Source organism: Saccopteryx bilineata, chromosome 5 (genome assembly GCF_036850765.1).
Source record: "Saccopteryx bilineata isolate mSacBil1 chromosome 5, mSacBil1_pri_phased_curated, whole genome shotgun sequence".
Lineage (NCBI taxonomy): Eukaryota > Metazoa > Chordata > Mammalia > Chiroptera > Emballonuridae > Saccopteryx > Saccopteryx bilineata.
In genome coordinates this window covers 84,480,817-84,624,995 of record NC_089494.1, presented here as the reverse complement: position 1 = coordinate 84,624,995, position 144,179 = coordinate 84,480,817, and the positions used below count along the sequence as shown (strand labels likewise).

General features: G+C 37.9%; 1 pseudogene; it reads left to right on the top strand.

Annotated features, from left to right (window-relative positions):
• The first annotated feature begins 42,671 nt into the window (after window positions 1-42,671).
• LOC136306505 (small ribosomal subunit protein uS5 pseudogene) lies at window positions 42,672-122,379 on the top strand (annotated as a pseudogene).
• The last annotated feature ends 21,800 nt before the right edge of the window (window positions 122,380-144,179 follow it).

Genomic DNA, 144,179 nt, shown 5'->3' with positions numbered 1-144,179 from the left:
ACAAAGATCTAGTCCCTGAGCAACTTTAAAGTTTATAATACAGGATTGTCTATAATTACTATGCTATGCACTAGGTCTCTAAGGCTTATTATGCACTAGTTGCAAGTTTATACCCTTAAACAACATCTCCTCAGTTCCCCCAGCCAGGTCCCTAATATGAGTGATATACTTTGTCAGCTTTATTTACACCAGTGGTTCCAAGCTTGTTGAAGTCAAGGCACATTTAAAATTTTACAAATAATTGTAGCCACACTATATACAAATTTCTGAGAAATATGGTATAATAATTAAGTCAAATATTAAAGAGAAAATATAAAGTCCTAGCATGTTTTTATGGTAATTCAATGAAATAAATATGACAAAATTAAATTTATTCTGACATTAAAAAACATTTTTATGTTGCATTTTTTGTGTTATGCTTTTTAGAATTTGTAAAAAAGAGGGGTTAAAAAATAAAAAATGACAAAAAGTTATTTTTTTATTTATATAGATACATTCTTAGTAAGGTTTAGTAAACTCAGCAGGTCACAGCATGAATCTGTTAAGATTTCATTCTTGTGTTTATGAGAAACATGAGCCTAATGTGTCCTAGTGATTTCTTCAATGTTTCAGCATATATTTGAAAGGCAAACTCTCATTTTCTTGTCAACACTTTGAAGAACTTGTCTCTTTTTACTCTTAATTGTGTTGAGGGTAGAAAATCCTAATTCACATAAACGGGATGTTGAAAATTGTAGTAAAATGTTCAAAGCTTTTTAAGATATTGCCACATATTCTTCTTTTATAGAAATCCAAAAGGTTTCAAGAGACAATTCCATATGTTTAATCATCAATCCACGATCAGTGGATATAGCTGCCAGTTCTTCTTCTTCTGTTAATGTTAAACCAAAATCATTTGAAACTTCCATAATGGGTTTTTAATCCAATCATATTGTTCAGTGTTAAGTGATGGAAAATGCTATAAATTAAATTCTGCCCATCAGCCTTCAAGTCCTATTTTATTTACACTTAATTTTTGCTCACTTCCAGAATCGGATTCTTCAATGTCATGCTTCTTTTTGAGAAATCTATCCATTTTTTGGCGTGTATTTATTTTAAAAAATATAATTATGTGTTAGTAATAAATATAATAATGATGTGTTAACAAAAAGAGTGGTATTTCCATAATGAAACGGTATAATAGAGTAACTATATTTATTTTTATATCTGGGCACATGCCGCGAACCAGTGCAGCTAGTAATTCCAGATCCCAAGTGGGAACAGTGTGGAATTAAGAAGATACATGGAATTAAGAAAACACGGGGTTGGGAGGTCCCTGTAATTGCTGCTGGAAAGAATAAAGTGCACCCAAAAACCTCATCTTGCTTTATTTATAGGGCAAAGTGGACTATTAGCAAATCAATGAGATCTTTGATCATGTTTCCAAGGCAACCCAAGTGCAGAAAACCCCCACCATACATATCATCTTAACTTTACACCAAACAAAGGATAGAAGAAACTTGCCTCCAGTCTTTCCAGGGAACATGGGGGGTAGTGTAAACAATCCAGCACCACAGCTTAACAGCCTTTTTCAACCTAATCAGACAAGTGAGATGGGGGGGGTTGGGCAGACTGTCAGCTTACAACCAATTCCCCACACCTCTGAGCCCCCAAAAATCTAAACTCCAAAAACCTTGTTGGTTTTTTGGTCCCCAACAGGCACATATTTCTCTGAAATACCATAGGGTGCACCTGGAAATCTTCTAGGGAGTACCAGGGCGCCCTGGCACACACTTTGAGAACCACTGATTTATACACACACACACAAAAAATAGAATGTTATTCAGTCACAAAAAAGAAGGAAATCCTGCCATTTGTGGCAACATGAATGGACTTTGAGGGCATTGTGCTAAGTGAAATAAGTGGGACAGAGAAAGACAAATATTGTCTGATAGTACTTATATATGAAATCTAAATAGCTGAACTAATAAAAACAGAGAGTGACAATTCTCTGTTTTTCATTCTTCCACACAGAATGTCTCTTGATGTTCTAGAATGTTGACAAGAAAGGGCTATGAATTAGATTTGTCTTGGTTTGACATTTCTATGTATCACGGTCGTTCAGGGGATAGAATTCTGACCAAACTACAAACAAATAAACACCATTCAAACATCATGGATATTATCAGTTAAATTATTGTACAATTTGTTAATTTCTTTTCTTTGACTCACAAATTTCACTTACCAATGTGATTTAGTCATGTTGTCATATTATTTGAAGACCTTCTGAAAGATACCTACTGCTTTGTTTGTTACTCTATATGATTATTTGCTTCTTTTTTTTTTAACTCTTTTTTTTAATGTTTTTATTTATTCATCTTAGAAAGGAGAGGGAGAGACAGTGAGAGAGGAGAGACAGAGAGAGAGAAGGGGGGGAGGAGCTGGAAGCATCAACTCCCATATGTGCCTTGACCAGGCAAGCCCAGGTTTTCGAACTGGCGACCTCAGCATTTCCAGGTCAACGCTTTATCCACTGCGCCACCACAGGTCAGGCGATTATTTGCTTCTTAAAAAATGTTTTTAATCATAAAGTTAATTCTTTTCTTTTATTTTTACATTTTATGTCCTTTTTCACCATCTCAATTCCACTTTCTAAATTTAATTGGATAGTCTGCTTTATATTATTTTAACCTTATCTATCAGCCTCTTTTTATGTACACACACATTCTTACACACATATTCTGTTTTAGAAATGTAATCACATCCTTTTGTTACTGTATCTCCTCTTAATATATCATTAATTAATGATATATTGTAAAAGGATTTTAATTTTCCTGCATTTAAATTTATGTCATTTGTTAAGGGTTATGCAGAATTATATTAAAGACATATACCATAATTTATTAATCAGTTTCTTGTTGCTTGTTTTCAGATTTTCCAATGTTATAATTTCTTGTGTGTGTGTATGTGTATGTGTGTTTGCACACTTGGATAACAGGTCGGTCAAAGGGAATGTACATGTTAGGTTTGGTTAGTTATTGCCTAAAAGCTTTTATCAATATGAACTCTCCTCTGACATCATGGGGAGTTCTCCTTTTTTTATGTTTTTGCTAGTAGTTGCATATTGTCCTGCACCTCCCTGCCTGTCTGCCATTCTTCAAGCTGTCTCCATAGCCTGAAATGCCCTTTCCTTCTTCTGTGTGTAAAGTCTACCTATCCTTCCAAATCTGACTCAAAAGGCAATTCTTCAGAACATTTTTCCTTAACCTACTTTTTCCCCACTTACCAAATGGCAATAATTTGCCCTTTTCATATGTCCTCTTTTCTCTCTGGAAGCATAGGACTATAGTTCTACATCTTTCCTCTGTCAGAGATTTTAAATTATTGAAAGAATCAGCTTTTCTGGTTTTTGTTTATATTCTTTTTCCTAATGCTCTTAGTATGGTGTCTTGAACATCATAGTACTCAAAATTATTTCAAAGTAGATGGACATGGAATCACTATTACAAGCTACTAACTAGTTACTTTGACTACCTGACACACATAAGAGGACACCAGAAATATTTTTGACTGTGTATACCACATGGCAAAGCAAAACATTCTGTGGTCATGAAGATAGAAGAAGTCACATATAAATTTGACACTGATGTGTGTAAGTACTAAAGATTGCTACTGTGTGAAATTTCTGAGATGGTTAAGACTATATTTACTATAGAATTTTATTTCTGTATAAGTTTTGAGAGAAGATAGAGGTAGTTTTAAGCAATTGCCTCCTTTTTAATGGAGTAGGGTATGTGTTTATACACCTTATGAAAGACAGATTGTGTTCTGTGGTTCTATAAAGATAAATTTCACAGATTAGTGCTAAACTAATGATATTTTGTGTTAATGGACATTTTTAGTGACAGGCATTCAGTTCTTTATGTTTTGAAGTTCATATAAAAATTCATTTTATTCAGGCTTGCTTTCTTAGGGAATCTCTTAGTTTTTGCTAGCAAAATTTTATTTCTTATGCAATGTCTCCCTTGATTATATTTGCATTAAGAAATATCTGTTTGGATTTTGTTACTCTCACTATTTAGAAAGATATACTCTACATATTCTTGAGGGAAATTAAGATGACTTCCATTAAAAGTAGAAATACTGCATCCAGAAAAGTAGTTACATTCTGAAAATAGAGGTTTAAAGTTTTTATATAAATTCTCAAATTCCTTTAGAACTAAGAGTGACATTTTCAGTAGGCATGTATGTGTAGGGTAATATCTGCCACATTTCTGGACAGATTGCCATATAGTTAGACCATGTGTCCATGCCATGTCTTATGAATGGATGTTTTTCTAAAAATTTGTTAAATACTTTAATTATCTTATAGTGGAAAGAGAATGGGTCTTGAACTTGGGAGAGTGGTCCCACCCTTCAACACTAGACTGTCTAGGTCAGAGGTAGTCAAACTTTTTATAAAAACCACTTACTTTTGCAGTGCTGGTCAACCTAGTCACTACTGCCCACTAGTGGGCATTCCAGCTTTCATGGTGGGCCAATCGTGGCACCATCTGGTTGCGCTGCTACCACCCACCCCCAGCCTATTTCCCTATCACTTGCTTCTGTTTAGTGTCTTGGTCTATGATACAGATAAAGATGAGAAACTACTCCCTATGATGGGCAGCCAGCCTGGAACAGTTCTCAGGATGTTCCGGTGCATCTTCTGTGTGTGTAGACAGATGCTTCAGGGGAATTATTTGGAACTGTGGGAGTTAAAAAAAAGTGCCATTTTGGAGGATTGTAAGCGATTTATCTCATCTATGACAGAAATTATGTTTTGTTTATATGGAGAACTCCTTTTTTATGAATTGAGTCTATTTTATACATGTAGATACTTGGTAAATTTTTATATATTATATAAAGTTAGAAAAGTGGTCCAAATGCTGGTGACTGAATCTGAGAAGTTTAATAATCTATTTCATAATATAAATTCAGAGTATCATTAGGAAAATTTGGGTGTTTGGGAATTAGAAAATTTGTTTCTCCTACCTCTTTACTTAGGCTGCCCTATAGGTGAAAATGTTGTTTGTTCTCAAGAGATTTTTTTTTGGAGAAAATTCTGAGGCTTTACCAACCATACAGGGAAGGCTCTGCAAGGGGTTGAATCTAGACTACTAAGCTTTGAGAAACACTATAAAATATGTAAAATATTGTGATGGCTTCTCTGGACCTTGGAATTAGGTTGCACTTTGTGAAGAGAGGTAAAAGTTTCTCCAAATAATTGAACCTCTCTACCAAGCAGGTCTGATCTTGTGGAGGAAGAGACTTCTTCTTTTCTTGGTGATAAAAAGAGAGATAGGGTCCTGAGCTGAAGATGTGGTAATGGATGGGGATCCTGAATTGTGGGAGCCATTCTGAACCCCTGCCTTCACCAAAAGGAAGCCTGAAATAGACTATGGTTAGTTATTAAAAAATAGGTAAGCCTGACCAGGTGGTGGTGCAGTGGGTAGAGCATTGACCTCAGACACCGAAGACACAGGTTTGAAACCCTGAGGTCACCAGCTTGAATGCAGGCTTATCTGACTTGAGTGCCAGCTCACCAGCTTGAGCATGGGGTCACTGGTTTACACGTGGGATCATAGACATGACCCCATGGTTGCTGGCTTGAGCCCAAATGTCACTAGCTTGAGACCAGAGGTCGTTGGCTTGAGCAAGGGCTCACTGTCTCAGCTGGACCCCCTCCTCCCACCCACCCCCGCATCAAAGCACATATGAGAAATCAATCAATGAACAACTAAGATGCCACAACAAGTTGATGCTTCTCATTTCTCTCTCTTCCTGTCTATCCGTGTCTGTCTGTCTCTCATTAAAAAAAAAAAAAAAAAGTAATAGTTCTTGGATTAAGAATAAATGACGGCCTGACCTGTGGTGGCGCAGTGGGATAAAGCGTCGACCTGGAACACTGAGGTCGCCGGTTCGAAACCTTGGGCTTGCCTGGTCAAGGCACATATGGGAGTTGATGCTTCCTGCTCCTCCCCCTTCTCTCTCTCTCTCTCTCTGTCTCTCTCTCTCACTCCTCTCTCTCTAAAAAAAAAAAAATCAATAAATAAAATATTTTAATAAAAAAAAAAAAAAAAAAGAATAAATGACATGTTGCCCTGGCCGGTTGGCTCAGCGGTAGAGCGTCGGCCTGGCGTGCGGGGGACCCGGGTTCAATTCCCGGCCAGGGCACACAGGAGAAGCGCCCATCTGCTTCTCCACCCCTCCCCCTCTCCTTCTTCTCTGTCTCTCTCTTCCCCTCCCGCAGCCAAGGCTCCATTGGAGCAAAGATGGCCCGGGCGCTGGGGGTGGCTCCTTGGCCTCTGCCCCAGGCGCTAGAGTGGCTCTGGTCGCGGCAGAGCGACACCCTAGAGGGGCAGAGCATCACCCCCTGGTAGGCAGAGCGTCGCCCCTGGTGGGCGTGCCGGGTGGATCCCGGTCGGGCGCATGTGGGAGTCTGTCTGACTGTCTCTCCCCGTTTCCAGCTTCAGAAAAATACTAAAAAAAAAAAAAAAAAAAAAAAAAAGAATAAATGACATGTTAAAGAAGAAAAAGGAGAAGAAAAAAATAGACACAGCTCATCTTTATTCACCAAGTCACATGATGAAAACGTAAATTTGCAACTATAATCAAGGACTGTAACAAAATTCCATGTTGCTATGTGAATATATAATATAAATAATACACTAAGTCCGAGAGGACCTTTCTCTCAGAAAATAACCAACTGAGAAAGAATTGACTAAAGAAAGAGTGAGGCAAGATCAGTGTAAGAAGAGAATTAAATAGTAAGGGCAGAGGCGCTGTGGCAGGGGAAGTATGAAAAATATGAAGGACTGAGCAAGAACTCATTCAGCTGAAATGGAGAGGGAAGCTGGTATGTGTTGAGGCTGAGGAGGCATGTAGGAGCAATATACCAAACAAGACTATAGGAGTTCGTAGCCTTCTTAAGGCATTTTATCTTTACCATTAGAGTACTGGCAAGTCATATTTGTAAGAAGGAGAAGAGATGATAAGGTTTGGGTTTTGAAAGGATTACAATGTTGAGATTTCTATAGATTTTTCACTTTGAACTAATTGTATTAGGAAAAGGACAGAGCCTGCAAGTCAGTTATATTGGGGCATAGACCCACTTTTACCACTGTGGACCAGCAGTAGATTTGTGGAGGAAGTAAGTTTCTTTGAGAATCCTAGATATTCTTGAATGGGGATCCTGAGAGAAGCATAGATTTCTGTAGAATAGAGGCTTATATAGATTGTCAATCGTCTGTTAAAGAGGCTGTGGCTTTAGTTAGCAGTCACAGGCCAATCAGATCTTGGTAAATATGATTACATTTATAACTAAATTGAGATAATACTAGATGACAGTGAAATATTAAATATATCACTTCTTTTATATATTAATATAAAGAGCATCTTAATTTTATTAAATGTTTATCTACAGTATCATTTTAAGTTGTTTTATGCTATGTCATTGCATGAACATACTATAGTTTCTTTAATGAATGGATTTTTAGTGAGTAGTTATATTATTTCTAAGTTTTTAGTGTTATAAGCAATGTTATAATGTATCATTGCATATATGCTGGACATGTCCTTGAAATTAATTATTCTGGAAGTGAGGAAGGGGGCATTGCTGAGGCTATATGCATTTTAATAACTTTTTATATAATAACAATATTCACTTTTTTTCTTACTAATTTGATCTCTTATCTGTAGTGTTAAAAGGACTTGCCCAGAGTGAAGAGTTACATTCTTTTCATTTTTGCCAATTTGATTAGTAAAGTTTGGATCTCATTTTAACTAGTGTATCTTGAAATTAAAAAAAATAACTCTGGAAGAAACCATAGAGAGTATCTAATTTCACCTATCATTTAACAAAGCTCACAAAGGTTATATCTTGGGTGGTGCCTAGGATCACACAGCTAGTGAGCTGCAGAACAGGCATCAGGCCCTGTACGGGGTCCTGGGTCTCAGCCCAGGGCTCTTCCCACTAAGAGAAGCTCAGCAATGTTCTTGCTACAGTTCTCTTTCAGGAGGCAATGGACCATAAGACTGAGGAGGGAGTGGGGTTTTGTTCAATAAAAGAAGATCAGTTGCTGACTGTAGCCGATAGCAGCAATTAGGGGAGCCAGTTTCCTGGAGCTGCTTCTGCCCAGGGAGGAGGCTGTGAGGGATATCAGGCTGTCCTAGTCCCAGAAGCACATCAGGAGAGAGCACTGAATTGATGAAAACTCTTTTGGATGCCATTTCTATCAAGTGTCAACCCTGGTATAAGTCTGACTGGGGCCAGCCCTTCTTGTCAATGACCCTTAAGATGGGGATAGAAGATGTTTACCCATCTTCTGTATAGAAAGAATAACAATGTCTTATCAGGACATTGGACAGGCATAAGACCTACACAGTATGGGAAGAAACTTGAGTAACAGCTCACACTCTTAGTCTAAATTGTAGTCTATCCTCCAGTTTTAGTCTCTGAGGGATGCTGCCAGGAGAGAAGTTATGGCTTCAGGTTGCCTTTGCCCCTTTCAGTTTCTTTTGCACATGTCAGCAAGGCCATTGTCTTAAAGTCTTTTTTACCTTTCATACATCATTTGCCTTACACCAAGTCCCAAGCCAATGGCTTTTTCTATATGATACAATATTTCATTGCAACCAAGAGATGATGGTGATACAAGGATCAAGGATGAGAAATCATTTCACAGAATAGAACGAGAAAATAAAGATGGAAACCAGACAAAAAGAATCAGGATAAATAGCACTGAAATAAATAAATCACGAGGACTTCTTGTCTGCCTGCAGAATAAAACCAGAAAAAGGTTTGGTGTTAGAGGCTGTGGTATGGTTCCAGACTTCTCTGCCAGACTCATTCACCCACTTCTTCCTTCGTAGTCTCTTTGCTCTACTTAGATTGATCTGCTATTGTCTTGGCATGCTGGGTTCTTCCTGTTTCTGGGACATTGCCATTTTCTCGCACTGGAACACTACTTGTCATCTTCCTCTTACAATGTATCCATTGTGCCTATCCTATTAACCACTGCCTGCACTTCGCTCCACTTCTTCTGAACCACCCATGTAACATTTATTACATATTGAAATTCTGATACATAGCTTTTAATGAACACATATTTTGCTTGTAACTATAATGTAAGCTATTTTGGTAAAGGAACTGGATACTCTGCAGTGATGGGTGTATAATGTGGCCACTTGGTTAGAGATACTTTTTTTGAGAGGAGGGGAAATAGAGAGACTCCCATGTGTACCCAGACAGGTATCCACCCAGTAACCCCTGTGTGGGGCTGATGTTCAAATCAACCAAGCTATTTTTAGCACCTGAGGTCAATGCTTGAACCAATTGAGCCACTGGCTGCTGAAAAGGAAGAAGGAGAGAGGGGGAGGAGGGGAGAAGTAGAGAGTAGCTCTTCTTGTGTGCCCTGACCAGGAATAGAACCTAGGCTGATGCTCTATCCACTGAGCCAACTGGCCAAGGCCAAGAGAGATACTTGTATGGGATTTGGAGGCCAGAAGAGAAGCATCAGCTATTTTCTAGCTCACACAGGCTGTGGATCATCTGCTGCCTCGCTCTGTAGCTGCAAGGTGCCGACTGACCTGCAACTACCCCACCCTGATCTTCCTTCAGGACTCTGTATCACTAAGGTCAGAAGCAAGAGAACTGACAGATTTAAGTCCATTTTGTGCTGTAAGTTCTAGCTTTATCTTGCTTTCCCACCATATATACATCCACTTTCCCGTCCTGCTGCCTGTCTATGAACTTCAAACTCAAGCATTAGATGTGAAGATGACAGACAGCTTCACAGCAACTGCTCTACCTCCCTCCACAATTGTGTGAGGGTCACATCACTGTAACATCTCCCTTTTAGAAAGAGGCTTAAGCACACAATTGGCTTTACACACACATGTGCATGCATGCACACACACACTCCAACATATAAATCAGATACTGATGTGTATGCACATAGTTTCACAAAATCAATTTCTTTTCTTTACAATTTTTTTACAAATTTACAATTTAAATGCAATAAATAAATAATAATAAGGGGATTTAGAAATCATTATAGAGGAGAAGAGAAAAATTAAGATAGAAATCAGGAAAAAAGAATCAGAACTAATGACAGTGAACAGATATATCATGATTACCAAAAAGAACCAATGAAAAGAAATCATAACTGGAGTGGGGATATAAGCAAAGATGAAACAGGGAGGTGGGGAAGTCCGCATAAAGGAAAACCAACAGTTGTAGGACCAGAGGTTTCTACACTTCCTTCGTTCCTTGACTGTCTCAGTGATTTTTTTCATACGGCCTCTAGGCTCCTGGAGATACCTAACAGTTTCACTTATTCTAATTAGGCCCAACAGACTTAATGAGTATTTATGTTCTGACAACTTACTACCCATCAGGCACCACACATCTTCTCAAACTTGGAGTCAAATCGACACCTACCATAATTTCTGTACTATATTGATTTCTACGCGATGCTTCTTTTTTATAACAGTCACTATTGAAAACCCAGCTTCACGAAGATATGACATTTTTGAGAGAAATGTAGTTATCTAAAGTTGAGACTCTGAACTCCCTTGAGCTGGTAATTTGCATGGTATCTGACAGATGTTGTCATGCTTTCCTCGACAATTAAAAGTATCTCACGGTGCCTGGGAGTTTGCTAAGGCATTTTGTGACACCTGAGCACACAGATCGGAATACCTGTGAAACAGGGATAGGACTTTAAAAGAGTAATGGAAGAGGTTATAGGGAAAAAACAAGTATATTTAACAGGAAGGATACTTTAAAAAGAAGTGGAAATAAAGACCAAAAACACAACATAAAATTTGAAATTTATTCATCATTTATTCATTCAACAGATATTCGTTGTGCACTTACCTTATGTCAGATGTAGGCATTACACTATGTTCAGAGGCTATTGTGTGAATGAGGTGTATATAGTCTCTGCTCTCAAATAACTTTTAGTCGAGCATAGACAGCAGGCATCAAAAAAAGGTGAAAATTCTGATAGGAGATGAACGTGGAGCTAAGAAAGCATACAGGTTGAAGGCCAGACCAAAACACCTCAATAAAGTGTATTCTGACTTGAGATCTGAAAGACAAGTAATGTTAGCCAGAAGAAACAATAGTCAGGAAGAATATTCAAAATGAGGAATCGACATTGTTGAAGGCCCAAAGACCAGGAAGGACATGGCAAGAAAGGAACAGAAGGAATTTCAGGATGCTTAGAGTATTAAAATTCAAGCAGATGGATTGGACAGGGTGAAGCTCGGGAGACAGACATCAGAACTTGGAAGACTTGTGAAGTAGCTTAAAAGATTTCATAATATGTTAATGTGCAGAAGTGACTTCGACAGGTTTTAAGAATTACAATGATACTGACAAATATATACCCCAAAAGAATCACGTTGGCTGGAGAAATGATTGCAGGGGAACAAGACTGAGGTTAAAGAGTTTTGTTACCTGTCCATTGAAGTAGATAGGTATTAGATGAGGTGATGATAGGGCAGGGGCAAAGGTTTCTGTTATTTCTCCAGGAACTGAGAATATGGTGTTGGGTGAACTGCAGAGCACAGACAGAAGATTAGCATAAGATGGTTGTTCTCACACTTGAGCATGCACAGAAATCACCTGGAGGGTTTGTTAAAACACAGGTCACTGGGTCCCACCTCCAGAGTTTCTGATTCACTAGGCCTGCTAGAGTGGGGTCAGAGAATTTGCATTTCTATCAAGTTCCCTGACTGTGTATTTGGGAACTAACCTTTGAGAACCACCGGCCTAAAACATATAGCAATGAATAGAGGAGGAGGGAAGAAGACAAGATAAACAGGGAGGCAGAGACTGGGCAATGAAGATACTCCACACTGTTTGTCTTTTCTTGTTGCTGTGAAGTTGGAGGAGAAGTCATCTGTTGAGAGCGGGTGGAGAGACAACAAAGCACCACAATAAGTAGGCTGGCTGTTTAAGACAATGATAACACTACACAGGGCAGAGACTTGAGTACGGGTGCACAGTGGTATTTTGGAATAATGCTGAGCTTCCAGGTGAGGTTGGTGATCTTAAATTTATAGTTACACAAGTCCGCCAATTTCGGTGATTATATTCACTAAAGCTTAACTGTCCAAGTTCACCAGCAGAGAAGGCAGACATTGGGGTTCACCCAGGGTTGGTATTCTCCTGGACTAGAATTCCAGTGGGCTAGTGAGGCAGAGGAGACGAGGGAGTAATTGAAATGTTGGACCCTGAATATGAGCTAGAGTGGGAGTAAAAAGAAGAGAAAAAGATCCTGACAAAGAAAAAGCTGAGAACTAGATATCCTAATAAATTGGGAAAAACTGGTGTATTGAGGGTTAAATAAATAAGCAAGGTAGGAGCGTGAGATAATTAGTTAGAGAATAAAAGGTCTAAGTTGATGATTTCATGACTAGAACAGTTCCACATGATAATGAATCCCAGAGTGGCCATGAGAGTAGATGGTGAACTGAAGGAGAAGGCCATTGCAGATGAAGAGTCAGAATACTAAGATTTCAGATAATTGTTCTCCCCAAGGATGTTAACGACAGGCTAGGATGGTGGAAGAAGTTAAGGTGATGGCAGTGAGCCATCTGCCAAAGTCTTCAATGAATAAGATAGACTAACCAGGAGCTTGTTAATTATTATGGATAAAGAAGAGTGTAAGATAATATAACCTATGACATAAGTGAATCTCAAAGGGGAAGGAAAAGCTTTCAAAAGAGAAAAAGAGAACTTGTATGTTAGCCAGAGTGAGGAGCACAAAGTGCCCTGATTCAGACCGGAAAGTGGATGGGCTTTTGGAGAATGAACAGCCTTCCCTGGACTGACCTTCAAGGTTAGGGGAATCCTCACAGGAGAGCTAGTGTTCTCCAAAGGAGACAAGGCAACACTTAGAAAGAGGTTGGTATTATGGAGAAGTTTGTTAATAATTAAATATGAGTTTTAGAGGACACAGTGAAAACATTTTAATTTATGGAATAGAAGCAGCATATTAGAGAAAATTGTTGCCAAGGAATCAATAGGTTTGTCATAGCCTCACTGCTTAATTTATAGTTTGCTGAAGATTAATGAAATTGATTTGTACATTTGCTCAGATTGTCAATTAGCTAAAGGAAATCACTCAAATGCTCTTTGAATTCTAACTGGTTTGATAGCATAGAGGAAAAAAGTCAGAATATGTATATAATTAGAATATTGATCATTTAAGAGCAGGAGCTGAGTTTGCATTATCTTATGTACTTTATAAATTACATTTATAAACCATATAATAATCATCTCAGGAATATGGATGCCAAATTACCTATATATGACTGACCAAAAAGGTTAATGTGATTAAGATTTATTATGGAGTGACGTCACGGAAATGGCGCCGTGAGAAGCGCGTCCGACAGCTCTCCCCTAAATCACAACAAATTTATCAACTAGAAACAGAAAAATTTATCCTCGGAGCATTCCGGAGTTCCACACAAACTGAAAGCAAAAGGACTGTTATCACTTGAATCTGAGAGACGAGGGTGTGGAGGAAGCTACCACAGCGACGCTCATTCAAGCCGCCAGGGAATGCGCCTGCGTGCTATCAATAAGACTACCCTCAGATGCCGATAAGAAAAAGGAAATCAAATATTATGGATACAAAAAAAAGAGAGGTAACACAAATAGATGTGGAAAAATCTATGGAGAAAAGACTTAACATATTGGAAGCCTTGGAGCTAAATGACAGAGAATTTAAAATAGAAATCTTAAAAATACTCAGAGATATACAAGAAAACACAGAAAGGCAATTTAGGGAGATCAGAAAACAACTCAATGAACACAAAGAATATATTACCAAGGAAATTGAAACTATAAAAACAAATCAAACAGAAATGAAAAATTCAATTCACGAGCTGAAAAATGAGGTAACAAGCTTAGCTAACAGAACAGCCCAGATTGAAGATAGGATTAGTGAAATAGAAGACAAACAACTTGAGGCACAACAGAGAGAAGAAGAAAGAGACTCAAAAATAATAAAAAATGAGAAAGCCCTACAGGAATTGTCTGACTCCATCAGAAAGAATAACATAAGAATAATAGGTATATCAGAGGGAGAAGAGAAAGAAAATGGAATGGAGAATATACTCAAACAAATAATAGACGAGAACTTCCCAAGCCTGTGGAAGGAACTAAAGCCTCAAATTCAAGAAGCAAACAGAACACCAAGTTTTCTTAACCCCAACAAACCCACTCCAAGGCACATCATAATAAAGATGACACAAACCAATGACAAAGAAAAAATTCTCAAGGCAGCCAGGGAAAAGAAGAGTACAACATATAAAGGAAGGCCTATTAGATTATCATCAGATTTCTCAGCAGAAACTCTACAAGCTAGAAGAGAGTGGACCCCAATATTTAAAGCCCTGAAAGAGAGGAACTTTCAGCCAAGAATACTATACCCATCAAAGCTATCCTTCAAGTATGAAGGAGATATAAAAACATTCACAAATACAGAAAAGATGAGAGAATTTATCAACAGAAAGCCCCCACTCCAGGAAATACTAAGGGGGGTTTTCCAACCAGATTCAAAGAACAAAAGAAAACAACACCACAAGTAACAGCTCCACCAAGAACACAATAAAACCAAACTTAAACTGTGACAACAAAGGAAAAAAAGGGGGGAGAGGATGGAGATTAACAGTAGCAAAGGACGATGAAGTGCAGAAATACTTATAAGATAGGGTACTACAATGAATATGGTAGGTACCCTTTTCATTACTTAATGGTAACCACCCTTAAAAAAACCACCACAAAAACACTTGACTTAAAAAAGGTAGCAACAGAGGAAACAAGTATGGAACACAAACAAACAAAAACAAATGATAGAAAAACAAAAGAGAAGAATCAAACTAGATACAAAACTAACAGAAAGCAATTTATAAAATGGCAGTAGGGAACCCACAAGTATCAATAATTACACTAAATGTAAATGGATTAAACTTACCAATAAAAAGACACAGAGTAGCAGAATGGATTAAAAAAGAAAATCCAACTATATGCTGCCTACAAGAAACACATGTAAGCAACAAGGATAAAAACAAATTCAAAGTGAAAGGCTGGAAAACAATACTCCAAGCAAACAACACCCAAAAAAAAGCAGGCGTAGCAATACTCATATCTAATAATGCTGACTACAAGACAGGAAAAGTACTCAGAGACAAAAATGGTCATTTCATAATGATTAAGGGGAAGTTGAATCAAGAAGACATAACAATTCTTAATATATATGCACCAAACCAAGGAGCACCAAAATATATAAGACAGCTACTTATTGACCTTAAAACAAAAACTAACAAAAATACAATCATACTTGGAGACCTCAATACACCGCTGACGGCTCTAGATCGGTCATCCAAACAGAGAATCAATAAAGATAGAGTGGCCTTAAACAAAATACTAGAACACCTGGATATGATAGACATCTACAGGACACTTCATCCCAAAGCGACAGAGTATACATTTTTCTCTAGTGTACATGGAACATTCTCAAGAATTGACCATATGTTGGGCCACAAAGACAATATCAGCAAATTTAGAAAAATTGAAATTGTACCAAGCATATTTTCTGATCATAAAGCCTTGAAACTAGAATTCAACTGCAAAAAAGAGGGGGAAAAACCCACAAAAATGTGGAAACTAAACAACATACTTCTAAAAAATGAATGGGTCAAAGAAGAAATAAGTGCAGAAATCAAAAGATATATACAGACAAATGAAAATGAAAATACGACATATCAGAATCTCTGGGACGCAGCAAAAGCAGTAATAAGAGGAAAGTTCATATCACTTCAGGCCTATATGAACAAACAAGAGAGAGCCGAAGTAAACCACTTAACTTCACACCTTAAGGAACTAGAAAAAGAAGAACAAAGACAACCCAAAACCAGCCGAAGAAAGGAGATAATAAAAATCAGAGCAGAAATAAATGAAATAGAGAACAGAAAAACTATAGAAAAAATCAATAAAACAAGGAGCTGGTTCTTTGAAAAGATCAACAAAATTGACAAACCCTTAGCAAGACTCACCAAGGAAAAAAGACACAGGACTCAAATAAATAAAATCCAAAATGAAAGAGGAGAGATCACCACAGACATCATAGAAATACAAAAAATTATTGTAGAATACTATGAAAAATTATATGCCACCAAATACAACAATCTAGAAGAAATGGATAAATTCCTAGAACAATACAACCTTCCTAGACTGAGTCATGAAGAAGCAGAAAGCCTAAACAGACCAATCAGCAGGGAGGAAATAGAAAAAACTATTAAAAACCTCCCCAAAAATAAAAGTCCAGGCCCAGACGGTTATACTAGTGAATTCTATCAAACATTCAAAGAAGACTTGGTTCCTATTCTACTCAAAGTCTTCCAAAAAATTGAAGAAGAAGCAATACTTCCAAACACATTTTATGAAGCCAACATAACCCTCATACCAAAACCTGGCAAGGATGGCACAAAGAAAGAAAACTACAGACCAATATCTCTAATGAATACAGATGCTAAAATACTAAACAAAATACTGGCAAACCGATTACAACAACATATTAAAAAAATAATACATCATGATCAAGTGGGATTCATCCCAGAATCTCAAGGATGGTTCAACATACGCAAAACGGTTAATGTAATACACCATATCAACAAAACAAAGAACAAAAACCACATGATCTTATCAATAGATGCAGAAAAGGCTTTTGATAAAATACAACACAATTTTATGTTTAAGACTCTCAACAAAATGGGTATAGAAGGAAAATATCTCAACATGATAAAGGCCATATATGATAAACCATCAGCCAACATCCTATTAAACGGCATAAAACTGAGGACTTTCTATCTTAAATCAGGAACAAGACAGGGTTGTCCACTCTCTCCACTCTTATTCAACGTGGTGCTAGAAGTTCTGGCCAGAGCAATCAGACAAGACAAAGAAATAAAAGGCATCCATATCGGAAAAGAAGAAGTAAAGCTATCACTTTTTGCTGATGATATGATCCTATACATCGAAAACCCGAAGGACTCCACAAAAAGATTATTAGAAACAATAAACCAATACAGTAAGGTCACAGGATACAAAATTAACATACAAAAGTCCATAGCCTTTCTATATGCCAACAATGAAATATTAGAAAACGAACTCAAAAAAATAATCCCCTTCACGATTGCAACAAAAAAAATAAAATACCTAGGAATAAACATAACAAAGAACGTAAAGGACCTATATAATGAAAATTACAAAGCATTGTTAAGGGAAATCGAAAAAGGTACAATGAGATGGAAAAATATTCCTTGTTCCTGGATAGGAAGAATAAATATAATCAAGATGGCCATATTACCCAAAGCAATATACAAATTTAATGCAATTCCCATCAAAATCCCTATGAGATTTTTTAAAGAAATGGAACAAAAAATCATCAGATTTATATGGAACTATAAAAAACCCCGAATAGCCAAAACAATCCTAAGGAAAAAGAATGAAGCTGGGGGCATTACAATACCTGACTTTAAACTATATTGTAGGGCCACGATAATCAAAACAGCATGGTATTGGCAAAAAAATAGACACTCAGACCAATGGAACAGAATAGAAAGCCCAGAAATAAAACCACATATATATGGTCAAATAATCTTTGATAAAGGGGCCAACAACACACAATGGAGAAAAGAAAGCCTCTTCAACAAATGGTGTTGGGAAAACTGGAAAGCCACATGCAAAAGAATGAAACTCGACTACAGCCTGTCCCCGTGTACTAAAATTAATTCAAAATGGATCAAAGACCTAAATATAAGACCTGAAACAATAAAGTACATAGAAGAAGACATAGGTACTAAAATCATGGACCTGGGTTTTAAAGAACATTTTATGAACTTGACTCCAATGGCAAGAGAAGTGAAGGCAAAGATAAATGAATGGGACTACATCAGAATTAAAAGTTTTTGCTCAGCAAGAGAAACTGATATCAAAATAAACAGACAGCCAACTATATGGGAACTGATATTTTCAAACGACAGCTCAGATAAGGGCCTAATATCCAAAATTTACAAAGAACTCATAAAACTCAACAACAAACAAACAAACAATCCAATAAAAAAATGGGAAGAGGACATGAACAGACACTTCTCCCAGGAAGAGATACAAATGGCCAACAGATATATGAAAAGATGCTCAACTTCATTAGTTATTAGAGAAATGCAAATCAAAACTACAATGAGATACCACCTCACTCCTGTTAGATTAGCTATTATCAACAAGACGGGTAATAGCAAATGTTGGAGAGGCTGTGGAGAAAAAGGAACCCTCATTCACTGTTGGTGGGACTGTAAAGTAGTACAACCATTATGGAGGAAAGTATGGTGGTTCCTCAAAAAACTGCAAATAGAACTACCTTATGACCCAGCAATCCCTCTACTGGGTATATACCCCAAAACCTCAGAAACATTGATACGTGAAGACACATGTAGCCCCATGTTCATTGCAGCACTGTTCACAGTGGCCAAGACATGGAAACAACCAAAAAGCCCTTCAATAGAAGACTGGATAAAGAAGATGTGGCACATATACACTATGGAATACTACTCAGCCATAAGAAATGATGACATCAGATCATTTACAGCAAAATGGTGGGATCTTGATAACATTATAAGGAGTGAAATAAGCAAATCAGAAAAAAACAAGAACTACATGATTGCATACATTGGTGGAACATAAAAATGAGACTAAGAGACATGGACAAGAGTGTGGTGGTTACCAAGGTTGGGGGGGAGGGAGGACATGGGAGGGAGGGAGGGAGAGAGTTAGGGGGAGGGGGAGGGGCACAGAGAACTAGATAGAGGGTGACGGAGGACAATCTGACTTTGGGCGAGGGGTGTGCAACATAATTTGATGACAAAATTACCTAGACATGTTTTCTTTGAATATATGTACCCTGATTTATTAATGTCATCCCATTACCATTAATAAAAATTTATTTAAAAAAAAAAAAAAAAGATTTATTATGCTCATTGCCATTTAATACCAAGTGGTAGGTATTTGTATTCAAAAAGAAGAAATTCTACTGAATTTATTATATTGCTAGACTAGGTATCTTTTTTCCCCCATTTATTTATTTATTTATTTATTTACATACAGGACAGAGAGTGAGTCAGAGAGAGGGATAGACAGGGACAGACAGACAGGAATGGAGAGAGATGAGAAGCATCAATCATTAGTTTTTCATTGCATGTTGCAACACCTTAGTTGTTCGTTGATTGCTTTCTCATATATGCCTTGACCGCGGGCCTTCAGCAGACCGAGTAACCCCTTGCTGGAGCCAGTGACCTTGGGTTCAAGCTGGTGGGCTTTTGCTCAAACCAGATGAGCCTGCACTCAAGCTGGCGACCTCGGGGTCTCGAACCTGAGTCCTCGGCATCCCAGTCTGACGCTCTATCCACTGTGCCACTGCCTGGTCAGGCTAGACTTAGGTATCTTAAAGTATATTTTAGAACATTTTAGATCTGAGTCTTTTAGGATAAAATAACTATATATCTGGAAAAAGATTATATTCTGGTGTAGGTGTGGGTGAGATTGGTACCCTGAAGCTCATCCAGAAAACTGTCTCTTGAGATTATATGAAGAGACTGAATGCATGTTTAATTTCACATGCATACAGCTCAACTATTGACTAGAAGTGGCGTGGTTTCCCCATTTGAAGAGAAGAGGGAAGGTTATGCTGTGCTGGCGTTGAAGATTCCTTCTTGGTCTTTTATTCTCCAGCTTGGCTCTCTCTATTTGGTGGGAAAGCTGGCCCCTATAAGATGCTTTTCCTGGGCTTCTGAGCTGAGGTAGGGAAGCATTGGCAGGAGATTAGAGTGCTGGAGGAAGAACGATGGGGATTTCTCAGTAATTCTGTGTGTTTTTTCATTTCGTTCTGCACCTTGGTAGCACTTCTAGCACTACTTGTTTCTTTGACTTCACCACTCTTGAGCAGCCCTTCTATGAGTCTGTAATTCATCCCTCTCTCTGTTACCTCTAGCTCTCATGGTGACAGTTTTTGCTGTTTCTAACCACAGGTTGCCTCTCTGATCCCTCTCTCCATCCTCATCCTCATCCTCATCCTCATCCTCATCCTTGTATTAAAATTATCTTTGTTTTGAATACTTAGAAAGGTTTCTCTTTATTCCACTGGATTTTGACAGACAGAAATGCCTAATTTATCAGGTTGTGATAAGACTCAACAAGTATATATATATGGCAGTGACTGATAGGTGCTTGAATTATTGAGTGGGAAAAGAAACTTTACAAAGCTGCTATGCATCATCCTTCTAAATGGTACAAATACACAGACCAAAAAAAGGCATCTCAAAACAATGTATAGACATATTAAATAGTTGTGATCACTTTCAAAACTCCTGATAAATCATTATAATAGAAAAGCATTTTGTAAAAAAGGAGACAAAATTGAGGTGATTTGAATCATTTTGATAGTAGTTTGATGAAACAATAGCCATCAGAATAATTCCCAAATCTGAAAGCCCTATTGCCTCAGTTATAAGTAATTCAAGTACTAGATATTTGCATTTTATGCAAAAGGTGCTTTTCTGAAGACCACCCACAATTCAAAACTCTATAATTAAAAACTAAATTTTCCATAAGCTTGAATAAGTCTACAACTTGTTTAGCTAGTATAGGGTATCATAGCAATCGATTGGCTTCCTTCATGGTCTTTTATCACACCTTCTTTCCATAATTAATTGATTTTGGTATATTCCTGCACTAACACTAGCCCCACCACATGATCAATAATCTATAGAATATTTTACATATATGCAAAAAATTGAAGCATGATAAGAGTGAATGAAAATAACAGAAAAGAATCTTGCACAGTTCTGGTGCAGATAAATAAAACATGACTTATGTGTTATGGAAGAAAGTCTGTGAGTGGATATTTCTATTTTATAAGAAATTCTTATCTATTTGGCAATAGCATACACATAATTCACAATAAAATTGGTTTGCCAGCTTCAAAATCTAAAAATTTTAGTTAGCTTTTACACATTAGAGAGGTTTAAATGTTTTCTTTCAAATTTTATACCCAAAATGAGAATTTAATATCATGTTATTTTGCATATCAAATTTGCATAGTTTAACATAAAATGAGAACTTAAGTCACTGCAAAAAGTTTTAATGTTTACTAATCTGAAGTTGAAAGGTGTATAAGTATAAAGGGTTTTTTAAAAAAATTATTTTGTAATATTTCAAGGACAGTTTTAAAGAATTCTTCCCTTCAAGCTTTGAATGAAAATAAGATTTGATTTAACAGCATTTGGCAACAGTGTGAGAATATCTCACATAGACATGCACACACATCTTTGAATATTGCATTAACCTATTATCCTTTTAAATTTAGTAATTAGAAATAGCGTTGAAATGTTAATTAAAATGTTATTTATGTCTGCTGCCTGTTTCCTATTAAAGCTAAAACGTAAGACTGAGGTATTCACTGTCTTAGGGAAAGGTTATTACAGCATAAGAACAAAAGATCAGTCAACTCTTGGATTTTAGTTTTAAAAAATAAGCTTATAAATGCAGGGGAGAAATTATAGGTTTGAGAATAAGAATGGTTTTGAGTTCTAAGAACCTGGACATCTGAGAATTTGTATTGGCTTAAAAAGTCAGGGCACTAAAGTGCTCGGGGAATGAAGTTATGCCATGCACAGCAGAAATAAAAAACATTGCCAAAGACAGTTCTTTTTCTCCTAGACTAGATAAAAATCTCAAGAACTGAGAGGACAGAAGAGTCTGAGAGAAAGAAGAGAGTGAGTTCAAAGTATGTCTCCCTGATCAGTGGGCCTGTGCCCTGCTCCCTGAGGTTGAAAGAGAGAGGATGGAAAAGAAAACCCCCAGGTAGGTGTGGGTGTGCCAGAGCAGTGGCAACGGAAGCCTTATTTCAGGGGCGGAGCCAGGAGAGACAGCAAGCTACGAAGTGAAGCACTCCTGAATTCCTGAGAACGCAGGGGAGGTGGAGCAGAAACATCTCTGTGGCAAATGTAGGCAGAGGAGATTTCTGAAAGCCTCAGAAAGCTCTCTGCTGTTCTGTTCCCAAGAGGCACGGGAAAGTGGCCACAACTTTCTGTGCATCCCAGTCAGAGGCCAGAAAGTAAATGGGGAAACTAGCACTTCAGAGACATTTTGGATATTTTAAGGAAGAGATAGGCAATGTTTGGATCTTGTATCTGGAGCCCCCATATACCTCAATGTCTTATGTTGTGTTTTTCAGTAATTTGGCACATGGTTTACAACAAGAAAAACATTTTACATTGTGGCCCAGGACACACAAAATGTTGATAAAATAAAATTTGTAATGCTGGCTTATTACTGATTTTTTTAATTGATTGATTTTAGCGAGAGGGTGAGGGACAGAGAGAGAAAGTCAGGAACTTTGAGCTATTCCTGTTTGTGCCCTGACCAAGGATTGTACCAGCAACCTCTGCACTTTGGGACAATGCTGCAACCAACTGAGCTATCCAGCCAGGGCTTTATTTTTTATTTATTGATTTATATTTAGAGAGACAGAGAGAGGAAGGGAGAGAGCGGAGAGGGGGAAGGGAAGCATTTATTTGTTGTCCCACTCAGTCTTGCATTCATTGATTGCTCCCATATGTGCCCTGACTGGGGATCGAGCCTGAGACCTTGTTGTTTGTGGAAGATGCTCTAACTGAGCTAACTAGCCAGGGTTCTTTTCTTTCTTTCTTTCTTTCTTTCTTTCTTTCTTTCTTTCTTTCTTTCTTTCTTTCTTTCTTTCTTCTTTCTTTTCTTTTTTCATTTTTTAATATTTTTGCTTATTGATTTTAGAGAGAGAGGAAGGGAAAAAAGAAACAGAAACATCAACCTGTTTCTACATGTGCCCTGACTGGGGATCAAACCGGCAACCTTTATGTATCAGAATGATGCTCCAACCAACTGAGGTATCCAGCCAGGGCCTAGATTATGTTTTCTTTTTTTTATTATTTTATTTAAAAGGCTGTCATGGGATCTACCAAATTGATGTCATAGATTGAAACCTACAGTTTGAAAACATTCTCTAGTGGATGCCAGTGAATGCCATATCTTGACACAATCTAACCCTTCCCCACCTATAGGACATATATTCAGGGGTGGAGACTTCCAATTAACAGAGATTAGTGCCAAATGAATTATGTGAAGTTATAAAAAGCATAGTTATATTTTATGAACACTTGGATGTATGGGAGAGATATTTGCATCTATCACAATATTCAGTACTTATATTTAATAAAGAAGTATACCTGTATTGAAGTGGAATGGAAATGCTAATATCTTGCTTTTCATAAACTGTTCATGAGCTTTTCTATTTTTTTGACATAATTGGCATAGTGCCATCCAGCTAATGCTAGCTTCTTAAATCCTAAGGGAAATACATGGTTGTAAATAATATCTTGAACATCAAGTTTGCCAACTCAAAGCTATCACAGAGTGATAAGCATTTCTTCAGGAGTGTGGATAATGTTTTAAAATTCTTTCAAATAGAGAGATATATTTTTTCTTATGCACATTGAACGTAAGATTGAAGAGAACATTTTGCCAATATTCAAGTAAGGGCTTGAAATAAATTCACCTGTACTGTAGACCTTAAAGTTCTATATCATTTTAACCATTTTTTTTCCTTTAGGATATTTGCATTCTTTTCTTATATTTATGGCATTCTTGTCTATCACTCTCAATGATAATAGTCTCTTGGCAGAAACTGACTCAAATTCTGCCAATACAATTAGATTGTTGGCATTCTATAACATTAAATCACTTAATTTTGTTGGCCTATACCTTAAAAAAATCATGGTAGATCCAAAAGTGAGTTTCTTAAGGACCCAGAAATATTGACCTAGGACAATAGCAAGGGGGAAGAGAATCCTTGATTTTTTGTTTTAGTCCATTCAAACTATAATAACTGTCTGTAGCTTAATTCAGATTTGGTCTACCAGTTTGCCTTTATTTATTTATTTTTTACAGAGACAGAGAGTGAGTCAGAGAGAGGGATAGACAGGGACAGATAGACAGGAACGGAGAGAGATGAGAAGCATCAATCATTAGTTTTTCATTCCGCATTGCAACACTTTAGTTGTCCATTGATTGCTTTCTCATATGTGCCTTGACTGCGGGCCTTCAGCAGACTAAGTAACCCCTTGCTGGAGCCAGCTACCTTAAGTTCAAGCTGGTGGGATTTTGCTCAAACCAGATGAGCCCACGCTCAAGCTAGTGACCTCGGGGTCTTGGGCCTGGGTCTTCCACATCCCAGTCTGACGTTCTATCTATGGCACCACCGCCTGGTCAGGCCCAGTTTGCCTTTAAACAAGAAATAGAGAATTCAGTTCATCTCAGAGCGGTACAATGAGAATATAAATACACACTGACCAGTCCAACCAAACTCAGCTCAGTCCTGCTGACAGCCCCAGGTCTCAAATCACTTTCCTGTGAAAGGAGAGAGGGATCAGAGATCAACCAGTGGTATATAAACAATAAATACTTATTTCTCATAGTTCTGAAACATGGGAAGTCTGGTGTCTGGGGAGAACCAGTTTTCTGGTTCACAGACGGTCATCTCTTTTGCTGTGTCTTCACATGGCAGAAGGAACAAGGGAGCCCTCTGAAATTTCTTTTATCAAAGGACACTAATCTCATTTGTGAGAGTTCCACTGACATGACCGAATCATTGCACCACGGTCCAGTCTCTTTTGGGTGTTAAGATTTAAAGTATAAATCTGGGGGAAACACAAACATTCAATCTATAGCGATTTGCTAGTCAAAGAGGACTGTCATGCTGACACACCACCGGGAACAGTGTGACCTAATCTGTAATGGCAAGAAAGTGACAGAGACATAGACTGATGACAAGGTTTCAAATCCAAACCGCAGGCAGCCCATGAGTTCCAGGATAAAGTTCTTTTGTTTTCTTTACATCGATTATCCACATGACCCAGACTCACTTTCCAGCTCTTGAGCCTCACTATTGATCTGGAAGAAGCAAGGTCTTTGATGAAAAGACAATGATACAGAACAATTACACTTGTCTTGAGAAAACTTCCATTCCGTCTCTAATTATTTGTCACTTATTTGGGGTTGGGAAATCTTTGTTATTGTTCTTTTTAACAGAGACAGAGAGATAGTCAGAGAGAGGGATAGACAGGGATAGACAGATAAGAATGGAGAGATGAGAAGCATCCATCATTAGTTTTTCGTTGTGCATTGCCACACCTTAGTTATTCATTGATTGCTTTCTCATATGTGCCTTGACCAGGAAGCTATAGCAGACTGAGTAACCCCTTGCTCGAGCCAGCGACCTTGGATCCAAGCTGGTGAGCTTTGCTCAAACCAGATGAACCCGCGCTCAAGCTGGCGACCTCGAGGTCTCAAACCTGGGTCCTCCACATCCCAGTCCGACTCTCTATCCACTGCGCCACTGCCTAGTCAGGCAAATCTTTGCTTTTTAAGGATGTTACATCTTTATAAAATATCTTGTCAACCAGGAAGTCACAAATTAAATCTCTCTAGGGGCCATTTATTTGGAAACAAATAAATGAATAAAATCTGTTGTAAGAGTAGAGGTGATTATAGAAAACAAAAAAAGTTTATGCTCTATCTAAAGACAAGCAAACACACATTTAAATAAAAACCACTGTGTGGGCCTAAAAGAACTATTTGTAGCTGAATTCAGATTTGGTCTACCAGTTTGCCTTTAACCAAGAAATAGAGAATTCAGTTTATAGAGCAGTACAATAAATGAGAATATAAATACACACTGACCAGTCCAGCCAAGCTCAGCTCAGTCCTGCTGACAGCCCCAGGTCTCAAATCACTTCCCAGTGAAAGGGGCTTAAAGCAGACATTAATGCGGGTCAAGGGAAGGGGAAACTATTTATGGTAGGGATGGAAATGTGTGGGATTGGGATGGTGATGTAGCATTACATTGGTTACACCTGGAAACGTTTTCAAATTGTGTACATTCATTCACTTTCCCTTCTACCCCTAGCCTGTGATGTGAACCACTGCAGCCAAAGCTAGACGCCCCTCCCCAAATACAAATGATTGCAATAATGAGCTGTCGTTACCACTGCTGATGGTATTTGTTATTACTTTGATGTGAGGGGAGTATAAACAAGATGGAAAACCATTGCCTTTGAAGGTCACTTACCTCAACAAGAGTTTTACTGTGATATGATATGCAAATTCTTTCTCTAACTTCAATATCTAGTCCCAATAATGAATCAGAAGAAAATCTGATTTTTTTCTTGTAAAAACACTATTTCCTTTCTCTTGAATCAGTGTTTCCTCATTATTTCAGATATAGTCCTTAAAAAAAATTCTTCAAAACATAAATCTGAAACATTTCTTTATAATGGGATTGCCCTTGCATGCCTCCTGCCCCAATCAGGTGAAGAGAAACACTTTTTCAGATGCTACAGATGTACATCATATATATGCAAGTGTGGTATGCACTTTTTTTTTTTCAAATGGATACTATTTTAAGGCAATCGAATTTGCCAAAAACCAAAGAAAATGTTTACAATAGTTTTTTACTAATTATACCCAGGTATGGGCACACCCCATTTGATTGTTCTTCACTTTATTGTGCTTCAGAGATGCTACATTTTTTATAACTTGAAGGCAGGATCCTCCACCTGCAAAAAGATTATGACTGGCTTTATAGGGATACTCACTTTATCGGGGTGGTCGGGAACCTAACCCATTATCTCTCAGGTATCCTGCAATGTGTAATAAGATAGAGAAGACGTTATTCTCCAGAATTCCAGGGACTGAAAGAAGCAGACTGGCTTGACTAGGCTGCTTGACTTGAACTAAATACCTGACATGGGGAGAGGGAGCATTGGCATCTGGCAGAGGTGTGTGTGGGTCAGGGAGAAGTTTCTAGAGGCGCATAAGGTGGGGAGCCAGTGAGATAGACACCTGTAACTCTTTTAGCCTTCATAAAGCACAAAGCTCCTATATTATCACAAATGTGCTGGAACTTTTAAATGGAAAGCAGTACCATGTTGTGATTCTTGAAGTCTACTTCACAGTGCAAGTTTTTTCTGTCTTTCACTATAATTACTGAAGTTATGTCTTATGAAGTCGGTATCCTTTTATTCAGGTAACTCTTCTATCGAAAACATTTTTGCTCAGCTGCCAAACCGATGCTTCTAAAGCATTTTAAAAATTGTACCCTATTTAAAAAAACATATGGTGACTCTTCAGTGCATTACAAGATAATGCCAAATTTTTTATCATAACATATACATGACCCTAGATTTATCCCCCACCATTCTTTCTTCCAGTCTTTGTTCCAGTAATGAAAGGCTTGCTGGCAGTTTCTGAAGGAGCCATGCTTGCTCACACTTTTGTTTCTCTTTGTTCACACTGACAAATGTAGTGTTTAATGACTATAGGGGCAGGAGTTGTCTGTATTGAAAACTAATTTACACTAAGGAGGAGAAAGCAATATTATATTAGGAAAAAAGACAGTCAAATGTGAGTGACAGTGATATCTCTAATTTTTTAACAATTTACTTACCAATGTTCACATGTTCTTGATTTAAAAAGTATTATATAAAGGTGTGTTTGCCCTCAGTTCTTTGGATAAGAGTTGGATATTGCATTGGCTTCACTAAATTCATCTAATAAGAAATCTAGGATCATAAATCCAGCTTGAAAATCAGACTTTTCAACATTGCTATTAGCAATGGTGTCTGACTTTTTCTGTATAGCCATGGCAACCAGTTTTCTGCAAGTTATTTAGGTATAGTTCACATAGGGTCTCTTTTGTAGAAAAGCTGTAAGCAATTCATTTTCCTGAAAAAAAAATCAACGGGGTAAAATAAGATTATACAATATGAAAGTATCAAATTGTATTATGTAAATGAAAAATAAAATAAAATATATTCAGTATATTCTCTCTAAAGTGCCATGGGGTATTAAGAAGAGCCTAATTAGATTTACATGAATTCTCATAAATAAACCTCCTCAAGTTACCGAATCCTCAGATAGGAGGCAAAGGACAGTCAACTGGCAATCTTTGACATTTTATGAAATCACGTTTTTTTTTCTACTTTTTTAATACAGAAATAACTTAATATCACTCTTGATGAAATGATAGAAAAAATTTAAAAGATGTTGCTTCAGCCATTGTTTCAGCATACAAATTTCATTGGACCCAGTTGGATTTCACTGGTTTGTAGATAAGAGGGTCATTTTGAGGGCAACATTCTGTAGTCAAATTCATGCCAGGTTGCTGTCATTGAAAAATGATAGTAATATTGTTCCTCATTTAATGGAAAACTATGGATAAATTGTAATACCACTCAAATTAGAAGTTCCATATGGTAAAAAATTGAATTGCAATTGCAAAAGGCTTTCTGCTTTTTTATAAGGCAGTCAAAATAAGAAGGTCATTCAGGCATTTGAATACTGAAAACTTAACACTTAAAGCTGAAGTAACCTTTTTTCCCACTGAATAATTCAGACAATATAAATTATATTAAAATGATATTAAAGCCTTTTAATTTTTTTGAGGTCATGTTTAGATTTTTCTTTTTAGCTTGCCTGACTTATTCTTTCTATAATCTACAGCTTTTATCTGTATATACATATAAATTGATGTGCAATATGTAACTAGTGTATCAATTTAAGGGCTAGACTTTTTATAGTTATTTTTATTATTATAAGCAGTGGTGTGCTGGTAAATCTTTAATAATAGTCTTTGGTGGGGGGGCTAATTTGTAATATTTGCTGATTACCATGGTATAAACACTTCTACTGTGGCTGATTTCAAGCAGTCAATAATGTGACTGAGTGCAGATTGAAAAGATGTTTAGGGGTAGAAAGAGAATTTGCATGGGGTATGGAGGGGCACAATGCGGTGTGTAGATGTTATTTTGAGTGAGACACTTGAAACACAATAAATTAAACATATGTCAACACAATAAATTAAAAATTACAATTAGAAGAAAAAAAAAGAAAGGAGATGTGCGATGGCTCACCACTATATTATATTTCTGCTGTTTAGATACATTAGACATAAATAACCTTGAGAGCATAGAAAATAGTAAAATAGTATTTTTTGAGTATTAATATCTTTATTTTTAATAGAATCTGTTTCAATTCAATGTAATTTAATTTTTAATAGCTGGCTATAATAACAAACTCATGAAATCTTGGTAATATGTTCTGTTCTGAGGCAGCTCCTGAACATCACTGATTATAGGTGATGTACAACTGGTATAGAGTTTGAATCTCACTTTAAGAGATTAGTAGTTAAGTCATTGAGTGGTTAAGCTTTGAATATGTTTATAAACTTGTCAGTTCTTTCCGGAAGTCAGAATGCAGAAAGTTAATCAAATGAATGAGAACTGCCTCCAATCTGTGGCTTAAACTTGAACTCTGAACAGTTTCTCAGATGCACTACCCTCTCCCATTTTGAACACATCTGAAATCGGTATGTATCTCATAATTGAAATATGTACTTTCTCGATATTTACTTTGCAATGTTTTTCTAGAGTACTTAAAATAATGGTGCATCTTAAGTTATGGTGTTTTTGAGTTGATGAAATATAGCACTTTAAAGTAAGACAAAGTGCTGATTTGGCTAAGACATTGTTAGGTTATTTTTTTCTTACTAGAAAATGCAGAAAATCCACTTGTCCACTGATGGACACTGGGGCTGTTACCAGATCTTGGTTATTGTAAACAAGGCTGCAACAAACACGGGAGTGCATATTTTCTTTTGAATCAGTGATTTTGTATTCTTAAGATATATTCCTAAATGGACCTGGAGATTATTATACTAAGGGAAATAAACCAGGCAGAGAAAGACAAATATCATATGATCTCACTTTTATGTGGAATCTAATGAACAAAGTGAACTGAGTAAAGGAATTGAGGCAGAGGCGGGGTCACAGGGAGCAGAGGGACAGCTGTCAGAGGGAAGAGGGTGAGGGGATGGGATCAGAGAAGGTGAAGGGATTAGTGAAATTATATCTAGATAACACATAGATACAGATAACAAAACAGCAAATCCCAGAGGGAAGGGAGGGGGGAGGGAGGAGCAGGGAAAGGGAGTTTAAAGGGGACAAAGGAGTGGGGGATGAGGGTGTTATATTGAGTGGGACACTTAAATCCATGTTAACACAATAAATTAAAATTAATAAAAAATTTTTAAAAATGTAAAAAAAAAATGCAGGGAAGTTCCAGGAGTTGAGTATCTTAACATTAATTCAAAATATCTAAGTCCTGTGTTAGTAGAAACAAAAAAGGTCTAATCTATGAAATGAAGGTAGTTGACATTAAAATGTTCTAGCTCTTAAAGTAAAAAACTATCACGTTCTGAGAAGAAAAGACTGTTATTTTTCTACTCATCATAGCCTTAATGTTAACATCCAGTGTGTAAAGAATGAAGCATAGACTTATCTATTTCTTGTAGAAATTGGCTATGTTCAGTATGTATTTTAACAAAGATATGGGGTTGTTGATGCAGAAAAAGCCTAGATGATATCTGAAACATAACTGAGTATTAAGAACCAAAGAGACAGAAAATTGCCTAGAGTTCACTTCTGTTGTCAAGTCATTCCATCTTTTGGTTTAGAGAAAAACTATGTTGATTCCAGGTCAAGGCAGAGAAACAAATACGGAGTTATATATATTTCTCTCTGCACATGGTCTGCTGTGGCAAATTAGTTCACCCATATCATCCTCGTACACACTGATGAAATAAAAGTAGGGAAAGTAAAAGGATGGTGGTGCTTCTTTCGTGGAGTTTAATTGTTGGTTTATGTTTTATCTTTTAAAATAGAAAATAATTTTACTTTGATTTTCTATTTATAATGGCTCTACATATATATTGAGTGAAAAAATTTGAAAACTACATAAAATTATAAAAATGAAAATAACACCACGCCCAATAACCCCATTACTCAGAAACAACACTTTTCTGCAGAACTTTTCCTGAATATCTCTGATTTTTCCAGAAGAAAATTCTTTAAAGTGATATTAGTATATTAAGAGAATGAACATTTGTTAAGCTTTGTAAACTGCCACCAGAAATGTGCACCTGTTTACATTTTTAACAATAAGATATGTGTACCTAGTTACTGCATCCATGCTAACATCAGGTATTATGACCTAATTTGCAAATATAATAGCAAACCATGGCACCTCATTGCTTTAATTAACTTGTGAATATTTGGATAATAATGCATTGATTAATGTTGAACTGCCCTGCATGTGTTCTTTAGCTCTCTATATTTCTTTTGGGAATAGCTTGTTCATGTCTTTTGTCTACTTTTATTTTAGAATTTTACATTTTACATGGTAATATATAAAAACATATGTATGTAAAGGATAAAAACTCTTGCCGTGTATATTTTAAATATTTTTTCCCATTCAATATGGGAAAAAATAAGATTTTAAATAAGATTTTAAATTATAAAAGTAATAATGCTTAAGGTGGAAAGTTTAGAAACTATGAAATGTAGGGAGAAAAAGTAAAGATAATAAAAGTCCCTCTTCTTAGATATAATTATTATTTACATTTTTGGGATTTTTTTTCCTTTCTTTGCTTTCACACATTTGTTAGGTTTGGGTCCAGGGCCCCTTTAAACTCCAACTCCCCTCACGGAACCTCCAACTGGGACAACTTCCTCATTAAGCATCCCCCTCATTCACTTGACCTCACCTTTGCCCTTCAACCCTGGAGGATCTGGGAAGTGTTCTTGGGCGAGGCATCTGGGAGGAGCCCAAGGATTGGAAGAGGAGATAGTCTGTGACCAAAGCCACAAACCAGGATAGCAGCAGACACCTGCAGTGGTCCTTATATCAGACACCCCTTTCCTGTAGCTCTCTGCTGATGCCACTAGGTTCTCAGGCCATCTGTTTTGAAGATGTATAAAAAAGTTCTTATAAAACTCATCAGACCTTGTGCATCCTTCCTTTGGCAACCTAACAACATTAACATAGACTCTACAAATTTATATTCATACATAGTATGTTGTGTTTATGTCCATATTTTCCCTTCCTTCCTTCTCTTCCTTCTCTTCCTTTCTTTCTTTCTTTCTTTCTTTCTTTCTTTCTTTCTTTCTTTCTTTCTTTCTTTCTTTCTTTCTTTCTTTCTTTCTTTCTTTCTTTCTTTCAGTGAAAGAGAGAGAGAGAGAGAGAGAGAGAGAGAGAGGAAGGGAGAGATGAGAAGCATCAATTTGTAGTTGTGGCATTTAGGTTGTTCATTGATCGTTTCTCATATGTGTTTTGATGGGATGGAGGCAGGGCTCCACCTGAGCCAGTGACCCCTTGCTCAATCAAGCCTAGGCAGAATAAACCCCCCCACTCCAACCCCCACCACAAGAGATTCATTTCCTAATTCCTGGCACCTATGACTATGTTACCTTACAGGACAAAGGGCAATTGCTAATTAGCTGACCATAAAGAAGGGAGATGACTCTGGGGGATTCAGGTAGGGGTAATATCATCACAAACATTCTTAAAAGTGGAAGTTGGAGGCAGAAGAGTCGTCAGAGTGATGTGCTGAGCTAGGAGGATTCAGTCTGTCATTGCTGGCTGTGAGGATAGAGGAAAGGTGGGAGGGGACACAAACCAAGGACTGTGGGTGGCATCTGGAAGCTGAAAAAGGTAAGGAAACCGATTCTCCACCAGAGCCTCCAAAAAGGAATACAGCTGTGTAGACCTTGGTTGTAGCCCTGTGAGAACCCACGTGATTTTGCTTGGAAAGTGGTGAGTCCTTGTACTTCGCGAACTTGACCTTTTTTCTTAACTAAAAAAGTTTTCTTTGCTTGTTTCTCTGCTCCCATCACGAGTGACTCTTCTCATATTTGCGATATTGGATCTATGTGTCTGTTTTCTTTCCGTTACTTTTATTATCTTTTCTGGCACATTCTAAGAGAGGTTCTCAATTTTGACCTCCACATCTCTAATGTTTTGTGGAGTCAATTACATTTAACTGTTAGATTTTTATATTACTCACTTCTGCCTTCTAATTCTTTCTCTAGGTTTCTGTTTTATCTCTTACTGGGCCTTAACTTGATCATGTTTAATAATATTTTTATCTCACTGACCATATTTTTCTTTTCAAAAACATCTTTGTGTGTTTTATCATTTCCTTCTGAACTTGCTTTGTTTCCCCTTATTTTATCAAAAATTATTTTCTAAATGGAAATTTGTTGGGTAAACAAATGTTTTTTAAGTTTGCTCCTTGTATTGGGGCAGCGCCCTGTGTGTAGTCTATGGAAGGCTGTGGGTGCTTGTCCCCAGGGCAGCAGATTGCAAATTGCGGATTGCCTTCCTGCTTGGGGAGGGTGATTGTGAGAGGGGTTTTTCTCCCAGCCTGTTTTGCTGGAGAGTGCAGAGAGAGTCCAAAGAAGGAGTCCGGGTTGTGGAACCGGAGACTGAGTCGGGGCTTGGGAGCCCTGATTTCCTGATTTCTGCCAGGCCAGTTTGGCTGGGGGTGCTCAGACTGGTGGGGTCCTGAGATGGGAGAAAGGGAAGCAGTCTTCCCCGCCTGTTTGCTTGTCCACCCTTATGCGACTTTAATAAATGGAATGGCCCACCATATTCTGGCTCAACAGTTCTTTAACTGTCTTCCCGAATCCAATGAGAACCTGCACGGCCTTGGTGGTGGCCAATGGCTTTACAAAGTTATTTCTGATTCATTCATTCATTCATTCATTCATTCATTCATTCATTCATTCATTCATTTTTTGAGTATCCTGAGAATGAGTTTAAAGCCCTTGTCAGACTATTTCATCAAATCGTGTAGAGAGTTCATGTTCCTGTGTTTTAATATTGTCCATGGTTTTACTTTGCATGAGAAGTCTGGCTCTATCCCTTCTCACTTTTTCTTTTTCCTTAGCCGTAACTGTCATTTTAGGGCTCTTGTCCCATGTGATAAGATAGTTCAGATTTAGTCATAGAGGCAGCGGGAGGCTTGATTCATTTCCTGATCTTTAAAGTCTGTTTCTGACCTCTTACCTTCCCGGTCTCCCAGCCTGCTGGAAACTCTAATCACAGGTGGTAGCTGCTGGCAGTTTTCATTTTGCTCCCCTTCTGATAATTCTGTTTATATGGCACTTCCAACTCATGTCTTCAAATAATGAGTCGGGCTGTAGGTGCCCTCTGCACCGGGAGTACTTTGCAACCCTCTGCAATGATAATGGCTGAGCTTCTAGCAGTCGCTGCCTGTCAGAATTCACTAGGTCCAAGGCTTCACTTCTTTTTTCTGCTGTGTGTTTTTGTTCTATTTTCACTAGAAAAAGATGCTTATTTAGATTTTGTGTCTGACTATAGCTTTTTGCCTTTTATTGTAATGCTCTATCATTTCTCTGTGTTTAGCACATAGTTTATTCAAGTGTGAACTTACACCATTTTGACTAGAACTCTTACTTTGTTTAAGAAGCCATTTTTAGACTGTCAGTGTTTACCCCCAGTATTTGGATTGCTTATGCATATATGCATTTGAGAGTAAAGTTTTATCTTTTTGGTGTAGACATACTAAATAGAACACCACCCTGGTATGCTTGTGCTTGTTGGGCTCTCCCCTGGGTTTGTTAAGGCTTTGATTTGTTTGTCCATTCCTAAGTATCATAGATCTAGATGCCAAATATAAATCTTCCTTCTGGTCTAACAGTGATCTAGGGGGTTACAGGGGGATGGTTGCTGAATACTTTGCTATTCCTTTGTTGTTATTTATTTGGTAATGCTCCCTACTCCTCCCCTACCAAATAAGTCAAAAGAAAGAAATTAATTTGGTTTAGTTAGTGTGACCATTTTGGATGATCTGAGTCAGTTTCACTCAGGGAGTGTTGTGCTTTCAACAGTTGTCGCTCTGTTCAGCCAGGTACAGCGGGGCACTTCTGTAGCTAGAATACGGGGAGGAACCAGGTATAACCTCCCTTCACTCTTCAGCTAGGATGCCCTCTTTTTCTTGCTGCTCTGGAAGAGTGTCCTGTAGAGCAGTGGTCCCCAACCCCCGGGCCACAGACTGGTACCGATCCGTGGACCATTTGGTACCGGTCTGCAGAGAAAGAATACATAACTTACATTATTTCCGTTTTATTTATATTTAAGTCTGAACGATGTTTTATTTTTTTAAAATGACCAGATTCCCTCTGTTACATCTGTCTAAGACTCACTCTTGACGCTTGTCTTGGTCACGGGATACATTTATCCATCCCACCCTAAAGGCCGGTCCGTGAAAATATTTTCTGACATGAAACCGGTCCGTGGCCCAAAAAAGATTGGGGACCACTGCTGTAGAAGACAGTGAGGCTATACTACCTCCTTGCATTTCAGCCCCCAGGAGATGTGTTCTGCCTCAGACTGGGCTATGATCTTTGAAGCCTAGTGGTTCACTGGGTTTACATATTGCAATGACAATACTTTCTTTTAGAAAGGTTTTGACAATTTCTTCTTTGAGGTATAATTTGTTGTCCTTTCCTATGATGCTTATTTGCTTTCTGGTTTACAGGGGCTCTTGTTTCCTTACTTAAGCAGATTCCTTTATGATGTCCCCCCTGACTCCATCTTATCTGGGATGAGTGCCAAGGGCCCTAAAGCGGTTGGGGTGGGCAGTTGATCAAGTAACAACATCATTAAATATTATTACAAGAGCAACAGAGTAAGCCTTTCACAGATTTGGCAGTGTTCCACGTGCATCACTTTTATCTCTGGTCTTCATCTCTGTCTCCTTTGATCCATACAATAGCTGAATAGCTCCGAGTCAGGAGGGGCAGTGCTGTTTCCCCACTGCTGCAGAGGGAGGTTCTGACTCACCGAGGCAAAGTGACTCGTTGAAATCACAGAGCGGGGACTAGCCCTTCGCTCAATCCAGCAGGATCAGCTGAGATGTAAGCTTCACAAAGTGGAGCTCCTTTATGAGAAAATGAGTCCTACAATAGCACAGACACAATTGAAAATGGGTCAGATTCCCATTTCCTGAGCCTCTTTGTACCTATTTGCAAATGGACACATCTCTGAAAATAGGCAGATAGCTTTATCTCCTTTATGTCTCTCTGCTCTGGTGGTGGGTGCAGGGCTTTGGTCATACCCTGGAGTGAGAAACTATGTGCATTTACTGTATTTCTGCCACTTTTTTTAATTTTGGGGGGTGATCTTATATTTGGAAATTCTATCTAGCAAAATTGTATAGCAAATTCTTGTATGAAGAACCTGTGAAGACAACTTTTGGCAGGTGAAAATATACTCTTCTGTAAACTCATCTGTTCTTCCAGAATTATTTAACAGACCTCAGCCAATGCCTTTTGGTGAGAGCTTAACTTCTTTGAGAATTACTTTTTCTGCTCTTCAAAAGAGCTGATGATAAAAACAAATAGGCTATCAAGCCAGTAAAAGACATGGAGGAACCTTAAATGCATATTAGTAAGTGAAAGAAACCAATGTGAAAAGGCTCCATACTCTATGATTCCAACTATACAGCATTCTGGAAAAGGCAAAGCTATAGTGACAGTGACAAGATCAGTGGTTGCCAAGGATTCATGGGGAGAAGTAGGAGGGATAAAGAGGTGGAGTACAGGGCATTTTTAAGGCTATGAAACTATTCTATATGATATGGCAATGGATATATGATGTTATGCATATCTGAAAACTTGTAGAACTTTACAGCTTAAAGAGTGAGCCCTAATGTAAATTATGGATTTCATGTAATAATATAACAATATTGCTTATCAGTTGTAACAAATGCCCCGCACTAATGTAAGATGTTAATAACAGGGGGAGCTGTGTGTTTTTCTGGGCAAAGAGGAGGTATATAAGAATTCTTTGTACTGTCTCCTCAATTTTTCTATAAACATAAAACTACTCTAAAAATAGCCTATTAATTTTTAAAAATGTGGTGTTCCTTGTGCCCCACAGACATATGGAGACACTAGAAGTTCTCCAAAGGGCTCTTCTTTTCAAAGGCCTTCACATCCCTTAAGGAGAGAAACTATACATGTGTATCTGTATATACATATCTATGAAAGTTCCAATGGCTTTGTGTTAGAAATATCCTTTGTTCATTTTTCTCAACCTTCTGAATAGTTTCTTTTCCTTCAACCTGAAATATCTCTAATCTTGGTCTTAGCTCAAGGGTGAATTTTAAAAGGAATGTGAAATTTAGTTTCTTTTTTTTTCCTTTTTTTTTTTTTTTTTGTATTTTTCTGAAGCTGGAAACAGGGAGAGACAGACAGACTCCCGCATACCCCCGACCGGGATCTACCCAGCACGCCCACCAGGGGCAATGCTCTGCCCACCAGGGGGCGATGCTCTGCCCCTCTGGGGCATCGCTCTGCCACGACCAGAGCCACTCCAGCGCCTGGGGCAGAGGCCAAGGAGCCATCCCCAGCGCCCGGGCCATCTTTGCTCCAATGAAGCCTCGGCTGCGGGAGGGGAAGAGAGAGACAGAGAGGAAGGGGGTGGGGTGGAGAAGCAAATGGGCGCTTCTCCTGTGTGCCCTGGCCGGGAATCGAACCCGGGTCCCCCGCACGCCAGGCCGACGCTCTACCACTGAGCCAACCAGCCAGGGCCAAATTTAGTTTCTTAATATATGAATTATTAGACTGAGAGAAAAATTAAAAATCTGAAATTATTTTCTTAGATTTAGCCCATAAACATTTTAACACTCATAAATCATAAATAACCAGTAAAACATCCAATTTTGCAGAGTTCAAATTTCATACACTACAGTTTAAAAATAAAATTTCTACCTCTTGGACATTTTTGATTGGGTTTTTTGGTATCTAAACTTTTTACAGATGCAGTAACTATAATTGTGAAAAAATAGGTTAATTTAAAGATTTATATGAATTAAAATATAAGAAATTGAATGTTTTTTATCCAGCTTGATCTAAAAGTTTTATCTGTACTAAAGACATTGTTAGCAGTAGAAAATAATATTCTAAATATTATGCCTCGTTTCTGATGTGGTATTTAGCATTTTTTATGTTTAGTTTTAATGAGCAGGTAAAAGTCTTCAGCAACATAATGTCACATAAGGTAATGTTTGGCATAAATCAACAATGAGAAGAGTAACACTTTCCTAGTAGACCATTCTATACACAAAGCCTCTAAAACTATTGGTTACATTGATCAATAACCAATTTGGTTTTACGAATGTAGGTGTATGTATATTATGTATAGGGACCTAAAAGCAACATCTGAGAAACTGTAACTGTTAATATGCAAGGGCCAAAGCCCCAAAGTGATTTTAACTAAGCAATTTTATTGATTGGTAGATATTAGCTAATCTTAGTTTCTTGGAATTTGTTTTATAATTTTTGCAGAAATATAATCTGTATTCAAAGAAATTATCCTTTGACAGAGATTGAGCAGAGTATAATTTATGGACCAAATCTGGCCAACAGTCTCTTTTCTGTATAGCTCATGGCCTTTTCCTGCACTGCTCACAAACTAAGTAGTTTTTACATTTTAAAGGGTTAAAAAAATGTAGCAGAGAACATTATGTGGCTCAGAAAAACCTAAGATATTTTTATCCGGCCGTTTAACAGTAAAACTTTGCCAGACTCTGTCTCAGAAGATAGGGACTTGGAGGTTGAACCCTGTTTCTTATAACTAGATTAATTTAATTAGCTCTTATCTCTGCTTCTTCCACAAAAGCAGCTGGGATAATTTACTTGAAGCTTTCTTATCTTCTCTATTGAAGGACCTTTAGTGTATTCCTATGGCTTTTATTATTAATGAAGTCTTTGAGTTGGTCCTATAATTAGCATCCTCTTAACCCAAGTCCTAAACAAAATGTTAAATAAGACAAAAGAGAGGCAGATGAAGACCAAGCATCACCTTTCTCACTGTTAATGGCTGACTTTAGGGGCGGAGCTTTGTGTGCTGGCCAACCGGACCCTGTCTGCCCCTAAGCAGTGTGGGACCAGGACAGAACTCTCCCTGTGAAGAGCACAAAGGCAGCTTCTCAAAGGAGTGAGGGCAGGGAAGGAAGGGCAGAGCTGCACTGAGCATTCTTTTTAATTCTTAAATTTACTGACAGTCTTCCTCCAAAAAGAAGAAATGAGAAAATGGGTAATGAGAAGCCGGGGAGTCATGAGCTATATGAGTGCTTGATGCACATTGAAGAAAAACTCAGGAGTAGGGAAGAAGTACTTCTTCCTAAAATATTAATCTTCACATCCTAAATTTAGCCTGCATGCTAGCTGCGCTTCCCCACCTCAGTCTGCCTCTCCAATTTTACCTTTCATTACTCTCCTTTACTTTAAGTTAAAACTATATTAAATATGATTTGTTGGAACTGGTGGCTTCCCCTTGCCTCTTGTAATCACCCCGGTTAGTGACATCCATTTATAATGTGTATCCATTCTTTTCAGAAAATCCCAGTTCAGAATTGACTTTTTTCAAGTATTCTGCTGTTTAATTTGCACAATGCTTTGCTTTGTCCTCTATTGTCTATTGCGCATCCTTTCATTGCCTAAATTATTATTGTAATACGGTAGCACGTTTTAGTAATGAGATCTGTGGATTATAGATCGGTGGTTTTGAAGCCACCAGACGTCGAGCACTTATTATATGCTAGGCACGATGTTGAGTGCCTTTTATACATTCTCTCATTTAATCTTCACAGTAGTCCTAATGAAATAGATCACACGTAGGTCACACATTTTAAAATAAAATATGTTGTGCAAGAATGAGGACTGTTATTTAAGAAGGTCACAGTCAGTTTCCTAAGACGTTTGTTTATTTTTCTCAATAAATTTCAAAGTTTTCAAGGAAAGGAGTAGTTAGCAGCTGCTCCTGTGGTGGTTTCATTGCATGGAGCACATTCTTCTTCTGAAAAAAAAAAGATGTTCAACGTACTTTTTATCTTCAGTATGATAAAATTAATAATAAAAGGAATAACATCAAAATTATTTTCAATATGCTCTACAAACCAGCTGGGGAAATTAATGATGTACCAGAGGGAAGGAATAAACCTTGAAAATAAAATAAGTACAAGCTGTATAGATTTTTCTTCTTCTTCTTTAGCTTGTTAATATGCAAAATGTCAAAATATGTAAATATAGAATGATGAAATGATCTCTCATAATCTCCATTAAGGTTCAACTATTATTGATTTATGGTCAGTTTTGTTTCATTAGTATCCCACCCACTCCAGATTAATCTGAGGAAAATTCCGGACATTGTCAGTTTATCTGTGAATATTTCAGCATGTTTTTGTGAAAGACAAGGGCTCATTTTAAAACACAAAGATAATGATATTATTGCCTCAGAACTTAATAATTCTTTAATATTAACAAATATTTAGTTACTGATAAAATTTCACCAATCACACTGAGTTTAGGGTGAGTGTGAATCAGGATCACACTCACTGAAGGTCAGTGCAGTTAATTGGCTGACATGTTGCTTAAATCTTTTAATTTGTAGTTGCTTCTTCATCTTGCCTTGCAATTTCTTTTTTTTGAAGCTGTCATATGACTGGTGGATTTGCATAGTGTGGACCTTGTTGATTTCATCCCATAATGTCATACGGTGTTTCTTTGTTCCCTGTATTCCTGAAAATTGATGGTTATATGTAGAGGTTTGATCAGATTCAGGTTCAGTTATTTTATCAAAAATGTTAAGTGGTAGTAAGTGCTTCTATTGAGAATTATTATTTGTCCCTTTTGCTGAACCATCCTTGCATTTGTGGAATAAATCCCACTTAATCATAGTGTGTTACCCTTCTAATGCAGATATTGACTTGTAATTTTCTTGCACTCTAGTAACTTTAGTGCTTTTTCTATGACATTTTGACAATAAAGGAATAGATTCAAAGATAATTAAAAGATACAAAAACTCAAGACATCTTATACTTTAGACCATGCAGGAGCTTGAGCTACAAATATCTCACTGTATTCCTTACAGGACCACATCCATGAAGTTTCTCAACTCACGGCCACACAGATGTTCCTCCTGACACCCCTCCAAGCCGCCACCTTCCGATCTCCCCCTCCCCACGATGCCCCTATTCGGCAGGAAGTAGCCAGACGAATAAACGGCGCCCCTTTTCTATTTAACACAAAAGGTCAGAATGTAAAGTTGGTGGATAATGGGGGATGGTCACGTGGGGAACCCAGACCCGTAAACTTTGGCTAGGACCGCCCACAACCAAGCACGCCAAAAGAGGCTTCACAGGAACCCTTTGGAAAAAAGCGACCGTCTGCCAGCCAGCGAGATTTCACCACATCATATTAGCTCGACTTCCTAGAGGGACCCCTTTAAATATCTCCCACGTGGTTTAATCCTTGCGACTTCCCTGGCCTCCATCTGGCCTCCATCTTTCTTCCGGGCCGGGGAGCCTCGCCGGGCGGGATGCGTGCTCTGTACTCAATAAAGCCTTTTGTTATTCCACACTTGGTGGCTCTGGCCCCTTCCTTCTTTCTCAGCAAGAAAAAAATACCTTACACTAACCTTTGTCCTTTATCTGAAATTCAGCTTTAACTGGATGTCCTGCCTTGTATCTGGCAACCCTAGCTATACGTTATTTAAGCAATATTAAAATGAGAATGACAAAGGCCATCACATGCTGAGGGAAGAGAAAAAAGCACAGAGGGAGAATTGAATACCTTGTGCTCATGAAACTCCAAGGAAACTCACATGTGGCAGAAAAGAAATCTCTATAGAAGCTTTCTAAGAACAGAAACTGTGTTGTACTCATGCCAAGACCAGCCCAGTGCCTCATTACTATGGAGTAGGAGGTCAGTAAATATTGTTCAGCATTTAAATGCACAGTTGCTCTGTAGCAGAGAGAAATAAGGCTGGGGCTGTGGTGTGAAGCTGGATTGTGGAGGCTAAAGAGCTGGGAAGTGTAGGTCTGGAGAAGGTGGGGCTGAGGATCAGCATTGACTGGGATTGATCAGAGGCTCAAATAACCAGTTTACCCAGTTCAAGGAGAATCCTGAAAGCATTCATAATTTCACACCCAGAAAACACCCAATTTTTATATTACTTCAGTGATCTTTGCTCATCTTTCCAGAGAAAGAAGTAGAAAAAAAGTTGTTCAAATAACAAAGGACATGGAAAGTTAAAATGTAAGAACATTTTTATTTATGATTGTAGGATCATTTCACTGTGTTCCTTCCAAAAGTGACTAATAACCAAAGTGGGTGAGCTTCATTCTGTCTTAGGTTTTGGATTTGCTTGAAAAATTGGTGAGACTTTCCAAGGAAGAGAAATATGACACACACATGGCGATTCTGAGGCCAGCGCTGTTCTCAGACGGTTTTCTGGCCCCGCTCTGGGCACTCAGGCCTGCGAGTTGGCAAAGGATAAGAGAAAACACGACTGAGGTTTTGTGAGTGCTCAGTGCACTGCTGGGTGCCAGTGATGGGCAGAGGCATGGCCACCGCCCTGGCAGTGACTGGCAGCTGTGCCACGGGTGCACACGATACTCTAGCAGTCCTGATACGGAAGTCCTGGGCGTCATCAGCAGAGGCACTTGACTGGTTTGGTGGCAGCAGCAGCAGCATGTCCAGCCAGTATAACCCCTGGTTTGGGAATCAGCAGATACAGGAAGTATTGCTGCAGCTGTCCTAGACCTGGAGATGAAGAGAAAATGGAACACTCAGAGTTACCAGGGCCATGGCTAAACAAGTCACCAGGACAGGTTCATGGGTACAGTGAAGCCTGGGAATCATCTTGGGGAGATTTGGGACAGGCTTGTGTTCTTGCAGAGAAGGTACTGTAAGAGGCAGAAGAGAAAGCTGATTTGTATTGCTCTAATCCTGTCCATTATCCATCCTGCTGGACAGTGGTGGCCGCTGTGTCCTGGTCACCGTGGGCTGCAGGGATGGCTTAGCTTGTGTTGCTTATTGTCTATATTCTAAATTACATGCATCTCAAAAATATATCAACATTGTTCACACTGAGGCCCACTGCATACTTGTTTCACAGGTCAGTCATAGGGTTACCTGTTACAATAAATGAATAAATCGCTGTTTAAATAAATGTTAATCACAAAAACATAAATAAGTAAATATAAGGATAAATGAGTTAAGCAAATAAAGTTTTCTCAACTGTAAGACTTCTCAGAACTTTAAAATGCTAAAATATTCATTATACGTATCCAAGAGGCAGATTTCGAATTAGCATTTTTTAAATGGAATTGACCACTGCACTTTCCCTCCGGTGCTGCGTATCTTTAAGACCAGCGCTCTGAGGAACACCACAGTGCTTTAGAAAAATGTTGTTTATCCTCACGATGATATGCAAGCGTGGGTTTATTGAAAAATCACTCCAGAAACACACTTTGTTGTTTGTGTGAATCTTATATTGGTGACATTTTAATGAGCAGAGAGCAGCATTATTTCATTGCAGACTCACATGTGCTTACCTTGTCTCTCCAAGGCCACTGTCTCATGAGAGCTTCAGTGTACTTGCCATCGGAGTAAACACTGTGTTTTCACACAGTGGATCTCAGAGCCCCCTTTGTATGGGCTCAGCGGAAGTAGAAAAGGACTGACCATATCCAGGGAACATCAGAGTGTTCTCTGATTAGTTATCATCTGTTGTGGCTTCACTGCTGGAGAAGGGATCTGGTGATTTGCACTTTTGAGATATTATTCCTCTCACTCTCTATTGTTTCAGATGCAATGTACTGCATTTTGGGGAGGAGGTTCTTTTCAATCTCAGTGCATTTGGGGCTCAACAATAAAGATGATTTGTGAAATTTAACAATAGTTTCTTCTCAAATAGTAAGTAAACTCTTTAAAATTGACCTACCTGGCTATCGATATTTGTCTCTATATTTTGAAATATTAAAAAAAATACAAAGAAGTTTCTAGTGAAAATATATCTTTGTTTAGAGTAACTCCTGTTAATATCTTCTCATATTTTCATATATGTGAAGTCAATAGAAATAAAATTTACCTCAACCCTATCCTCAACCCTTCAATCTCATTCTCCCTTTCCAATCTCAGAGATAGCCATTGTCAGAGATTTAGTGAGGACCCTTCCCTTTTATACTTTCCCATACAAATGTGTATCTGTAACACCTATACCTACATATAATGCATATATACAATATACATATATATATATACATATATATACACACACAAATTCTATATATACATAAATAGTATACTTTATTTTTTGCATATTTGTTTTTAATAACTTACATGAACACATATTAGATTTAGTTTGTCTTAATAGCTGTATAACATTTTATCTTGTATATTTAGGTATTGCTTTTGGACATGAAAGTTGTTCATAGTTTCTTTCCCCCAATGACAAGTGTGCTTTAATAAACCGTGTTTTGTTTCCATGTGTGTGCACTGCTAGGCGAGTTTCTTGAGGCCACACTTCCAGGATTGTTGTCACCGGGGTATGAGTTATGGGGTCCATTTGCATTTTCCCTAGATGCTGCTGACTGCATACCAGGACAGCTGTCACCATTGTTATTTCCTCTGGTCAGATCTGAGAGGACCATTTCCCCTAAGTTCTTATCAATACATCGTTGGATTAAAAAGCTTTGCTAGTGTGACGGAAGAGATCAATGTTATTTTACAAAGAGAGAATTGGTATACTTTCACATTTGTATTTTGAGAATTGCTTGTTCTTATATTTTTTCCATTTTATTGTTTTGATTTTTGTTTGTTTCATTAATTAGCTGAAGTTCCTTATGTAGTCAGGATATTCTTTGATGAATACTACATTGCAAGAATCTTTTATTCTGTAGGTAATATTTTAACTTTATAATTAAAACTAAAAATGTTAAAATTTAAAGTTAAATGTTCTTAACATGTCTTGTCTACTTCTGTCGTAAATTTTCCAAAATTTTAGAAATTTCTCACATTTAGAAATTTAGATATTTAATGCCCTTGGGACTGATGTTTTGTTTTATATTGTGAAAGAGTAAATTTTATTTTCTTGAGGAGGGTTACTTTTGCTAACATAATTTATTATGAACTCTATTTATTCCTCACCAATTCATGTACCACAAATAATGTACAATGTTCTATATTTACGGGTCAGTTTCTGGGCTCTCGCTTCTAGTCCATTGATTTATTTGATAACTATGTTATCCACACTGTACTATCTTAATTAAAATAGCTTCACATTTAGTGGGCAAGAAACTTTCCTTTAAAAAATTATTTGCTATTGTTTTTCTTTATATATTAAGTTTAGAATCAGTTTGTTCTATGAAAATGTTATTAAAATTTTATTGGTAATTGCTTTAAACTTTAGATTAACGTTAAGAGAAGGTGTTTTTACTATGCTACTTCCAGTCACTTGGGTCTTTATGACTTTCAAAGAGTTGCATCATTTTATCCAGAAGGGATTTGTATATTTTTGTGTTAGGATATTTACTAGACAAAATAAATGCTGTTTTTGTAAATTGGATCTTTCTATTTTTTGTTTTTTTTTTGTTTGTTTTTTTGACAGAGACAGAGAGAGTCAGAGAGAGCGACAGCTAGGGACAGACAGGAAGGGAAAGAGATGAGAAGCATCAATTCTTTGTTGTGGCACCTTAGTTGTTCACTGATTGCTTTCTCATATGTGCCTTGATTGGGGGGGCTACAGCAGAGTGAGTGGCCACTTGCTCAAGCCAGTGATCTGGGCTCAAGCCAGTGACCTTTGGGCTCAACCCAGCGACCATGGGGTCATCTCTGTGATCCCACGCTCAAGCCAGCGACCTGTGCTCAAGCTGGTGAGCCCGCACTCAAGCTGGATGAGCCCACGCTCAATTGAGCAACGTTGGGTTTTTGAACCTGGGTTCTCTGCGTCCTAGTTTGATGCTCTATCCACCATGCCACTGCCTGGTCAGGCTATTTTTGCTTTTTGCTACCCAGATATTTCTGGCATAAATAAACACTTATTTTTTATAACACCATTTATCTACATTAAAACATATGTACATATAACAGTAATACATAAGGTATATGTGTGTATATATTTCACATAAATGGTTGCATATGGGAAGGTAGAGAAGTGGGAAGAGTGTATGAGATAAAAGGGGGCAGAGAGATAATAACGAAAGCAAGTAAACCTATACTCTGTGTCTCAGTCTCTTGCATTAATTGGAAATTGTGGTGATAAAAGATGGAATTACCAACAAGCCATTGTTGGTTGTTTTAAGAATGAGGACATAACTGGGACATAGGCAGTGGTAATCTATGGGTCTACCTTAGCAGAGTCAAACTGGAACTTGACTTCCGGTTATCTCTATATTGCACTTATTTCCACAAGCAATATTGTAGTCAGAGATCCAATGGTTGGTTTGTTCTTTCCTGTTGAAAGCTAGGACTATTTCCACTTACCTTCTAGTTATGGGGAAGCCTGGTGTCCCTGAGGGGTGGCCTTCTTGGCGACTGCACTACTTTGTGGGAAGCCCTTTCAGCCCTGGGAGTCCAGAAGCAGCAAGGTGGGTGGAAGCCAGATGTGGCCTTTCCATGACAATGTACAGAGACTAGGTCTCACTTCCTAAGAATTTCCTCAATTCTTTGTGAACAAAATAGAGTATTTTCAACTAACCTTGATATATTCCATTTATGTACCAACACTATTGTTTTTGAGTCTTGATCTTGTGCCTAGAAACCCTAGTAAACTCTCACTGATTTTCATAAATTTTTCTTTTGGGAGGCTCTTTGGAAAAGAATCTACATAAATATTTCTGTGATAGAGACCAGTATTTGTCCTTTAATGTCCTTTTTTTTTTTTAAATGTAGGACTAAAGACAGCCCTGCATTTTTACCTTAGCATATGGCTATGTAGGATAAAGCATGCATTTTCCAGGCTGTTGTAGTTTGGTGTGGCCATATCCATAATTAAGTCTTAACCATGGAATATAACCAAAAAGAAGTATGCACCTTCAGGGAAGTGTACTTAAAAGGAAAATATAGCCTTTTACTACCTCTTACTTGTAGGATTGCAGACGTGATGGCCAAAGCATTGGAGCATTAATCTTGGACCTTGCAGTGAAAACTATGTTTTGAGGACAGCAGAACAATAAGAAAGGGAGACTGTGAGTCCCTGATGATTCAGACAGGCCACTGAGGTTTACAGAGGGGGGAAAAACAAACAAACAAACAAAAAATAAATAAAAAACAAACAAACAAAAAACCCCAAATGAAACTACTATCTTGCTTCTTTAGATTTTCTGTTACTTGCAACAATACTTACTCTTTTCAATCATTATATATTTTCCCCCTTGTGTTGCTTCTGGTTTTGGCTGTGCCCTTCAGCACAACATTTCGTAGTTGAGTCAGCCTTAATATACTCCAGCATTTAATGAGACTGTATCTGAAGTACCACCATACGTATGATGTTTGTTATATGGTTTTAGAAATTAATCTTTAGAAAGCTTAGGAAATGCCATTCTATTCCTAGTTTTCTAGGAGTTCTAAGAAATCATATACAGAGGTTAAATTTTTCAAATGCTTCTTTTTTTCTTAGTGTCTGTTGAAATAGCCCATATGGTTTTTCTCCTTTAACCCATTAATGCAGTAAAGTACAGTGTGTCCGTAAAGTCATGGTGCACTTTTGACCAGTCACAGGAAAGAAACAAAAGACGATAGAAATGTGAAATCTGCACCAAATAAAAGGAAAACTCTCCCAGTTTCATACCTATTCAGTGCAGTTCGATGTGGGCTCATGCACAGATTTTTTAGGGCTCCTTAGGTAGCTATCCCATATAGCCTCTACAGACTCATCACTGACTGATGGCCTACCAGAACGGGGTTTCTCCACCAAACTGCCGGTTTCCTTCAACTGCTTATCCCACCGAGTAATGTTATTCCTATGTGGTGGCGCTTTATTATAAACAGGCCAATATTCACGTTGCACTTTGATCATGGTTTGAATTTAGTGAGCCACAGAACACACTGAACTTTCCTCTGTACTATCCACATCTCGACTGGAATGGCCATGGGCTGCTCCACTGTATACACGATGTTATGTCATCATCTGCGCATGCGCACATGCTGCCACATCATCCTACAGAAACTGGGAGGGTTTTCCTTTTATTTGGTGCAGATTTCACATTTCTATCTTCTTTTGTTGCTTTCCTGTGACTGGTCAAAAGTGCACCATGACTCTATGGACATACTGTATGTTGATAAATACTCTAATGTGAAATCATCCTGTTATCCTTAGGATAAATTTCCTATGGTAATTATGTATTTTTATTGAAAAAAATTACTTTAAATTCTAATTTTCTAACATTTTATTTAAGACATTATGCTCTTACTGATGTTGCCAGTTCAAAACCATGCACTTGTCTGGTCAAGGCATATATGGGAGTTGATGCTTCTTGCTCCTCCCCCTTTTCTCTCTCTCTCTCTCTCTCTCTCCCCTCTCTAAAAAATGGATAAATAAATAAATTTTAAAAAAATTAAAAAAAAGGCCTTATGCTCTTATATTCATTTCATATTTTTCTTCTAGTTATATTATCATGATTGTGTTGATTATAATATAAGTTGTATAATTTTTCTTCAGGAATAGTTTATAAATGAGAGAGATCATCAATCCTTGAAAATTTGGTAAAATTACGCTATTGTATTATGGTGTTTTGTTCAGTATAGAAGAAGATTTTTAAATACCATATCAATATCCTTAATAATTATTGATATATTTAGGTATATGTTTCATCTTGGATAAGTTTTTTATCTGGCTCTCTGATTCTCAAATAAAGAGGTAGGTAAGTAGACAGATATAGAATATATCTAACGCTTGGCCCTGGCTGGTTTGTTCAGTGGTAGAGCATTGGCCCAGTGTGTGGATGTCCTGTGTTTGATTCCTGGTCAAGCACAAAGAAGAAGCAACCATCTGCTTCTCCATTCCTCCCCCTTTCCCTTCTTTTTCTCTCCCCCTCCTGCAGACATGGCTCAATTGATTCAAGAACATTGGCCCCAGGCATTGAGGTCAGTTGGCTCCCTGGAACCTCAACCTCAAACACTAAAAATAGTTCAGTTGTGAGCATGGCCCCAGATAAGCAGAACATTGGCCATAAACCAGGGTGAGGGTGAGGGTTGCCGAGTGGATCCTGGTTGGAGCACACGCAGGAGTCTGTTTTTCTATCTCTCCTCCTCTCTCTTGGAAAAGAAGAAGAAAAAAAGGAAAAAAAGAAAAAATATATCTACCTCCCCAAATAATCTTATTTTTTCATTTTTCAGATTCATTAGTTTTATGTTTATTGTAACATAACTTTGGTGTGTGTGTGTGTGTGTGTGTGTGCGCGCGCGTGCGCAACAGAAACAGAGACAGAGAGAGGGACAGATAAGGACAGACAGAAAGAGAGAGAGATGAGAAGCATCAATTTTTCACTGCGGCACCTTTGTTGTTCATTGATTGCTTTCTCATATGTGCCTTGACTGGGGGGGCTACAGCAGAATGAGTGACCTCTTGCTCAAACCAGCAACCTTGGGCTCAAGCTGGTGAGCCTTGCTCAAACCAGATGAACCTGCGCTCAAACTGGTGACCTCAGGGTTTTGAACATGGGTCCTCTGTGTCCCAGTCCAATGTTCTATCCACTGCGCAACCACCTGGTCAGGCCAGAGTATTAGATATTGAAACAGCCTCCCAACTGGCATTGTGCCTCCATGCTCACTCTTTGCTCCCACTGTATGTTTCTTGAATATCAACTCAACTGGCCTTTCTAAGGCCTAAATGAGATCATGTTAGTTTCATGTTAAAATCCTCCAATGAAATCACTCTGCATCTAGAAGAAAATCAAACTCCTTACCATAGCCTACAATGATGACAAAACGTTCCACTGTCTACCTCACTGACCTCAGCCTTTCTATACTACAACTACTTCACTATCTCTGCAATGCCAGCCTTCTTCCTGTTCTTGGAGTATGGCAAACCAGTCCCTTTTCAGGCCTAGTTCTCTCTGTTCCTTCTTCAGAGAGCATTCTGCAAAATCACTCTTCAGAATGACTCATGCCCGGTTTTCTTACTTGAGTGTGACCTTTCCAGAAATATTCTCCCTCTTCCCTACATAGGTCCTACAGTTACGCTTCGTCTCTTTACTGCACATGTGATGCAAAGACAGCAATAGACAAGTTGATGAAATAAATTTCCTTTAGTGGTGGCAGTGATGGAATTCGAAAGAGACAAACAAGAACCTATTCTTCAGGTGTATGATAGGCTTTTCAGGACCCCTGAGTTAACACTGGATGTACAAAATAAATAATGCCACCTTTTTAGATCATGAGGGAGGTCTACCCTGACCATTGGTGACTTTCTTTTTAGTATCTTCCATTAATTGAAATATTTTCTTGGTTTTCTTTTTCATTTATTGTCACTCCACATGAACATGTAAGCTTTTTGAGGTCAGAGTGCCTTATTTAATACTGTAACCCATACACCCAGACTGTGTCTGAGAGATGTTCAATAGGTATTGTCATCTACTGATTGAGCAATTTGGTCTCCACTGTCCCCTCCCCTCCAGTTCATTTACTCTTCCAAAAGTCTTTGAGTTTTCAATCCAAATATAAGCTCTCTTTTCTTTAAAACCTTATGCCTACTTTCTAATGACCTTATATTCTGCCTGTATTCTCACTATTTCTTTAAATTTCCTATCCTCTACACTAAAGAGTAAACTTATAAATGACAAGGATAATGTCACACTCGTCTTTATGTCCTCTATTACATTTAGCCCAATTAGTGCATTAATTTATCAAATGATAGTAGTATTAATATTCTATTAATTTAGGCTTTTAAACTTTGAATTTTTGAGTTATATGCTCCTATGTTAAATGGAAGTAACATTTTTCCTTTTAAAACTATAATTGTTTCTGATCTGGCTTCATTTCTTATGTTTTCTTTTTCCAGGCAAACTCTACTTAGAAAATGCAAACTGGTAGCTCACATTCTTAAACGTAGCCTGCAGATATGTTTTAGTTGGCTCTCACAATGTTTTAAAAGTTTTGAATGAGTTGTTACCATTTAAAAATTAGATTTCATAAAATGTTTTGGACTTTTGGCTTTCCTGTGAATAGGACAATCTGGCAGCCCTGGGTTTACATAACCTCCTAACAACACATGTTCAAAATGCGCATGTGCTCTCTCTGGTTCACGATAGTCTCCTCTGGTCTAGCCTCATTCGCATGTAGTACATGCTTGGCCTCTTCACATACTAGAGTTTCAGATTCCAGCTTTATCCTATTTCTACAATGCCTATGTAATTTTAATTAGTGACAATCTAATAAAAACACCTGCAATCCCACCCAGCGCTGTTTGACTCCAAAGTCTGAATTGTTTCTATTATTCACCACATTTGACTACGTATAGAAGCATGTAAAGCTTTGAAAGAAAAGGAGGATTATGTTACCTTCCCACAGAAACTTTCATTTGTTTGGGGGCAGTGAGAAGAGGTGGAGTGGAATTCATAAAGAAGTTAGAATGCTTGGGTTCTACTATCAGATTTCTTCGTGATCATTTTACCCCTCAGGGCTGTGGTTCCACCTCTATAAAGTGGGAACAATATGTTGATTCCTAAGGTTCCTTCTATCACCAACCATTCTGTAATATTTTTGAAAAGAAATTTAAATGTTTTCTTTCTATGTTGATTTCAGTTATTAACTTTGACACACATAGAGTCTCTGTTTGTTTGACAATTGTTCATAGGGCAATGTCTTTCTAGGTTGTGCACACTTGTTTGATGTCTTTTAGTCACCCCATGGACATAGAAGTGCTAATTAAATTGAATACCATTATTCAAATAACTTCCCCAAAGACCGCATTTGAGGTCGTTGAGCTGTGTGGTTACATTTTCCTTGACATACACTTAGATTTCTAAATGAAAGGGGAGAATTCATGGCAAACATGTATTTTGGCTTTGAAAAAGAAAGTGGTGATGAATTATGCATCGTTCCCTCCCTTATGCATAGATCACTCGGCTGGTGCTCAAAGGGGTTCTAGCCTTTCACTGAACTTAACCCATCTGCACTCCCCCTTGCAGTGTTTGTTTAAGCCCACCCTCCCCCATGTGCATCCCTGTCAAGTGTGGGTGAGTGAGTGAGAGAGTGAGTGAGTGAGTGAGTGATTGGTGTGCTTTACATCAGAAGCAGAGAGAAGCCGAGTCACTGCATGGCCAGCACAAATCTTCCTTGCTTCTTAGGCAAGTGTGTCCATAACAAGAAATAAAAAATGTGGCACTTCAGGCTAAGCATGAAAGGAAATCCAAGACAGCTTCACACTTGCTTTTTAATTAATGAGATGGCCAGAGATGTTGTTTTCTAGCCAATGTTAGTGTGAGATGATGTGTCCTCAAATATTAGATACCAAAAAATGTGAGTCTGAGCCTATAGTGTTAAGAGCTAAGAGAAAGGTTTCTTTATGACCTGAAAATGGAAACTAGAAGAAATATTTCTTTTTTCACAGATATGAGGCATGGAAAATAGTGCTCACCTACTATTTATAGAAAACTCTTTATGTTAAAAGCTCTGGGGCTTGTTTTCTCTGAGAAAGATATTTGTAGCTATAATTAAGAAATCTGTTTAAATTGTGCTGGTAATTATACTAATTGGTATCAAAATCTCATTGAATACTTGGAAGAGTAAATTGCCCCAGTTGAGTTCAGTAGCTGTAGTGGGTAGATAGGTTTTCAAAAATAAAGACCCTGCTAACATTAAGTAGGTCACATTTAGAAGTGCTCTGTGTGTGTCTGTTTATCTTAATTTGGGCAACTTGGTGGCCTTGCAATATTTATATCCAGGACTAAAATAAAATCCAAAATAAAGTGCAGTTGAATTGCTTGAGATGCTTTGGGATGAAAGGTCCTCACTGTTAAGATCCAGATATTAAAATCTCCAGGAGTCGCCTGACCAGGCGGTGGCACAGTGAATAGAGTATCTGACTGGGATGCGGAAGGACCCAGGTTTGAGACTCCGAGGTCACCAGCTTGAGCGCAGGCTAATCTGGTTTGAGCAAAAGCTCACCAGCTCGGACCCAAGGTTGCTGGCTCGAGCAAGAGGTTACTCTGTCTGCTAAAGGCCCACTGTCAAGAAACATATGAGAAAGCAATCAATGAACAACTAAGGTGTTGCAACGAAAAGCTAATGATTGATGCTTCTCAAAAGCTCCGAGAGTCAGAGGGCTAAGACAATGATGGAGTGAAGGATCGGTTGTAGGGACTCAAGTGTGGGTCCATCTGAACTGCATGAGACTAGTGGTTTTCCAGAAATTCACAGGAGCAATGACAGCATTTCTTAAAATGTATGCTCCCAGTGATGAGCATATCTGGGAAAAGGATATGAGATTCTCAATTATTTTTTCTAAAACATTTTGTCTATTTTTAATTAATTTAAAATTGGCATCATCTTTTGTACTAATTTAATCAAACAGGACAGATTTTAAGCAGCAGAAAAGAAGGCAAGTTAAAAAACATCTGAACCAGAGAATAAAGTAGATTATTTTCCTGGAGACAAGTAGAATAGTAAGTAAAATTGCATAACCCCAAATCATTTATATTTGCCTTTGGAAGATGTCTTGACTATATTTTGGCAGAAGATTTAACATAGTAACTTAATTTTGCTTAGGATAATAATAAACAGGTTTTCATTTCCAAAATTCACGCTCAATAATGTGTGTGGGTGGAGAGAAATAGCTTCCTACATTGTAGGGGAATGACAAAGAAAAGTTAGTTTTGGGATTTAAAGTTTTCCAGGGAAAAATGAAAAAGTAAGTAATCTAATATAAATAATTAGGGGGTAATTGCTTATAAATACTCTCTATAACACATAGTATTTCCAAAAAAAAGCATACTCTCTTCCAGGTAGCTCATGGCAATGTAACTTTTGATACTACTGTAGTACCTCGAATTCAAGTATTTTTTCCTGTGGGTAGATAGTTTATAACAGGAAACCTTGAGTTATATGATATATGAGTTGTAGGTGGGGAGGGAGGGTGGAGATATGAACATATTGGGCTTTAGGCTGGGAATATGATTTTTCGCCATGTACTCATATCAAGACATTTCATGAATAAACTGATATTCTGGGGATGAATTATAAATGAATATAAAGAGATATTAAAAATATATCTGGAGCATTGAGTGAAGCAAATGTAGTTCAGGAGGCTGTGAAGATGGTAATAAAATAGCAAGGATATATAGCCTGGGGTTTCCATCCAAGAGATATTTGAGATTTCTAGGTTTGTCTTGCTGTAGGACTGCTTCTTAATAGATCTCTTGTTCTATTTTATTTCCCAACATATCATGGGATTTTGATAATTCATGTACATCATAGGTTGAGGGGGAATCAATTCTAAATTTGAAAAACTATGACACTCAGAAAAGATATGTCCGCATGGCTAATAAAACAGTCAAACCAAAGGTTGAAAGCCGGTCCTCTCATTTCCTGCCCAGTGTTTTGGAAAGAACTTTAAGATAAAAGTTAGTCACACTCCTAACATTGACAAGCATTCGGTGGGCTCCAAGCATTTGCTGGACACAGTGGAAGCAAAGCATTGTAAAATCTGGCTGGGCTCTGAAGGAATGTACATACGATACTATTTTGAAAAACAGAACAGATCATTTCAGAAAGATAGTTCTATCAGTTCTCCTAGCATTTAGGGAAAGAGACTTTCAATCCATTCTTGAGAAAAGGCCTTTCAATGTTTCACTACGGATAGGAAACAACCTACTGTCTCCTGCTGAAACTGAGTCGTGTAAAGTGGCTGGCACCCTCAGACCAAAGGTTGTGCCATGCCTGCACTACTAATCCTTCTAAACCATCCCTTAGAAAGATCAGTGAGTCTCCAGCTCTGCCAGTCCTATTCCTCCTCTGTAGACCCTTCTGTTCACTGTCATCTCAGGACATCTTTAGGAAGCTCAAATCAATTTAAATTATTTTAATTCTTTTAAAAATAAAGACTCGGTGATGATGTGAGAGTGCAGAAGGCAGGGTGACTTGGGCTGTATTGGATTTGAAAGTTAAACAATTTTATTTATAGCCTTTTGTTCTGCATGAAATATTAAACTATAAAAGCACCAGGTAAGCATATTTATTTTTAATTTGTATATGTGACATCCTAGACATCTTATCAAGCTTTAGAATAGGCTGAGCTAATTGGTTAAATGTACATCAGTTTTCTCTCTGTGTTGAGAAGGCAACTCATAAAAATTCGTTTTCAACACATGGTTGTAAGAAGACAGAATTACCTTATGTGGATTAATGCACATTCATGAAGAACATGTTGCTTTCTGATGAAACCAACTCATCCTACAAATCCTATCAATAAACTGATCTGGAATTTCTTTAAGATGAACCCAAACAAGTAATTGGAATATGGCCTCCACCCCTAGTTTTTTGTCTCTTGACCCCACATTTCCCACATTTGATCCTCAATAGCCTTATAGTAGAGACAGAATTTTTGTTCTAAAATATTGAAATATAGATCTGTTTTATTGAGTTGGAAAAACTGAATCACACTAATAAGACATTTTTAGATATCTAACAACCTCTGCCGAAATGTAAGTTCTAAATCCCCCATAAAGAACTGTTCTTGGAAAAGCTCTTCTCCTAGTAAGGTTTAAAGAAGTGGTTCTCAAACTTTTTGAAGTTGGGGCGCATTTAAAATCCTACAAATAATTGTAGGTGCATTATATACAAATTTATGAAAAATATGTTATAATAATTAAGTCAAATATTAAAGAAAAAATATGAAATCCAAGCATGCTTTTATGGTAATTAAATGAAATAAATATGACAAAATTAAATTTATTCTGACCTTAAAAAACATTTTTATGTTACTTTTTTTGAGTTAAGCTTTTTAAAATTCATAAAAAAGAGGGGTTAAAAATTAAAAAAAAGACAAAAAAGTTATATTTTTATATACATAGATACATTCTTAGTAAAATTTAGTAAATTTAGCAGGTCCCAGCACAATTGTGTTAAGTTTTTTTATTCTTGTGTTTATGAGAAACATGAGCCTGATGTGTCCTAGTGATTTCTTCAATGTTTGGGCATATATTTGAAAGACAAACTCTCATTTCCTCATCAATACATTGAAGAATTCCTCTCTTTTTACTCTTAATTGTGTTGAGTGCAGAAAACCCCCACCATACATATCATCTTAACTTTATACCAAACAAGGGATAGAAGAAACTTGCCTCCAGTCTTTCTGGGGAACATGGGGGGTAGTGTAAACAATCCAGCACCACAGTTTAACAGCCTTTTGCAACCTAAACAGGCAAGTGAGGTGGGGGGTTGGGCAGACTGTCAGCTTACAGCCAATTCCCTACATTTCTGTCCCCCAAAAATATAAACTCCCAAAACCCTGTTGGTTTTTTGGTCCCCAATAGGCACATATTTCTCTGGAATACCATAGGGTGCACCTGGAAATCTTCTAGGGCGCACCAGAGTGCCCTGGCACACACTTTGAGAACCACTGGTTTAAAGAGTCAAACTTTACTGTTTTCCCCATTGTCTTCTAATATTTAAGCCTAACTCTTGTTCCAGGTGTGATAAAGAAAGGGCCTTTGGATTTTGGTCAGGAATCCTTGTTTCTAGTTCTAGCTCTGCCTCTCACAGTATGTGCAACTTCGGATGGGAGAACTGATGCCTGAGGACCTCACTTTTCACAACTTTCAGATAAGGGTCCAGACCGGTCACTGATGTTGGAGTCTTGATGTTCTAGTATCATGTATGGGCTTATAGTCAAGGAAGGGGAACAAAATGATTTGTTGTCTATACATATATTGCTTTTTTCTACCTTTGAGCTGTTTTTTAGGAGAGGAGATGAGACTGTCACACACACTTATTCTTGAGTAGGCTCATTTGTAGTCTTAGAAGAAATTACACATTTTATGCTATAGCATAAACAAGATTCTTTCGTGAAATATAAGGGAAGATGAAGCAGATTAAATTGCTCAAGAAGGCAAGTGACTTTGAAATTAAAATGACCCCACAGAATTTTGTAAAATAACTGCCATCTCTACCTCCCTCCATAGTTAGTCACTGATAGCAAAGAGTAATTTCTAGATAAACATAAATTTGCTTTGTACATGGCATAAATTTTCTAATTGCTACAATTCAATAGAGGTTTCCAAAATTATATTTATTATTAAAACTATGCATATTATATGGTAAATTTAAAGGAATCTATTTTTATTTATTTTATTTATTTTATTTATTTATTTTTTTTACAGAGACAGAGAGAGAGTCAGAGTGGGGGATAGACAGGGACAGACAGACAGGAATGGAGAGATGAGAAGCATCAATCATTAGTTTTTCGTTGCGCATTGCAACACCTTAGTTGTTCATTGATTGCTTTCTCATATGTGCCTTGACCGTGGGCCTTCAGCAGACCGAATAACCCCTTGCTTGAGCCAGTGACCTTGGGTCCAAACTGGCGAGCTTTTTGCTCAAGCCAGATGAGCCCGTGCTCAAACTGACAACCTCGGGGTCTCGAACCTGGGTCTTCCGCATCCCAGTCTGACGCTCTATCCACTGTGCCACCACCTGGTCAGGCAGGAATCTATCTTTTAGAAGACCATAATCTAGTATTTCTTATTAAATTTATTAAGGAGTGTTATACAGTTAGATCCTAGTAATTCCTTTAAACATCTTGGACAACTAAAAATAAATCTGAAATACTGGAATGACAGTCAAAAACAAAACTTGTTTTCATTAAAATAGAGCACCTTTCATATTGCTGACAACCCTCTTGACTAGAAATTTCATGATATTATTCTACATAAAGTCTTTTTTTTTTCTTTTTGAGATACGGGGGGTGGGGGAGAGAGAGAGAGAGAGAGAGAGAGAGAGAGAGAGAGAGAGAGAGAAACATTGAGCTGCTCCTGCATGTGCCGTGATTGGGGAATAGAACCAAAACCTTCATGCTCTGGAACATCATTGCTTCAACCAGCTGAGCTATCCAGCCAGGGCTTATATAAAATCTTGTAATTTAGTTTTGGCTCTGTATTTATAGGAATTGGGATTGACCAATTTAAGTCTAACTGATCTAAAATTAGAGGAATTTATGTAGTGTGAGAGGAGCAATTTGGAGAGCTAATAGGGTGAAAAGGGTGTGATTTTAAAGCAACATCACTAGACATGAAAATGGTTTGCTATCCAGATTGCCAAAGTGGAAAATTCTCAGCTTGATTTGGGTATAGTTTAGATAAACTTTCTCATTAATAAGAGTATCATGGGAAAAAGAAAGTAATTCTAGTTGGTTTTCCTAAGAACTTCTTTATCATAATAGATCATTATATTATCCTTTTCCCTAAAATTTGACCAGTCTTTCCTTCACTTCCTCCTGACTATCATGTCTGTTGCTAAAATAGATATCTGTAAAGTTCTGTGTAAACATAAATACCCTTAGTATCTATTTCTAGTAGTTGACCATTTGCATTGTGGGAAATCCTATGATCATAAGAGGTAATTTACATAAAAAAATTTCCAATATGTGTTTAAAGGATTATACTCAGCAATGGGGATATTAATTTGCTCCCTGCTGCCTATCCCAAGCCAAGTAAATGCCTGTCCTATAGAATTATTAAAAAATTGTATTTCTTCCTTATTCTTTTGTTTTCTCCTATATGGAGAGGCTGAATGTAACATTCCTAGCCTCCCTCTGCCTATTTGCTCAACCATTTCCAGGGGAACTGAGTGCTCCCTGACGAATGAATTTGGCTAAGTAAACTGGGCATTCTTGGATCTATGCCTTCCTTTCTTCCTCTTGAGAGCCTACTGCCTATGGGGTGTATGTGCTCTACTCCTTTCCAGTGAAGACTCTATCCTTCCTTGGTTTAATGTGAAGGGTGAGTCTTGTCCTGTCCAGCAGTGTCTAAGACTGAGTAGATTAGTCCTTCTAATTCTGGGTCTAATATTAGGAAACACTCTCTTCCAGATATAAACCACATCAACTACTCAGCTATTCTAGTAATAAATAACATATTTTGCCTGTGTCTTTTTTTATTTCTTAATTCCATATTCAATTAGAGAAAAATATTTTCATTAGCTCTTATCAAATACCATAAATATGTACTTATATTCTGACCATTTTTTTTCTATTCCCAGGATAATGTTTTGTTAGAGAATAAATAAGCACCAGGATCTAGACAATTAAAAAGTGAATTAGGTTTACATTTATGTTCTTAATTATAATAACACATGTGATACCCTCATTTGATGTGTTAACTTTGTCTCTTAAAGATAAAAAATTATTTGTTTAATACACTTGTGAGCAAAATAGTTCTTACCACCAAGTTTGTAAATGTGCTTGTTCTTGTATAGATTCCAATAGGTAATCTGCAGTTAGAAAGAAGAGATAAGAATGAGATACTTCCCTAAAGTATAAATTCATTCAGAACAAAATCAATTTTAAGGACTGCCAGAGTAGAAGGGAAGAGAGATGCCTGACCTGTGGTGGTGTAGTGGATACAGCGTCAACCTGGAACACAGGTCCATAGTTCGAAACCCTGAGTTTGGTCAAGGCACATATGGGAGTTGATGCTTCCTGCTCCTCCCCCCTTCTCTCTCTCTCTTTCCTCTCTAAAAATGAATAAATAAATTAAAAGAAAGAAGAGAGATGTTTGAGAATCATGTTGGTATGCATGTCCTCACTTTGACTTAATCCCATAAAGATTTAAAAAATTTTTATTTTTATGTATTCATGTATTTATTTTATTTTTATGTTCATGTATTTTAGGGTTACTGTGTCATTCTGTTCTGGCAAGAATTTTGGATGCTTGATTTATAGTTTTGACTTTAATACCCATCATTTCTTAAGAAGGTAAAGGACAGAGATTCAGAATAGTGTCTGTCCATCTAGGTAGGAAGATCATTTCTAATTCTGGACCCCAAAAGTGTTTACTTTGATGTTTCTTTTTTTTCATGCTGGATTCTCCATTGCAGGAGTCAATAACATTGAACAAAACTAGTAAAAACACCTAATTTTAAGTGTTTTTTACTGTAAGCAATGAGTTGTTAAAATTTTACAGCTCAAATGCAAGAAATAAGAGCACTTCTTAATCTTGTACTCCAGGATTCTCACAACTTTGAGGAAAGTGCATGTGAAATATCAGTGTTCCTACAGAAAAAGCAATCAAGGATAACTTATCCTCAGTTTTATTTTCTAATAAATGAAGATGACAGTTGTAACCTTGTTAAGAATAAATGAACTAACTCACACAGAGCTATTTCAAGGGAGTAGGATTGGCTTAGATCAATGCTACAAGTTTATTGATTCTTCATTGTGTGGGCCTGTTTAGATTCCTGGAGCATACTTGCTAAATACCCGTAGTGACCCTACTCATTAGTACAACTCAATTTGCTCTCATAAATTCCAAAGTAGACCTGTGTGGGAACCATCAAACTGTATATATAATTCTCAGCACAGCACTTGATACATATTAAATCATCATCATCATCATCATCATCTTCATCATTCCAGAAATGGCCAGAAGAAAATGTTTGGAATCTTTCCAGAATCTCAGTATTCTCCAAGTTGGGACTTGTACTGTGGACTGTGTGAGCTTCTCTTGTGCTATTGTGGCAGGCAGTTAGACAGACATGAGCAGAGCAAGGACTACAGGTCAGGCACATAAGGTCATGTGGGTGGAAAGCCCCAGGTGCCTAGCAATGGGCAAAATTGGGAAAATAAGGATGTTGGCCCAGGATAACCTTCCTTCCACTAGCATATTGCTGGTCATTTGGGATAGACCCCCCCTTAGCACGGGAGTGAACCAGAGAGCCAGAGAATAGTTCTTAAGCACTAAATAAACCCTAGGGATAATATGTAGGCCTCAGTTGGGTTTTAGCTCCAGATCCAGAAAAGCAGCAGAATGAATACTTCCATATGAAACTAATCTTGTAGAAATAAGACAGTTAAAATTAATAGTGGGGAATGGTAGGGGAACTGAAGAGTTAGAATTTTGCTTGAGTAATAGCAGCTTTTAGTTACACTCAATTAGCTTCATGGTTAGTGCAAGTGAAAGCTTTGTTACAGGAGCTGAAATACCTGAACAGGCTGCAGGGGTCTGCAACCAAAGTCTTTGTGTTCCAGGGACTGGATGCCTGCTAAGCATGATGCAGATAAGGAATTACTAACAATATTAGAAAAATCTCTAGAATGCAAGTTTTATCTAACTAACTTTCCAAAACCCCTTACCTGTACTTTTCTTCCCCTTATTAAAAAGGTTGGCTTGAGATGAAAGGTAAAGATGGCTTTGGGTATATAACCTCCATTTGCTTAGCTCACTGGCCATTTGAATAAAGTACCCAGAAACATTCAATCCCTGCCTCTACTTGTTGGTTGAGTGGTGACAGGCAGCACAAGCACCGACATTTCTAGTTTCACTATGAGCTGTTTCAAAGTGGTAGGATTAGTTTAGATCAAATTTGTGGGTCCACTTAAGCCTGATGTCCAAATAGTTTGGTTTGTTTTCTGATTAGATCTGATGATCTAGTTTCCTGACTCTAGGTCCACCCATCAGCCAGGATGGGAGAACACAGAGATTCTATGATTACTGGAAAGGTCTTCTCAGGAAAGCCTGGGCCACTTGCTTGTCTTGTTTCCTTTTAATCTCATCTCTGTCATCTGAGGCAGCCTAACCCTTTATCTCAGCCATTTAATTTAAGGCTTTCTTGCTAGGCTTTCCCTAGAGCTACACTGCTGTCTTCCTTCCCCAGTATCAAACAACCACATGTGTTAATTCTATGGAAAGGACCTGGTTACATTGCCCCAGTCTTTTTTTAGAGATGCTGCTCATCCTGCCATGCCAAAAACGACAAGATTTGCTCTAATTGGATTACAGTTCCACATTCTTGTTTGACCTTGTGTTTTACTGGTCAGTTCCTCCTTAGGGCTATGATTTCATAGCTTTTAGTCTCCCCATGGAGGTTATTTATTTATTTATTTATTTTTTAAATCAAGCAAAGAGACTAATCGCACAGTTTTATTTTTTCTGGCCTCAACTCTTGTGGCCTTATGCCTTGGCTAAGGAAGAAGTCAGTCAATTAATTCCCTTTCTTGTCAGCAATCTGATGAAAAAATGGAAGAGTTTGGAGAAGAAAGTATTGACTAAAATAATTATCCTGCTCATCCTCAATTAATTTGAATTTACATCAAAGACATAGCAACGGTTTTGGATACCATTCTGTGGAAAAATATGAACACATCTGAGAACCAGTAAGGATTTGATACTAAGACAGCTTTTGACAAATCAATATGGGAAAGAGAAGACAATTGAAATAATAGGCTAATAGGAACCCACAACTTACCTTGGATGTCAAGTTGTATTTCTTCTTAGGTTTATCTAGGATGTAGATCAAACATAGGTAACTATTTCTTCATTATCTTTCTGCTGTAATTATTTTGGCAATGAATTTAACTAGAATAGTAAAAACTGACTTTACCAATTCCTTCTCCTTCTCTTTTTCCTCTTTCTGATTATTGTATAAATATAGCATAGTGGTTAAAAATTGGGCTTCAGAGTTTACAGACATTAGATTAAATCTAATATCAAACAAATTATTTCCTTTCTTTGAGCCTTAGTTCCTTCATCTGTAAGATAAAGGCAATAATACCTATGTCATGGGGTGTTTGTAACAGTTAAATAAAAGAACATATATAAAGTGCTAAGAAGAATACTTTCTTCATAGTGAGTGTTCAAAACAAACAAACTATTACTGTATAGCTAAAGGTTTAATATTTCCAAATAGCTACTCAAATTCTTTATTAAACATCTATAAAATGAAGTGGCCTGGCCAGGCAGTGGCACAGTGGACAGAGCATCGAACTGGGATGCGGAGGACCCAGGTTCTAATCCCCAAGGTCGCCAACTTGAGTGCGGGCTCATCTGGTTTGAGCAAGGCTCACTAGTTTGAACCCAAGGTCACTGGCTTGAGCAAGGGGTCTCTCAGTTTGCTGTAGCTCTCTGGTCAAGGCATATATGAGAAAGCAATCAATAAACAACTAAAGTGCTACAAAGAAAAATTGATGCTTCTCATCTCTCTCCCTTCCTGTCTGTCTGTCCCTCTGTCTCTCTCTGTCACAAAAAAAGAAAGAAAGAAATGGTTGTCATCATATCTTGGAATATATTTCTGCTGTCATACTCCTCTTTTACTGTCATCTCCTCCACATCCCATATGAATTTGAATTTTTTCCATAGGCAACTTATGCAGAAAAGGAAGAGTAAATCAGTGAAGGTAACAGTAAAATACATGATCAAGAGCATTTGTTTATGATCCTGAAAGGCAATAAAACAATACCACTCAGAAGAAATATGGTACTAAGACACACTAGCATGTACTAAACCAAGACTATTTAAGATTTCTCACACTTTCACTTGATTTGGTTAACCATACTCAGAACTTTCATCAAAATAAAATGCATGTGATATTTGCTCATTGTCAGTTTTTCTTTTAATGCACAAAGGAAGGATTAAAAACTATGTAGAATTAGAAATTATTCATGATATATTCCAAAATCATGCACTCTGTAAGGGTAAGGACCATGACTGTGTCTGTCTTCTGTTCCACTGTGTTACTACATAACACCATGCCTAGTACATAGCCGGTTACAAAAAACAAACTAATTGCTTTGTGTATAATTGTTAATATAATTAAAGATTTGTCTATAATTAGGCATTTATGAAAGTGTTTGTTGAAAAGACATTCAGCCAAAGTTTTCTGTCAGACTTGTCTAATAAGACTCCTTTTATGTGAACCAATTAAACTTAGGTCATTGCTCTGCCTCAAGGGAACAGCATTCAGTCATGATCAATCTGTGTGACTCTTTTCCAAAGGGTATTTTATTTTTAATAAAGAATTGGCCGGTGGTATTTTTTAGACTTGTTCATTAACATTTTAGCTGTGTTATCTGAAATGTTGATGTATGGTTAAATTAAGATTGTAGTCTTAGGGGATAAACTAGAAAATACCAGAATGTTACATTATATATAAAGGACAAGGAAATTTAACTTAGTAATAAACCAGTTGAAATTTAGTTTTCTTGTGCAAAGGACTAATGCTAAATATATTTTTAAAAAGCTTCAGCATCTATTAAAATTTATCTAAAATTAATTTCTTTGATTGGAGGTCTTTAAGTTTTTAACTAAAAATCTAAAAAACAAGTAAAATACTAAGGTTTCATAACAAAGTAATGAGATTGATTTTTCCTTTCAATGAACAGGCCAGAACATAAATTTTATGTGTATTTCCTTCAAAGTGGTCATGTATTACAAGGATACAGTTTGTTTAGACTTTGTGTTTGGGACACAAAGCAATAGGAAAACAGGAGAAAACTATTATAATTATTTTATAATTATACTTCGCTCTTTATTTTACTTGTTTACTTTAATAACATGATCAAGAGCAAGTGATGGTTAGTTGGTCATAAAAATTAAACCCAACTTTAAAGGATGGGACTGTGCTGTTATTGAGTACATTAAAATAAGAGTAGCAGGCTTTGATGATGATAAAGAATTTTAATGTTGTTTTGAGAGATGGCAGCATCTTTGGAAAAAGATGTCTAGCCTCCTAAAAGACCACTACATTAGAGGTGAAACACTTGAGAATATGTGTGGTTTTCTTTTTAAAGAAAAACCAGCCTCATTATTTTAGAGTTCTAGTAGAGGACCACACTTAAGGTAAGAGCCTTACTGGGAACATAGATCTTCTTTATCTAAGAAAGTCTCTGTCGATGGTACAACCCTAGGATAAATACATACACAGTAGCAAGGGAGAAAGGGCCAACCACTTTTTTCAAGTGTTTATTGACCGATTAATCTCAGAACAACTGCATTATAATTATGGTCTATATATTTTGAATCAAAATTTTACTTTCCCTTTCAATTTTAGAATGGGTATATTGGGTTAGCTTATAAAACAAAATGGCCACCTGACTTTATTGGCAACGTGAAAGAAAAAGTGTTGCATACTGATTTTTCTATACGATTTACCTGTTGAACAACTGGGAGGAAGGGATGTTATTCAGGTTAGTAGATGCCCCCATCTCATGTTTAGTTTGATGTGATTGAGGCAGTGGGGCATCATCTAATTTTCTTCCAAATAGAATATAACTTCTTGGTGAGATCCTCTACTTACATACTTGCATGTTGATGTCTCCCAATCCAAGATACCCCATAGATACCGTGGCCTGAATTTCCTGGAGGTTCCTCAAATTTATGCTGCCATTATCTAACCTCCTCATGGTCTCCCCACCCCTGGTCCAAATTTGACTGTCTTTGTATCCTTTATGCCAATTAGTGTTGTGACCAGCCGCATTTCAAGAGCTGAACATTGCAATTTCTTTCTTAACCCCTCCTTCCTCTCTGTGCAGACATATCCAATTAGTCCCAAACTCTAAAGTTTTTCCCAACCTGCCATTTGCTCTTTTGCCTGCTGCCTTGATGTAGGGAAGGCCTCACTGCTCTGCTTACACGGTCTCATACTTGAACTGTAGGCACAGCAGACTCTTTGTTTTCTGAATTCCAGCCAACCCTTCACAGTAATGACCAACTCTTTTTCTAAGAAACAAATTTAAGATGTTACATCCTGCAAAAACAAAAACACGCAAAGAAAAACCCCACCATCTCTGGCTGCTCTTTCTTTATAGATGAAAATCCAATGCCCTGCATCTGGTGAGCAAAGGCCTTTACTCCCTAAATCAAGCCTAACACGTCTTCCCACACAGCGCTCTCCATTTCTGTCACAACTTGAATTCCTCACCGTTGCTCTAATGCCCTATGCCGCTCACAGTCCTCTGCTTGACGCCGGCGGCTCCCCCTCCCAGAGTGTCTACGGTCTCTTCCCCTCCCACAGTGCCTGCTTCCCCTCTCACACCAACTCCACGGGCACACTGTCTCAGCTACACCCAAGTGGTTTGTTGCTCCTGTTCTGGACACTGTGGTCCTTACTATACTGTGTTACAATTATCTGTTTAATTTGTCCATCTACTGTTATTTGGTTGTGTTTTTTTTACTGAACTGTTGAGTTGTAGTCCTTGGCATGGAATATAGGCTCAATAAATGATTGCTGAATGAAAAAAAAAATGAAGAACTAACAACTAGTATATAAAGTAGCTCATTAAAAGCCAGGTAACATTCTGGATTATTTAAATTTCTCATTAAAATTTTACCATAGTACTATCAAGTAGGTAAAATTATTCTTTTCATGTTATAGATAGGGAACATTTTTTATAGTCATTGGTTATAAACTCAGTTCAGAGCCCTACTTTGGGTCTCTGGCATGCTCTCTGTCCAGAGGCCGATAGATATGAAAAGATACGTAATGTCACTAATTGTCAGAGAAATGCAAATTAAAAGCAGAGTGAGATATCACCTCAGAATGACTGTCATCAGTAAATCCACAAATGACAAATGTTGAGGAGAATGTGAAGAAAAGGGAACCCTTGTGCACTATTGGTGGAAATGCAGACTGATGCAGTCACAGTGGAAAGCAGTATGGAGTTTCCTTAAAAAATTAGAAATGGAACTGCTTTATGACACAGTGATTCCACTTCTGAGGATTTATCTGAAGAAACTCAAAACAGTGTACAAAGAAGACAAGATGGCGATGGAGTAGGCGGACGTACCAACTTCTACCTCCCAGAACCAAAGTTGATTACAAACTAATTTTAAGAACCATAATTTAGAAAAACCAACTTTGAACTAAACTAAGAGGACTCTTCAACCAAGGAACACTGAAGAAGGCACACTGAGACTGGTAGGAAAAGCAGAAATGCGGGGAGGGCTGCCCAGCTCCTCAGAGCGAATGGCAGCTGGGAGAGACTCATATGGTGGGAAGTGAGTTTAGCAGAGAGGGGAGGGCCCTAAGTCCCAGGAACAAAGTCCCAGCCTGCAGCCCCAGAGCCTAGAAGAGGCGTATGGACAGTATTTAGCTGGAAACAAGACAGATTACTGTCTTTGAGAAAGAGACTGATTTCTCAGACCCAGGATTCTTCTTAAAGGGACTGTGCAGAAAACTTCTCTCACAACCACTCACCCGGGGCTCCAGGGGATGTGGAGAAAGGAGAGGACCAGAGTAGCAGGAAGAGAGTGTAATCTAGGAGGCACAGGGAGAAACATTTTAAGAGACAGCCACCCTAACCTCTGGGATGAGTCCCTCCTCAAATCTGAAGTGAATATTTCCCCTGGAAACAGCAATACCAGCAAAGGGAAGCAGGACACCAGCCAAACAAGCTCTCCTGTGGCACTCAGAGCAGAGTCGTTTAGAAGGAGGGAGCTTTCGGGACTACAGTAGTGAGTCTTAGGATCTGAGCTGTGGCGCCCCCACCCACACAGCTGAGGGCTTGACCGAGGGCAGGCGGTGGCAGGACGGTTCTGTCAGCAAGGGCGAAAGGCGGCTGGCCACTGCTGAGGCCCAATTGTGAGCTCAGTCTTACCTGGCTGGGGGTCGTGCAAAAGTAGTCAAGCTGCAGGCAGCTTGCAATCCAGCCTGCGGGGGAAGGGCAGGAGCCCCGGAAGGGCAGAGACCCGCCCTTGAGCAAGGGCACAGAAGCACAGCCTTTCCCCACCCGCAGAACCCAGGCTTATGGCCTGACTTGGGAGCCGGCTTCTCCCACGGGGGTGGAGCCAAAAGCCCTGAACAGGTGGAGTCCCATTGCTGAGCATGGGCACACAGTCCCACCCAGCCTGTGGAGCCAAGGCTTGCAGCTGTCCCACGAGTGAGCTCCTCCTGCAAGGGTGGGGGAAAGCCCAGAATCAGGTGGAGACCCACAGCTGAGCAAAGGTGCTCACCCCTGCCTTCAGGGTTGAGCATAATGCCACCCGCAGGGATGGGGCAAAGGCCAAAGCCACTGAGGCTTGTACACTCAAGCACTTGATCACAGCCACTTCCGTGAAGGAGAGGCGGAAACCACAGCAACAGCCCCAGTGGGCAGGCACTGCCAACGCCCATACCTGACCGCCCTAAGCAGCAATAGCAGAGAGAGTAGCGGGCCTGCAGACAGGCCACACCTGGTGGACTCCAGTGGCCAAAACTTTCTTTTACACAGACAAAATGAGAAGACAGAGAAATGCAACACAAATGAATCAAGAGAAATCCCCAGAAAAGGACCTGAATGAGTCAGATATAACCAAATTACCAGATGCAGAGTTTAAAATAACGATTGTTAGAATGCTCAAAGACATTAGAACAACAATAGATGTTCATTATGAACACCTAAATAAAGAGATAACAAATACAAAAAAGAACATTGAAATAATAAAAAAGAATCAGTTAGAAATGACAAATACAATATCAGAAATGAAGAACACAATGGAAGGAATTAAAAGCAGGATGGATGAAGCTGAGAATTGAATCAACAAGATAAAAGACAAGATAAATAAAGGCATGGAAGCAGAGCAGAAAAAAGAAAAGAGATTCAAAAAGTATGAGGAAACTCTTAAGAGAGCTCCGTGAAAACATGAAGAGAAATAACATCCACATCATAGGGGTTCCTGAAGAAGAAGAGAAAGAACAAGGGATAGAGACTTGTTCAAACATATCATAGCTGAAAACTTCCCTCAATTAAGGTAGGAAAACATCTCACAAGTTCAAGAAGCACAGAGAACTCCATTAAAGGGAAACCCAAAGAAATCTACACCAAGACACATCAAAATTAAAATACCAAAGCTAAGTGATAAAGATAAAATATTAAAAGCTGCTAGAGAAAAAAAGATTATCACCTATAAAGGAGTCCCCATAAGGATGACTTCCAACTTCTCAACAGAAACACTTGAGGCCAGAAGGGAATGGCAAGAAATATTTAAAGTAATGCAGAACAAGAACCTACAACCAAGACTACTTTATCCAGCAAGGCTATCATTTAAAATTGAAGGAGAAATAAAAAGCTTTCCAGACAAAAAAACACCAAAAACTCAAGGAATTCACTACAACCAAACCAAGGCTGCAAGAAATACTAAGGGGCCTGTTGTAAACAGATCAAAGGAGAAAAAGAATATAGCAAAAGAGGAATACAATTTTAAAGAATAAAATGGCAATAAACAACTACATATCAATAACAACCTTAAATGTAAATGGATTAAATGATCTGATCAAAAGACATAGGGTAGCTGCATAAATAAGAAAAAAGGACCCATACATATGCTATCTACAAGAGACACACCTTAAAACAAAAGATGCACATAGACTAAAGATAAAAAGATGGAAAAAAATATTTCACGCAAATGGAAATGAAAAAGAAGCTGGGGTAGCAATACTTATATCAGACAAAATGGACTTTAAAACAAAGGCTATAGTAAGAGATAAAGAAAGTCACTACATAATGATAAAGGGAGCAATCCAACAGGAAGATATAACCATTATAAATATCTACGCACCTAATATAGGAGCACCTAAATATATAAAGCAGACTGTGATGGATTTAAAGGGCAAGATCAACAGCAATACTATAATGTAGGGGATTTCAATACCTCATTAGCGTCACTAGATAGATCCTCAAGAAAGAAAATTAACAAAGAAACAGCAGACTTAAAGGAAATACTAGATCAACTCGATTTAATAGATATCTTTAGAACCCTAAAGCAGCAGAATATACATTTTTTTCAAGTGCTCATGGTACAGTCTCTAGGGTAGACCACATGTTAGGGCACAAAAGTGGTCTCAACAAATTTGAGAAGATTGAAATCATAACAAGCACTTTCTCTGATCACAATGGCATGAAACTAGAAATCAGTGGTAGAGCGTCGGCCTGGCATGCAGAGGTCCCGGGTTCGATTCCCAGCCAGGGCACACAGGAGAGGCGCCCATTTGCTTCTCCACCCCTCCCCCTCTCCTTCCTCTCTGTCTCTCTCTTCCCCTCCCGCAACGAGGCTCCAATGGAGCAAAGATTGCCGGGGCACTGGGGATGGCTCCTTGGCCTCTGCCCCAGGCACTAGAGTGGCTCTGGTCGCAAAATACCGACACCCTGGAGGGGCAGAGCATTGCCCCCTGGTGGGCAGAGCATCGCCCCCTGGTGGGCGTGCCGGGTGGATCCCAGTCGGGCGCATGCGGGAATCTGTCTGACTGTCTCTCCCCGTTTCCAGCTTCAGAAAAATACAAAAAAAAAAAAAAAAAAAAGAATGAAGTCAATGATTTGTGACAGCATGGCTGAACATAAGGGTACTATGCTCAGTGAATAAATCATTCTGAGAAAGACACCGTATGCATATGATTTCACTTATATGTTAAATCTAAATAACAAAATAAATGAGTAAGCAAATTGAAACAGAAAGTGAACTGATGGTTGCCTGAGGAGTGGGAGGGAGGCTGAGGGACTGGATGAAAGGTGCAGGGATTAAGAAGTACAAATTAGTTACAGAATAGTCACAAGGACGTAAGTAAAGCATAGAAAATATAGTCAATGATATTACAATTACTCTGTATGATGGCAGGTGGGGTGCTAGAATTATCGCAAGGAACATTGTGTAAAGTATATAATTGTCACTAAGCTATACACCTAAAACCAATATAAAATATAAAATAAAACTGAAAGAAAAAAAGTTATTGTTCAGGATAATGAAAGTGTCAAATATACTTGTTCTCAGTTGGAATTTTACTGTCTATGTCATATTTGTCTGAAGCTCTGACTGGAAGTTAGTTTTTATCTTTGATAAAAAGAGAAATTAGTTTTTTGTTTAATAAAAGCAGTTTTGTAAGTGAGCATCTTAGCAGCTTAGAGTAGGAACTGGGGGAGGAGTGGGAGTGAGAGGCCCTTGGTGGTCAAACCTGGGAGGGGAGCACCGCTCGGCCTCACCACGACCAGCACAGGGCCTGTCTCTGTGAGTGAAGCCCAAAGTCATATTCCTGGGAAAAGGAATTTAACCTCTAGTTATTGTGTGACATGCTGCAAAGTGTTAGTTACACTCAGGAAAGAGAAACTTTGGAGTATTTTTTAGAGCATTTCAGTTCAATCCTCCAGGTACAGGTGGAACCCCTATGATTTAGATGTTGCTCATGTTAGAAAGACCAACCAAACACTGAACCTCACAGAAGGGGGAGGGGAAACTCTCCATGGCATGTGGGAATAAGCTCAGTGCCTCTGGTCTCGGAAGAGATTCACTTGGGCAGCACACCTCATGGGAGACCTCACACCCTGGAGAAGGCTAGATCTACCTGACACTTGTAGATTGATTGTCAGGCACTGCAACCAGACGGTATGCAACTAATTTAAAAATATGACACACTTTTTCTTTCTGTTTTCTGATTTTAAAAGCAATTCCTCTGTGGAAAACTAAAGTCAAACAAATAGACAAAACCCAGACTAAACTAATGGAAAGAAGAAACTAATGCTTCCATCCAATGAGTTAAAAAATAATGTCACTCATGACATTATCTTAACCACTATTTTATTTTGGTCAGTTTTAGTTCATTCTTTTCTCTATATTTCTGTTTTTATATATCTGTAATCATGGTATACAGGCTAGTTTGTACTCTTATTTTTATTTTACATTAAAAGCATCTTTCTAAATTTCATGCCTACAGTGTTTTACTCAGTAGATAAAAACATTTTTCTGTTGTTAGAAATTTATTGTTTCTTTATTTTATTAATGTTGTCATGAATAGTTTTATGATCATGATTTTTTAATAGTTTATTTCCTTAAGTTACAGTTCCAACAGAATGTGAAGTCTATACTGTATTTATTGTTCACTGTTGCATCCCTCCGGCCAAACTCAATGTCTGGTATATGGTATGTACTTTATAAATTTTTGTTAAACAAATAAATGATGAAAGAAGAGGAATTCTTGGGTTAAAAGATATGAATAAATTTTTATTGCCATTTTAAAATCCTAATAGTGTAATATTATTTTGAATGGCTAGATACTTTTACAAATATTATTTCATTCATTTCTAAGAAAAACACAGTTATAGAGTTGAAGAAACAGAGGTTCAGGGATTGAATTACCACCAGATGTCTAATGTGGTGCCAATATTTATACTTAATGCCCTTTAATGCTACGTTATTGTTCTATTTATTTTGCCGCACTGCCCCTCATCTAAGTTTTCTCATGGAGAAAATGAAGACAACAAAGACTGGAGGTTTTTCTTTTTTTTCTTAAATGTTCATTTAATTGATTTTAGAGAGCGAAAGGGAGAGAGCAGCAGAGAGACAGGAATATCTGTTCCTATATGTGCCCTGACTGGGGACCTCTGTCCTTTGGCATGATGCTCTAATTAAACAAGCTGTCTGACCAGGGCAAGACTGAAGGCTTTTAACTATTGTTTGTCTAACAACAGTTAGTGGGAAAGTAGAGCAGTGCTTAAAATACTCAGTACTCAGCACTGACCCCAGATGGGGCTGACAGGTGGATCCCGGTCGTGGTGCCTGCAGGAGTCTACCTCACTATCTTCCCTCCTTTCACCAAATAAATAAATAAATAAATAAACAAATAAATAAATAAAAGAAATAGTATATGGTAAATGTGAAGACATACAACTTTTGAGATTAGGTTATAGAATACTGTGTCTCGGTTATAAAAACTGTGTTTTGCACACACTCTCTCAGTTCTTCTTGCTTGCTTGTTCTGATGAACCAAGCTGCTTTGTTATGTTGCCCTACATTCGGCCACATGGCAAAGAACTAAAAGCAGCCTTCAGCCAATAAGCAGCAAGGAATGGAGGCCATCAGTCCAACAACTCACAAGGTACTGAATCTTGTCAACAACCACTCATAAGTTTATAAGTGTCTTTGTCTCTATTTGAAACTGGAGTTAGCTGTAGCCCAGTTAGAACTTTTATTGTAGTCTTATGAGATCTTAAACCAGAGAATTCATTTAAGATGTTGACCACAGAAACTGTGAGATAATAAATGTTGTCTTACCTCATGTAGTTTTGGGGTAATTTATCACATAGTAGATATTAATATCATATTCAGATATCTGGTGAATCACTTTTAAATATAAATATGTTCCATGTAATATTTGGGAGATACTTATATTAAAATGTATTTGTTGTCAAATTGAAATGAACATTTAACAGAGTGTCTTGTATTTTTTATGCCTGCCGTATAGCAACCAGTTAGTAACAGAATCTGCACTAGTAGCCAGGAGTCTCGTTCCCAGGCCAACCTTCTTCCTCCCACATGACCCTGAGATGCTGATGAAAGTTGTGCTTTAGAAATTCATCTTGTGATTTTTCCTGTTTGAAGTTTTAATGTAGTAACCATTACTGAACTGCTTTTGAAAGGAGCCCATGGGTCATTAAAGGACAAAACTGATGTTCTTTGACACAATCAATGGATTTCATTCTGCAAATGGAAGTCCAGTCTGATGGCTTTAATGGAAGGCAGCTGCAGATCCTGACATTCCTATAATAGCAAGAAGGACTAAAGGGTGTTCATTTCTGATTTGATTGCATTAATATAATGATTTAAGTATGCAGACCTATTTTAAAGAGGGACAATTTGTCGGGGAAAAAATGTGAATCAATTATAAAGAAATCTTATATTTATATATTTAACATATGCAGCTCTATAAGCATTAAAGTAATTATGTAAATACATAAATATACACAGTAGGCATTAAGAAGTCCCTTGCTAACTAGTACTAAGAGACCTAAGCTTGTATGTGATTGCTCTCTAATTAGAATGTGGTTCCTTTCTTTTTGATGTTTTTGTTTTTTTTTCTTTAACTATGAATATTTGTTTAATTGTGTAAGCACATTTACATGGGTCATTTACATAATCTTATCTTCTTGATAATGGGTTTATGTAGAGTATGGTCTTTTGAGAATAACAAGTGCAATGAGAAAACAGAGATTAGAGGAGTAAAAATAGGGAACTGAGTGGTTAAGAAATTTGAATAAATGCCACTCAGATTTTGTGCCTTTGTTCATTCCAGTACATTTATTACACACATCCCAAGACCTAGAAAATTTTAATATCTTATGACTTAAATAGAACTGATTATTATTTTTTAGAAATTTTACTGATAAACCTTCAGTAATTTTGTTTTCTTTGGGAACAAATAACCAACTAAAGTATGAGCAGTTACTTGGAACTCAACTAAATGTTAGGAATCCTGTTATGTTGAAGAATTTTATTTATATTTTGTAATTCAGTACTAGAGAAGATACACAATATTGATTTCATATGTCTTTATTTGTGATGATCAAAAGAAAAATTCATTGATATTAAAGTAAATATTTTTTATATTTAATAATAATGTACACACAAATAATGCTCTACTTTTAACAAAATATTTTTACTTACATTATCTTCTCAAATCTCCAAAATAGTCCTGTAAACAGACTTAAAGAAAGGTAATTTGCCTGAGCCTAAGGCCACATATGTAGCATACATGTTTCAACACAGTTTTTGACTCCACGCCCAAGAATCTTTTCACGACGCTGTACTGCCTCCAGATTTCTGACCCTGTGCTGTTAGAGGCTGTATTCACTTTGCAAAAATAGAGCCAGTGCTGTAATAAAACCAGGATTTATTTATCAGATGCTCTAGAGACTTGTTTCCTGGAATTTATCATCTAAACCTTTTGAAACCTGAAAATGACTTATTTAGAAATACTAAAGAAGGTGGAATGGAAATTCACTTTTTTTTTTCATTGAAATTCTCGTGGCCAATCTCATCTCCATTTAGAGTGCCATATTCCTCTGAATATTTTACTAGAATTCTGTTGCAGCTGAGTTAAAATTGTGCCCCACTGCCCTGATCCAGGGCATGGGATATGTCTTATAATTTTTTGCTGACTGGCTGACTGACCCAGGTCTCTGAGAGTAGATGTGAGGAGTGCTAAGGCAATTGAGAGAAAGTGCAGAATACGTGAGCAGTCAGGACATGAACCCAAAATTAAAAGGATATGAAATATAATCTCTGAAGAAATAAATGCTACAACAATCTTTGATTTATCAGTGTTCTGATTTTGCTACTGTGGATAATGGAGAACTGTGTCTTTTCTTTTTTTTTTTGTCTTTAGTGGTAGCCCTGTACATTATAAATCAGTAATCTTATGATTTTATCCTCCATTCTGAAATAACCATTAGACTTTATAATAGAGGCCATGAACCCTAGTAATTGATTTTTCCCCCAGCATACTGAGCTGAGTAATTCTAGGTATTTGAGTGTCAGAATTATTTGAATTAAGGGCTCTGATGTAGTTTTTTGGCCTTTTGTGTACATATACCACTGTTAAGTGAAATTCTCATACAAAGTTGAAATTACAAAAAAAGCACAACTCCAATGTTCTTTTCCTAATTCATCTCTTTATTAACATCCTCCCTTAATTTTCCTAGGGCTCTACCAAACACTAACACTCAGATGTCTCAATATCATTTTTCTTTCGTGTTCTTATCTCCAGAGGAAACTGGAGACTGTAAGCTTAGTGGTATCCAAACTCCAGTCTTACCAGTCTTTTTTATTTGTCTTTTTATTTGTACTTTTATTTTCTTGTACTTTCTTTTATTTTCCTCAACTTTTACTTTTTTTTTCTAGCTATTTTTGACTTTAAGATTCCCAACAGAGCCCTGAAGTATACCTTGTGAACTATTTTTGCATCTTTATTTTATTCTTAGCTTGCTGTATTCACTTGAGCTTTGCCGCCTTATTGATATACGCTCTTTATTTTATCTAATGGCTAACGTTTCCCCCTAGGCCTTTGGTAGTTTTGTATAATGCTCTTTGCATGTAATGCAAGACATTTCTACCTGATCAAAGGACTAATGGAGTTGAAATTCAATTGACCATTATAATAATAACAGATATTCACATAGTACTTACTATGTGGCAAATGTCATACTCTGTGTTTAATATTTATTTATTACAATAGCCTAAACAGTATTCATATTATCACTTATGGAGAAAGGAGCAATGCTTTTATAGACATTAAATGACTTAACCAAAGTCAACATGAAGTTTCACAGAGAGCTCGGCTTTGGATCTATGTGTCTCTGACTCCAAAGGCCGTGCTCTTTACTCCTGCAGTGCCTCTTCTCTGTCATACTGTCTCTTATTGAGGAACAATTTCCTATTCAGGTTGGGACCTGCCTTCAAACCTTTGTAAAGTCTATGTTCTTATTATAATCCAAAAATAACATTTTATTTATATGTGAAAGGCAGCTACTTCTACCACTCTCTCTCCTGTGTAGGTGAGAGTTTATGCAGAAAGAGAGAGAGAGAGAGAGAGAGAGAGAGAGAGACACTATGGGATTTGTTAGATAAAAATCTGCTCTGAGCATGTATGCAAGAAATCCACCAATACTGCCTCTGATTCCCTCTGGACGTTGTAAGCCAACCATTTATCTTGCACCTTCAAATCACTGGGGTGAAGGCTAAATTTTCAAATGGCACTTCTCCTTATATATGAGGGAAATGCAATCTGGTCTTGTCTGAGGTTTTGATTTAGGAAAGAAAGACCACAAGAGGCTAATCAGGGTCCTACTACTCAGAATTTTCTAGTGCCCTTTGCACAAGGTGTTTTCTCTGGCAAAATGAAAGTCCTGACCTAAAACAAACAAGCTTATTTCTAGAAACGATTTATTGCTTTTCACAGATTCAGGCCTGAAATGCTTATATGGTATTTTAGCCGCTATAGTAGGCAATGGGAGGTGAATTGGATTGAAGGTATGTGTGGAGGACAATCATTTATTAAGAACACTACTGATGTTTGGACAGCAACTAAAAATGAGAATCCAGGGAAGTGTTTCAGATATAAACAGTACTAAATATACGTTTGTGAATAAAATCAAAGGCTTACTTTAAGTATAGTCTAGTGAATGAATTTACAGAAAGGAGATTAGAAAAAACTTTTTTTTTTGCGAGAAAGAGACAGAGAGACAGAGAGAGAGACAGATAGGGACAGACAGGCAGTAAGAGAGAGAGATGAGAAGCATCAATTCCTTGTTGCAGCACCTTAGTTGTTCATTGACTGCTTCCTCATATGTGCCTTGATCGTGGGGCTACAGCAGAGTGAGTGACCCCTTGCTCAAGCCAGTGATCTTGGGCTCAAGTCAATGACTTTGGGCTTCAAGCTAGCAACCCTTGAGTTCCAGCCAGTGACCATAGCTGTCATGTCTATGATCCCATCATCAAGCCAGTGACCCCGTGCTCAAGCTTGTGAGCCTGTGCTCAAGCTGGTGACCTCGGAGTTTCAAACCTGCATCCTCTGCATCCCAGTCCAATGCTATATCCACTGTACCATTACCTATTCAGTCTGAAAAAACTTGTTAATACTCATTTACTTTATTCAATCTTTCAGAGAATATATTCTTTAAAAATAAAAGCATCAGGATGTAAAGATAAATGTGTGTGTGTGTGTTTAGTGTTTCCAGAAGCAAAACCCATAAAGTATTTACTGAGTGTTAAACTGCTAAAATAAATTGTCATATTTTTATTCTATAAAATATAGCTTTGTATTTATTTCCTGGGAGAAAGATGCATAAAATATTAAATAAGAAAATAAGTTACAGAGCTATTTTATATATACATATATATATACACATATACATACAGCATTTATATGTACAATATGTCACCCATTTTTTGTGTGACAAGAGACAGAGAGAGACAGAGAGAGGGACAGATAGGGACAGACAGACAGGAAGGGAGAGATGAGAAGCATCAGTTCCTTATTGAGGCACATTAGTTGTTCAATGATTGCTTTCCCTTATGTGCCTTGATCAGGGGGCTACAGCAGATAGAGTAACCGCTTGCTCAAGCCAGCGACCTTCGGCTCAAGCTGATGAGCCTTGCTCAAACCAGATGAGCCCTCACTCAAGCCAGTGACCTCTGGGTTTCAAACCTGGGTCTTCTGCATCCCCGTCCAACACTCTATCCACTGTGCCACCACCTGGTCAGTCAATATGTCACCCATTTAAAAAAAATGATATATAACCACATCATGTATATGTGTGTATATAATTATTTGTATACATATACATGAAGTTACCTCAGGTGAGTAAGAATGGAGGAGGTAAGGAAATTACTAATATTTTGCATACAATCAACCTTGCATTGTGTCACTAGTTATAATAATACACATTATTATTAATAAAGGAAAGGAAATAACAATAAAATTTTAGAGGACGTCTTCATTTCTTACGAAATCACTGATCCTTAAAGTTTGAATGGATTTCCATAGCATCTTAAATCTGAAGGAGTTAAATTTTGTTGTAATTTTATATTTTTTAGGCCAGAGGAGGGGAGATAGTGAGATAGACTCCTGCATGTACCCTGACCGGGATCCACCTAGCAACACTATCTGGGGCCAATGTTCAAGTATAGAATTATTTTTAGCATCTGAGGCTCATGTGCTTAGACCACCTGAGCTATCCTTACCACCTAGTGCTGACACTTGAACCAATTGAGCCACTGGCCATGGGAGAAGAAGAGGGAGAGAAGGGGGAGAGGGAGGAAGAGAGAATCAGATGGTCATTTCTCCTCTGTGCCATGACTGGGAATCGTACCCAGGATGTCCGTATGCCAGAGCTATGCTCTGTCCACTGATCCACCTAGCAGGGTCATGTTACAATATGCAAAGGCCTTCCGATCTGAGATAGCAATGAATCCTTCAGTGAGAAATTCAGCCTCTCCAAGGCTCGATGTCCTTTTCTGGAATCTTAGAGATATGAAAAAAATGCTTTCTGAGAACTCTTTTATCACAGATATCCTATCTTAGTGTTTAATAATAATAATAAAGAAATTGAATATGTGTGCAAATAGTGATGATGCCAAGGGAATGCCTAGGGCTTCAGCTCCCTCCCTTTCCTTCACCTAACCCCAACCCCAAGTCCATCAGTCCACCTACAGACTGCTTCAAACGGACTCCTGACCTAAAGAAAAACAATAGGCGTGTTATGTAAACTAAGCTCCAAGATAATCAGCCTGACCATTCCCTTACTTCCTGTTGCTGTTCTCAAAAACCTCTTCACATTGGAAATTCTAGGTCTGTTACTATTAGAACTTGCTCCATAAAATAAAGCAATGTGTGTGATTAGGATCAGAATAGATCTCCACTTCCCTTCTCTTCCCTCACTTCCCTTGCCTTTGGGGTCAAATTCATAAAGTGCTCTTTATAACCAAGGTCCATGAGGTTAGTACCTATATTTTCTTCTATGTAATTTATTTTTTTAGGTTTTATATTTAGGTCTTTGATCCATTTTGAATTAATTTTAATACAAGAGAACAAAGTGAAGGCAAAGATAAATGAATGGGACCACATCAGATTAAGAAGTTTTTGCACAGCAAAAGAAACTGACAACAAAACAGACAGACAGCCAAGTAAATGGGAGATGATATTTTCAAACAACAGCACAGAAAAGGACCTAATATCCAAAATATACAAAGAACTCATAAAACTCAACAATAAACAAACAAAGAATCCAATAAAAAAATGGGAAGAGGACATGAACAGACACTTCTCCCAGGAAGAAATACAAATGGCCAACAGATATATGAAAAGATGCTCATCTTCTTTAGTTATTAGAGAAATGCAAATCAAAACTGCAATGAGATACCACCTCACTCCTGTTAGATTAGCTATCATCAAGACAGGTAATAACAAGTGTTGGAGAGGCTGTGGAGAAAAAGGACCCCTCATCCACTGTTGGTGGGAATGTAAAGTAGTACAACCATTATGGGAGAAAGTATGGTGGTTCCTCAAAAAACTGAAAATAGAACTACCATATGACCCAGCAATCCCTCTACTGGGTATATACCCCCAAGACTCAAAAACACTGGTACGTAAAGGCACATGCAGCCCCATGTTCATTGCAGCATTGTTCACAGTGGCCAAGACTTGGAAACAACCAAAAAGCCCTTAAATAGAGGACTGGATAGAGAAGATGTGGCACATATACACTATGGAATACTACTCAGCCATAATAAATGATGATATAGGATCATTTACAACATGGATGGACCTTGATAACATTATACGGAGTGAAATAAGTAAATCAGAAAAAACTAAGAACTATATGATTCCACACATAGGTGGGACATAAAAATGAGACTCAAGGACATGGACAAGAGTGTGGTGGTTGGGGGGGGGGAAGAAGGAGGCAGTGGGGGAGGGGAGGGGCACAAAGAAAACCAGATAGAAGGTGACGGAAGATAATTTGACTTTGGGTGAGGGGTATGCAGCATAATCAAATGTCAAAATAACCTAGAAATGTTTTCTCTGAACCTATGTACCCTGATTGATCTATGTTACCCCATTAAAATAAAAAAAAGAATAGGTCTATATTTATGAAGTTTAAAAACACTTTGTCTTTGCAAATATTCCTTGGGAAAGATAAACTTTAAGTCTTACTATTCATTTGCAACTCAGTAGTTAAAGTTTTAAAGGTCTTTTCACAAGAGCAAGGTTCTGAAATGGAAACGTGGGGAGAAGAAAAGGGGTGTCGAGAGAACAGAGTAACCACAGAGGGAAGAAGCTTCAAGAAAAGTGAGTGCAAGGATGATAGGTGCTTCCAGAGCTTGTCAGAGGAGGGAATATGCTGAGCTCAACAGTCATTGATTTTCTTCCTGGTTTCCGTTTTTCTCTCCTACCTCATATCATATTTATCTGTAAATATTGACAGTTCTTTCTTTGGAGTCCAACCACTTTTCACAGTACCACTGTTCCCACCCTGGAGCAAACCTCCTTCATCTGGATTATTGCAAAGGTATTCTAAAATTTGTTCTGGTTTCTGTCCCCTTTTGATCTCTTCTCAACACAGTAACCAGAGGGACTGTTTGCAAACCTAAGTGAGATCAGACAAACCTCTGCTCAAAATCCCCGTTTATATTGGTTTCCTATTACACTCAAAATCAGAGTCAAGTCATGTACAAGGTCCTATAAGAGGTTTTCCACTTTTGCTCCCATTATACACACCTTGGTGAATTTTAAAAAAAACTATTCATGTTGGGAATCTCAGCTCTGAAATGTTGATTCATTGGTTTTATGGTTGGGGCATTGATATTTGCTGAAAGGCCCCCAAGGGATTCTAATGAGAATCCAGGCTTGAGAATAACTGTCCTCCACAATCTGACTTCACTTTCTCTCATTACTCCCATATCTTCTCTTCCTCCTCTTTCAATAAACCCTAGACATGTAGGCTCCTTGTTTTTCTTGTGTTCTCTGACACTCCCTCTAGTGAGTCTCCTTCAGGTCTTTAAAATGTCAAGTGTCTCCCACAAAGATCCCTAAAAAAATTATGAGTGGAAGGACCTTGATTAGTAATTTTTCCCCCCTGAATTAAACTCCTCAAGCTAAACCAGATTGCATTCCCTCATATATAAGTAGATTTGCCATTTGCTAATTTAGCCTTGCCCCTAGTAAGCTGTGGGTGCAAGATAAATGGTTCTGTAATGCAACCTCTGCCCAAGGGAATCAGAGTTAGTATTCATGTACCTTCTACACGGATGCTCGAAGCACACTCTTATTTAACAGAAGTTCCCAGAGACACACCCATGTAACCTGAAATATACACACACAGGAAACATATGTACAGAGAGATCTTGACCAGAGTTTCTAAGGTCTCTTCCAGCATAGATATTCTGATTCTGTTGTTAAAAATTAATACTAAAACAATTATAAATATGAATAAAAAACCAGAATGAAACAGTGGTTTGGAGGTATTTAGTCCCTCCATTCCCTGTAATCTATTAGCTGCCTTCAAGGGACCCCAAATAACCATACAATTGAAAAAAGTAATTTTTATTTTAAGTTAAGCAATTTTTAACCAGTATGCTTCAAGCATTTTTAAACCATGCAAGCAATACCTGACTGTTTAGTCAAGTGTACTGACTTCTTTTCCCTTAGATTGTCAAATAAAAAAATGCCAATAGCCAACACAACAGTAGCCATTCAGTATGCATAAATCAAAATATACTTATTTTTTTGTTAGATTGGCAAAAATATATTTTTTGGTGTGCTGCAGAATTTTAGTAATTAGTTCATGTGTGCCACGACATGGAAAAGGTTAAAAATCACTGAGTTAAAGCAATGGTCTCATTGCTCATTGAAAGTTGAAAGCGCCCTGGCTTCACCCTTTGGAACACACTTATGTTTGTGGAGCCCTCCATGTGGAAGTCTCATGCTGTGTCTTCTGGATAAGCTTTCAGGACTCTACTGGATAAATCCATCTGTGTGATTGGGGCTGTGTGATTTATTTATGTGATTTTAAAACACTATCTTTTAAAAATGAAAATACTCCTTGGAAAGGGTAGTGTTTAAGCCTGCTTACCCATTTATATTTCAGCATGTGAGGTTTTTAAGAGTGCGTGGTACCTTATAGGGGCTCAAAAAGCATTTAGAAAATTAGTGAATCAATGGGTTAATTCTTGAATATTTTCTATGAGACATATGTGGGCTCCATGCTCTGAGAGAGACCTAGTCTGTGGTGATATAAAGTTGTGTCCAAGAAGACACCTAGAAGAGTGACTCGTTCACAACAGTGAAACCTGGAGGGATTCTTGGCACAGCCAAAGATGAGGAAGGGGCGTTAGTGAATGATATGGAGATTTCATCTCCTGTGTAATGGGCACTGCAGCTGAGAGCTGTCTGGCTTTGTGAATGTGGGTGAGTTTGTGTGTGGGTGATCTCAGAAGAACCCACAAAAGAGGTTATCTTAAAACATTTGACACACTTGAAGGGGACCAACACCAGCTCAGTAGAGTGTTAATCAAGTTGTGATAGGGTATGTAGCTAACAGTGGCAATCAATAAAAGCTACAGGAACCACTGGGTTTTTGGCTTGAAATGGGCAGAGATCAGCTCAATCTATCATGGTGACTAATTTCACCTAACAGTAACCTCTGGTCTCTTTATATGCTCATTGTAATATATTAGCATGCTAAACAACACAGCATGATTGGAAACAGAAAGCCCATCTAAGGACACAACACAGTCCATGGAGTTCCTCTGAGAAATCTTCAACCCTTTCCAAGGAAGATCCTAAATATTCCTCACCCCATCAAATCCTCTGTTCCTGATTAAATGAACCTCAATAAAGAAAGCAAATCTAGCTAAAGGGGGGCTTCTTTGTCTGTGTAGCGCATTCTCTGTCTCACTCCTTCACTAATGAACTCTCATTTAAACTTTGTAACTCATGGTCATTTTAAACTCTACGCTGGCGCATCCTTGAATTCTTCTGTGTGAAGCCAGGAACCACAGTGTGTCACGGACCCTTGGGTACCTGGATTGCTGAATGCCTGCATCAAAGTAAGATCTTTCTTGAACCTCCTGACTTCCAGGTTTTTTCCTTTAAACTTGGAGTTGAAAAGTAGAGCTTGATGTGGGAAAGAGAGAAGACCCTTTGTTCTTCTCCAACTGTATGTTTCTCTCCTTTAGCTTTAGCTACGGGGAAGGAGACGCTTAGGCTTTAATTCAAGTTTGGATTTTTGATTTATTAATGAAATAAAATTTTTTTATTTTAAAGTGACTCTAGGATTTAAAAAAATTTTTTTATTGAAGAGTATTCAGAAAGAGTAGTGGGGGCTGCCAATATTTTCAGCTGCAGCCAGTGAATAGCCAACAGAATAAATTTAAAGAGACGGTGGGAGATAAAAATGAAATTGTTTATCATTCTATCCCATGAGTCATGCTTGTTACGTATGTCTACTTCACAGCTCTGCCCTGATTAGTATGATATTGATTCTCATGTCAGCTTAAAAATATTTCTGTAGGGAGTCAAGCACATTTTTAGTTGGTGCTGAAATTTCACACAAATGTTATTTTTAAACCAGCATAAAATTGTGAAAGTGGATTAATTTTTTTCAGTCTTTAAAAAGAGAGCCTTTCAACAAAGTTTTTATTCTGGGATGGTCAAAGGATTAGAATATATCCAATTCCTGATAGTAAGACAATCTACCAGTCCCAGGCTCAAAGCTCACTTTTTAAAAACTTTCACATTCACATAAAAAATATCTCATGCTGATTTGATTCTGTGAAGATTTCCAGCTATAAAGGAATTGTTTTTAATGTGCTTTATTTTTCCCCATTAGCTACATCAGGTAATAGACCATTGACACTTTCCTAGGAAAAATGAGTCACTGTCTCCTGAAATCCTTCTCTTTAAATTTAGGGCAACACAACTTTACATTTGTCTGATAGAGATAAAATTTCAGTCCTTAACAACTGTCATCTTCTTGGGGGGATGACTTCACAATGTGTCTCGATCCATTGAGACTTGCAGCCTTGTAAACTGCAAGATAAAAACTGTCATCTGTTTCCTTTTTTTCAGACAGCAGCCAGGCCTGGTGTTCTGTGCACAATAGGTGTCAAAGAATGCTATTGACACAATGGTTGGGTGTTTCAGTCATTTGGAATGCATGTCCCTGCCCATTGTTCATATTTGAAACACAAGCAGCATTAATACTAATGTTCTGTGGCTTCTGCATTCCTTTCACAGCTCTCTCCTCATTTACACTAATTGCTGTAATAGACAGAGCACCTCATCTATTTTAACAGTTAATATGGAGGAAATTGGAAATTTGAAAGGACCGCAAATGGACAGGGTCTCAAAAAAAAAAAAAAAAGAAGAAGAAAATCCATTAAAGTCAGTTGAAAGTTATCTCAAATCCTCAGCATCCAGAATTTCTAACTTAAAATTTTCTATTTCGTTAAAGTATAAACGAGTGGCTTTTCTACCCTTCCTGAAGTTCACTAAAACCATTTCTCCGTGGAGATGATTCTCCTACCTTTGTGTGTAAGTGTACTTAAAATTATATATAGGTTTGAATAAGAATAGGTCATCTTTCCCTTTGTCATTTTGAGTGTGAATTTTCTCCTGTGTCCTCTGAGAGGATGCATAGAGAAGGGCGTATGAAGAACTGGTGAGTGGGGCTGTTTATTCATCTGCTGTAAGATTAATAACACACTAAGCAATTTTTACAGTTATAATATTTATGAGCAGGAAGAACCTTAGGCAAAATGGAGAAAATTTTCTTTGCTACCAACATCTTTATTTTATCATATTTGTTAATCTCCTTTTCAACTTCTAGAATTTAGTGCCCAAAGCATTCTGTTATCCCTTAGATGCTCAAGCCCAAATCTACCCTGGGTATACACTTCAGTATTTCTGGAGAAACGTTGTGACCAAATTTTCTTGACTGCTTTCTGTCTGTTTTAACTTCCCACATATCCTGTCTTCCTAGCTTTTGCTTGATATCTGACTAAGAAATATGTTTAACTTCTCCATTCAAGGTAGCAAGACCAATTATGATTCAGTGTATATATTACAGGAGAGTAGCATCATATGTACATTTAATTTAAATAAATGAAGCATGAGCAGAGACAAGGTTTTGGGATTGAGGAAGTGAGAGAGAGAACATGAGTTATAATGATGCAGGAAATGACACCAATGGAGGATAATAGACGTTCAGACAGTTTAATAGAGAAAGGAGATTTTATTAGTAGCAGGCAGAGCACATGGGATTAGTAGCGCCAAAGCACGAGCTCCCCAAAGTTAGATTTCTTACATCTTATATACCTTTTACAGTGTCCATGCAAGGGGTGTGTGATTCCTTTGTCTGAGGTCCTATGTGCACCTCATGACTCAAGGTGGGGAAGGGAAGTTTGGGTGGGGCAGCAAAGGGGAAGGAGTGTCTAGACCCCTGGTCCTATCTATTTACAGATCTTCGTTTTTTTGTGTGTATTATAAGAGTCTCCAGAAGATCTGGATGTGGATAATCTTTAACTGGCTGAGTCAGTCATTCCTGCATTCTCCTCGTTTCTCCCATCTTAATAATGTGTTCCTATTGTACTTGTCAGCCCAGGCTGCTGGAAAAAGTACTGTAGATGAGGAGGCTTAAATAATAGACATTTCTTTCTCTCATTTTTGGAACCTGGAAGTCCTAGATCAGAGTACCCGCATGGTTGGGTTCTAGTGAAAACTCTCTTCCTATCTTGCTGTTGGGCACTGTCTCTCTATCTTCATGCAAAGAATAAAATTTCTCCTTTTTCTCTTTTTAAGTCTGCCTATTATACTGAATTGGGACTCTACCCTTATGCCTTTATTTAACGTTATTTTCTTCCTAAAGGCCCTGCCCTACAGTCACGCTGAGGGTTAGAGCTTTAACATATGAGTTTTGGAGACACACGGTTCATCCTTACCATCCATCATACTACATCTGTGGATGGTTTGGAATGAACAGGATGGAAGGTGTGTGTGTATTTATCTGTTTCTCCTTGGTCAGTCTCAATTTCTGTTTTCATTGTGTGAATGTTTTATTGGACTGAGTTTAATTCTAAAATGTAAATATATATATAAATTTCCTAAGGTATGACCAACTACTTTATCTGACCATCAGTTGAAAAAATAGTTCTCTGTTCCAATAATATTGGGGAAAGAAATAAAACTGACTAATTTGTTGGGAAATGGCATATGTGCATGCTATACTTTATGGTTGGTTTAAGGGACTTTCATGGGTTAACTTTGTAGAATTTCACATTTGGAATTGCCTTTAGAATGAAACAGGACTTTATCATACATTTGAATTTTAACAGGTTTGAATAGTATAAGCTAAGGTCCTGAGCAGTCTGGAGATTACAAGTACCCTTTAAGATGCATTTGGATAAGGAGACCTAGGGATACAGTACATTGAAAACATGCACAGACGGTGTGCCTCTCTGACCATAGATGACAATAACAAAACTAACCTTTATATATAACTTTGTGGTATACAAAATGCTTTCCTAACTCTCCCATAAAAATAACAAAGTAAGGCCCAAACAGGTGACTTGTTTCTTAATTTATTCAGGAGGATATTTATTCTTGTGCCTTAGAATGGTTATACATTCTATGTGGTGGGGCAGATGTTTTCAGATGTACTTCCATGGAGACTTGGTCTTTTCTAAGCAAAAGCCGAGTTTAGAGAAAAACAATTTCCAGGTGAGAGATATTTGTGGGAGAACAATTTACTTAGCATTTGCTTATTCAGGAAATATCTGAGTGCTGACTGAATTGCCAGCCAGTCCTATTCTCAGTTCTTTGGACCACTTGAGAACAAGATCAACAAGTCCTTGTTCTAATGGAGCTCACATGGTGTGTGGAGGGATAAAGGCAATAAAATAACACAATAAACACAATACCAGCTGGCAATAAATTGACATAACAGGGTACCTGGATTCCTGCTTCAGATTAAGCTTTTAAAAATAAGCCTTTGTAAGGCAAACTATGAATGATGAGTCAGCCAATGCAAAGAAAAAGAAAAGGCATGTTGCTTCCAAAGGGTACAGCTAGGACAAAGGCCTATGATGTGAACACAGTAATATGTTTGAGGAATAGATACAAACAGCATGTCCATCTGCAGCAAAATGGAAAAGGGGGAAGATCTGCAGGAATTTATAAACTAGAGATGGCAGTAGATTAAGCTATACAAAACAGTAAATGAAGAAAGACTGAGTGTTTAAACTTACACTCCAAGCTAGTTCAAGGAGACTAGAATTCTTTAAGATTGCTCAATCACAGGCAAAACCAGACAGTGCTCACCCTAGTCATTCACCTTTCTGGGAAAATGACTCTTTGGCCAAAGTGTTTTGATTTCAGTATGCATTACTTGTGTTCTTTGTTTATTTTTGTTGTTGTTGTTGTTTTGGTATTTTATTACCATGTGTATTTGTTGTTTTTTTTTAATAAATTTTTATTAATGGTAATGGGATGACATTAATAAATCAGGGTACATATATTCAAAGAAAACATGTCTAGGTTATTTTGTCATCAAATTATGTTGCAAACCCCTCGCCCAAAGTCAGATTGTCCTCCGTCACCCTCTATCTAGTTCTCTGTGCCCCTCCCCCTCCCCCTAACTCTCTCCATCCCTCCCTCCCATGTCCTCCCTCCCCCCCAACCTTGGTAACCACCACACTCTTGTCCATGTCTCTTAGTCTCATTTTTATGTTCCACCAATGTATGCAATCATGTAGTTCTTGTTTTTTTCTGATTTGCTTATTTCACTCCTTATAATGTTATCAAGATCCCACCATTTCGCTGTAAATGATCTGATGTCATCATTTCTTATGGCTGAGTAGTATTCCATAGTGTATATGTGCCACATCTTCTTTATCCAGTCTTCTATTGAAGGGCTTTTTGGTTGTTTCCATGTCTTGGCCACTGTGAACAGTGCTGCAATGAACATGGGGCTACATGTGTCTTCACGTATCAATGTTTCTGAGGTTTTGGGGTATATACCCAGTAGAGGGATTGCTGGGTCATAAGGTAGTTCTATTTGCAGTTTTTTGAGGAACCACCATACTTTCCTCCATAATGGTTGTACTACTTTACAGTCCCACCAACAGTGAATGAGGGTTCCTTTTTCTCCACAGCCTCTCCAACATTTGCTATTACCCGTCTTGTTGATAATAGCTAATCTAACAGGAGTGAGGTGGTATCTCATTGTAGTTTTGATTTGCATTTCTCTAATAACTAATGAAGCTGAGCATCTTTTCATATATCTGTTGGCCATTTGTATCTCTTCCTGGGAGAAGTGTCTGTTCATGTCCTCTTCCCATTTTTTTATTGGATTGTTTGTTTGTTTGTTGTTGAGTTTTATGAGTTCTTTGTAAATTTTGGATATTAGGCCCTTATCTGAGCTGTCGTTTGAAAATATCAGTTCCCATATAGTTGGCTGTCTGTTTATTTTGATATCAGTTTCTCTTGCTGAGCAAAAACTTTTAATTCTGATGTAGTCCCATTCATTTATCTTTGCCTTCACTTCTCTTGCCATTGGAGTCAAGTTCATAAAATGTTCTTTAAAACCCAGGTCCATGATTTTAGTACCTATGTCTTCTTCTATGTACTTTATTGTTTCAGGTCTTATATTTAGGTCTTTGATCCATTTTGAATTAATTTTAGTACACGGGGACAGGCTGTAGTCGAGTTTCATTCTTTTGCATGTGGCTTTCCAGTTTTCCCAACACCATTTGTTGAAGAGGCTTTCTTTTCTCCATTGTGTGTTGTTGGCCCCTTTATCAAAGATTATTTGACCATATATATGTGGTTTTATTTCTGGGCTTTCTATTCTGTTCCATTGGTCTGAGTGTCTATTTTTTTGCCAATACCATGCTGTTTTGATTATCGTGGCCCTATAATATAGTTTAAAGTCAGGTATTGTAATGCCACCAGCTTCATTCTTTTTCCTTAGGATTGTTTTGGCTATTCGGGGTTTTTTATAGTTCCATATAAATCTGATGATTTTTTGTTCCATTTCTTTAAAAAATCTCATAGGGATTTTGATGGGAATTGCATTAAATTTGTATATTGCTTTGGGTAATATGGCCATTTTGATTATATTTATTCTTCCTATCCAAGAACAAGGAATATTTTTCCATCTCATTGTATCTTTTTCGATTTCCCTTAACAATGCTTTGTAATTTTCATTATATAGGTCCTTTACGTTCTTTGTTATGTTTACTCCTAGGTATTTTATTTTTTTTGTTGCAATCGTGAAGGGGATTATTTTTTTGAGTTCGTTTTCTAATATTTCATTGTTGGCATATAAAAAGGCTATGGACTTTTGTATGTTAATTTTGTATCCTGTGACCTTACTGTATTGGTTTATTGTTTCTAATAATCTTTTTGTGGAGTCCTTCGGGTTTTCGATGTATAGGATCATATCATCAGCAAAAAGTGATAGCTTTACTTCTTCCTTTCCGATATGGATGCCTTTTATTTCTTTGTCTTGTCTGATTGCTCTGGCCAGAACTTCTAGCACCACGTTGAATAAGAGTGGAGAGAGTGGACAACCCTGTCTTGTTCCTGATTTAAGGTAGAAAGTCCTCAGTTTTATGCCGTTTAATAGGATGTTGGCTGATGGTTTATCATATATGGCCTTTATCATGTTGAGATATTTTCCTTCTATACCCATTTTGTTGAGAGTCTTAAACATAAAATTGTGTTGTATTTTATCAAAAGCCTTTTCTGCATCTATTGATAAGATCACGTGGTTTTTGTTCTTTGTTTTGTTGATATGGTGTATTACGTTAACCGTTTTGCGTATGTTGAACCATACTTGAGATTCTGGGATGAATCCCACTTGATCATGATGTATTATTTTTTTAATATGTTGTTGTATTCAGTTTGCCAGTATTTTGCTTAGTATTTTAGCATCTGTATTCATTAGAGATATTGGTCTGTAGTTTTCTTTCTTTGTGCCATCCTTGCCAGGTTTTGGTATGAGGGTTATGTTGGCCTCATAAAATGTGTTTGGAAGTATTGCTTCTTCTTCAATTTTTTGGAAGACTTTGAGTAGAATAGGAACCAAGTCTTCTTTGAATGTTTGATAGAATTCACTAGTATAACCGTCTGGGCCTGGACTTTTATTTTTGGGGAGGTTTTTAATAGTTTTTTCTATTTCCTCCCTGCTGATTGGTCTGTTTAGGCTTTCTGCTTCTTCATGACTCAGTCTAGGAAGGTTGTATTGTTCTAGGAATTTATCCATTTCTTCTAGATTGTTGTATTTGGTAGCATATAATTTTTCATAGTATTCTACAATAATTCTTTGTATTTCTATGATGTCTGTGGTGATCTCTCCTCTTTCATTTTGGATTTTATTTATTTGAGTCCTGTGTCTTTTTTTCTTGGTGAGTCTTGTCAAGGGTTTGTCAATTTTGTTGATCTTTTCAAAGAACCAGCTCCTTGTTTTATTGATTTTTTCTATAGTTTTTCTGTTCTCTATTTCATTTATTTCTGCTTTGATTTTTATTATCTCCTTTCTTCGGCTGGTTTTGGGTTGTCTTTGTTCTTCTTTTTCTAGTTCCTTAAGGTGTGAAGTTAAGTGGTTTACTTCGGCTCTCTCTTGTTTGTTCATATAGGCCTGAAGTGATATGAACTTTCCTCTTATTACTGCTTTTGCTGCATCCCAGAGATTCTGATATGTCGTATTTTCATTTTCATTTGTCTGTATATATCTTTTGATCTCTGCGCTTATTTCTTCTTTGACCCATTCATTTTTTAGAAGTGTGTTGTTTAGTTTCCACATTTTTGTGGGTTTTTCCCCCTCTTTTTTGCAGTTGAATTCTAGTTTCAAGGCTTTATGATCAGAAAATATGCTTGGTACAATTTCAATTTTTCTAAATTTGCTGATATTGTCTTTGTGGCCCAACATGTGGTCAATTCTTGAGAATGTTCCATGTACACTAGAGAAAAATGTATACTCTGTCGCTTTGGGATGAAGTGTCCTGTAGATGTCTATCATATCCAGGTGTTCTAGTATTTCGTTTAAGGCCACTCTATCTTTATTGATTCTCTGTTTGGATGACCGATCTAGAGCCGTCAGCGGTGTATTGAGGTCTCCAAGTATGATTGTATTTTTGTTAGTTTTTGTTTTAAGGTCAATAAGTAGCTGTCTTATATATTTTGGTGCTCCTTGGTTTGGTGCATATATATTAAGAATTGTTATGTCTTCTTGATTCAACTTCCCCTTAATCATTATGAAATGACCATTTTTGTCTCTGAGTACTTTTTCTGTCTTGTAGTCAGCATTATTAGATATGAGTATTGCTACGCCTGCTTTTTTTTGGGTGTTGTTTGCTTGGAGTATTGTTTTCCAGCCTTTCACTTTGAATTTGTTTTTATCCTTGTTGCTTAGATGTGTTTCTTGTAGGCAGCATATAGTTGGATTTTCTTTTTTAATCCATTCTGCTACTCTGTGTCTTTTTATTGGTAAGTTTAATCCATTTACATTTAGTGTAATTATTGACACTTGTGGGTTCCCTACTGCCATTTTATAAATTGCTTTCTGTTAGTTTTGTATCTAGTTTGATTCTTCTCTTTTGTTTTTCTATCATTTGTTTTTGTTTGTTTGTGTTCCATACTTCTTTCCTCTGTTGCTACCTCTTTTAAGTCAAGTGTTTTTTTGGTGGTTTTTTTAAGGGTGGTTACCATTAAGTAATGAAAAGGGTACCTACCATATTCATTGTAGTACCCTATCTTATAAGTATTTCTGCACTTCATCATCCTTTGCTACTGTTAATCTCCATCCTCTCCCCCCTTTTTTTTCTTTGTTGTCACAGTTTAAGTTTGGTTTTATTGTGTTCTTGGTGGAGCTGTTACTTGTGGTGTTGTTTTCTTTTGTTCTTTGAATCTGGTTGGAAAACCCCCCTTAGTATTTCCTGGAGTGGGGGCTTTCTGTTGATAAATTCTCTCATCTTTTCTGTATTTGTGAATGTTTTTATATCTCCTTCATACTTGAAGGATAGCTTTGATGGGTATAGTATTCTTGGCTGAAATTTCCTCTCTTTCAGGGCTTTAAATATTGGGGTCCACTCTCTTCTAGCTTGTAGAGTTTCTGCTGAGAAATCTGATGATAATCTAATAGGCCTTCCTTTATATGTTGTACTCTTCTTTTCCCTGGCTGCCTTGAGAATTTTTTCTTTGTCATTGGTTTTTGTCATCTTTATTATGATGTGCCTTGGAGTGGGTTTGTTGGGGTTAAGAAAACTTGGTGTTCTGTTTGCTTCTTGAATTTGAGGCTTTAGTTCCTTCCACAGGCTTGGGAAGTTCTCGTCTATTATTTGTTTGAGTATATTCTCCATTCCATTTTCTTTCTCTTCTCCCTCTGATATACCTATTATTCTTATGTTATTCTTTCTGATGGAGTCAGACAATTCCTGTAGGGCTTTCTCATTTTTTATTATTTTTGAGTCTCTTTCTTCTTCTCTCTGTTATGCCTCAAGTTGTTTGTCTTCTATTTCACTAATCCTATCTTCAATCTGGGCTGTTCTGTTAGCTAAGCTTGTTACCTCGTTTTTCAGCTCGTGAATTGAGTTTTTCATTTCTGTTTGATTTGTTTTTATAGTTTCAATTTCCTTGGTAATATATTCTTTGTGTTCATTGAGTTGTTTTCTGATCTCCCTATATTGCCTTTCTGTGTTTTCTTGTATATCTCTGAGTATTTTTAAGATTTCTATTTTAAATTCTCTGTCATTTAGCTCCAAGGCTTCCAATATGTTAAGTCTTTTCTCCATAGATTTTTCCACATCTATTTGTGTTACCTCTCTTTCTTTTGTATCCATAATATTTGATTTCCTCTTTCTTAGTGGCATCTGAGGGTGGTCTTATTGATAGCACTAATTAGAATTAATAAAGAGTAAAAAGAAAAAAAAAAAGGGTAAAATACCCCACAAAAAAAAACAGTAATAATTTATTATTTCCCCCGTTTTTTCTCTCTTCTCTTTCCCTCCTCTCCCCTCCTCAGGGAAATATCGTGCCTATAATGGAGGGCCTGATTTGGGGTGAAGAGTTCAAGGGGCAAAAAAAAGGGAGTAGGGACCTACTAAATGCAAAAAAAAAAAAAAGGAAGAAAATCTTAGACAAGCATAAGATGATTTGCTTGTAAGTGATGGTCAACTAAGAGATATAATGAGAGGGATAAGAGGGAATCAGAAAAAAAGACCAAAAAAGAATAATAAAGAAGAAAAAATAAAAATAATAAGTAAAAATCTGTTGTATTAAGTGGAGCGAAGACTAAATACAATGGAGACCTTGGGTTGGGAGGACCCAAAATGCCAGAAAAATAAACAAACAAGAGAAAAAAAAAAAACAAAAGCAAAAAAGAGAAATAAAGCCAAAAAAAAGCCTTGAGTCCCAAATTAACTAATTTGTTTGTGATTGAGGATTATATGGGAGGAAAGTAAAATGAGAAAAGAAAAAACGAATAGAAAGGAAAAAATAAGAAAAAGAGAAAAACGCAGGAAGAAATAAAATAGGAGGAGAAAAAAAACAAAATAAAGCAAGACAAAAAAACAAAAACAAAAAAAAACAAAAGAGGAGAGAGTGAGAGTTAAGTGTTTTGGAGTATAACCTTAAAGGAGGGTGAGGATGAAGAAGAAAAATAAAATGCAACACTCATGGGTAGTGTAGTTCAAGAAAGGGGAAGCATAAGATGGGAAGAGAATAGAAGGACCGAAGTGGAGGAAATAAAGGCAAAAAGATAGAAGAAACAAACAACAACAACAACAAAAAAAAAATTAGTGGATCAAGTTGTAAAGTCTGTGGGTTTTTCTTGATTTTGAGAGGTTAACTTCTTCCTTTTTCTTTTCTCTCCCTCTTCCTAGTCAGTGACTCTGTACCCCAGGCTCTGCCCCTGTGTCACTCTTAGGTAGGGATTTGCAGTTGATGGGATTCTATGGCAATGTCATATAATTGGCTTTAGTCTTGCTGGAAGTAAAGGCTTGTTGGCGTTTGCAGGGTCCAACGATGAGAGAGTTTGCTTTCCTGGATTCTCTCTCCTAGTCCCCCCTTTCTGAATTAGCAGCCTGGTGATCCAGCTATAAGGCTGCAACTGCTTCTGCCTGGGGAGTAAGAGGCTCAAAGAGCTGGGAAATCCCCACTCTATCCCCACTCAGTGCAAGGCTTTGGGAAAGGCTCTGACAGTCAGGGCCTCCAGTGTAATCAGGCGGGGGTGGGAGTCAATTGTTGTCAAGGTGACTGTTCAGCGCCTATCATTTAGTTGGACCTCTCAACCCAGGCTTTCCACACTTTGTAGCCTGTTTTTGCAGGGAAGAAGAGGCACTAGTCTCTGCTTACGACTAGTGTAGTATAGACCTTATTATCTGCCAAGTCCTTCTTGTTAGCGTTTATCCCTGAATATGGAGGCTCTATCAATCAGAAGTTGCCCCCGCCCCTTTAGCGAGAGGCACTAAAAAATATCATGCCTCTTGTCTTGGATCGCTGAACTGAGAGAGATCTTATCAATTAGAACCGAGGGTGCGCAGATTTTATGGGTTAAGCTAATTTCAGTGATTGGGTCGCAGCTGTGCTTCCGAAGGTATTTTAGGCTGCCTGCGCGCCCCTCTCCCCCAACGCTTGATTGTTAGCTTGAATGGCTGGGTGAGGTGCCCCGCCCACGGAGAGAATCTCCCAAGCCTCTCCCGCTTGCCCCGCCGCTGGCGGCTGGACTGCACCAGGCGCAGGATAATGGAGCCCCCTGGGTGTGCGGGCCAGCAGGGCGCCCTGGGCGCGTGGAATGCCCAAGGCACGCGCGCGAATGGGGCGCTCTGGGCACCGGTGGCCGGCGACCCCCACTCGCAGTATGCGGGCCTCTGGGAACGTCAGCGGTGCTCAACCGGACCGGGCGCGCGCGCGGCTGCTCGCGGTGGCTCGTGGCGGCCGCTCGCGGTGGCGGTTCGCGGCGGCCGCTCGTGGCGGCTCGCGGTTCCCAAGTATATGGTCTGACTCACCGCAGGCGCACTCCCTCGCGGCTTGAATGAGCGTTGCTGCGGTAGCTTCCTCCACACCCTCGTCTCTCAGATTCAAGTGATAACAGTCCTTTTGCTTTCAGTTTGTGTGGAACTCCGGAATGCTCCGAGGATAAATTTTTCTGTTTCTAGTTGATAAATTTGTTGTGATTTAGGGGAGAGCTGTCGGACCCGCTTCTCACGGCGCCATTTCCGTGACGTCATCCCATGTGTATTTGTTTAAGTGACCCTTACATAGTGCTTGGAATGTACCAGACACTATTTTAAAAACTTTTTCAAATATTTATTTAATCATCATTATCTGAGGTTGGTACTATTATAATCCCTGTTTACAGATGAGAAAACTGAGTCAGAGTGAGGTTAAGTGAGTTGCAGAAGACCACACAGTTGATAAGTGGAGAAACCTGGATTCAGACCTTCAAATCCTGATTCCAGAGTCCACACTGTTAGCCACCACTCTTACGTTGCTCATGTGTGTTGCATATATTCTAATTAGTAGTGCCTGGAATCAAGAAGAGAATTCCATTTTAAGTTCTCTCACTGTTTTTAAACTTGGCTTTGTTCTGTATATTTGAGACTGATGAAATATAATGTGAGACAAATACTTTAATGAGGTTGTTAAATGCTTTGAGCATCATGGGGAAAGGATACTAGAAAAGGCAGGATAGTAATATTGTCAAATGATATCCAACATCAAATTTTCCAGTGTGTCTTTGGATTCCTGTTCATATATATATTATTCCTAGAGAGAAAGAGAGAAAAAATAAGAAAGAGAGAGAGAGAAGGGGAGGAGGAGAAGGAAGCATCAACTCTCCAATGTGCCTTGACTAGGCAAGCCCAGGGTTTCGAACTGGCAACCTCAGCATTCCAGGTTGCTCAACTTTATCCACTGCACCACAAGTCAGGCTGGATTTCTGTGGGGTTTGTGTGTGTGTGTGTGTGTGTGTGTGTGTGTGTGTTTAACTGTTTCTCTTACTGATTTGTCAGTATGGGCTGGTTCTTTTAAAAGAAGGATAATGGAAGAAATTTGATAGAAGAAAATACTGAAAATGAATTAAATAAACTATTTTGGCTATCTATGAATTTGCGTAGTCACATAATTGTGACTACCCTAGATATTAAATGTTGTATTGTATTTTGAGTTAAGTAATTCTTTTAAAACATTGTATTTTGAGTTACGTAATTCTTTTAAAATAAAAAAACTCTACCCCAAAACACTACCCCAAACACAGCTTTGTCAGTTTATGGACTACAGGGGGTCTTCGGGTCTCGACATACAACGTTTCGAGTTTACAACGCTCACTCCCATAAATACTTTAAAATATTGAGACGTGAGTGTTTCCGCTTACGCCGTTAGTGTTATACTTACAGACTAGGTGGGAGACCTACTTTGGTTGTGCGCAGCAGAAGAATATGCAGTGACGCGGCTTATGTGTGAGGGAGTTGGCGTCCCCCAGTACGTTTACCTATGCCATTCTGGACTGTTAAAAGTGAAAGTGTTCCATTTGTGTTGTTCTGTTTGGTGACTTTTTGGCCCTTATCATGGCTCCTAAACGAAAGTCAGAGTCTTCAAATGGTAGTGCTTTGAAAAAGAGGAAAGCCATGATGATGGGAGTGAAATTAGACATTGTAATGAGATCAGAAAAAGGAGAATCAGCAATGAACATTGGCCATGTGCTAGGCCTTAGTCACTTGACTGCAGCAACACTTATCAAGGGTGAAGACCATATCCGGATCAGCCTCTGAAGTAGACTGTGAGTACTAAACAGCAAAGTGGCATAATGATTGAGATGGAAAGATTGTTAGTTTTGTGGCTGGAAGACCAGCATCAGTAGCATATACCAGTTAGGATAGGTAAGTGACTTAGGCTATGGTGTGTTTCTACTTACACCAAAATTTGAGTTACATCACTGTCATAGAAATGGAACTGTGATGTAACCCGAGGACCCCCATACTGGTAAGTGTCTCTAGTACCAAGCTTTATTAATAGTCGCATAATTTTGCCACCATAGCCTGAGGCTCTTCAATATGATTATTGGTCCAGATTGGAGGAGGTATATGCATATAGTTTCCTTAATCTTCTCTTTGCATATTCAATTTTCCACATTTCCTGAAAATATTTGAGAATATAAAAATCTTCTGTCTGTGCTCTTTTTGCTGGTTTATTTAGAATTCACAAATGCTTTATTCCAGCACTTCTTCCCTTTAACTTAAGTCACAAATTAAAATTCAACAAAAGGCACACTGTCTTCATTTCATGTTACTTTGTATATTTTTATGGCAGTCAACATGAGATTCTGAAGGCTAAGGTACTATTTTGGATACATTCTGAGATGAAATGGTGGTACTCTGAGATTATTCTAGAGTCATTTCACACAGCACATTGTAAAGCAGAATTTTCCTCTCACAGACATGTTACCAAGAATGTCATCATGATTAGCTTTTAAATTAATTGCAGTAATTTTTCAGCACCTAATAAATGCAAAACATGGTGCTTAGTTGTTGTTTTAGATGCTAAGTTTCAGTGGATGAGTTCCTATCTTAAAGGGAGTTATTTAAAGGGCTACAGAGTAGAACATTATAAGATTTAAAATAGAAGTGTAAAGGGCTACTTACTGAGTGGCAGAAAAAAAAGATTGTTTATGATAATGTGAGAGAAGACAGAAATGATTGAGGTAGGCATCTTAAAAGAGGTGGTATTTAAACATATCCTTTAGGGAAAAATATAATAAGAACAGATAAAGATAGATTGGAAGGATGGTTCAAGCTTAGGTGACAACAAAAGCAAAGAAAGTCACATTGAGTAAAGAAACAAGTCTTCTGAGAGAATGGCCAATCACCCCATGCATCTGATGTGGAGGAATATGAGTGCTGTAGAGACAAAACAGAAAGATATTCTGGTGCAGTTGTGGAAGGTTTTTGCATACTTTTAGTGTGGACTTTGTTTTGTGGGCAGAATGGGAAATCGCTTAACTAATATATGTGAGCTTATTGCATATAACACATGGTATAAGGCCCTGGCCAGTTGGTTCAGGGTAGAGCATTGGCCCGGCATGTGGATGTCCTGGGTTCAATTACCAGTCAGGGCACACAGAATAAGAGCCTATCTGCTTCTCCACCCTTCTCCCTCTCCCTTCTCTCTATCTCTCTCTTCACCTTCCACAGCCAAGGCTCCATTGGAGCAAGTGGGCCCGGTGCTGAGGACGGCTCCATGGCCTCATCTCAGGTACGAAAATGGCTCCAGTGCAATGGAGCAAGGGTCCCAGATGGGCAGAGCATCGCCCCCTGGTGGGCTTGCTGGGTGGATCCCTGCAGGTCGCACGTGCAGGAGCCTGTCTCTGCTTTTCACTTCAGAAAAATACATTAAAAAAAGGAACACATGTTCCTTCTTTATAGAACAGTTGTTTAATAAGGGGCTGTATTTATTTTACTTACTTTTGGAGAGTTCCAGTAAATAGAAGTGATAAGCTCATATTTAGAAGAGATCCTTAACTATCTACTTCTTCCTTCCTACAATTGCTATTTATTTTCCCAGCAGCCCTTAGGAGCAGCAGAGGGGAAAAGTCAGGAGAGAGGACATGGATTCTGGCAGTTGGTGCTGTGGCAACCCTACTCTTGACTTCCTCAAAAAGATTTATGCCAGCTTTGAAGCACACACTCACCCAACCCATGGAAGGCAATAAACAATCAATAGCATTATAAGTAACATTTTAAAAGCACATAGCATGAGACAAGTATGATTCTAGGGCTTCACATATTATTTAATTTACAATCTCCACAAGAACGCTGTAAGTAACTAGCTGGGAGGTCAAGTTGGGAAAGACTTCTTCATGGAGAAGACAGGTCCTAAGATGATCTTAGAGAAAGGAAGGTTTCCAAAGTTTGGATACAAAAGACAAGGCATTCTGACAGAGAGAATGTGAGTAAATGTAGGCATATGAATTTACTGTCATGAAAGGTGAAAAAACTGAAGCTGGGTGAAGCTGATAACTTACCGAAATTCACAGAGCTGGTAAATGTTATTGCTAAGATTCAAACCCAACAGGTTCAACTTTGATTATCTTGATTCTAGGACTTAAATGCTGCTTATTGAGTTCCAGAATCTGTGCTATCAATCCCTATTTTATAGTGTTATCCTAATTGTAAAACTCATGGTTTTACAAGCATTAGTATAATGAATACCTGTTATATGAAATATAGGTCAAACTCCATAGGAGCCCTGCCCTTAAGTAAGCTTTGGTCTACCTAAGGAAGTTGAATATTTAAGTGAGTCACTTCTTCATTTTGGTATTCTCATCAAATCCACTGAAAGGGAATAGATATAGCATCCACAGAACATCCAGTGCAGACCTGGTATAATACTTTTTTGCACTTAATTTAAATAATGGCTTGATTGAGATATAATCCACCCATTTAACGTGCACAATTCATTGGTTTTATGAATATTCACAGAATTGTGCAATCATAATCACAAGCTTAGGACATTTTCAACAGTCCTCCACCCCAAATCTATATCTGTTAGAGTCACTCTCCTTCTTACCATCCCTTTCACCATAGGCAAACACTAATATAATTTCTTTATCCTTATTCTAGACATTCTTAAAAGAGCCTCGCATAATATTTTCAATGTTCATCCATGTTGTAGCAGGTGTCAGAACTTTTTTAAAATTGCTGAATAATATTCTACAGTATGGAATATTCCATATTTTATTTATCCATTCATCTATTGATGTAGATTTGTGTTGTTTCCACCTTTTGGCTGATATGAATAATGCTGCCATGAATATCCGAGTAAAAGTTTTTGTGTGAACATATATTTCCATTTGTCTTGGATATATATCTTGGAGTGGACTGAGTCATATGGTAACTTTGTGTTTCACCTTTTTTTAAATTTATTTATTAAATTTAATACAGTGACATTGATAAATCAGGGTACATATGTTGAGAGAAAACATCTCTAGATTATTTTGACATTTGATTGTGCTGTATACCCCTCCCCCAAAGTTAAATTGTCTTCTGTCACCTTCTATCTGGTTTTCTTTGTGCCCCTCCCCTCTCCCAACCCCTCTCTCCTTCTTCACCCCATCCCCCCTCCGCCTACCCCCCACCCCTGTTGCCATCACATTCTTGTTCATGTCTCTGAGTCTCATTTTTATGTCCCTTCTATGTATGGATTCATATAGTTCTTAGTTATTTTTCTGATTTACTTATTTCACTCCATATAATGTTATCAAGGTCCATCCATGTTATTGTAAATGATCCGATGTCATCATTTCTTATGGCTGAATAGTATTCCATATTATATATGTACCAAAGCTTTTTAATCCACTCGTCCTCTGACGGACACTTGGGCTGTTTCCAGATCTTCGCTATTGTGAACAATGCTGCCACAAACATGGGGGTGCATTTCTCCTTTTGGAGCCATTCTATGGTGTCCTTGGGGTATATTCCTAAAAGTGGGATAGCTGGGTCAAAAGGCAGTTCGATTTTCAGTTTTTTGAGGAATCTCCATACTGTTTTCCACAGTGGCTGCACCAGTCTGCATTCCCACCAGCAGTTCAGGAGGGTTCCCTTCTCTTTGACAAAGGAGGTAAGGAAATACAATGGAGTAAAGACAGCCTCTTTAACAAATGGTGTTGGGAAAATTGGACAGCTACCTGCAAAAAAAATGAAACTAGATTACCAGTTTACACCACTCACAAAAATAAACTCAAAATGGATAAAAGACTTAAATGTAGCCCGTGAAACCATAAACATCTTAGAAGAAAACATAGGCAGTAAGCTCTCGGACATCTCTCGGAGCAATATATTTGCTGATTTATCTCCACGGGGAAGTGAAATAAAAGACAGGATAAACAAATGGGACTATATCAAACTAAAAAGCTTTTGCACAGCTAAAGACAACAAGAACAGAATAAAAAGACAAACTACACAATGGGAGAACATATTTGACAATACATCTGATAAGGGGTTAATAACCAAAATTTATAAAGAACTTGTAAAACTCAACACCAGGAAGACAAACAACCCAATCCAAAAATGGGCAAAAGAGATGAATAGAAGTCTCCAAAGAGGACATACAGATGGCCAATAGGCATATGAAAAAATGTTCAACATCACTAATGATTAGAGAAATGCAAATTAAAACCACAATGAGATATCACCTCACCCCAGTCAGAATGGCGCTCATCAACAAAACAACACAGAATAAGTGCTGGCGAGGATATGGAGAAAAGGGAACCCTCCTGCACTGCTGTTTCACCTTTTGAGGAACTGCCATACTGTTTTCAAGGAAACTGCACTATTTTATATTCCCATCAGTGAAGTATAAGGGTTCTAACTTCTACATACCCTTGCCAACACTTGTTTTTTTTAATCATAATCATCCTTGTAGATGTAAAGCGGTATCTCAGAGTGGTTCTGATTTGAAGATTTTCATTTCCTTGAAGGTTTATAATATTGAACCTCTTTTTATGTGATTATGGGCTACTTATATATCTTCTTTGCAAAATTCTCCTTTCAAATTCTTTGCTTATTTTAAAAATTGCGTTATTTTTCTCTATGTAAGAGCTGTAAGACATCTTGATATATTCTAGTCACTTTTCAGACAGATTATTTGCAAATATTTTCTGTCATTCTGTGGATTTTTTTTTTATTACTTACTTGATAATGTCCTTTGAAGCACAATGATTTTAAATTTTGATAAAAGCCAAATTATCAACTTTTTGTTTTGTAATCTGTGCTTTTGGTGTCATATCTAAGAAAGTTTTATCTAATCCAAGGTTATGAAAGTTTATTTCTATATTTCTTGCTGAGAGTTTTATAGTTTCAGTTTTACATTTAGGTTTATGATTCATGTGGATATCTAGTTCTCCCAGCACTATTAATTGGAAAGACTATTTCTTCTTCAGTAAATTGTCTTGGCATTCTTGTCAAAAATTAATTTACCATTAGTGTGAGAACTTATTTCTGAACTCTCAATTCTATTTCATTGATCTATGTGTCCATCTTTATTCCAACACCAGACATCTTGATTATTGCAGCCTCATAAGTTTTGAAATTAAAAGTATGAATCTTCTACATTTGTGCCTCTTTTCCAACATTGTCTCTTTTTTCTGAGTCCCTTGAATTTCCATATGAAATTGAAAATCAGTTTTTTAGTTTCTGTAAGAGAGTCAGCTGGGATTTTGATAGCAATTTTAGTTACATTGAATCTATAGGTCAACTTGGGGAGTACTATAATCATAACATGAAGTCTTCCAATTCATGAACATAGGTTTTCTTTCGATTTACTTAGGTGTTCTTTAATTTCTTTCAACAATGTTTATAATTTTCAGAGTATAAGTTTTATAACTCTTTCGTTAAATAAAATTTTTTTAATTTATTCCTTGCTATTTTTTCTTTTTGTTGATATTATAGATAGAATTGTTCTCCTACTTTGATCTTCAGATTGCTCATTAATAGTAAGTAGAAGTACAGTTGATTTTTGTTTATTGATCTTGTACCTTGCAGTCATACTGAATTCATTTATTAGTTCTAATAATTTTAGTTGATTTTAAAAGATGTTCTAATACAATATCAAGTATTTGCAAATGAAAATAGTTTTATTTCTTCATTTTAATCTGGGTGACCTTTTTTCTTTTTCTCCTCATGGCCCTGATGAGAGCCTTCAGTACACTGTTGCATAGAAGTGGGTGGAGTAGACATTTTCATTTTGTTTCTGAGCTTAAGGAGAAAGCATTTAGTCTTTCACCATAATATATGCAATGTTAGCTGTGAATTTTTTGTAGATGCCTTTTATGAAGTTGCAGAAATTTTTGTTTATTACTAATTGGTTGTGTGGCTTTTTTAAATTAACAGTAAAAAGATACTAGATTTTTTTCAAGGTTTTTAAATATATATATATTTATTATAATTGTATGGCTTTGTACTTTATTATATTGATATGCTGCATTACATTAATTGATATTTGTATATTGAATTAACCTTACATTCTATAGATAATCCCACTTGGTATAGGGTATAACCATATTTATATGTGTTAAATTTGGTGTGATAATAATGTCTTAAGTGTTTTTGTGTCCATATTTATAACAGTCTATAGTTTTGTGCATTTTTTTTATTATATGAGTTTTCTTGGGCGGCCATGATGAAATACCATACTCTGTGACTTAAACGACAGAACTTTATTTCTTAGTGTTCTGTAGTCTGGGAATTCCTAGATCAAGGTGCTGATGATCTGTTTTCTGGTAAGATCTCTCTTCCTAGCCTGCAGATGCCACTTTGTCTTTCCATGGTCTTTCCTCTGAGTGTGTGGAGGAAAGAGAAAGAGAGGAAGAGAGAGAATAATAAAACAGAGGGAGAGAGGAGGAAAAAGAATGGAAGAGAGAGAGAGAGAGCAATGTCTTCCTCTTCTTATAAGGCCACCAATCCTATTTGATTGGGGTACCATCCTTATGAATTCACTTAACCTTAATTACCATCTAAAGGCCCTGCCTCTAAATTGTCACATTGTGGGTTAGGAAAATTTGGGAGAGACATAATTCGGTTCATAGCAGTGATATCTTCGTCTGATTTTGGTATCAGGGTGACATCATGAGTTAGGAAATATTTTTTTGAAAAGAGATACTGAAGTTTAGTATAAATTCTTCTTTAGATTCTTAGTCATGTTTTCTTGCCTCTTTAAAGATTTTATCTTTGTATTTTTAAAAAAGATTTTATTTATTGATTTTTTAGATAGAGGAGAGAGAGAGAGAAGGAGGGGATACGGGCGGGAAACAACCCAGAGTAGTTGCTTTTCATATGTGCCTTGACTGGGCAAACCCGGGGTTTGAACCTCAACATTCCACTGTGCCACCACAGGTCAGGCATATCTTTCTATTTGATTTTCAACATTTTAATGTGTTTGGGTGTGAACCTTTTTGTATTTCTTTAACTTGGAGTTCATTAAGCTAGATGTGTTGATGTACTGATTAATATTTTTTATCAAACTTGGAATATTACAGTCATTTTTTTTATTTAGAACTTAAATTTAATGGGATGACATTGATCGATAAGAGTACACAGGTTTCAGGTGAACATCTCTATAGCATTTGAACTGTTGATTTTGTTGTGTGCCCATCACCTAAAGTTAGATCATTTTCCATCACTGTATATTTGTCCCTCTTTACTTCACTCCCCTTTCATCCACTTCCCCTGGTAACCACTTCACTTTTATCTGGTCTTCTTTCTCTCACCTTTTCTCTCCTCCTCTGCTCTCCCCTCCTCACCTCCCCTCCCCATTCCTCTCCTCTCTTCTCCTCTCCCCTCCTCTTCTATTTCCTCTCCTGTTATGTATATGTTGGTGCACTTAATTGAGTTCCTCGTATCTCTTTTTTTTCCTTATTTTTTACTCCTCCTTTACATTGCATAATCTCTATTGATCTGGATTAAAGTTCACTGACTTTCTTCTGCTGGTTTTATATCTACTGGCAAATGCTTCATTTCAGTTATTGTACTTTTCAAATCCAGATTTTCTATTTGTTTATTTAAAGTAACTTTTATGTTTTTATTGATGTTTTTTATTTTAATAAGATGTTGTCATCACACTTTCCTTTCCTTTTTCAGCAAAGATCCTTTTAGATCTTTGAACATATTTATAATAAGTACTTTGAAGTCTTTGGTGCTATCTCTGACATATGGGACCTTTCAAAGGTAATTTCTCTTGCTTGCTTTTTTTCTACATGTAGGTCACAGTTTCCTTTATTTTTGCATATATTTTATGTTTTTGTCAAATAATGGGCATTTTAAATAATACAGCAATTTTCCCTTATTCTCTTTCAAAATAAATTGGGTCCCTGGAAAAATCTTCAGGAATCTGTTTTATATCTGCCTTTTTCATTCTGAGGAACAATTCTGTACCACAGCTTCCTATCTGGGTATAGAGATAGTGGTGCACTTCTGTTGGGGTGATGCCCTGGCTCACAGGCAGGGTGCTGGGCTGGAGCAGAATCTACTTGTCTTCTCAGCTTGTTTCTCATGGTATAGGACCTCTGTTCTATGAATGACCTGAAGCAAGAGTGATCTATGTCTCTGTATTACAGAGGTATAAGCCTAGGATAGAGCTTATACCCTATGAGTGGGAGCTAGTTAGAGGAAGAGACCCGCACACCTCAAACCTGTTCTTGCTGGAATAGAACTCCTGCAATACAGATTAAGGTGGGTGAGTAGGAGAGTGATTGGAAATATGGGCGGTATGACCCTCCTGAAGAAGTACTGTAGCCCTCAGTTGGGGGCTGGGAAAAAAGGAGGACCCTGCATTCTTGGCTGCACACACCCAGACTGGAGCTTTCATCATGTTGAACTGGGATGGAGGAGGTTTGTGACTGAGATGCCACATACTCTTCCTGTTCTTAACAAGATTTAGTATATTCTCTTAAGTATATGTTTCTTCATTTCTGTATTCATAAAACCTATTTCCAGCATTAAATATTCTTTCAAAGTTATGATTTTTTTCACTGTGGAGATGGTCTTAGAGCAACTCATGATGCTATATTCCAGAAGTCATTTTCCTATATACTTCATTTCTAAGCCTATTACTTCTCTTAATCCTTAGAACAACCTAAAAATAAGGTAGTAAATTACCAGAGCCAGAATTTGAATCCAGACACTGATACAATGGTAAGTGCTTAATTATTGAATAAATTAATAAACCAAAAGTATCAAGGGGTTTAGAAAAAAATAAGTTTTCAAATAAAAGGTGTTAAAATAAAGGCTATATTTTCTGGGTTGCGAGGGACATCATGAAATGCTTTTTTTTCTATTATGGAAAAATATGAAATTAATTTTACAAGTTACAGAATTCTTCAACTCTTGGTCTTCATGATCAAGATATGCCATACAGACATTTATCAATTCTACAGATACATACTACTGTAACAGTCTTTAAAATAGTTAATTGTAAAAGGTGTTTCATTGATAACATAACAAACAGAGCAAAACTCTTGGAGGAGAAGTGGCTACTTAATGTTACACAGTTGGAATTCTGGCACCTTGGGTATGTTTGGGAAAGTCACTGGGAGTTTTATTTGCATGAGTGTCCAGTGGGATTGGTGGAATTGAGGATGATAAATGCATGGATAAAGGTAGAGAGAAAGAACCTTTTCTGAACATAGCAAATAATATCCTAATAGGCAGAGAGTTTACTCTAGAGTGACAAGAAGTTTAAGTGATCAGGCTTAGTTCAGGAAAACAGACTGACAATTTGGACTACTATACTGTGGTGTTATGTGTGTTGTCTTCTATCTCAACCCTTGGGAAGAAGATGTCCCAGGACTTCCAAAAAATGGTTTCTAGAGAAAAATGAAATAATAAGAGAGAAAATGAGGGAGGGGAGAGGAGAGAAAACGAAAGGAAAAATGAAATGAATAAAAGAATTATAACTTGGGATATTGTAAGTTTCTTGGCCTTGTGTAATCTTATGTATGGAAATAAGAATATTGGCAAGGAGTCCTATGAAAAAATCAACAAGTCAGTATGACAAAGTCAAGTCCCAAAGCTATGTCTTGCTGAACTCATGCCATCAGATATGAGATCAGGCATAAAATGGGTTGTGGGATGTATTTTAAGGTCTATATAGAATTAGAAAGGATGATGTTAATGTGGGGATTCAATTCAGCTACCGCATTTTGCAGCAGATGAAGCAGTGGTTCAGAAAGGGATGTAATTTCCAAAGGAATACATGGTGCCAGTTGGTGAACATGAGAAAAAATAGAAGACAATGAATAGAAGTTTCAAGGGCATGAATAGAGAGGTAGCCCCAGCAATGATAAAGGAAAGCTTTAGTAGCTTAAAAAGGACACGAGTGGGTAATCCTAGAACCACACCAGCAGGGAAGGGACCTGGGGATCTGGCATTGTTTTCTAATTATTTCTGATGGAGGCTCCCAGGCCAAGATTCTTCTATCATAACTCCACTCCTTGATGGTACCTCAACTTTCTCTGATAGTATTCTCTTTTGCAAAATGGCTAAACTGGGAAAAAGAATAAATGAAAACATTTTACACTCTGATTATTTCTCTCTCTCTCTCTCTCTCTCTCTCTCTCTCTCTCTCTCCCTCTGTGTGTGTGTGTGTGTGTTAATATACTGTCTTTTATCCATTCTTTTGCAAGAACCCTGTGGCTCGTGTGTGTTAATACCTGAAGCCAGATTCCAGGATCTATGGTTATATTTGCATCTTCTCTGGTTCCGCCCAGAGCAGGTAATCTTTCTCTTTTGGCGCTAATAATTGTGGTGCTGAAGTCTCTGAGCAATGAAATCAAGTGAAACCTGGGCATGAAAATGCTTTCTACATTGAATTGAGGCTTGAAAAGCAGCATGGTTATTTCAGCTCCATCCAACACCCAAAGCAAGTAGCAGTGTCTGCCACATGGAAATAGTCTAATTTGGTAGATGGAAACATTTCTAAGACTCATGGACTGTGTTAAAATTCAGCCAGTTGAAGTCTCTAGCACAACTAAGAGTTATATTCTCCTCTACTGTGTCATTTAGAAAGCCTGAAGAAGTACTTTCAAAAAATGAAATGAAATGGATGATCTGTCCCAGACAACCCTTGCAAAGTTGATGGATCATTTAGAGATCCAAGGCCTTGTCACCTACCTCTAATGGGTTAAAAGTATTTCTTAGACATTTGTCCTGCCCTCAGCATATCGTTAAATGACATGCACAGATGTTTGCCTTCACTTCCTAGCATCTTCACCTTAGGCATTCATTGTCTAAGCACTGGAGTTTTGGTCATCATATGAATGATTACAAAATATGTAGCCAAGTCCACTGTCCTTTGGCACCTCTAGCTCTCGTGTGGGTCACTGGATAATTAGATATTTAAAAAGCACCTTGAAATAAGGGCTATAAATAATTCCTTCCTCCAATTTTAGAAAGCTCCATAGAAAGAAGGGTCATTGGAAAAATCCTTGGATCATCCTGTATGAAAGACGGGTATTTGTTTGCCATGGGGTAATTCAAGGAGAGGAAATCTAGTACAATGGAAATAGGTCCTGATGGAGAGGAGACTGTAGACCTTGTCTTGGCTTTGTCACTAATTAGCTCTGTGAGTTCAGGGAAGTCCTTTCTCCTCATGAGCTCACAAAAATTAAGGGATCAGGGACCATGCAGATGCTCCAGTACTTTCAGCCTTTTGTATAGTGCATTTTCACTAATGAAATAGAAGTTGGTTTTGCATTTATTTCATTTGCATAATTGAACAACTTTCTTTGACTTGTCGTTTGCTTTTCTGATGTTCTTGTTTAATTAAAAAAAAGTCAAAATGCTTCTCTTTTTTATCACTTCATATTCATTTCGAAATATCCTCTAATTTTTGTGAGCAGTATATATGTAGAATAAGGATTGAATTGAGGATCTTTAAGAGGTTTTCTGAATATTTTGTGAATATCTGTTTTATCTCTGTGCCATTTTTTTTAATTTTTTTTTTTTTTCAGTTTTCTCAGCCTATCTAAATAGTAGTTCCTAGATTGTCACGAGGTGAGTGTTTTCTCTGACTTTGTACAGAACTCAGGAAGCCTGGTCTGTGCTCCTGATCACTCAAGGTTCCAAATTTTCCATTAAGAGAGAGAAGTTGGTGTGGCGTACCAGAGAAGAAAAGAAATAAAAAAAAATTGGTGTCCCAGGGAGCAGCTGGCACAGTCAGTACATATAATTTAAGATGTTAGCTTGCTGTCTGAGATTCTTGAATACATAAAATCTTCGCCCACAAGTCCTTCTGCTAATAGAAGATTCAGAAGAGAGATGTGTTCATGCCTGAGGAAAAACAGTAATTAAAGCAGCGAACTCTGAAATCAGACAGATCTGGGGGCTCCTGTGGCATAGTCAGCATGTGGTACAGATCTGAGCGTGTGACGCCACGTTGCCATTTACTAGCTTTGTGTCTTTGGGAGAATTTTTTGACATTCTTATGCCTCAGAATTTTTATTTGTAAAACATGGGTATGCCAGAAATGATCTCAGATGAGTATTTGGAAAATTATGTATATAATGTGTGCTTAGTGTGATGATATCTGGCAAACAAAAAGTTAACAATATGCATTTGCCATTATTTCCATTTTTTATTAGTAAGGCCACAAGATGATGAAATTTAGGTTTACTTTATGAGTTATTTAATAAGTATCTATCATATGTTTAGAAAATTATAAAGAAGTATAAACAGTTTTATTCCTCAAAAACTTAGAATCCTATTTTTGACACAAAATGGTCTCCTATTAAGTTGCTGAGTGTATATACTGAAGATTTTGTGTTTGTTGGTTAGCTATTTGAAAGGCATTATATAGAGCCCAGAATGGCTCAGGGGTAGAGCATTGACCCGGCATATGGAAGTTCTAGGTTCAATTCCAGGTCAGGGCACATAGGAGAAGTGAACATCTGCTTCTTATCCCTTCCACTAGCCCCACCCTTTCTTTCTCTCTGTCTCTTCCCCTCCTGCAGCCATGGCTCAAATGGTTCGAACAAGTTGTCTCTGGGCACTGAGGATAGCACCATGTACTCACCTAAGGCACCAAAATAGCTCTGTTGCCAAGCAACTGAGCAGCGGCCTCAGATGGGCAGAACATCGCCTGGTAGGGGACCTGCAGGGTGGATCCCAGTCAGGATGCATGAAGTAATCTGTATCTCTGCCTACCCACCTCCCACCTCTCACTTAATAATAATAATAATAATAATAATAATAATAAAAAAAGACATTATGTAGAATGCAGGAGTTCATGTATTTGGTAATCAGAACAAACTACAACAAAACAATATTTTCTAGTTTACTATTTTGATGAGTACAAACTACTATCTGATAAATACTATCATGCTGAAAAAAGATGTTGAAAATTGTATTGATTATAAAAAATATGTATACATAGGTACATTTTAATTATATTAACAAAGTTAGTGAACTATGTTGAGAAATTCTCTAGTTTAAAAATTATATGCAGCCTGACCAGGTGGTGGTGCAGTGGATAGAGCATCATCCTAGGATGCTGAGGACCCAGGTTTGAAACCCTGAGGTCGCCAGCTTGAGCGCATGTTCATCCGGCTTGAGTGTGGGCTCCCTGGCTTGAGCACAGGGTCATTGGCTTGAGCATGGGATCATAGACATGACTCCATAGTTGCTGGCTTGAGCCCGAAGGTTACTGGCTTGAAGCCCAAGGTCTCTGGCTTGAGTCAAAGATCGCTGCATTCTGCTGTAGTCTCCCTTCCCCCCGTCAAGGCACGTATGAGAAAGCAATCCATGACCAACTAAGGTGCCATATGAAGAATTGATGCTTCTCATCTCTCTCCCTTCCAGTTTTTCTGTCCCTCTCACTATATATATATATCATATATATCTCCAACTGGATTTTATTTCAAAGATTGCTGATTATGTAATGCTAATCCTTGAAGTTGAAACCTTAAAAATGTTAAGCTAAATTCTGAAAATATTTCTTTATTACATCACTTTAAACCCCAGGTGCTTGATTTACATATGATTTTGGCATTGGGGTTCTCAGGGTGTGTGACTATCAGACACCTTGCAGAGACGGGTTAGGTCTAAATCCAGTCAGACTCTTAGTGGCAGATGGCTCTCAGTGCAGTTTCTCCAAACTTGGAATGTGTAAGAAGTTAAATGCTCAGAGGCTGCAACCTAATCTATTATGGACATATGTGCACTGAGTTTGGGGAAATCTGTGGCCACCAGAACAGAATTGTGTACCTAATACTGAAAGAGTATCTGTGGGCTAGTGTGACCTTAAACTATTAAAACCTACCTTTCCTAGACCTTTGGTGATTTTCCCAAGAGAATAAAACATTATTCTTGGGTGCTTTGATTACACAATTTAGTTTATTCTCTTTTCATTTATTTATTTGCCATATTTCTTCTTTATTTGCCAATTCCTTAACACCCAGTTTTAATCTAATTGTCCCTTCTAATTCCTGTGGGTTTGCTTCTCTTATTTATTCTGAGTTGGAGAAACTTTTGATTTAAGAGCTCCAAAAGTTAGGAAGAGAAATGCTATTTCCTAGGACAAAGAAACTCTAACGGACTATTTTAGCCAGCAATGTAATCAGGTAAACACAGGTTCCCTAAACATTCCTCATGACTGAGGGGACACATCAGAGAAATGCACTCACTGACCAGGGTGACTGAAACTATTACCTCCTCAGTTGCCCTCTGAGATTCATTCCATCTGATCTCCCTGAATCAGAAAGGCTGGTTTTGGGGGTTTCTGTTAGATATAAACTCCCAGAATGCTAAGATTCCTGTAGAAAATATACTATGGAGACTAGAGAATAATTCTTTAGCATCAATGGTAAGCTATTTAGCATGCTTATTATGTAACAGAAATAGCACTATGTAATGGTGATATAGATGTTTGCCCATGGGATTTATACTCCAGTAGACAGGCACTCTTCCTAATATAAGTCAAGAATAGATGGGGTTATTTTCTTTAAGGCAGACTTCCTCAATAATGGCACTATTGACATTTTGAACTCTATGTTTCTTCATTGTGGAAAGCATCTAAGCATTGTGGGATGCATACTAACATCTCCGATCACTAGTTACTAGATGTAAGTACAAATTTCTAGTTGTGGTATCTAGACATTGTCAAATATCCTTAGGGGTCACAATTATCCCCAGGAAAAACCACTGGGGTTTTATAGAACCATTCATTCCACTTTTCAGTCTCCTCTGAAGTAACCTGGGAAGGGGCTAGTTTCACAGTTTCTGTTCGGGGATCAGAGTCCATATTTCCCCCAAATCATGTTTTAAACAGCTTGGACATGTTGTCAAGACATTGGACCAGCGTTCTTCAAGCTAATGTTTTACAAATGTTGTTCTCGAGAATGTTAACTGATGCATGGTTAAAAACAAAGAGTCCTATTGTCAAGTACATATGCTGGGTTAAACAAAGTTAAACAAATTTCTTTACTGGAAAACTTCTCAACCCTGGCCAATTGGGTCAGCGGTAGAGTGTCAGCCTGGTGTGTGAGTGTCCTGGGTTTGATTCCCAGTCAGGGAAGCAACTATTTGCTTCTCCAACCTTCCCCGTCCTCTTTCTCTTTCTCTTTTTCTCTCTCTTACTCTTCTCCTCTTGCATCCATAGCTTGAATAGTTTGAGCAAGTTGGCCCCATTGCCCTGGATGCTGAGAATGGCTCCATGGCCTTGCCTCAGGCACTGAGATGGCTCTGTAGCTGAACAATGGACAAGCAGCCCCAGATGGGCAGAGCATCACCCAGTATTGAGCTTACCAGGTGGCTCCTGGTTGAGTTGCATGCCAGAGTCTCTCTGTCTCCCTGCCTCTCAGTTTCCCTGCCTCTCACTTAATTTAAAAAAAAAAAAAAAAAAGACGTCTCATCACCTTCAAAATGCTCATGTGAATTGTAACTCTCTACAGGAAGATATAGTATCAACATTCCTAAATTTACATATTTCAGTAGCGAACCCTTTCTCACAGTATGTTTATTAATGTTCTTGAGAAGAGCATTCTGAAGAGTAAATACAGTTTGGAAAATGGTAGCCAAGGATATTCAACATTAACTCCAGTTTCCACTGGAGCCTGTTGGTCTAAGAGGTCTTCTCTAACGTCATTTGAAGGAAACGTAGCAGTAGGTATAAGCCAGGGGTCCCCAAACTACGGCCCACGGGCCGCATGCAGCCCCCTGAGGCCATTTATCCAGCCCCCACCACACTTCCAGAAGGGGCACCTCTTTCATTGGTGGTCAGTGAGAGGAGCACAGGATGCGAATGCAGTACTACTTCTGGTGACGCGGGACGCATGCGTCATATCACTTGTTACAGCTAGCAGTGACAAATCTGGAATCGGACATTGACCATCTCATTAGCCAAAAGCAGGCCCATAGTTCCCATAGAAATACTGATCAGTATGTTGATTTAAATTTACTTGTTGCTTTATTTTAAATATTGTATTTGTTCCCGTTTTGTTTTTTTACTTTAAAATAAGATATGTGCAGTGTGCATAGGGATTTGGTCATAGTTGGGTTTTTTTTTATAGTCTGGCCCTCCAACGGTCTGAGGGACAGTGAACTGGCCCCCTGTGTAAAAAGTTTGGGGACCCCCGCTATAAGCAATTGTAGGTACAGCAGCAAGGCAGTTGAGCTCTGGAGTCAATCTGGCTCTTTTCAAATCGCAGATCTACCACTTTCTACTTCTGTGTCCTTGGGCAAGTTATTGAAGCATCGAGAACATCACTTAGCACATAATAAGTTCTCAATAAGTGCTAGCTTTTGTCATTATTAAGCCTTAAGACCAATCTAGGGACAAAGGACTGCTTCAGTGCATTAGGAGTCTGTTTATTTGCTTGAGGCTCTGGGACATGGGACAGTTTCCCATAAATGTGAGAGAACTAAAAAATAATCCTGGCTGAAAACTCTTAAGTACTATTTTAGATATAGAAGGTTCCAAAACAGACTGGTAAAGCAATGAATTTTCCTTTCTGTTCCCCATTCTGTTATGTTCGGGTCAGTGATTTTAAATATTATCCTGGATTCTTTGCAATGATCACTTGCTATGAAAGGATAAGGTCAAAACCAAGGTGGGTTTTGATTTTTCAGTATGATTTTCAGAAATTTAGTACAGAAACCCTTACAGAGTCACAGAAGATGATGAGGGTGTTTAATGAAAGGAGTGGGTGAAACGCTTTAGGGAGTTAGTCTGGAGCTCTAGCCTGTAGAGGAAGCGTGAGGTGAAGAGGTGACAGATGATCCGTTTAACTCTCTGCACTTCTTGCACTGTCACAGTGGGTGCTGCTGAACCAATTGTACATCTAGGTCTCACTCTGACTTTTGAAGCAGTTGTGTCCCTAGGAGATCTTGCATGTAAGAAGTTTAGATGGATCCTGTCTCTCTCTCTTCCTATTCCCCGCCTCTGTCAGTAGTACATGGCATTTTGTTAAATATCTTTGTGATACAGTCTCTCCTGTATGTCCAGCTTTCTAGTAACAGTGTTCCTGTTTCTTTACCAAACCCTCATCTCTATCTTTAATCCATTTAGATTTTACATGTTTCCTATGGACCAGGGGTCCTGCCTTGTCCTCTATAAAGCCTTTTAGAACCTGTTCATGAGTTCTTAAAGGGGCCAGTCTCTCCTGATAAGGCCAACAAAGCTAAGGCATTATTACTTTATCCTGCATAGGATGTATTGGCTTTTTAAAGGGCTCAAGACTTCAACCAGGTAATGTTTAATGGAGAAGGTACATTTGAACATGTTGGTTTTCATGATTTGATTTAAATCATATTCCATGTGTTTTACCCTTGGCTAATGTCATTCATTATCACTCATGAAATTTTTCTTGTATACTTTAGTCCAGTAATTAATTGTCTCCATCTCATACCTGCAATGAAATGAATTAATACTCCTTTTTTTTATTCCTTATCATTTTCACCTTATCCCAGAAACAAGGTAGAATATAACAGACATTAATTAATTCATGCCTGAGATAACTCTGAAGAATAGGTCAAGAACTAAGTTTCAGAGAAAAAATGAATTGTTCGACACATGCATCTAAATAGACCATTGCTCTTCTGGACAATAAAGAAAGATGAGGGTAGCTCCCTTTTGCTATGCTTATTTACCTAGGCTCCAGGAGCTGATCCTGATAGAATACTATTTACAGGTGACTGACAAGGCAAGTTCAAGTGTGGTCAGATTTGGCTCCAAACTTTCTATACTCAGAGGAGCCAGCAACAGCTGGCATTGTAAAATCCTCTCAGGATTCGAACTCACTCTCAAAGTGCTTTCTTAGCAACTAACACATAGCAAAGAGAAAGGATTCCTGTTTAATCTGGCTTTGTTTTGTTTTTCCTTCTTCTTCTTGTTCAGATGAATAGAAAGAGGTTATAAGGGAGGCTAATGATAGAAGATTCAATCATTTCTGGAGATTTGTCACTTCACACTCTCTTCCGAGGGAGTTTAAGAATCATGAGAGCCTTTTAATTTTTTTTAACCACTTTACTTAAAAGTTTCAAAATTGGTTAAATAACTAAAAATAGCTCCCAAAGATGTCTACAAAGATTCTACAGGATCACCAGGCATAAAGCAAAATTTAAGGTGCAAAATGATTTCAGGAATTGGAGATGCTAAAGACAATGGATTTATAGAAAAAAATGAGTGTAATATTCTTGTCTTGCTCCATTGAAAATCAGGTCCTTGAGTCATCTTTGATAGCTGGACTGCTCTGGAACATTAAGCATTCATCAAATGGTTTGCAGAGTATTTTGAACTTTTCCTTCTAGTTGGAGGTTGGGAGGAAGGGAGGGATGAGATTGTAATAGCAGTAGCTGGGAGCTTAGAGGATCCCCCAGAATGCATAATGGAAGTCAAACTTGCTTGAGTCAGAATTGTCTCTGAGTTATGACAAAACAATACTAACAAATATATAAGAAGAACTATGTCTAGAGGATAGATTCTTATTTTTTAAGATAATATTTCAACAGTTTTGTCTTGACCAAGGTTGATATATGCACAAGCACGTTTTGGGGAATTCTAATAGAAGAAAAGATGCTACTTCCTTTTAAAAAATTCATTAAGAAACACAGCAAGGATAATCCAGAAGCAGTGAGACTGCTTCATATTTCATTTTAAATAACTCCTTTGCTGGTGTTGAATACTTCTTTGTGGAATCTCTGGTGCTACCAGAAGTGATTTGTAACAAAGCATGGGAGAGAAAGTATCCATCTTGGGTTAATCCAAACCCTGCAGGAAGGCACACACACTCTAGGAATAATACCAGTTTCCTAGTCAGGCAGCAGCTGCTGGCTCTCTTGCCCCTGAATGATTGTGTTGACAGATCTTTGTAGTGTGAATAAAATATTAAAGGCATAATGACAAAAAGTAATATTAGAGCTTTCATTTCCTTTTTTTTTTTTTTGTAAGAACCTTATTTAGTAGTTTCAAAATCGAGTTGGAAGATGAATCTGTCTTTATTGCATCTGGATCAAATCATGCTTAATGTGGAAGGTATATTCATTTACCTGTGTGGTAAACTGAGCTTTTTTAATGAGTCAAGAAAGGAAAGGAAAAGAATAAAAATGCTGTCACTTAGCTTCCATTGCTTATTAGGACATTCAGGATTCTGAATTTTTATCAACCTAGTTTCTGAAAACATATAAACCTTCAGAAAGAGTCATTTGATCAATAGAATGTTATCTCTGTGTAAGGTTTTCAAGCCATTGTTTAAAAAAAAGTTAAGAGAAAAGAAAAGAAATACAAGGGATAGAAAAGCAAATCTCAGAACTCCAGGGGTGAATCAGGTTAAGAGCCTGAGGAATTTTGCCATAGAGACATTCATCAGAAAGTAGGGAAGGCAAAGCTGTGGTAACTCTCATGTGGATGTTTGTGTGGGAAGCATTTGATCCTGTGAAGTAAGGTTGAAAATGCGCCCGCTCAGGTCTGCACAGGATGATTTAAAGGCCAGAACGGTGTTATGATTTTTAGAGATGTGAAACTGAGGTGAGGAGAGGTTAGGCAACTTTCTCAAGGTGCCAGAGGAATCAGTCCCTCTACTGTTTGACTCCAAAGCCCGTGACTTGTGGCAGAGACTGTGATTTGTATTTACTTTCCTTTTTTCAGAGCATCAGGAAGACAGTGTGTCCCAGACTCCCTGCTACGAGACTGAGTTCTGGCCAAAAGGACTGGGAGCAGAGGTCACTTGTGTGACTTCCAGGCTGAAGCAGCTAAAAGTTGATGTTCTTTATCCTGTTTCTCTCTTCTCCTTGCATTGGAACTGCTGAGTCTGTGTGTTTTAAAGTTGTCACTGTCTCAAGGGAAGAAGTCTAAGTCACAATTTATAAAAGTCACCAAGAAAATCCTTCCAACACAAATTTGTCTGTGTTGTGGCAACATATAATCTTTGCTAAATTAAGCTCCTCACATTTTAGGGTACATGTATTTGTTACAACAGTATAGCTTATTCTGTCTCAACTAATGCATTTTATCATTTGCACTTTACCTCTTTAAATTGTAGTTTTTAATACAGTATACCTCATATTTTATTCTTATACATGATGACTTAGTAGATTATAAAATAATCAGATTGAACAAAATATTATCTCTAGGAGTGTCATCTAGAATAAAACAAAAAATTTCAGGCAGTTTGTGCCTAAAAATAACACCTTTGGAATTATAATCAGATTTGGTGAATTAGGGGCCTGCTCATCTACTTCAACAAGAATCTATGGTTTGATATCTCTTGTGTGTCCATATGGCCCATGGTCTCCTGCCAGTGTCACTCTAATCAGCATCGTCTATGAAGAAGGCTATACTGTGAATTAAACCCATTTTCTTTCCCTGAAAATAAGTTTAAAGGAAAATCTAAAGTACTCTATACTATACTCCTTGTCCTATTTTATTACTCAATACCTTTGATTTCAGGAGTAGACCTAATAGAAGAGGAAATTATAACACATTGGTTCCATTAATGAGCACATATGAGATGTTGGCCAGCTATTGTATCCTGAGTAGAGTGGTTCTAATTTGTCTCCATTTTACAGATGGAAAATATGAGGTCACTTCTCTTTTTAAGAGGCAAGCTATACCTAAACCTTGATATCTGACACCTTGCCTTTTGTTGGGTGTTCCAAAGCCTGCAACAAGGAACACTCCAAATTTTTTTTGATGAAGAATAACCTTTAATTCCTTGGTAATTTTATGATGGTCCTCGTGATGATTAAACGCTGATTCTATGCATGACTGATGCAGGGGAACAATTTCTCCCCAGGGCAGGGTCTTAGATGGGATGTGGCCGTGGTAGCTGACTTGGAGATGGCCAGATAAAATATTAAGTTAGTCAATAATATTAAAAGTCGGTTGGAAAGTCTTATTCAAGAACGCCTTTTATTCTCTAGCACTCTTTTTTATTAATTCCATCTGTTGTTTAATGATCTCTAGATCAGGAACATATACTGCTGAAGCTTTGCCTTGAACTGTTTCTATTCCAGGTTCTTCTCTAATGTAGTCATTTATATATTTTAAACACATTTTCCCCCAGCCCATGTGTCTTCAACAAGGGCAAACTTTGTCTATATCTTCCTTCAACTCTGGTAGACGTTGAATGAAGATATATGACACATACATTCAGGAGAAGGGGGAACTGGTGTTTTTGGAAAGACAGTGAAAGGGTTTGATTTTTTCTTGTTTTCCTGCCTGCATGGTTGTTGCCGTTAGAAACCTCATGTTTTTATTCTGTTAAATAGATTAGAGATATGTAATTATACCTTCTCTTAGAGTTATGTAGGTAACTTCGCATTGAGATTTCAGTAACTGCCTAACACTATTGTCTAAATCTCTGCTCAAAGATTTATTTATTAACTACCAATCCTGACTGTATTGCTGTTTTAGAAACTGATCCTGTACTAGGGACTCAGGGCATGATATAGCTGTGTTAGAGGCCGAGGATCTAAAGATGCTTCTCCCTGTTCTCTTTGTGTGGCGATCAAGACTTCTGATTTTGACAGAAGGTGAACGTTGTGCCATGCAGACAGTACAGACGAGGCTCCGCACAGCATTAGCTGTTCCATCTGGCGTTTCTTAAATAAGAGAAACTATTCTTGGAGCTCTGTGAAGTGCCTGTTTTTTTCACAAGAGTTGGAAATGACTGGGCTTTTCAGTGAAAATAGGTGGAAGATGTGACTTGTACAGCTAAATGAGAAAGAAATGGAGATACACACGTATGGGAGAAAATGTCTGCGAAAGCTCAGCAAATTGCAGTTGTCATGATAAATGCAATTCTGTGCCCAGTCCATAAACCTCATTTTAATAAAAAATCATCCATTTGTCTCTTTAGTAATCCTTTTGAGATTACAATTGCAATTTATCATTTGAAAGGATAAATTTACCACTCCACAGGTGGTTAGCACAGGATTTGAGGAGGTGAATAACATTGAAATTTCAATGCCACTATTTCTGCATGCACTTTATAAAAGTTTTGGCAGCTAATGCTGAAATAAAGTTTCCTTTCCACCCCCTTGTCTTGGCTCTGAGAGAGCTGGTGCATCACAATGGGCTCTAAATAATTGAATGTTCTGTAAAGTTACTCAGCTTATTTTTTATTTTTCTGTTTTACAACAGCTTCTTTTAAGTTAAATATAAACATTATTATATTGCACATATGTTTCTGATCAGGAAGTCCTTGAATTGTTTTGGGGAGATCATCATCTTCTAGTGAAATTAAAAAGACAAACTTAAAAACTACTCCTGGTCCTGGCAGGTTGGCTCAGTGGTAGAGTGTCGGCCTGGCATGCAGGAGTCCTGGGTTCGATTCCTGGCCAGGGCACACAGGAGAAGCACCCATCTGCTTCTTCACCCCTTCTCCTCTCCTTTCTCTCTGTCTCTCTCTTCCCCTCCCGCAGCCAAGGCTCCATTGGAGCAAAGTTGGCCCGGGCGCTGAGGATGGCTCCATGGCCTCTGCCTCAGGCGTTAGAATGGCTCTGGTTGCAACAGAGCAATGCCCCAGATGGGCAGAGCATCGACCCCTGGTGGGCATGCCGGGTGGATCCCAGTCGGGCACATGTGGGAGTCTGACTGCCTCCCCGATTCCAACTTCAGAAAAATACAAAAAAATACAAAAAAAAAGAAACTACTGGAAAAATAATATGACTTTGAGAGATGGGCACACAACACAGTCAACAGTTCAAATGCAATAGAAATGTTTACCTGAAGCCTCTGAACTCTTATTGATCAATGTCACCCCACTAAACTTAATTTCAAAAACAAACAACTAAGTGTAACAAGGAGTTGATGCTTCTTCTCTCTCTCTTTTTCCTTCTTCTTTCTCTGTCTTAGTGAAAAAATTAAAAAGAAAAGAAAATTTGGAGGAAGAAAAATCAAACAAGAAAATGGCCATTATGCTTCTGTTTGTGATTGTTGATATTGGCAATAACTTCTTAGACAGTTCTGTTTGTTTTAATAGCAACCCATAACTCTTTTTAAAATTAGTGTACTAATTACTTTTTCCTGGCTCAAGGGATTAATGTCACATTTCACTGTTGCTTTCCTGGTTGAATTAATTCTATGAATATCAAACTACCCTTAAAGTTTTACTGTTAACATTTTTTGAGGACTCTGGTATGTTTGCTACAAAATAATGCTTTAAAGGTTTGATTTTTTTCCCATTAATTTACTACAAAACTCTCCAAGACTATGATGTGATCAGTTTCAAGAATATTCAAAATAAAGAAATTAAAGTTAAAATTATATTTTAGTTTTAAGTAGTTTTCAAGTGAACCTATGATCAGAATAAATATTGTTACAACTGAAAAAATAGTTATTTATAATAGTTATGCTTACCTATAAGAAAATTAATCAATTCTTCAGTTCTTAACTCTTTCAGTAACAGCTTACAAAAAAGATTCAAGCCAAGAGACAGATGAAAATATGTTGTCTAATTCATACCTAATAGGGCAATGGGAATTACAATAAATCCATAAACTGCTTTGCTGCCTCCATGACCTAAAACTTGACAGGAGTTGTTTAAGAACATATTTATGGCCCTAGTCAGTGGGTCAGTGGATAGTCAGCCTGCTATATGAACGTTCTTGGTTCCATCCCTGGTCAGGGCACACCTGAGAAGTGACCATTGGCTTCTCTTCCCGCCCTTCTCCCCCTTCTCTCTCTCTTCCCCTCCCCCAGCCAGTGTCTATTGGTTTGAGTGTGGCCCTGGAGGCCAAGGATAGCTCCCTCAGAGCTCAACAGCCTCAAGCACTAAAAACAGCTCCATACTAGAACATTGGCCCCAAACGGGGTTGCCAGGTGGATTCCAGCCAGGGCGCATGCAGAAGTCTCTCTCACTATCTCCCCTCCTCTTACCTAAAAAAATAAATAATTAACATATTTATGAAAATGATCTCTTGTATGAAATCTTGAATTTTATCCTAGGCTGCTTCAATGAACCATCTAAAAACAGGATATTTTACAAAAGATTCTATGTCAGAGTCAAACAACATCAAGCAGGGACAACTTGTTTTCTTCTACTAGGTGGAGCAAAAGTAGTTTTACAGTTGTGAGGGTGCAAAAAAGAGTTTATTCTTGTATTATTACTTATTATTAGAGTATTATTTTCCACATGACATATTAACAGAGCTTTTTATTTCTATTTTTTTTACAGAGACAGAGAGTGAGTCAGAGAGAGGGATAGACAGGGACAGACAGACAGGAACGGAGAGAGATGAGAAGCATCAATCATTAGTTTTTCATTGCGCATTGCAACACCTTAGTTGTTCATTGATTGCTTTCTCATATGTGCCTTGACCATGGGCCTTCAGCAGACTGAGTAACCCCTTGCTGGAGCCAGCGACCTTGGGTTCAAGCTGGTGGGCTTTTCCTCAAACCAGATGAGCCCGCACTCAAGCTGGCGACCACGGGGTCTCGAACCCGGGTCCTCTGCATCCCAGTCCGACACTCTATCCATTGCGCCACTGCCTGATCAGGCTTAACAGAGCTTTCAATGATCACTGTGTTTGCATTAAGAAGCAGTGTGAAAGCTGCAAGGCTAGCGGAGGCAAGGCAGAGGACAAGGAGTGGCTGCCTGTTACCAAGCTGGGCCTCTTAATCAAGGACATGAAGGTCAGGTCCCTAGAGAGATTTATCTCTTCTCCCTGCCCATCAAGGAACATGAGATCATTGCCTTTGTTCTGGGGGCATCTCTCAAGGAAGAGGTTTTGAAGATTATGCCATTGTACAAGCAGCCCCATGCTGGCCAGGTGACACAGTTCAAGGCATTTGTCGTCATTGGGGACTACAATGGGCATGTCATTCTGGGTGTTAAGTGCTCCAAGGAAGTAGCCACTGCCATCAGTGGGGCCACCAACCTGGCCAAGCTCTCTGTGGGCCCTGTGCGGCGATGTTACTGGGGGAGCAAGATCAACAAGCCCTCCACTGTCCCTTGTAAGGTGACTGGGGCTGTGGCTCTGCTGGTAAGCCCATACCACGATGCCGCAGGGACACTGGCATTGTTTCAGCCCCTGTGCCCAAGAAGCTGCTGCTGATGGCTGGTATCAACCGCTGCTACACCTGTCCTCCTGGGCAACTTCGCCAAGGCCACCTTTGACGCCATCTCCAAGACCTACAGCTATCTCACCTCCAACCTCTGCGAAAAGAAGGGTGTTCACCAAGTCTTCCCATCAGGATTTCACTGACCATCTTGTAAAGACCCACACCAGAGTTTCTGTTCAGGAGACCTGGGCTCCAGCAGTGGCCACCACATAATTTTATGCATGAAAATCAAAGTGAATTAAGCCTGTTTTTTGGTTGGTTTGTTTGTTTTTTAAGTCCTAGGATATGGATGAATATATGTACCATTTGCTGAGGCTCAACCTTGTGAGTAAAATACAGCTAACAAGTCAGGATTTAGAATTGTGTTTTGGGCCAGATTTGTATATAAGAACTGCCATTACAAAAGTATAAATTTTTAAAAACTATTTATTAAACACATGATATGTGCCATAAATCTTGTTAGATTTAACAATACGGTGATAAGCAAGATAAACATGGACACTTATTAAAAGAGACTGTCATCTAATTAATGGAGTAAAATATACACTATTCCTTGTGAAATTTTCTTATAAAGTTAAAATAATGTAGATCTGTAAAGTGTGTAACATGCTGTAGATGCTCAATGAGCATTAGTCTTTCCTCTGCTTTGTATCTTCATTCACAGGGTAATTCATTGTGTTCAGTTGCCAAGTGTAAAGCCAGTAGCCATGGCCACCTGGCCCATGCAGGTTCACATTGGATCCGGACAGTCAGTAAAGAAACAACGGAAGGAGTCCTGGGTTTGATTCCCGGCCAGGGCACACAGGAGAAGCTCCCATTTGCTTCTCCACCCCTCCCCCTCTCCTTTCTCTCTGTCTCTCTCTTCCCCTCCCACAGCCAAGGCTCCATTGGAGCAAAGTTGGCCCAGGCGCTGAGGATGGCTCCTTGGCCTCTGCTAGAATGGCTCTGGTGCTAGAATGGCTCTGGTTGCAACAGAGCAATGCCCCACATGGGCAGAGCATCGCCCCTGGTGGGCATGCCAGGTGGATCCTGGTCAGGCACATGTGGGAGTCTGTCTGACTGCCTCCCCGTTTCCAACTTCAGAAAAATACAAAAAAGCGGGCAAGTAAAAACACACACTGGGCTCCCACTCATTCAGCGCTCACAAAGCTACTGATTTATCCAAGTTTCCTAGAATCAAAGGTTTCTAGCTCACCAGACTTATTCACCTTTGTTCCCCATCTCCTTCCTTCTCCCTGCACAAACTCTGCACAAACTGGCTTCTTACTCAGCACTCCACCATCTTGGCTGCTTTTCATGGCCTCCTCCACATGGCCTTTCTCTGCTCTTTTCTCTAAAGTTAATCTCAGGAACTAGGAACTAAGAGAGCAAGCTCCTGGTCTGCCCCACTTTATAGTGCAGAAATCAAAACCTTTAATCCAGGGGTCTCAAACTCAACTCAGCATGTGGGCTGCAGAGCAAGATCACAGCCCTTTGGCGGGCCGCACTAGGTCTACAAAAGGCAACTGTTACGCAACACTTTTCAGTGTCACAAAAACGACCAGAAACTGTAGTTCGCATCACAACTGCTGTTAACTAAGCTAATATCTAGCTAGGGTGCTAGAGAAATGAAAAATACAAGTAGGCCCCTAGGCTTACTTAATTTTATACAAAATATTTTGAACTTCGTGGATTAGTCTGCGGGCCGCACAAAATTGTTCGGCAGGCCGCAAGTTTGAGACCTCTGCTTTAATCCAATATACAAAATAGGGAAGTCTCTAACACAAAGTCACTTATCTGAGGCATAATGGGATTGCACCACCCCACATCAAAAAGGGTGGGAAAGGCTTAGTCCTAAAACCAAGCCCCAGGCTACAAGGATCCTGCTTGCCCACAGCCTGCCCCCAACACACATTAATATCACCTGGGCAACAGACTTCCACTTGGGCAGCGCCATCTTTAACAAAGTGAGCACAATATATTTTATCTGCCCAACACCAAGAAAACTTAGCATTCAAGCAATATTGTTTTTGATCACCAATTGAAGGTGAGTCCTGAATTTATGAGGGTTACTGAGAAGAGGTGACAATACAGATGCATTCTGTAACTTGTGAGCAAGAAAGGGAAACATGTATCCACCAGAAAAGCAGTCATTGCAGTTACACATTCCAGATATATCAGAATAATTCTGAGTAAATGGGAGAGAGTTGGTAAGAATTTCTCCCAAACCAATTAACTGAACATAAATGATGTATATTCCTTTGCTAATATCAGAGTAGAGTCCTTGGAGGTTGTTGGTTCTGATGAGAAAGAATGAAGCCAAGTTTCAAGTTACTGAGTTATTTAGATTTAGCCTCAGGGTCCTCTATCCTTTCAGAGAAGGCATTGCTTCCTGGCAAATGGAAAATGAGGGATGATGATCAGAAAATGACTGAAAGCTCTTTCAGCCAGAGGCTGTGTCTATGCAGAACAAAGTGACTAGACTAGTAGATAGGCTAGAGATATTCTAGATTAAAATGCAGTAAAATCCTTCAGGCAGCAGCAGATAAGCAATTGCTGTCCTAGTTGATTCGAGCAATTACTACGAAAGACTTCAGCAAGTTCTGCTACATTAACTTTTTGACCCTGTTTGCTTCTGCTATTCTGGCTACTCCTTATGCACTTCTTAGCAGTTCTGGGCTCTGTCTCTTTTACCTGGACTTGCTCTTATGCTGCATGATAAAAGAACAGGTCTACCAAACAATGCTAGTGTCTTCATTTATCCTTTCATAGGAGAAGCAACCATCTGCTTCTTTCTCCTCCCCCTCCCCCCCATCTCTTTCTCTCTCTCTTCCACTCCTGCCATGGCTCAACTGGTTGAAGTGCATCAGCTCAGGTGTGGAGAATGGCTTCGTGGAGCCTCTGCCTTAGGCGCTAAAAATAGCTCAGTTGCGAGCATGGGCCCAGATGGGTAGAATATCGGATCTAGATGGGGGTTGCTGGGTGGATCCCAGTCGGGATGCATGAGAAAGTCTGTCTCTCTATTTCCCCTCCTCTCACTTAAATTAAAAAAAAAAAAAAAAGCGAGGACCAGGAAACACCATTATGAGGGAGGAAGAAGTTCTGAATAGCTTATCTTGAACCCTAAAAATGTAAAAGACTTCCTTCTTTGCTACGTCCTAACTCTGTACGGATTTTTCAATGTAATCGAAACATAGTTTTCATTCCAGCCTCAGATGAGAAATGAAAATTTTAAGAAGTCAGCCTTTTAGGGAATGTTACAGGTTCAGTAAAATTAAATAAAGTAGAACAAATAGCTGAGCACTTGGGAAAATCTTCAGATATATTTCCTCACCTTTATAATAATACATGCTACTTAGAAGCCCTTAGATATTTTGATATTTATGTAAAGATGCCATGTATTGCAGAGCAATGTTAGATACCACAGTTTATACTAACATGAAATTCAGAAGACACCAAATCCAGTGAGACAAGTATAGTGGATTGGTTCTGATCGAGAGATTCAAATTTTTCCTAAGGGTATGGGGTAATTTAGAAGATGAGGTAATGCTTATGGGTCTTTGGTGATTTAGGTATGCTGAGGTGACATATTATTAACTCATATGAGTACAAATTAGGGCCAAAGAATCAGTTGCAACTCCGAGAGGCTGAGGCATATGGCACTAAGTAGAATAAAAAAAAAAAATGTGTCATTTAAATGGGGAATGAGACCAGAAGAAAAGACATATATATGCAAAGCAGAGAAACATTTAAAAATATTTTATCTTAAAAATAATATTTTTCTATCAGTTATTGTCTTTTCCATCTCAACCTCCGCTCATACTTTCATACTAGAGATTTTGTTCCCTGCTTGATGGCAAATTATTGTTATTTATTTCTGGAAAGTTTGACTTTCCATATTAGATCAAGTCCCACTTTCTGTTATAAAGGACCACAGTGCGTAAGACAGCAAGGAATTTCTCTTCTAAGCTTAACCACCAGGGGGTAGTCTAAATCTGATTTAAGAGTAAGTGAATTGACCAAACTGAGGTGGGTTTGAGAATTTGGATTGGTTTTTGGTTCATTCCTAGTCTTCAAATTCTGGAAATCCAATTTTTAGACTGTCTTCAATTTTGGGCATAAGAAACTTCTCAAAGCTGTTTTGCCCATTATACTTGAAGAGGATTCTTGACTCCTTCCTTAACCTCTGCAGAGATACAATGTAGAGTTTGGGTCTATCTCAGACCATGCTCTTAACTAGAACCTCAACTTTCAACTTCAGAGAATGACCTTGAACCTAATTGAATAAATTTCCTGAAGTCATGCTGGCTTAGAAGAAGTCTCCAAAGTATAAATACCACTCTGAATGCCAGAGAAAGGAATTAATATTCTGAATGGCAACTGTCTTGTCTTTCATTTTGGGACTTAAGGATATTTAAAATGTGTGCAAGATGAGAAGCCAAATGTACCTCCATAATTCTAATTAAAATATAAATTTCAATGTATCAGATTCATTCAGATGAAGTCAGTTTCACTTTTTTAGTTATTTCTTTATTCTATTTTTCATTGAAAAAAATGAATGGTAAAATTTTCAAATAGTGTTAGAAGCTATACAATAAAAATAATATATATTTCTATTCCACAATTCATCTTTTTTTGCTAGAGATAATTAACACTACTCAAGGGTTGTTGTTTATCCTTCCATGGGGCAGGGGAGAAAGAAATGTATTCAAAGCCATACATTTTTCCCTTTTAATTAAATGAGTGGTAGAATCTCATGTCTACAAATTTGTGCTTTGCCTTTTTTATTTTTTTAAAGTATACAATATTTTTTTAGAAATTATCCTTGAGAAGACATCTTTATTCCTCATGTGTTAGAATAAAGCTAGGCAGAACTCCTAGGCCAATCTTTATATGTATTTTAATTTTTTGAAGGATGTTATCAAATTGCCTGCCACAGAAGATGCCCTGATTTCTAGTCTTATTAACAAATAATGAGAGAGTCTGCTTTTTCAAACCACGGCCAACACAGCAATTTGAAGCCCTTTGATCTTTGACACTACAGCAGATGAAAAGTTGTATCTCACTGTTTGAATTAGCTATAAGTCCTTAGTTATAAGTCAAGTTGAATATTTTTGACCTTCATCTTAGCCCAGTTTTTGTTTGAATTGTCATTCTACCTTCCAGTGTCTTGTAGAAAAAGAACACCACCCATTCGAGTCAGCAATTATATTGTCACTGGTGTTGCCAATGACATCTAGCAGCTGTGTGTAAATATAGCGTTATTTTTTAATGAAACGTGGTTGAAAGACAAGGATACTTTGATTATTATAGTGTGGGAGAAACAGTACACTTTCCATCTAACAGGCACTTGGTTATTGCTGTAAAACACATGATCTATGCTCTGTAAAAAGTTTGCATTTTCCTTTGAAACAAATTTTACTCTTAAAGTCAAAATATTTCTCAAATATATATATACTATAAACTGTTTTTAAAAAAGACCAGCTTTATTGTTGCCAACTTATATTTTAAAGTCTTTTGCAGCATTAGTTTAGCCTTAGGAAAAAGCAAACTGGTCATAATTAACATTTGGAAATTTCTTTTTTGTAAGCAAACATTTTCATTCAGTATGTTCTCTGGCAATGCCTTTATATGAGCTGCTTGGCTTGTAAATACATAACATACACTAATTGTGGAAACCAAGAGCCTGGCATACTCTTATTTTGACAGAAGTGGCTTTGTATAGGTTGTATTTATTAGCTATTCTTGTGACATCATCTGTGAATAATGAAGAAATGCTAATTGCTAGTTCACAAGGAGCATATGAAAGAGACCTTATAATATGAATATATGTAGGGTCAGTGCATAGTAAAAGAAATACAATCCTCTTCTGGAAACCAAGAAAAATGAAAGTAAAGAACCAAAGATTTTTTTTTTTTAATCATTATAATGACCAAGTATTTTCTTGAATGGTTTTCCTAGTAAATGAGGAATTGCAGACTCAGGATAGGGGCAATACGATGGAAATAAAATAAACCTAGTGTCATAATCTTAGTCGAAATTAAATAATCTTGCAGGTACAGGGAGCTATAATGTTTTTGGTAATAACTGGGATAGTCTTGACTATGGCTTTGAAGTACCTGTTCACAGAGGGACCTACCAATTCCCTGTTTATTTTCCACCCCTCACCTCTGGTGGTGGACAGACTTCAAGCAGGTTTTCATGATCTCCCTCTCCCGGCATTTATTTACTTGCAGAATTCTACCTCTGAGTGTGTGTGAAACTGGTGACTTACTTCTAAACAATAGAAGATGGCTGAGGCCCTGGCTGGTTGGCTCAGCGGTGGAGCGTCGGCCTGGCGTGTGGGAGACCCGGGTTCGATTCCCGGCCAGGGCACATAGGGGAAGCGCCCATTTGCTTCTCCACCCCTCCCCCCCCTTCCTCTCTGTCTCTCTCTTCTCCTCCCGCAGCCAAAGATCCATTGGAGCAAAGATGGCCCGGGTGCTGGGGATGGCTCTGTGGCCTCTGCCTCAGGTGCTAGAGTGGCTCTGGTCGCAACATGGCGACTCCCAGGATGGGCAGAGCATCGCCCCCTGGTGGGCAGAGAGTCGCCCCTGGTGGGCGTGCTGGGTGGATCCCGGTGGGGCGCATGCGGGAGTCTGTCTGACTGTCTCTCCCCGTTTCCAGCTTCAGGAAAAAAAAAAAAAAGAAGAAGATGGCTGAGAAGATGGTATGTCACTCCCATGATTACATTTTATTATATAACAGTCTGTCCTAGCAGTCTTGGAAACTCTAGACTTGTTGGCTCTGAAGAAACAAGTTACAGTAGTGTGGACTAGCTATGTGGGGAGGCCCACAACTGAAGGTGGCCTGGACAGGTGGAGGGCCTCAGACCTACAGCTACAAGGAACTGAAATCTACCAACAACCATGTGGATTTGGATAGAACCCCACAGCTCAGAAGAGCCCTGGTTCACAATTTGATATCAACTTTATGAGCCCCTAAGAAATAGAATCTAGATAAGTTGTGCCCACACTTCTGAGAGTGCCCAAAGAAACTTTGAGAGTAAAATGTGTATTATTTTGAGCTGCTAAATTGTTGGTAATTTGTTATGCAGCACAGACAATAATATACCAGGAGGCAAAAACACACAACCTGTGGTATATTGTATTGTTATTCATAATATACACTGTCTTTTTGGGGGGTCAAATTATACTTCCTCACTGCACTGGCATTATGCAATATGTGGTAGCCATCCCAGCAAGAGGATTATATTAATACTTTCTTGACCTTTGAACTCAAGAGTGAGCATCTGATTTTCTTTGGCCCATGGAATGTGAATGCAAGCAAAAACCTTAAAAGCCAGCTTAAGGTTGGCCATGTTTCTCTTTTCTTTCTTTACCTAACGATGTCTGACCTATGTTGGATATATAATGGCAACAAAAAATAAACATTTCTTCCTTTATGTAAAACGGAGATTTTATCTTATTAGAGCATAACCTAGTCTTTCCTCCTGAGGAGGAATGATTCTGTTGGACACAATTGGGTAAAATTACTGTGCAGAGTTTTAAAAATCTTGTCTTTCAAATGGCAGACTCTCTTTAGATGACTTCCATACATTGCATTATATTTCTTTGATGAGTGCTTTACATATCATTCTGCCTGTGTATCTTCCAGAAACAGAGTCTGATAAGACAGTTTGGAGACGGGTGTTATTGGGATTCAAATCTGCGAAGTCTTCATGGGTTAGGACAGAATTCAAGGGGAAGGGTGAAGTGTACTACTCCAGCCCTTAGGAAAAGGCTCTTTCTGTGGGCTAGTTCTTGCATCCTCCTCTCACCTTTGTGGAATATTTCAAAGAGCAAGGTCAGAATGTGTTTAGCGGTAAAGGAACAAAGAAGACATTTATTTGGTCTGCCTCTTATTTTAAAAAGGTATTCCCAATATTGTAATTGGTGCAGCCACGTCCCCCAGGGTAGGAAACCAAGTTCAGGCTGGTAATGAGGAGTGATTCTTTTCCCAGGATGTCCACTATACTTTGATCCCCTCAAGATTTAGCCACATGAAGCAGCTGTTCAAGAAATTAGGGATTTTTAACTTCCTAGCATCTCTATACTTGGAGACCCAATAAAAACTGCTGATGGTACTTAAAACATTTAAGGATAAGATATTAGAGGAAGACAAAAGGATGTGTGTCACTCCAATGCTACTTAAATTGATCATTTAATAGAGGACAAGAAATTTACAGATTTTTTTCTGTCTTGCAACAGAATGGAGACTATTTCTAAATTCCTCTGGAAATATTCCACTATGAAGTGTTATATAGAAATTTATGCATTTATTTCTACATGATAGTTAACTTTGACTTATATTGACTTTAGATCACCCTGGAATCAGACTACCTGGGTTTGAAATCTTACTCTGCCATTTAATTGGCTGTGTGACCTTGGGTAAGGTTTTTAAGTTCCCCGTGACTCAGTTTCCTCATTTATAAAAGTTTCTTACCTCCTGTGATTGTTGTGAAAATTAGTACATGTAAAATGCTAGCTTAATAAAACATAATTCACTTATTGTTACCACCTGTATTCACAATGAAAACCCGTCAGGAGACCTCACATATCCTCATACACCCAAAGTAGCATTTCTTCATTTTCAATTCTTTCTTCCCTGTGCTTCCAGATTGGCTATGTCATACATTTATCAGAAGAACTGTAAAAACCACAGCTTTCTTTAAGCCTTCTTTCTTGTTATAGTCTCCCTACCAACTATTTGCTCTCTAGCAACAAAATTTTTAAAAATCCATTTATATTAATGGAAAAAAGAAGGTTTTTTTTTTTCTTTCTATATAGTTACTTGCTTTATTCGCACCAGCTCATGAGTTGAACTGACTTTCATTAGGTGGTTATCAACTACATGCAAGTGTTCTGATATTCACCACATTCATTTGTCATTAACATGCCTGACTTGCATGTCACAGTACAATTTCCTTAGGGCAATAGGCTTGACCTGGGGACAGGACAGAACTGCTAAGGAATTGGTGGAGGCTCAGGAAACCTGGCCGTTAGGGGTGGACAAACATTCTAAAATACCGTCTGAAGTAGAGTGTAAAAATCAGGTTGGATCTCAGTGAGATTAAAGTTTGAGAGTTTGTTTTTTGCTTTATTTGTTTGTTTGATCACAGTGGGCAAGGTTTGGGCCAATAGGAGGTTCTAGGAAGGCCACGATTCCTGCTGGGTTTTCGTGTCTCGAGAGGAAGGATGGAAGGCCTGGCTGAGATAAGGTAAAGGATCTGGACGCATGGCACAGGGCTGAACGTTTCTACAGGAGTTAGGGGAATGGGTCAGCACACAATTGTCCAAGGTAGAAGGCTAGGCCAAAATAAATTCTGGGGTCCTGTTTTGATGAAGGGATTAGATTAGGAAGGCTATAGTTCACCAGTCATTTTAGGACCAATGACACCATTCACTCAGGGATGCTTCCATATACTAAAGACAGGCTCAGAAGCCCAGCCTGGGGGCTTAATGGATAAAGCATTGACCTGGTGCATCAGAGGTCATGGATTTGACCCCTGGTCGGGCACGCAGGAGAAGCAATCAATGAGCACATAACTAAATGGAACAACTAAGTGAAATGAGTGAAATGAGTTGGTGGTTCTCTCTCTCCCCCTTCCTCTTTTTTTCAAATCAATGGAAATTTTTAAAAAAGAAAATAAAAAAGAAAAGAAAAGATGTGCTCAGACAGAACCACCAGGCCTGGCCACCCTGGATCAGGGCCGGACTGTGAAGACAACTTGTAAGGAGACGACTCTCACTGGCAGCCTGGGTGAGCCTGACAGAAGCACAGGGTCTAATCTTTAATGTCTCGTTTTCTTCACCTCCTCAAAGGATAGCTTATTTTATTAGTAAAGGGTCAAAAGCACAACCTCTGCTATTGTTAGCATCCAGCTGTTTGCTGACTTGTGTGGAAATAGACATTTGGAAGGAGCAGGTCCTTGACCTCATCAGCAGGTGTTGTTTCACTTTGTTGTATCTGGAAAAGACTTTATGTAAAAGCCCTTATCCAAAATAAGGCTTGAACAGCATGTTTATTTTTAACCAGCCAGTTTTAGTGTTTATTTAAGTAAAATTAATTTAATTAGTTAGTAGGGGTAATTACAACTGTTATCTATTTTTTTAAATCCTATCAAATTTACTTCGGAGATTTAAGGTAAATAGTGGTTAAATCCTTAAATCTTTTATTTTTTTATTTTACATTTTTTTTATTTATTCATTTTTTTAGAGAGAGGAGACACAGAGAGAGAAAGAGACAGAGAGAGGAAAGAGATAGAAAGAACAGAGAGAGGAGCAGGAAGCATCAACTCCCACATGTGCCTTGACCAGGCAAGCCTGGGGTTTTGAACCGCCGACCTCAGCGTTCCAGGTCGACGCTTTTACCCACTGCGCCACCACAGGTCAGGCAAATCCTTACATCTTAATAGCATCTTTTAGAAGACTACATTGTTCTATGAGGGCTTAATTAAAATTTTGTAAGTAAAAAATAGAAATGATAAAAAAAAACCTTAATGTGTTTAAATTTTCACATCTCATTTTTTTTATACATGAAGACATTTGCTTTAAGTGATATATTTTAAAAGATTCTTTTAAGCAAATTATTTTTGTTAATGTTTGTTTTATTAATTTTTAAAGAGAGAGAAAGGAAAAGAGGGAGAGATAGACAGGAATATTGAGCTGCTTCTGTATGTGCTTTGACTGGGGATCGAACCAGCAACCTCTGTGCTCTGGGACATTGCTCTAAACAACTAAGCCATCCAGCCAGGTCTTGAGAAATTCATGTTTTTTATTTTGTTTTTTGTGTGGTTTTTTTGTATTTTTCTGAAGTTGGAAACGGGGAGGCAGTCAGACAGACTCCCGCATGAGCCCGACCGGGACCCACCTGGCATGCCCACCAGGGGACGATGCTCTGCCCATCTGGGGCATTGCTCTGTTGCAATCAGAGCCATTCTAGCACCTGAGGCAGAGGCCAAGGAGCCATTCTCAGCACCCGGGCCAACCTTGCTCCAATGGAGCCTTGGCTACAGGAGGGGAAGAGAGAGACAGAGAGGAAGGAGAGGGGGAGGAGTAGAGAAGCAGATGGGCGCGTCTCCTGTGTGCCCTGGCCGGGAATCGAACCCGGGACTCCTGTACGCCAGGCCGACACTCTACCACTGAGCCAACTGGTCAGGAATGAGAAATTCATGTTTTAAATGAAAATTTTTTTGTCAAAATCAAATGATACCTTATTGTTATCTAAGGCATATTATTGTTTCTCAGGGGAATGAGAAAAATTCAACCAATGACTTGAGAGATTTTATCAATCTTTACCCTTGAGGATCAAAAAAAGAAAAAAAAGAAAAAAAAGAAAGAAATGTATATATGGCTATGCAAGTATATGTGTTATGGCCAAAACCTGGAATAGATGATCTTTGACAATAGATTGCAAAATTTATAACTAACTTAAACAGCTGGCTTAGAAACAAAGTGTCATATAGAAAATGAAAATCTCTCCTTGTAAGTCAAACAATGCTTCTAGTAGTCAAATGCTGCATTAGATGGCTAAACATAGACTTGCTGACTTCCAAATACATGTTGGTCATTAGCCAACTGAAACAACTGAAGTCAACATTATCTAACAAATGTTACCTCTTTGAAATTCAGACTATAGTTCACAACATTTTGGTGACAGACTGATTTTAAGTCAGTGTGGAAACTGTTTTTGAAATACATTAATGTGTTTTCTCTTTTGCATTTCCATGTATATGATGTTCTGACAAGTTAGTCTGATTTATCCATTTGCTTCATATAGCTTTAGATGAAGAAACTAAGATATTTATTTATTTATTTATTTATTCATTTTTAGAAAGGGAAGAGTGGGAAAGAAAGAAAGAGAGAGAGAGAAGAGGAGAGAAGGGGAGAGGAGCAGGAAGCTTCAACTCCCATATGTGCCTTGAACGGGCAAGCCCAGAGTTTTGAACTGGTGACCTCAGCGTTCCAGGTCAGTGCTTTATCCACTGCGCCACTGCAGGTTAGGCAAGAAACTAAGGTTTTGAGTAGAGAAAGTAATTATGAAAGCTAGAATTTATTAAGAGACAAAATAATTTTCAAAATTTAGCATTTTTATTTCCTTCCTTCCTTCTTTCCTTCCTTCCCTTCCTCCCTCCCTCCCTCCATTCCCTCCCTCCCTGGCAATTCTCTCCCCATCTAGGGCAGCTGCTCTGTTGCTTAGCAACTGAGCTACTTTAGCACCTGAGGCAAAGCCATGGAGTCATCCTCAGCATCCAAGCAATGGGGCCAACTTGCTCGAACCCATTAGAGCCATGACTGTAGGAGGAGGGGAGAAAGAGAGAGATAAAGAGTTGGGGGAGGGTTGGAGAAGCAGATGGTCACTTTTCCTGTGTGGCCTGACTAAGAATTGAACCTGAGACTTCCACAGGCTAGGCCGACACTCTACTGCTGAGCCAACCGGCCAAGGCCTACTTTAGCATTTTTCATGTGTATTTATAATAGCTTGCCTATTCAGTAACCAATGGCTTCCCTTTCTCCTTTCTAACAGCACCTTGCCTTGGGCGAGTTACTCCACTGTGGAGAAAGGCTCACTTCTCATGAGCCTTAAGGAAGGTGTAAGCCAGCACCAGCCTAAGGCTGAAGCATGGCTGGTCTGAGCTAATTGTGGTATTCTCCTTCCCTTTCCCAAAGATTAATCTAGGGATATGCACATCTAAGAAGTGACATGCTGATAATATTTCCACTCAAGGTTTTCTTCCTTTAAAAAGTCACAGCAGTGTTGTTTTGGCAACCAGTTGAATACATGAATTGTCTAAATGATTATATCAGTTGATTATTAGTGAGGATGAGTTTAAAAAGGCATGTGGTATATAAAATAATTAAGTACTGTCCATTAATCTAATTATCATTAATAACTAATTGTTATGAAATTTTTAAAAAAACCACCCCATGAGTTCACTAGAATGAAGTCCTATTCAGATGGAGGCATAATATACGGAAAATGTGAAGCAGACCATTTGTTGCAGCAATTTGTACTTGAGAGTCTAGGCTAAGACTGTCCTTTGCTACCTGGGAGAGACTGACTGCATCAGCCTTGGGGAGGGCGCCCGCGAGTGACAGTTTCTGGGTAACTCTTCTGGGCCAACTTTGCTTTTCATGTAGCAGAGGTAGGAACCCCAAATTCAAGGATTGCTCTGAAGTACAGAAGCAAAAAGTTAGCCGAGACTTTGGGTGGGAAGCTTGCCAGAAAAAGTAGTGAGTCAAGGACAGAAAGGTAGTGAGTGCAGTATCCAAGGACCTTTTGACTGACTCCTTAAGATTCACAGCCAGCGCACAGGGGGTTTGCAACGCCATGGAGAGCTGAGGGTTTCAGGCCAGTAGAGAGGACCACTGGGCTCTGACCCAGCCAAAGGAGAATAGATCATGAATTTGTTTTCTAGTATAGATATTAACAGTGGGGACCAAAAGGGTTGCTAATTATTAGGCAGACAAGAAAAAGAGACTCCTTTATTACGCCAGCAATGGATTCAGTAAGCCATGCCCAGATGACATCTTGGAAAGAGCAGGGAGAAGGTGAGGAATGTTTTGAAATACTCTTAGGAAGAGGAAACAGACCTGAAAAACCCTGAATTATAAACCCAGAGAACAATTAAAATGAAGAATATAGATAAATAAAAGCTGGATAAAGTCTAATTAAATTTGCAACACAGTTCTAACACAAATTGTTTATTTAATTTCAGTGATTAGACCCTTACCTTCCTAACAGAGAAAAAGCTAAACTTTCTCTGGGAGGGTGTGCTATCATCTAAGGTCTCTAAGGTTCTTTTATACACAGTGTCCAGCACAAAATAAAATTTTAAAGGACATGTGAATAGAAAATAAAAGTAGAGCTCCAATTATTCAGCTCTTATGTGGTTACTAGAAGAGAACTAAAAAGTAATATGACTGATATGTTAAAGAGAATGGAAGAAAAGATAAACAAAATGAAATATACAGAGAATTTCTACCTATAAAAATAATCTAATGCACATTCTAGAACTGAGAAATATAAAATTTAAAATTAAGAACTCATTGGGGCCCTGGCTAGTAGCTCAGTGGATAGAGTATTGGCCCAGTATGTGGAAGTCCCAGGTTTGATTCCCAGTCAGGGCACACAGGAGAAGTGACCAGCTGCTTCTCTTCCCTTTCCTTTCCCTCTTTTCTCCCACTTGTCCTCCTATAGCAAACCAGTGGCTCGATTGTTTTGAACATGGCCCCAGGCACTGAGGATAGTTCACTTAGTCCAGGGGTCCCCAAACTACGGCCCCCTGAGGCCATTTATCTGGCCCCCGCTGCACTTCTGGAAGGGGCACCTCTTTCATTGGTGGTCAGTGAGAGGAGCATAGTTCCCATTGAAATACTGGTCAGTTTGTTGATTTAAATTTACTTGTTCTTTATTTTAAATATTGTATTTGTTCCCGTTTTGTTTTTTTACTTTAAAATAAGATATGTGCAGTGTGCATAGGGATTTGTTCATAGTTTTTTTTATAGTCCGGCCCTCCAACGGTCTGAGGGACAGTGAACTGGCCCCCTGTGTAAAAAGTTTGGGGACCCCTGACTTAGTCCCAATCAGGAAAGTCAGTCTCAGGTGCTAAAAATAGCTCTGTACTGAAGCGTTGGCCATAGATAGGGTTGTCAGGTATATCCTGGCTGGGGTGCATGTGGGAGCCTGTCTCACTATCTCTCCTCTCAAAAAGAAAAAAAAAGAAAGAAAAAAAACAGAAGAACTCATTGGATTGGCCTACCAGCAGATTAGACAAGAAAAAACTAGTGCCTTCAAAGGTAGATCAAATATATCACTATATATTTATATAATATCTATATCTATCATGTGTATTTATATAATATAATTCTATATAATTATAAACATATAAATTAGTTATATAATATGTAAATATATCCTCAGAAGAACTAGAGAAGTAACAATTGAAGATAACTGAGAATATTCCAAAAATGACAAAAGATTTCAATCTACAAATTTAAAGAGCTGAGAAAATTCCATGGGGAAAAATACAGGAAAAACTATAATTCACATAGGAAATTACATCATAAGTAAACTTCTAAAAACCAAGGAGAAAAAATAAATCTTAAAAGTAACCAGAGGGAGGAAAAAAGACATATATACCTTTAAGACAATAGGCTAAATAATGCTGAATTTTCAACAGTAACTATGAAATTAGAAAAATAAGTGACATTTTTTAATAGTACAAGAAAGCAATTACAAGTCTATATTTCTATAACCTGTGAAAATATACTTCAGAAAAGAAGGCAAAATATTTTCAAGCAACAAAACTTGAGAGAATTCATCACAAGTATTGTACAATATATCCAATCCATAAGAAATTCTACAGGAAGTTCTTTAGTCAGAAAGGACATAATCACAGAATGAAGACAGAAGTTCAAGGAGGAATGAAGAGAACTGGGAAGTGTAATTATGTAGGTAAATACAAATAAGATTGACTGTTTAAAACAATAATAAAAATGTCCTTTGTGACTTATAAAACATGTAGAAGTAAAAGGCAGACAATAAATACCAAAAAAAAGCAAAATGTTAAAAAAAAAGCAAAAAGGGGGTAAAAATTTAACTATTGTATGTTTCTTAAATTTTGAGGTACATAGTAGAAGCTGATTGATTATGTTGATAATCTCTATTATAATTGCTAAAATTAATACAAAAATAGATAACTAAGAAGCCAATAGAGGAGATAAAATAAAAATATACTTAATTCTCAAAAAAAGAAGGAAAGAAATACAATAATGAAGAACTACTAGAATAAATAAAGCACACACACAAATGATGCTATGGCACACTTATATGCTAGTATTATATATAAATTATGCTAAAAGGAAATAGATAATATATATTCCAGTTAAAGGAAAATATTTCATATCATATTAAAAATAACCCAACTCTATGTTGTTTATATACACTTTAATTATAAAAACACACATACAGGGGTCCTCGGGTTATACAGCACAGTTCTGTTCTTACGACAGTGATGTAACCTGAATTTTGGTGTAAGTTGAAACACACCCTAGCCTAAGTTCTTACCTACCCTAACACAGTTGTAAAATCATAAATTAGAACATAAGAGCACAAGTAAGCCACAGAAAAAGGAAAAGAACACAGATATACTGTATTATACATTGTACCATTGTAACAGAAAACATGACAAAAAAATGAGTGTAAAAAAAGATTCTTTACCTTTATTCCTGTGGTTGGCTTGCACACTGGAAGGGACATTGCAAGGTGGGAGAGAGTGGCCTATTGGGAGGAGGAAGCTGGAGAGGCAGGAGAACCAGAAGGTGCTGGAGATACTGTATCAGGTGAATCAGGATTCCTAAGGAACATGCAGGAGACAATGGAGATGATTCTACCTGTACTACAGGTGTTTCATCTTGAGAAGCAGCTGATATAGCTGATACTGGATCTGTTGCAGGCATCTCTACTTTCTTAAGAATTGTTCCAGGCTAGTCTAGAAGGTTGATGACTTCTTCTCTTCTAAAATCTGCCTATAGCATCGCAAGGCATCCATAACAGCTCTGTAGACCTTCTTGAATCTGTCATTGCTGGGGTTCTAAGACTGAAATTTTGCCAACTCATCCTCTACCATAGAAAAGCCTTCTGCCTGACCAGGCAGTAGTGCAGTGGATAGAACATCAGACTGGGATGTGGAGGACAGAGGTTCAAATCCTCAGCCTGAGTGCAGGCTCATCTGGTTTGAGCAAAGCTCACCAGCTTGAGCCCAAGGTCGCTGGCTTGAGTGAGGAGTCACTCAGTCTGCTGTAGCCCCCTGGTCAAGGCACATATGAGAAAGCAATCAATGAAAAACAAAGGTGCTGCAACAAAGAATTGATGCTTCTCATTTCTCTCCCTTCCTGTCTATCTGTCCCTATCTGTCCCTCTCTCTGTCTCTCACACACACATACACACACACACACACAAAAGAAAAACCTTCTGCCAAACTGTTGGTAGTAAATCTCTTGAGTTCTAGGGTTTCTATCTCTTCCTCTTTGATCAGCTGCTGCTCCAGCTGAATGAGGTCCTCAGTAGACAGCTCCTCTCCATGTGATGCCAGTAACTCTGTGACATCCATCATGATGGCTTTCTTCTTCATTGAAGCACTACCATCTGAAGACTCTGACTTTTGTTTAGGAGCCATGATAAGGGCCAAGACAAAGCAACACAAATGGGACACTTGTACTTTTAACAGTACAAAATGGCATAAGTAAGCGTACTGGGGGATGCCAACTTCATGCATTACTGTGTATTCTTCCACCACGCACAACCAAACTAGTTCACCCATGTAGTCCATAAATACAACACTAACGGCGTAAACTGAAACACATCTCAATTTTTTAAAGTTTTTATGGGCGAGAACATCATAAACTCAAAACATTGTATGTTGAGACTGTCATAACCCAAGGACCCCTCCCTCCATAAATAGAAAGTTCAAGTATGAAGAAATATATACCATGTGATCACTAACTGAAATAGAAGTTAGTGGGTAGGTTTTAATGTAAAAGTATAGAAATGAAGAGGAAAGTTCATAAAGTTAAAATGGTCAGTTTTCTACTTGTTAAGATTTTTTGAAACATAGACACAAAAATTGATGGAACTAGAAGAAAAGACAGACACATTCACACCATAGTTAGTTGGGTTAATAAATCTCTCTAAGAAATGATAGCGTAAATAGACAAAAAAAAAAAAAAAAGCAAAGATATGGAGACCTAATCAAAATAACCAACTTGATCTAAATGACATACTTAGAATACTGCATCTAACTACTACAGAGTACACATTCTTTCCAAGTGCACGTGAAACATAGCAAAACAGACCTTCTGCTGAACAGAATGAGTGTTAACAAATTTTACAGGATTACAGTCATACAGACTATATCATACTGATTACAGTGTAATTAATCAAGAAATCAATAACAGAATAATAACTAGGACACTTATAAATGTTTAAAAATTAAGTATATTTCTAAATAATCTATGGAAAAGATGATTAAAATTAGAAAAAAATTGAACTGAATAATAATAAATATATGACATGTTAATAAATAGATGACAATAAGAATATATGACATGTTATGTTACTGAAGCAGGACATAGGGGGAAATTTATAGCTTGAAAAGTATAAAGATAAAAGAAGGAAGATTAAGAACCAATTATCTAAGGTTCTACCTCAAGAAACTAGAAAAATAAGTGCAATTAATTTAGAAAGAAGAAAGAAGGAAATAATGAAGTCAGTTAAACACAGAAAATTATAAATGATGAAATTGAGTTCTTTGAAAATGTTAATGAAATTAATAAACCTCTCTCTACGTAGACAAGGAAAATAAAACAAGTAATTGCAAAAATGAAAAAGGAATGATTACTATAGATTCTCTCTACAGTACAGAGAATGATTATATATCTACAGAGATATAAAAATAAGTTGATATGAAAATTTTTTATGATAATTTAAATTGGATAATTTAGATGGAATAGAAAAACACATTTTTTCAGGACTGTCACAGAATAAATGAAAAAATGCGAATGGTACTATATCTGTTAAAGTAAATTGAATACAAATTTAAACACATTTATGGAAAGAAAAATTCCTAGCTTATATGCATTCACTGCATAATTCTTTCAAATATTTTAAAAAATATTAGCAATCTTATACATACATTTGAAAATAGGTAAGAAGAGAATACTGTCCTATTCCTTAACAAGGAAGAATATACTGATCCCAAACTCCACATAGACGTAATAATAAAAGAAAATTGTCAGCCAATATCTGTATAAACTTAGATACAAAAATTCTAAACAAAATATCAACAAATCAAATTCAGAAAAGAAAGACTAATATGTTGTGGTCAAGTAGGATTTATTCTGGAAATGCAATGTTGGTTTACTATTTAAAAAGTAATCAATGTAATTAAACAAATTAGCACAATCAATAGATGCGTTAAAAAAGCATTTGATAAAATTCAAAATTCAATGCTCATTCATAATCCTTTTTTTTTTTTTTTTTTTGAGAGAAGCAAGAAGAGTTTGACAGAATCATCGAGCAGCTCTTTTAAGTGCCCTGACCTCCGGGAATCAAACTGGCAACTTCTATGCTCCAGCACAATGCTCCAATCAACTGATCTATCTGCCAGGGCTTTTTTTTCTAAATTTATTGATTGATTTTTAGAGAGACAGAGAAAGGAAGGGAGATGGGGCAGGGAGAAGGGAAGCATTAGGTTGTTGTTCCACTCAGTCCTGTATTCATTGGTTGCTTGTGTGCCCTGACTGGGAATCGAATCTGCAACCTTGTCATTTTGGGATGATGCTCTTAACCTACTGAGCTAACTAACCAGCCAGGGCCTCATTTATGATTTTGAAAACCTCCACAATGTAGTAATAAAAGAAAAATTTCTCAACCTAAAAAAGAGTATATGCACAAAGAAAAACTTATGGCTAAAATCATAGCTAGTGGTAAAAATAATAAACATTTTATTTTCACCCTGGAATTATGAAGAAAGTGAAATCCAAGATGACTACTTATAATCATATTGTTTTAGAGGTTCTAGTCATTGCAAAAAGAGAAAAATTGGAAGGAAGAAAGAAAAACTGCCATGAAATGTAAATGATACAGTTACTAATGTAGAAATTCTAAAAGGATTTGCCAGACTAGACTAATTAGCATAAGTATGTAACAAGTATGCTGAATACAAATCAATGTTCTAAGTCAATTACTTCTATATAATAACAATGTAAAACAAAACTTTGAAAATACCATTTACTAAAGGATCAGAAAACATCAAATTCTAAGGAATGAATGTATAAGAGATATGTAAGATCTACACGAAAAACTACAAAACACTCTCAGAAATTAAAGACCTAAATAAAAGGAGTTATATTTCATGTTCATTGAAGGGAAGACTCAATAGAAAACACAACTGTTCAACTGAAATTAAATCACCAATTTCCCTCAGATTGCTCTGTAGATTCAAAGCAGTCCCCAAATCCCATTTTGTAGAAATAAGCAAATATTCATGTAAATTTTAAATCAACACTCATGTTAAATTCACTTGTTAGCTTTTCTAGTTTGTAGATTATTTTTGAATTTTCTACATTCATATTCTGTGTGTCTCTTAGTCGACAGATTAAAGCACACAAGTTTTGGAGTCAGGATATCTATTGAATTTCTATCGCAGACCTTTTGGGAAGACCCTTAAAAGTCAGGAAAATGTGTAGACCTTCAGTTTCTGCCTAGAGAGAGTGGAGATTGGGCTACACTGTCTCTAAGGTCTTGTGCAGGTGTAAGTTTTGTAAATCAAGTACAAATAGAGACTTTTCTATACATACCAATGGCTAATCATAATATCTAAGATAAATCTAGAAACATTGAAATTTTGATTCTTAAGAAAGAGAAATAACTAGAAAACTGCTGTTTCTTCACATATCAATTCTTAATTGTATGGCTTTCTTGTTGTTCTGAACAACAAAATGCTAATTTCTTCACACTGAACCAAAAATATTAATGTAAAACTTTTTTTTTTTTTTTTGTATTTTTCTGAAGCTGGAAACGGGGATAGACAGTCAGACAGACTCCCGCATGTGCCCGACCGGGATCCACCCGGCATGCCCACCAGGGGGCGACGCTCTGCCCACCAGGGGGCGATGCTCTGCCCCTCCGGGGCGTCGCTCTGTCGCGACCAGAGCCACTCTAGTGCCTGGGGCAGAGGCCAAGGAGCCATCCCCAGCGCCCGGGCCATCTTTGCTCCAATGGAGCCTTGGCTGCGGAAGGGGAAGAGAGAGACAGAGAGGAAGGAGAGGGGGAGGGGTGGAGAAGCAGATGGGTGCTTCTCCTGTGTGCCCTGGCCAGGAATCGAACCCAGGACTTCTGCACGCCAGGCCAATGCTCTACCACTGAGCCAACCGGCCAGGACCTGTAAAAAATTTTTATTTTTAATTTTGAGAAAATATAATTTTACCCCCTTTTGAGAGATTTTAGGTCATCTGTTATAATATAAAAATGATAGATGGTTATCAAAGAGTCTCTTTCCTGTGGGTAAGTACCATTTGTGTGATAGCATTTGTGAGCCATTTGTGTGGGCCTGTGCATTGGCTCTGACTCGTCCTTGTTCTGACCACAGCACTGCCTCTGACCGTTACCTAAGGATGGGTGCCACCCTGAGGACCCTGAGACTTCTCTTGCCTCTTATAAATGTGCTGTCATTAAATACTCCTGGGCTGGTCTTAAGCCATACTGGATGAAGACAGAAATTCTTTGAGCAAATACAGTATAAAACATTTAAAATTGGAAGCACATTAAATGAAATGGTGTTAAAGTACAATAATTTCAAGGGAAAATTGGATATAATTCTAAAATGTGTTAAAATTCAGCATTAGTATAATAACAGAGAACAAGAAAAAAGAGTGCTGTTCAAAATGTAACTCTCCATGTTAGATGTATAGAACATGGATGTGTCCAGTAACAACTGCTTGAAGCAGGTATATTCAACTTTTCCAACTCCAGGAGCTTTTACTTCTGATATGACTGCAAAAAAATGTATGTTGGAGGCAGAGAAAACTATATACTTAAAATTACCTTTCAAAGTAACAATTTTAAAATAATAAATTTGCTTGGGAGGTAGAAAGGGGAAGAAATGATGAAAAAAAAGTATTGGATTATGGGAGGAATATTTTTTTCCAATGCAATATTTGTTCTCTCTACCATGGTTATAATTTAAGTTATTGATCTCTTCCTTTTCTATTATTTTATTTTGCAGATACATAGCTCATTACAAGTTTCCATTACCTTGCTTTCCTTTTTTCCCTTCATTGCTTTTTAGAATCCTATGGCGATCCATACTCCTGTTTTTTCTTGCCAGATCAAGGTTAATGAAACAAAGCTATGGCGGTTGTAGTTTTTACCTTTCTCATAAAGTTTGGGGTGATAAAGTCAATCATTAAGAATTTTATTGGCCCAGGCCG